This window comes from Ixodes scapularis, unplaced genomic scaffold (assembly GCF_016920785.2).
Source record: "Ixodes scapularis isolate PalLabHiFi unplaced genomic scaffold, ASM1692078v2 PGA_scaffold4__175_contigs__length_147842914, whole genome shotgun sequence".
Taxonomy (NCBI): Eukaryota; Metazoa; Arthropoda; class Arachnida; order Ixodida; family Ixodidae; genus Ixodes; species Ixodes scapularis.
Window position 1 is genome coordinate 101,067,970 of NW_024609879.1, and position 144,179 is coordinate 101,212,148.

At 46.6% G+C, this 144,179-nt stretch overlaps 2 protein-coding genes across 2 annotated transcripts; one reads left to right on the forward strand and one right to left on the reverse strand.

The window, feature by feature from the left end:
- The first annotated feature begins 11,094 nt into the window (after positions 1 to 11,094).
- On the forward strand, positions 11,095 to 80,512 carry LOC8034783 (homeotic protein distal-less). The gene is made up of 2 exons (XM_042293267.1): positions 11,095 to 11,280; positions 76,344 to 80,512. Exons 1-2 carry the CDS (start codon positions 11,149 to 11,151, stop codon positions 76,839 to 76,841), a joined length of 630 nt encoding a protein of 209 aa, XP_042149201.1. The 5' UTR covers positions 11,095 to 11,148; the 3' UTR covers positions 76,842 to 80,512.
- Positions 80,513 to 100,641: 20,129 nt separating this feature from the next.
- On the reverse strand, positions 100,642 to 102,904 carry LOC121837829. The gene is made up of 2 exons (XM_042293656.1): positions 100,819 to 102,904; positions 100,642 to 100,742 (listed from the first exon to the last, which is right to left on the reverse strand). Exons 1-2 carry the CDS (start codon positions 102,902 to 102,904, stop codon positions 100,642 to 100,644), a joined length of 2,187 nt encoding a protein of 728 aa, XP_042149590.1.
- Between the last annotated feature and the right edge of the window lie 41,275 nt (positions 102,905 to 144,179).

A 144,179-nucleotide genomic window follows, 5' to 3' on the forward strand; every position in this document is an offset into this window, starting at 1 on the left:
GAGGCGAAGCATCTGCGCAAGCGCAGTGCCGACAGCAGCGCCACCGCAGTAGCGTGACGTCAGAGAGTGTAGTTTGTATATAGAGTGCCGACTATAGGAAGGTGTATACGCGCTCAGAGCTCTTTTTTTTTCTTTTTTTTTTTTTCGTTCGCGTCACGTTACGCTTGTTTATGTGTCAGTGGCTCGTTAACGCCGCCATCTTGGTGCTTCGAGCCGCACGGGCGCGCCGTTGGCGGGAGTTGAGGTGTTGAAGTGCGACCTTGTGAGCGTTAAATAAGGTGTTTGAAAGATAGTCGTGGTATCGTTGCTCTCTGGCGCGAACTCTTTTAGCGAGCGGGACAAAGGAGGACACTATTTGCATTTTGAGTCAAACACGGGCAAAAAGCTGGTGACAACTGGCAACATTGATTGCATGAACCAATATATGGCTCAAGTGATGTTACTCTAATAAATTGAGTGGCTTTAGCGTTGAACATTCTGCGGATTGTAGGGTGTGATGTCACCTTGTTTAACCAATGGTTAGTGATCCACGCTTATGCATCTCGTTTAAAGACAACAAATCAATAATAATAAAAAAGGTTACCCAAGGAAATTTTGAGACACAAACCTCGTTCACTATACCTAGTCACTGTTGCATCAACTGCGTACTTTGGAAACAAATAAGTCAAACCTATCTGTCTATGCCTTGGTTCACCTTCGGTCCGAGCGTGGCCGATGTTACGCGCCGAAGGGCCAATCTAACGGCGAAAAAGGCGCACCGACATGGCATGCTCTTCGCAGTTGATAGGACCAGCGGTGCTCGCAGTTTTTCTGCGCGTGCTCCACCGCTGGCTCGTCCTATTGAGAGCGGAGAACGCCATGACGTTGCGGTTTTTGCGCTGTTTGATTCGACCCTCGGCTCATAACGACGGCCACGCTCGGATGTAAGCTGAAACCAAGTATAGCGTCTCTCGACCATTCTAAACTTTTCTTCTTGCCAGTACAATATAATTTTATGACGGAGCGCTTGCAGCGTTCATGTTGGTCTGTTAAAGCTAAGAGCATAACCTGGTAGACCTCGAGTTTCGCACGATGGCCTGCGTTTTAGAATCACACATATGTGGAAGTCTCACAGCAGAATGGTCACCCAAAGATACTTATTATTGCAGTTCTCTCGTGCTATTGGCCCCGAGCGAGACCGATTGGAGCGCTGCGATCGCTCGACCGTGACGTAGGATGGGGGATCACGTGATACGGCCAGCTATTCCGCCTTGCTTTGGTCGGGGCCTTCGGAAACCGTACGCTCGGCACTTTCGCTTTTTTTTTTTTCTGTGTTTGAAGCCCGATAAGTAAACGCGTGCATCGGCTTCGGCAGCTGTCGAGCTCAGGGAGCAACGGTAAAGTACTGTTCGGTCCCGCAATGCCACAGTTACGGGACCGACCCAAACATCAGCTTCCACACCTACCACAGGGAGAAGCAGCTGCGCACAGAGTGGCTTGTGAAACTGAGAATGGGCAAATTACACTCTAAGAGTTCAACAGTGTGCAGCTAGCGCTTTCGAGATAAAGACTTCGTGTACGCGGTTGGAGCGAAGATGTTCGGTAAGGGCTCTGAAGTTATTTTAGTGAACTTCCACAAAAGAGGGGGGGGGGGGGGGGGGGGTTGTTGGCGTACGTCAGAGAGCGACGCTGTCTCGCATTTTGCTCATACAGACACGAAAATTTTCCGCAGAGAGTGATATCACGCATGCCTGCATTACATCATTCTTTCATTCAGTGTTATCTCTAACTCGTGCAAGTCCAAAGTAAGTGCCGACGTTTGGAGAAGGAATCCAATGAACGTGTAGCAATCCTTATCCAGCTTCTTGATGCTGCAGGAGAACGCTTGTCCCGCTTCAAGAACTCCTTCGCCCTAGAGCAACAGCCGGGATGTTTCGTGGGCCTTGTCCACGAAGATGCTGCTTACAGGCAGCACACTTGCAACCGAGTGGCGTCGCGAGTGAAGGGGTGCACAGTTGTAACAAGGTGCCCGGTCGAATAGAAATTAAAATAAATACGCTTACCTTCAACGGTAGGTCGCACTTCATCAGCGTCCATTGTGGTGCGAAAGACACACGCCGAAAACGACAACAAGTTGGTTGCAGCGAGCGGTTCTCTGGTTGCCTGCAACCGGCTCACCGGCTCACCGGTGGCATTCGCACGGTAGCCGATTTAGGAACTTGAAGGGCTCGAGAAGGGAAACGATAAATTGCATTAAAAGAAGCCTTAAACACCCATAGTATTAGAAAAGCAAAGATTGAGGCACTCCACCCTTGACACAGAGTGCAGGAAACGGTCACGTGATCCCCTATTCTACGTCACGACGATAGGCGCGTCAGGTGGCGCCACGCCATGTTCGCGGGGCTAATGGGTAACTTTCTACAGATGCTTATTCGCGTACTAGATACACTCTGCTTCATCTTACTACATGGACTCTGGCCGACGCTACGAGCAATCCCGACCACTCCCACGCTGGGAGCTCATCACGTGACTCGCCTCGTGCGTCGCCGCGTCCCTCCTGAAGGTCACGTGGCCACTCACGCAGTGTTGGACTGTTTCCGATGGCTCTCATAGCGTTGGCAGAGGACCATCGCACGGTGAAACAAAGTCATGACTCTTCCGAGTCTCTCGTTCCTCCAGCGTTCCTAAACAATTACAACTCGTGAAAGACCGAGCACTTCTTTTGTTGTTCGTTCGTAACCATTTATGTCAACTTTTGTACGTTTCATCGCATAGCCACTCTATGAAGTTCATGAACGATCAAAGGCGTGTTTCAATTACAAATATAGCTGAAGGAGAAAGAGAGAGCGAGAGAGAGAGAGAGAGAGAGAGGAGGCTACGGATACGGTCGTTCCAGCTGGGGAGCCTTGACACTTAAAGGCCGACGTAAGACCCGGGTTTTCTGCAGGGCAGATAATCGTCTTCGCGCTGCCCCCTCATAAGCTGCCAGGGGAGGAGTCACGTCGCGGAAAATATAAAACCTGGAGAGGCAAGACCTGACCGTTCGGCATCTGGCTGTGACTCCCACGTTAATGTTCCTCTTTTGCAAGTCCTCTCTCTCTCTGTCTCCCTCAGGAAAGCAGGACACGGGCAAAAGTGCAAAGCGCGAAGCGCACGTCGGCCTGTAAGGCGCTAATCTTGTTTTCATTTTTTGCGCTAGTGCACGTAAGATGGAGTGTAAATCCGTCCAAAATCTCTCAGCTCACCTTCGCGCAAGCTTACCAGCTTTACCTCGCGCCTCTACACAAGGAAAACAACAACAACAACAACAAAAATCTAACACCTGAGCTTACCAGGTGCGCTCGGATAAGCCAACGTGGGGGTCACTCCGCGCGCAACCAGCGCGCACCAGCCCGCGACGAGCAGCCACGTCCGTCCTGAACGCTTCTTTATTTCCTTTTTTTTTTTTTTTTTTCCTCGTTCTGGATGCACGTCGACGTCGGCCTTGTCCAGCGGCCAGGCGAGCGGGCGGCCCCCGCTGCACGAGCGTGAGAGCGCCGCAACGTACTTCTCGGACGCGATCCCAGCGCGAAACAGCGTCCCGTAGAACGCCAACCGCCGCCGGTGGCTCGTCGGGCATTTCGCGAAGGCCAGCTCTCTTCTACAACGTGCTGCTGCTACCTACCGCTGACTTCGAAGAGAGAACGCGGACGTTTTTGTTTTCATTACTATTTCTTTTTGGACAGCAGCCTTTGTTTCTTGAGACCGAGGTCCCCTCCTTTTCATATTTTATTTTTTTTATCCTGTTCTCAGAGAAGGTAAGCCCGCGTCTTTCATGCCTCGGGGCTGGTCTCGCTCGCGCGCGGTGGCTTCTCGCCTCAGCGGACCGAGCACGGGAGGCCTTGAGCGTACTTATTTCCTGTTTGGGACTCTCTCTCGGTGTTTCTTTCTTTTTCTTTTTTGGAGAGACGTAAGCTCTCTCGAAGTCTCTCGACGGAGTCGCCGGGCTCCCACTCCCGACGGCGGCGCGGTCTGCTGCATGCGCTGGTGGCTGGCTGACTTTTGCTGGTGACGAAACAGTTTTTTTTTTTTTTCCTTTGGGGCAGCGGCAACGGCAGCTTCCCCGTTGGACAGCGACCAAGCCAGCCTCGGGCTGCTGTGGTGGCAGGTTGTTGCTTGTATGACGGAGTTTCATAAATGCGACACGTACCAATTATTATTATTATTACTTTTTATTGCTCAGCGATGGAGCACGGTCTTCGAAGATCGAGTAATTTTTGGTATTGTCGCTTGTTCACAAGTACATTCCTTGGCGGCCAGATATATGCCCATGCCCACGCAAAGCTTGAGAAGTGCAAGGAGTGGCTTATTGTGTTCATGATTCTCGCTTTGTGATTGATCCGTCAGCGTTCTCATCGGCTCATGCCACCGTGTCATTGGCTACCGAGCGATGAAACTACTCGCCACGTGATCGGAAGCCCGCTCACGTGGCGAAAGCAGACGTTATGACTGGATCAGGAAGTACACGTAGCTTCCACCGCACCGTCAGCTTTTTGTATACCTTGTCAGACAACGTCTGGCGCAGATTCGAAATCTCCTTAATGTTTTCCTTCTTTCTCTCTCTCTCTCTCTCTCTCTAGTCAAATATTAGTTCATCGTTCAAATCAAATTGTTGGCTAGGTGGCACGAGCAGCCGCCCGACTAAAAATTGTTCAGCCACACTCATTCATCCATCTATATACGAGCTTTCGAAGTTTCCCTATGACGCTATGTATCTGGCTTTCGTCGCGCAATGCGCACGCGATGTGGATGATCCCTTTCGTCCTGAAAGTCGTACAGTTGGCACCTCGCCTGACTACGTAACAATGAACTGCGACAGGTAGATGGGAACGAATTAGCATACCGCACTGTCGTAATTCTCAGGTTAAGCACTTTGTCTTCCTCGTCTGTTCTTACTTCGCCGAGTGCTATAAACGCGAAGAGTCGTACACAACCAAAAACAATGAACTTATTTCGAGTAACGATGAGCCGTCTGGGAGTTGTCTGCGAGCTACAGATAAAAAGCAGGCCCAAAATGCCTCCCACGTACATTAGCGATTTGCCCCTGACTGGAGGCCCGCAGCTCACCTAGCTCGCCCCTTTCTCGTCATCCCAAGATAAACAAACCTCCGCTCGTCAGAACACACTGACATCGTGCCGTTGTAACGGTTTTCGATGCTTTTTATGTCCCATTCTACCGATGCTATAGGAGCTGAATATCTTGGTCGTGCGGGACGGTTCTTTCCCCGAAAATGGCGACAGCGGGAAGGAAGGTCAGGGGAGAGTTTGCACGCATGCTCGGAACCTTATTAGAAAACGGTCAATTGAACAAATTTATCGTAAGATCAACAGACGAACGCTCTACGGCGTTGACTATGCCACCCTGCTTCGTTCTATGACAACTTAAACCCAGCATATTCTCTATGTTTTGATGTTTTGAGATAGTTATACTTACTTTCGTCGCGGTATATTTACGTATGCTTTGCTGGATTAAAGCGGAAAAAATTGGGTAACTTGGTTTTGTTACATCTGAGGCATAAAATGCCAAGAAAACAAGGACAAAGCAGAATGTGAACGCTGTGTCCTACTGATTCTTACAAAATATTAAATACCTTTGCATATGCACATATACGGACCACCTGTTTCTGTTCGACATGCGTGGAGGTCACACACTGGCACACGACTGTAGGATGCAACAAAACCTGTGATGCAGACGACATTTGCGATGTATACCAGTTTGCCCGGTAGAACACGTGACCGAATGCCCCACGTGAATGCACCTAGTCAGTGCAACGCGATTCCAATCTGATTCACAGCATGGATTAAGGTTTCGGTTTGTGGTCATGACGAAACGTAAATATTGCACGAAAAAATCACTTACTTCGTCAGGAAACGAAAGATGTCGCGGGCGTTCTCAATGTGATATTACCCATACGTTCCGGAATGTTCGGATCGGGCAGAAGTTACTCTCCCGTCAATCTGCTTCGCGTATCTGCTGGTGCACCTATGAGAGAATTGAATTTCTAGCTGCTCCATCGGGGGCCGCGTGGTTTATGCGCAGTGTTCGCTTGCAATACGAGGTTAGCAAAAAGGTGACAAAAGTGTTGAGCGTCTACAAGCTTTGCGCCCTACCCCCCCCCCCCCCCCCCACACACACACACACACACTCACACACACCAACTATCCTCCTCATTACTCAACAATCTAAGCATTCACACATGCAACCAGCATGTGCAGAGGGTGGCCGTCATTAAATTGCGACCGCCCTCCCTTGTTTGTGTTGCTCTCTCTCTCTCTTTCTCTCAAAATTAGGCTTTCTCTAGTGTTTCCAAACGCGGTTAGAGCGTTAAAATAAACGTATATATAATTTAATGCACGGAGCAGAATTAAACTTTTCTCGAATGGGTCTCAGGTGGTGCATTTAATCATACTCAAATTAGGTGACTGTAGATGTCTAAAAAATAAAACGCAAAAAGCTTCTTCTTTGATTATTATTATTTGCGCCCGGTAGGAAAGCAGGAGCAAACCGTTAGGTCGACGCTGCTGCTCACATATAACTTTGAAGCTTTTTTTAGAGTTGAACACCCTAAAGGAGACCCAACAGATCCGGCCATGTCGGGCACGATATGGGAGGAAAATGCGTCCACCATGACGATCGTTTTTCTTTTACTCCCGTTGCATAACGAATACCAAATTTGTGTTTTCTTGCATATCGTTTCCTCAAAAATTTTCACTCCCGAAATGTTTGTGTGAAAAATTCACCACGTGAGGACATTCATGTGAAATGTCCGACTGCACTCCGTTCATTGGCTTATTTCTATTATTTTTTTATTACTCTCCAATAAGCGCTCGAAGAGCACCCTGCGTAGAATCTTCTACGGGTCGGCATCGTGACGTCACTAGTAGTTGCGGGAGTTGCAAAAAACACGGCTAAATGAGTTTCTTTTCTTTTTTTTCCCTTGAGGCAGCGTTCAGCGAACGACAGACGTCGTCCTCAGCTGTCTGTCGTTTCTTTTTTTTTCTTTTTTTTATCTTTTTTTACTTTCGGACCGTCGAGGTGGACGTGCCATTGTTCGAGACGGTTCCGGCTTTTGCTGTCTTCCTTTCATCGTAGACTTTTTTGCTTTCTTTCCTTGTCTGAGTTCACTCGTCCTTGGAAGGCTTTACCAACTACCGTTCTTCCATGCACACAACCCCTAGCAGCCCTAGGGTGCCTACATGTAGGCACCCTAAGCAGCCCTCTCGTCTCACCAGCTAAACGTTTGTATGGACCAGAGTCACGTAAACTGTCTACACATGCGCCGTGCCGACACCAGCGTCACCTCAGTGACGTGATGTCATTTGTTGGTTCAAATGCGGCTCGCTGCTCCCTGGTAAGCGTAATCCCCTTCCCCCCCTGTGCCCCAAAGAACAAAACAAAAAATCAGAGTATATATATATATATATATATATAGATATATATATATATAAGTAAAAAAAGCCACCGAGGTTCAAACAAACTTGGATAGATTAATCAGACGTTTCGGAGGGGGACCCTCCTTCAAGCGTGACATAAAGGTGAATAGGGTTACATGAGGGCCGAGATTCTCACTCGGAGAGGGAGAGGAGAAAGCAGTACACGAGAGGGGACGACAGAAGGCACAACATAGATATATACATGTATATATATATGTAGTATATATCAGTCTTGGCCGGTCTTGTACTGCAATACGTACGTACAGCTGGACTGCTTTTCGACACATAGATGTGTCCAGTGACCCGGTTTTCTTTATTGTTCTAAAAAGAATTTCGAACCGTGTACGCATAACGGGCGTCAGGGTCAGTTGCCTGGCTGGCGTGAACCACGCATTCATTTTTGTATAGCGGTTGAAGAAACGTTCTGCTGCCTGGTATTTTTGTTGTAGTCAATAATTATACTTGACCCCCTTGGAAAAGACTGTTCCTTTGATATCGTTTCTTGCTAAAAGCACCCTCCTCTCCTTCATTCGTCTCTTTTTTTTTTCTTTTCCTTTTCTTCCTGCGGCTCTTTGAACTTCTGTAGTTTTGTCTGCGGCTCTAACCCCATGTCACTCTGGCCACCCCTGGTCTATACCTATAAGACGGAATTTTTGCTACGTCATGCAGCTTTCCTTTTTGTGGTCTGTGTTTTTGGAGGGTCTGGTTTTATCACCTGTATCTCCGCTCTAGTCGCTATGTCGAGTTCAACCAACTCAACCTTTTCATAACCACGTTTCACTACAACAGCCTAGTCAAGAGAACGTGAATGATTTTTTTTATTAGAGAAAGTAGTTTTTAGATTAGGCTATTCACGCTCGTAAAACATAGAGCAAGCATCAGCTTTCGTTAATAAGCGCTATATAAAAAAAATCAAACAGTTTTGATTACTAAAAACATTGATAATGTTAAATTTTTAGTTTCTGTTTCTCTTCAACTGACTCAACTTCTGCTGTGGACGGGCGGCCTTAGGTACTTAGCGGATTCGTGAAAGTTGTGAAAGCCTCCCTTTTGAAGCCTAAACAAAGGGGATAATAAGCCGAGTCGATCCTCCTCGTTTATTTAAACAGTTTCTCAGCGCCGTCTTTCTCGACGACACTGGCCCCATTATAAGTGACCATTGCTTCTAGCAACTCCGTGTCCGCACCAGATATTTACATATAAGCTCCGCAACGGTATTTTCTATTTAAATGCTAGGCGCGTGACACGCGACCGCAGGTATACACAGGCCCGGCAACCCTACCCGCGCAGCCTTTGACAGTGCTTTTGGACGAAGGGCGTGACAACAGATCGGATTTCCAGGCGACTCGGGCTGTCGATGGTGAAACTGGAGAATGACCGATGCCCCGTCTCTCTGTCAAAGAACCTTGCAACCGCGCCTCTGGGGAGGGAAGGACCCCGAATCGCGATATCATCTGACACCCATGGAGAGATTTGAGCAAGCCCCACCCCTCCTCTCTCCTCTCCTCCATTTTTATTTTTTTTTTTATTTTTGTGACTGCGATTTTTTTTTTATTGCTGCGAAAAGTGTGAATTGCTTCGTTTTGCTGCTTGGAAGTTGGACCTACATTATTGTTGACGCCCGTAGTTTCGACAACAAACTTTGTCTTTTCGACTAAGTGTCTCGATGAAACGTTGGATGGTCTAAGGCAGGGGTCGGCAACCCGCGGCCTGCAAAAGACAACCCCCCCCCCCCCCACACACACACACACAGGCACACACACTTAAGGACCGGTAGTGTGAAAAGTATAATTGGTGGCAAATGTGGAGTAATGTAACGTATCTTTTTTTCCAAATGGCACACCTGGGGCTCTGTTTATTATTCACGTTCATCTATCGGAAGTGTTGTGCGTCAAAGTGATGCATTGGGAATGGACAATTAACGTATGTCGTATCTGGCCTAAATGTCGTCCGGAATCACGACTTGTACCATGCATCGCCCATTTGTCGCACACAGAGGCTTATTATGGGGCTGCCCAGTACTACACACAACAGCGAGTTTTGCTGTTTTTAATAGCTTCGTAAAAACATCACCGCAAAGCCTTCCTGACCCTGACTGGATGTGCGACTTGGCGTTGTTGTTGGCTGATATCACGCACCACAATTAATGATCGGAACGCAAAATTACAAAGCAAAGAGAATCTCGTGGTAGTATGCTCTTAGATGCAAACGTTTTCGAGCTTAAGCTCGGGGTCTGCCAACACCAGGAATATATATCAACAAATAACCTATATAGTCTTCCTTTGTGGAGAATCTTTATAGGAGTAACAAGCACACTGGTCTATAAAGGGAGTATCAGCATGATTGTGCGTATCTGAACTGCAGGGTCGGAGTCGGATTCTCTGAAATTTGCGAAATACTCAAACGACATCCACATTTTAAAAATTTTGGTCAAGACAGACCTACCTCGGCCATGTTCAGAAGGCTTACGACACAAAATTCGCTGATCAGCTGATCCTTAAACAAATAATAGCTTGTAGCCCGTATTTCCGGCAAACGACTTCGTTAAGTTTTGCTCTGGCCTTCCTGAATCAGTTTTCAAATCTACGAAAGCTTGCAGCAGTTATGATTGCTGTGTTTCTTATATTATGTATACCAGCAAAGTTTTTTTGTTTTTTTTGTGTAGAGGTTGTAAGGTTAATGGTGGGTTTGCAAAGAAACCAATGATCACATAAAAAAGAAAAAAAAAAGATTTACGGTTCTCATTTAGTAGTTTCAATATGAATGTTTACGTCTGGACGAGCAATATTAAATAACAAAACTCCTACTGAGGGCTACGGAGGCTCAGCAACCCTAATTAAGGTATCTGCACCTAAAATTAAAAAAAAAGAAACAAGAGAAAATATTTTTTTAAGCTTAAAGGCGTTTTTTTTTTTTTCTTAATAATATGCAGTTTTTGTGTGTGTTTTTTTCCCGGTTTTTGATCCGTCCCGTTTCGTCCCCATTTTTTGGCGACTCGGCCCGCTGGATCACAAGGTTTCCTACCTCTGGTCTAAGGTTACCTGGAGACGTTTGTAAAGCTTCATCTACGAGCCTAAAAAAAAATCCTACTGGTTTGTTTGTTAAAGTGTATGTCGCAAGTAGATGCCCTTGCACGTTATCTGAAGTCGCGGTCACACTGCCCATACGTCACGCAAGAGGCACGGCGTTTCTTGCAGACATTTGCCCCGAACATGTCTGCAGACAGTTTGCGTGTGTGACCAAGGTGGCAGGGGCGTCTTGCAAGGGACAAACACGCCTCAGACGCTGTATGCATTGCAGACTGTCTATTGTACGATGTATTAACAATGTGTCTGACCGCGGCTTCGTGGACATGCCTTTGGAGGCGCGAATGAATCAGGATAGTTTGTTGACACCTCCTCCGCCCCTCTTTCTTCCTTTCTCGAACGAGGGACAAATAAGAAAAACAAATAAAGAGATACAAATCTTGAAAAAATAAAACAGAGAGGACGAGGACGGGAACAGGACATCTTTCAAAAGATGTCCTTTGAAAGATGTCCTGTTCCCGTCCTCGTCCTCTCTGTTTTATTCTTTCAAGATTTGTATTTATTAACCAACACGCTCGTTTTCAAATGTAAATAAAGAGCCTCCTCTTCCTCCCTTGCAGACAAATCTCAGCTGGAAGAAACGCTGCGGGTGAACGGCAAGGGAAAGAAGATGCGCAAGCCTCGCACCATCTACTCTAGCCTCCAGCTTCAGCAACTCAACAGGAGGTTCCAGCGGACGCAGTACCTGGCACTCCCGGAGCGCGCCGAACTCGCAGCATCCCTCGGTCTCACGCAGACGCAGGTCAGTCAGTGCTTTCTGCATCTCGCTGGCCGACGTCTTGTTGTGACCTGCTTACACTCGCAAGATGCTCTGACAACCCCATACCATAGGTGTCTAATCAACCACAGGCACTATATGGTTCTTTAGCTAGGCGTCTCATCGACTGAAGGTCCTAGATGCTTCTGCAGTTTTATGCCACATGCTTCTCATCGACGACGGGCTCTAGATACTTCTTTATTGAAATGTCATAGGCGTCTCATCGGCCACAGGCCCTAGGTGGTTCCTCAGTTATATGCCATAGGCGTCTCATCGACCAAAGACCCTAGGTGCTTCTTGAACCATATGTCATAGGCGCCTCCTCGACCAGAGGGTGTAGATGCCTCATCAATCGGTGACAAGACATCCTTCAGCAACCCGAAACATTTCAGCAATCACAGAAAACAGATGCATGCCACATGGTCTATAAATGAAGCATGCTTCACCAATCACTCACCGTGGAATATACCATACGTGAACCATGACCTGGGGATTATTTGCTTTACAGGTGCGCCAGAGTCCATTCTTTTTTATACAATTACGTAGCTAATACGCCTTGGTAGACTACAGACCGAAAATACTTTGTCCGACATAGTTCATATACTTCATTGTATCAACCGGCTTCATATCCCATGAGCTCTACGCGCATAATACACACATGCTGATCGAACTAGATAATGACATCACACCTCTTTTCAATGGGGTGCCAGGCATACGTGTCTTCGCGAACTGTGACTTTATGCATGCAATGGGGCGTATATCGTCGTTGCTTGACGGCGTGGGGCTTCCTTGAACAAAAGGAAATTTTCAATACACATACTTTTTTACACACATTTGTAAACCCGTATTCTCCATGTATATGATCCCACCTACAGAAGCGCCACTTGCCTCGGCGGCCTTACCCTTCAGTTTGGCTTTCGCTGTGTGCTGACGTTATTTCTTATTGCACTGGAGGGGAAGCTGTTATATCTTTATCGCGATTTGGTTGCAAGAAATGCGAGTAAAAATGGAAGGGTGCCGACGAGGGCAAACGACAAAGACCATCACATCCTTCCAGCAGACTATGCCCCGACCAACAGCACAAAAAGGTGCAGCGAACTTCCGACGAAAGCAAAACGCCACGCAAGTACCCCCAAAGACAAAACACACACCCAGTCCGCAAGAGAGCGGCGTACACGCCAACTTGGCATTTACTAGCAACGCCACTCATGATAGTTCGAGGCGGCCTCAGACAATGGGTCTCCTCTTCGCATTTCTCAAAGCTATATCCTCCCAGAAAGCTCCTGCGTGCCGCCTGTGCCGCCGCCGCCGGCGCCGACGTCCATTTGTAAAAGCAAAGCAAAGCATGATGCCGGCTTCTTCAAAACCAAACAGCAGCAGACAACACAACTCCCCTCCGCTTGGAAGAACTGGGACGGCCGCCGGCAGAGAGAGAGCGCGCGCTCTGGCCGCAGTAGCCGATCAGCAGAAAGAACTCCTGTCCTGGACTGGACTCTTTTTTCCTGGACTTGGAGTCTGGATGGCAGGAGGCGACGCCGGCCGAAACCCCTTTGAACTCGAGCGGTGGCCATATAAATATAGCTCGTAACGTGTAGGTTTTTGGGGGAGGATAGGGGTCCTTTTCTTCTCTGGGGGAGTTTGGAGGGGAGCTACGGTGATGCCCTCACACGCCATGCTTGCCGCCTGCCCCACGCGGCGGCGGCTTCGCACGCCCCCTCCTCTTCTGACGCGCTGAAAGCGCTCTGTTTTTGTTGTCGGCCGAGGTACCCGGCTTCAGGACGCTTCCAAGACTGAATAATGGGTCTGCTTCTGGGTAGAGAGACGCGCGCGCCGGCGGAAGACCTGCCCTGGAAGGTACGCCGACTACGAGCTCGGGAGGTGTTGCTTTCCTGGGCATCGACTGATGACCTCTGTACGAGATATGGTTTAGTTGTTTTCTTAAGGCTAGACCGGAAAGAAGCCACGCTTCCTCTACTATAAGGTTTCCCAACTCTTATTAGATAATAGCCCTTTTTTTTTTTGCTGTTTAGTTTGTTTTTGTTGTCTTCATTATCTGTGGCTGAATGCGCTTTTCGCCTTCCGTTCTTGGAGACCCTTTTCAAGAGTGTGCGCCACCTAGTAGATGCTGCGCCAATTATCCAAATCCGCCATTTCTTTTTCATTATTTTTTCACGCATTTTGAGCATGTATTGGATACGAGGATTGCATCAGCGTTCAGCGAGTAGTAAGATCCAATCGCGCTGTTCGTGCCCCAGAAATAGCGACCGCCAATTTTGCACGATGAACTTTCGAAAAGGGTATATTGTTTGCCAAAATCGGGTTTTATTATTATTAATTTCCGCATACGACAGGTTTTTTTGTTTCGCTTTAATTTTTTTTATGTTAGCTAATTAAAGGCGAAAATAGTGAACACTAACGTACGAACGACACAGTAAAAAGCAACCAAATATAAACCGTCACCGCGGTTGATTTCGTTGTACACGCGCGTTAAAAAGAAAACGTGCAAACTTGTAATGAATCGCTCTGGGCCGCCCGCAGCAACGGGTCGGCCAACGGAGACCCCGGAGTAACTTGTCTGCATTGGGGATGCCAAACAAGTTTTCTTTTTATATTTCTTTCCCCTTTCCTATCCTCCGTTGCCAGAGAAGAAAGCAGCGCTGGCCTTTTGAGCTAGAGGGACGGGCCAGCGAGCGAGCGAGCGAGCGTTCGCTCGGGGCTTAACACATCAGGGCTAGCCGGCTTGGACGCTTTCCAAACACGCCCTGATGTCCGGTACTCTCGAGACAGGCCCGACGCAGCACCGTCCGTCCGTCCGTCTCGCGGCGGCAGCGGCGAGCCAAGCATCGGAGAGATGAGGCGCCGATAGCTCCGAGGAGTTCGCGTCTGGTTTCCAGGGGATCCGACGCCGGTGTCGAGGAAAGCCGATCCAATACCACCAGAAGACAAGGCCGCGAGGCTTTCCCCCGCATACGTCATCAGATGTAGATCCACGTCGCGACGCCTACGTCAGCATCGCCCTCCAGCGCGTCTTGCAGCTTTTCACAACGAATGCGACGCTAGAGCGCAGCGTCGCCAAGAGAGACGCGTCTGTTGGTTGAGTTTTAGCGTGTTTTCTCCTTGGGACGGGACGGGGGTACGCCGTCAATAACGTCACGCGCAGGCCTTGTCTTCTAGGTAGTACTGGGTAGTGGCTGATCCCGGGGGGAGGCGGGATTCAGCTTGTCCAGCTGATGTCAGAACTTTGCTTCGAGGATAGGCAGGCATGCGTGTTGCCCACGCCGCCGCCGCGTTCACGGGAATGTCTTCTTGCATCGCTTACGCCACGACTTCATGCAACGAGCTAGGATATATAGCGATGCTTGCACGCTGCCAGTTCTTCGCTGCGCCCCCCCCCCCCCCCCCCCCTCCCAAAAAAAAAGTTCTGGAGCGTCTCCTCGCCGAGATCGTTTCGTGTTGGCGGCGAAGTGTGTGCACATCGCATCGTGGTCGAAAGCGAATGGCGACAAACGGGAGTGGTCAAGCAGCTCTTAAATAGTGTCCCAAAGAAGAACACACCTGTCCTGAGTTTGAGTTTATTCGAGACAACCTTGTACACAACTGTCTCGGGTGACATGGCACTCGACTCTCGATGGCCGAATGCAAGAAAGGCGAGTCTCATTCTTGACGTCCTGCAACACAAATTTGGCTTGGTGTCCCCACTCGCAACGCTCATCTTCTATTTTTCTATTGGAGAATACTCTTTCTGGGAATCTCTGGAAAGCCAGATCTGGTCAGATAACCGGCGTCCAGGAACTAATGAATGCTCGGCCCTGCTATGTTAACTTTGAACTGATGCGACACTGCCAGTGACCGTCTCGTCCCGTTTTCTTTTAATTTTGTTCCTCAGATGAAGCGTGTCGTCTCACTAACGCCTTGGTCACACGGCTCATACATTACGCAAAAGACAGACTACATACACCGTTGAAGCGTGTTTCTTCCTTGTATAGAGGTCCTGTTACACAAGGTCATGCCAAACCCTGCAGATATTTTTGAAGCATAGTGCAAACATACTTCGAACATCAAAGTTTGTCTGCAGCAAAGACAGTGTCTTTTGTATTATGTATGAGCAGTGTGTGACTGAGGCCTAAAGGTGTACTCCGCCGATTTCTTTATGGTCCCCGATTTGCTTTAAATTTTGCTAAACTCGCCAAACAACATCGCCAAAATAGTATCCCAAATATTAGGTCAAAATAACTTTTTTTCACGAAGTTATTGAATTTACAATTTTGGTCCTCACCGTATTTTTCAAACTGAAAGTCTCTACTGGCAACAATGAAAAAGTGACGTCATTGGAAGTGCAGGGGTTCACTCTTTGGACTGTAGAATTTGTTCCCAACTGATTTGAAGCAGTTTCATGGTGTCAAATGAATACCTTGGAAGCTCGCTCCAGTCCCCGCGCTCCAGCACGGAACAAATAATTGGTATATTCTATTTTTTAGACTACTCGCCCGACTGGCAAGCTGAACTTCCACTGACGTCACGGCCCTGAAAAGGGCGGGTATATTTGAATGTCTGTTTTTGCATCATTTTCATTTGCCGATTTCGCAATAACTATTATGAATTTCACGATATTAAATAGCATTCCAGAAAGGGTAAAGGCCTGGGAGTCAGAAAATATAGTTAGTTGAGGTAGCTCAAAAATCGGCGGAGTACACCTTTAAAGGTTACCGTTAAAGAGAAGAAAAAAAAAAGAGAGAGAACCTAGCTTCCTCCTGGGGCAGACCGTCGTCGCGTAATTCATCAGGAGACGCGCAGCCCGTTGGACCGCTCCGTCCCTCCGAGCGAAAGCGGAAACCTGGTTGCCTGTTGGCAGGTAGGGCAAGCAGGCTTCGCCGAGTGCCGAGCGGCCAGTTGGCTTCGGGGCGAACGTGAGGCTCCGGAGACGAGCCTGGCCTAGTTGGACCCGTTCGATGGAAACACGCGTCCTTCCTCCGAGAGACGCTTTTGTTTCCTGCGTCAAGCGTTGACGTGCCTCCGGGCCTTGTAGACACCCCCCCCCCCCCTTTCCGAACCCTACGGGGACGTTCGCCAGCGGTCTGGATTGGGGCACTTGTTTACTTTGGCGTCGTCTAAGGTATCAAGAACGGGGCGCTGCGCCAAAAACTGGAGCATTTTTAGAGGTTTCAACGAACGCTGGTGGGAAGTCATCATGCGCCACGAGAAGTCTACCCTAGTTTGACATTCTTCGTCGTGAGGCGTCCGATTACTCGAAGCTCTGTCCGTATTGCATAGAGTAACCAACCAGGATAGGCTAACTTTGCAGGATGGAACTGTTACACCAGATGTAGAATTAATTGAACGATTGAATGCACCCCATTTTCCCCACGTACACACGCAATCTCCGAAGATGTTCAGTGTACGTCTTGGCGCTATTTACTTATTAGCGTGACAGCCTTCATGCGCCTGGCAAATACGACCTGAAGCTGTGGACTGGTAGTGCAGTTTAAGTGGGCTTAAAAACATGCAGTGGTGATACTGCTAGTTGCGTCATGTATTTGTGACCACAACGAAGCTATGCAGGCTTATTATAAACGAGGGAAATATGAAATGGGCAAAGGAGGGTGTAACACACCGTAACATCGGAGTGAGTGAAACCTCTAGAGCCAAAGATGCCAGTCTTTAGTATCACAAACGGCAAAAATGAAGGCAGTTTCATTCCAGTGTCCTGAGTCTCGAGTTAGTTTGTCTACAGACTTAGTTTGGGGTATTGCACAATAGTGTACTGTGCAAGATCCCAAAGAGAGAGACAGAATATTAAGACCCTAGGCGTAGTGTTTCTGAACATGTGTCTTGGCATGTTCACGTAAACTATGTTCATCAAGAACTTTGCAGACTCTGGGGCATAAGGCATAAGTCTGGCCATCTAGTTCCAATCATCGTTAAAAAAAGAAAAAGTCCATAATTTACTCCTTTTCTTTGACCCGCTTTTAATTCCATTTTGTGTGGGGGACGGCGCCAAAAAAGTAATCTAAACAAATAACGATAAAATAAAGCTGTTAGGATGATTGAAAATGTTTCTCGGGACCTCCATTGTCTTCTTCCTTTTTAAAACATCAAATCACTCATGTTTTTGAACTGTGTTAAACAGACTAATTTCAACTTATAAACGGACAAACGGTGAATAATAAAAAAACAAAAAAACATTACAACTATTAGGGATCTTGCTAAATGAGAAATGAAAAATAATAATACACATCGTGTCATTGGCACGCCCGGAGGATTCCCCATTCCAGAACTAATTAATAAACCTCAGTGTGTTCGTTTAATTTCATCCATGTGTACATGCATGTGTATGTGCGTATCTTGTTTTTAGAGCACAAACTAGATGTTCTAAAAATTCAGTGTGTTTATTTGCTCTTGCCCATGGGTATGTGCATATGTACGTATACATATACACTGTAAAACATTTTCACCCCATTTTACGGGCAAAAGTTGCGGGTTCAATATTGCCGGTATGGTTTGCCGTAATCTAGAAACGGGACTGTCTGTAAAACCAAGGCATATAATTCAGTAAAATGACGAAACGTCTGTAGTTCACTTTACAGACAGTTATCCGTTTTCCATTTTACGGGCAAAAGTTGCCGGTTCAATATTGCCGGTATGGTTTGCCGTAATCTAGAAACGGGACCGTCCGTAAAAACAAGGCATATAATTTCGTAGAATGACGGAACGTCTGTAGCCCACATTACGGACAGCTACCCTCGTCACGAATGTACAGTTCGTGACAAAAATAAAGTGATTTTATTTTATTTAAAAAGTAGTAACGGTGGCAAGCAATTTTATTACTTTCAAAAGTAACCCGGTTACTCTTTTGATTGCTCCCTAATAATTGTATTCATACAACTAGAAAATTACCGAGTAATCGATTACAAGTAATTTGAATATTTGTGATGAGTATGGCACAAGTCTGGGTTGGTGTGCTTCTCAACTCTGGTGTCTTATGAGGTAGGAAAAACGAGACGCTCAGCGAAAACTGGAGTGCTTGTGGGTATTTTAACAGACATGAAATTGCGTGCGGGAAATTATCACATGGTGTGACATGCATGCTGCTGACTCTTGCACTCGTCGTCCTCGTGAAGCGAACGACACTCCAAAATTACGTGCCCCGCATGGAGTAGCTAACCAGAATGGTTCATGCTGGGCCATGTCCGCGGGACAGAACTCAGGATGAATTCCATGATTAACTTTCACACACACAGACACAATCTCCAAAAGCTGTCAGGTGAAGCGTCTTGCGCTAGTTTTTCCTCTGCATCTGCGTCTTCCAGCTCCTGGCGAATAAGAGACACGAATCTGCGAACGGGGGGTGGCGGTTACGTGGGCCCGAAAACGAGTGTTGGGGAGTTCCAGTTGCCTCATGTATCAGTAGCAATATCGAAGCTATGCAAGCTTAGTAGAAACCGAGCCACTTTGAAAGAAGCGTGAATCGCGCATGTCTTCAATGCGTCCAAAAACTGCATTTTTCACCGCAGCACTAGTTATGACGAGAGTGTTTTATTTCTCCGGAGGAAACTAGAGAAAAGAAAAATTGTAGACCGCTTGGGTCGTAGTGGTACTAACCGTGCTGCGTTTTGCCCACGCGACCGAGATCAACACCGGCTCTAACTCAGCGGCAACGATGGATAATTTCACTCCGCTCATCGCTCCCCAGCAAAAAGCAGCGCCCGGGAACGACGCATGCGTGCACATCCGCGGCGGCTCGCATCTCCGGAGGCGAGCCCTGCTGCTGCCTCCGAGTTAGCAGCAACGAGCGGGGCAGCGCGTCTCGTTAATGAATGAACTTCGGCGGCCCCGACCGGAGACCCCTCGGGATCAGCCGTGGCCGCCGATGTGGCTTTGGCGGCGGCCAGCGGGGTAATCTGATCCCGCGGGGAGGGAGGTGCTAGGCCCATTTTTCACCGGGCCAGAAGGCCCGAGTCGCCGACGGACGGCGGGGCGAGCCGCGCCGGAGTCGGACGCGGTGCGGCCGATGCCCCGAGGGGCTTCGCGTTTCTCCCTCGACCTGCCCCCCCGAGAACGGGAGACTCTGAGGCGAGAAGTCGAAGGAGTCACAACATATCCAACGAGTCAGAAGATCCAATATTGGACCTCTTTGCTCGGTGGACTTGACTCGCAATTTCACTCGTTGTATCCTCGACTCGTTGGGTCCCTTGACTTGTTGAGCCTCTTAACCCACATTGAATTTCCTGACTCGTGTTCCAACTATCAGGGATCCAATCAGTCACACAACCGAATACTGGACCTCTTGATTTGATCCGTTGACCCATATGGATCCCTTGACTCATGTCCCAAAAAATGCGAGTCAAAATATCCAATACTAGACACCTTAACTCGTTGAACTTTGACCAACATGTATCGCTCGGATCATGTTCCAACAAGTCTAGAGATTCAACGAGCCAACATATTCATATTAGGCCTCTTTTCTCACCGTGTACGTCTTGACACACCGTGGATGTCTTGACTCGTTAAATTTTTTGACTCGTTGGACGTCTAGACTCGTTAGGCATGCATCTTGCCCCGTATTAAATCTCCCGACTCCTATCCAAGAGATCCAATGAGACACAAGATCCAATACTGAACCTCTTATGATGAAAATAATCCCTGGAGAGGGGAACAAAAGGGACAAAGGACAAACACAAATCTCCAAACACAGCTAGGTGACTGGTGAGCGACCGAAAAAATCCGCCTGGTCCGGGTATCGAACCCGGGACTTCTCCATTACAGGTGGAGCGCTCTACCAACTTGTTGGCGTTAGACTGGTCGCAGCTGATAAAACCCGTTTGCTCTACTGACGTCTAACCCCTGGTTAGCTCAGTTGGTAGAGCGCTCCACCTGTAATGGGGAGGTCCCGGGTTCGATACCCGGACCAGGCGGATTTTTTCGGTCGCTCACCAGTCACCTAGCTGTGTTTGGAGATTTGTGTTTGTCCTTTGTCCCTCTTGTTCCCCTTTTCCAGGGATTATTTTCATCATTCTTGTCCAGCTTGCTTGCCCCTTTGCATTTAATTGCTTTATAACTGAACCTCGTACTCGTTGGAGCTTTGACCCAACGTGTATTTCTTGACTTGTTGGATCTGTTGCCTCGTCAGACATTCTGACTCGTTGAACTTTTTGACCCATATTGGATCTCTTGAGTCTTGACTGATGTCACAGGAGATGCTACGAGTCAAAAGACTCAATACAAAGCCTTGTGACTCGGTGGACCTCTTGAATTTAAATGGATGATTTGTGTGGCTGCATCTCTTTGAATCCTTGGATCTTTTGGCCTATATTGGATCTCTTGACTCGTTGGTCCCCTTGACTCATAACCCAACAATTCAGAAGAACAAATGACTCATACTATCTAGTATTGAACCTCTTGGCTCGTTGAACTTCTTGACCAACATTGAATCTCTCGACTTGTATGTTCCAACGAGTCAAGATATCTAACGAGTCAAAATAGTAAATTTAAACCTGTTGACATACTGAACCTCTTGAACGGGTTGATCCGCATTAGATAACTCATATCCTAACAAGTAAAGAAACCGAATCAGTCTATTGAAAGATTCAATATGGACACTTCGACTGGTCATGGGTCCCTTGACTTGTATTTCTTGACCCATATTGGATCTCTGGACTGGACTGTCACGTGACTGACGAATTTCTGGGTTCGTTGGATATTCGTTGACCAGAAGCGAAAAGGGACACAGCTGAGCGGTGCCGGTACTTGTTCGAGTGTGCGGGGATATTGGGCGAGGAAGGGTCGAAATTGCATTCTTTGCACTCGTCTCGTAGCCACTTCATTACGCAAAGATATGTATGGCTAAAAACGCATACACCCATAAAAAAAAGTGTTTCATTGCGTTGAATTAAAGAAGGATATCTAGCGAGACCAGGCGAAAAACCGAAGGTCCCCCAATTTAATTAATCTATAAAACCTTTTGTGTGCGAATACAATCTCCAATATAACAGCACCGTCTTCGTATTAAGCTTCCTCTAAATTATGGGCATTTTGGGCGGGAGAAGTTCGTTGGCCGCTCATTCCTTATCCAAATTGTTTTGTACACGTCTTTGCGCGGTGGTGCAGTACTCATTATTCACCAACGAATCCCATTTTGCAATCACTAAATCACAACATGCAGGTTAAACGTCATAATTAATAATAATCCCATTCATTTATGAGCGTAAGAAGTGGCCCTGAAAGACATCTATACCAGGAATAGCGAAGGCCTTGGAATCTGCCTAAAGGGCACTGAGAAAAAAATTTCTTATATTTGCTTCGTGAACACGAGTATCTGCTCATGACGTGTTGCAATACTCCGTAACAAGCGGTGAAAAATTACTCTCGAGACAGGTGAAACGGTCAGCCTTATTGAGAAATGTGGCTCGGGAAGCTCTTTTTAGGGGGAAAAGTGGTAGGAGGAAAGGTAGAAAAACGAGCTAATTAAGCAAACAGTGAGAGAGCGAGCGCCTCGTAGCTGTCAATACTTTCATCAGCACTAAACGGGTGTACTTAGAAAGCCATTGCAGCAGTCTGTTTAACAAGCTGTGTAATCTTCAACGCGTTCAAAATATTTTTTAACATTGTCTTTTGCTTTTTATATATATATATATATAGCTCGTTCTATGAAATCTTGTTCAACAGTGTAAACGGTGCCAGCATCAAACGAGCAGCTTTCTTGCGTTTCCCACAAACAATATCAAAGTCCCGAAATTTCTCAGTTTTTTTGTTCAGCATCAACCCTGCAAAGAAAAAGAAAAAAGAAAAAAACCTTTTGTGTTTTAATCTTGTAACCAGTAATCGATGCCGTAGATAACTAGCTTTCTCAACCAGAGCAAACCGTATCGACGTTGACACCGACGAGACCACGCGCAGATAAGTCTCTCACGATTCCAAGACATGCAGTTTATTCTTCGCCTCGCCTCGGGGCTCGATACGGACCTCTGCTGGGATGCGATAAAAACTTGTCGTCCAGTGCACGAGTCAAGCCGAGCCGAGCCAACACGCAGTGCGGCCATTTTCTTTTCCTCATTCAACCCGAACGGCCAGCGTCTCGGAGGAAGTACTTCCATCATCAAGATAGGCTCTAATTGCATTCCGACAACTAAGACGATGAGATTGTATCGCTTTCAATTCGTGTTTATACTGAATTTTTTTTATACTTGATTTTTTTATGCGTGATTTTTTATGCGTGACATTTTTGTTTTATGCGTGAGTTTTTTTTTCATCCGTTACTTTTTGTCTTTCTACTTGCTTTTCTTTTGCGTCAGAGAGCTCGCCAGAGACTGACCTCGAAATTTACATGAAGCCCTCGCGGCGCGTTGGGGCCTCCAGCCACGCGATACTTTATCGCGTGCCGTAATCAAAGCACGACACTAAAGAAAAAGAAAAGAGAGAGAGAGAAGGAAAGAGAGAGAGAGAGGTTTGTTAGCCGACTTTTAATCTCAGCCGTGTCGACTCAATAAATCGTACGCTACGCACACGCTTGTAATTGTGCACCGGAACGCGTTGTGACAATTTGTTTTCCGTGTTTAAGTATACGCGTGATATCTATGCCGTATACTCTCGCTGGACCGGGAAACTATAATTGAACGGCTTCAAAAAGATACAAAAAGTAATATAATGATTAAAAAAGGGACTATAATTGGGTTGTTTCGGGGTGACGAGTATATCAGTACTCACTAACAAGCCGCATGATTGTGTTTACGGTATGCATTACGTCGCCCATTATAATCCTTCATCGGATAGAGGGTGATACAATCGTTCCTTTCCGAGCGTTGACGTCGATTCGAAGTATAATGCTTTCCCGTTGAATAACCCGGAGGATGCGTGAGAGCACGAGCACGTTCCGAGTTCTTTGAACGGACGTGTATGTGTGTGTCTGTGTGCCTGTGATATTTTGAACGGTGTAGTGGTGCGACCTTTAAAATAAAGTAAATAAAACAAAAATTTCAGTGCCTTCCTTTTTATGTTCCCCGAACTTTGGATTTCGGATGTCACGCGTCGTGTTACTAAAACATGCGGTCGTTGTACTCAGCTAAAATAAAGAAAAGAAAGGAAGAAATTAATGTCCTAATTTTATTGTTTTATAAACACGTGTTGCGGTATACAGGGTGTTTCACAAAACGTTGGCCGAATTGTTCCTCGAAAAACTACGCACATCACAGCTATTTGATGCATAGTGACACCACCCCGTGTCTTTATGGCACTTTTGTTACGTAGAATCAGAAACTTCGGGCATGTGCTCTGCTCATTGCTTTCTTTCTTATTTTATTTCACATCTCATTTTTTATAGGTTAGGTTAGGTTAATGTCACCTAATCTCGAACGCACGCAATCACATACAGTCAATAATAATTAAATGACGCGGTCCCAAGAAAACAAGACATTATATTCTATATGGGATGGCATCCGCGTAGCGTAAACAACGACTGCTGCTTCTACTACTAATACTAATAATAATATTAGAACTAATACCGATAATTTATGGCTAGCTATTAACATGCATTCGCTTAGACCCGAGTGTCGACGCGTTCTTTTAATCCGTTCAGTCGTCTTCTCCCCCGAGCTCTCTTTACACAGTATACACTTCAGTTACAAAACCGCTAAGCGTTCCTATTATGGCGGATCGTTGAAGGTGAACGCGACAAATAAATCGCGCTAAAACTCTTATTAACATGTATTAATTCGACTTCCGTTATAATGGTTCTTCTTAGGCCCCGACTTGTACGCCTTCCCTCATTCTTTTCCCACGGGAACCAGCCACTGTGTGGACCCAGTCCACCGAAGCCTGCAACCCTTTACTTCCGACGCCACGCCGTGGCGTGCACGTCGTCCCCGAGATGTTGTCATCCACGACTTCGAAGCCCTGAGACGCAAGAAGCTTCTCTCCTTCACGAGACGGACCGGTGTGAATCCAGACCCGCACGCACATACAGCCTATAAAAATACAGCTTGGACACTCATTCCTACAGGCTCGATCAGCCCTGCTCGCTGAAGATATCCCGGACACCACCTACAACCTCGGCACCCTTTGGCCCATCCGGTTACACAACGTAGTGACGTAATGTGTTCACGGCATACGATTGGCTCAGATGGCCCGCAGCCTTCGCCGCGTTCCATCCCAAGTTGTAGAAGAGTGTGTACGGAGGAAACGCCGGCGGGCATGCATGGCCACGGGCGGAGGGAGCCCGCATGCCTGGAGACGGTGGTGCAACGGAGCGAAGCCCGCAGCTCGCCAGCCGTCCCTGGAAGCCCGCTGACACAGTTTGCTTTCAGAGTCAGTCATCCGAATTTAGTTTTTCATCGCTTCACGGATGGCGGAGTCGCAGACTTTCTCTCACTGGCAGCATGTCCGCTGCCGCCGGCCCTCCTCGCCACGTTCAAGACGGAATGATCCTCTGGCTTCAATAGGAAAAAACCGCTCGAAGCAAGGGAGACAGGCGTACGTTTCTGGTTGGGGTTAGAGAAGTAAGTGCCTGTCGGGTGCGTGGAGTCGACTCTAGACGATGAAAATAAAACAATGCATGGCGTTGCGATTCACTATATAGCTGAAGGCGACGATGAGGAGAAAATCGAAAGAATCGGTTCACAGGGTGGACTATATGGACGCGGCACGGGTTCAGAAAGTTTTAGAAGTCGTTACTGGGGCGATAAACAACGAACAGTGCTTGCAGTCACGTTAGGTATACACCTCTGTCAGCAACCTTATTTTCGCTCGAGCGTCACCAACTGACTTTTAAAAGGACATGCTTGTAAACATAAAGGAACTGCATAAGGTTCCTCTAGTCACCGAGAAAGTACTCTGGATCTTGGTTTGCCGGGGTACTAAAGTTGGTCCTTGTTGCATTTGCGACGCGAGGCTTTTAATTTCGGAGTCTCTGTTTGGCTCGATTCTTTTTGTCAAAATCCTCAAATGAATCTGTTTTCCATGTATGTTTATTCGTTTTCAAGCACAGAACGATGCCCATTTGCATCATCTTATTTCCACCTGGTGTTACCAGCTGTGTTGTCTGCCACACCTGCCTCCGTCGTTCCGACCTTTAGTGCAGGATTTTGTGGCAGTATATCGCTTTCCAGTGACGAAATTTCCCTTGCTTTGCAAAAAAGTTAAATTTTGTAGAGTATTTGACTCGTCCAACGTCAAAACTTTCAGTAACCACGGCCTCCAAAAATTGCAATCCTATAGCCACTACGTTCCTTGACTTTTTCCGCACATTTCGCAGAGTCCACTTCGAACGGCAGGCTTGGAAAACAAATGCATACATTTACGCACAAATTGGTTGGAGGAATGTATAGAGGTTGGCCACTGCAATATCTCAATGGCGTCGCAAGTGGTACTCTCACTGACGACCATTTTGCTGACTATAAGCAAAGATGGCGAACTTATGACTCCAACTTACCACATAAATTATGTTATTTATTACTGATAAATGTAAACTAAATAAACTTGTACACAGAAAGAAAAAAAGAAAGACAAAAAAGGAAACGTTAACAGAACTTGAAAACCGTTCAAAACCATGCCCGCCCACAAAATGGCTATTTTCTCCTCTAAACGACTCAAATAAAACGCTAAATTGGAAACACTGATAAGCAGGGTACGGCTTGACATGGCTGGACATGGCAATAGAGAGAGTTTATTGAAACGCTTCGCATCTCGTGGAGGACATATCGTAAGTAAAACGAAAGGCAATGGTAGAACACGAGGGATTTTAACTATTTAGGCATGAGGTTCGTGTACACTCTAAACAAAATCTGGTCGTAGAAAAACCCTTAAGGGTTAAACTTGGATTGAGCGCGTTGGTAATATGACTCTTTTGTATATACCTTAAGGGTTCTTCGCTTGTCTATATTTTGCACCACAGAACAGTTATATTAAGCACCTTCTGAAAAGGTTCTTTGTGATAAACCTAAAAGGGGTCTTTTAAGCTCCTTTCTTGATGCGAAATAGTTTTCATCGCTTAGTTGCCTTTCTAGTACGCCAGGGGACGATAGTGCTTGAGGCGAAACCGTTCTTCACGAGCTGAAAGAGTTTTTGAGCGTTAAGAAACCTTTCAAAAACTAAGTTTTTTTTTTTTGTTTTTTTTTTTAGGGGGTAGACGTTTGGTAGGGAGTTACGGTTTTTGAGTAGAAGGTAAGCACGTTGGTTGCAATGAGACGTTACTGAAAGTATAGACACAAGGACGGACAAAATGACACACCTTTTGCCGTTTTGTTTATCCTTCTGTTTTTACTTTAGAAGATGTCCAAGGATTTTGCTTGCGTCACTTTGGATAAACCAGGGCTCAGGCTTCAGGTGACTGCCGTGGTCTAATAAAACTTTCTCTCGTTTTATCCGTCTGTTTTTCTTATAACGTTAATGTTGTCCTTAGATTAGCTTCTAGAGTACTTTTGTTTGCATCGAGCGCGGTGTACGGGATCTCTCCGATTCGTTACAACCGCTTTCAGTTTTGTATGAGCTGCCGACTCGACCAGGCGGGACCAAGCGAGTGTTCCGCGTGTTGTTATTGCCGCGTTCTCGGTGTTGCGTTTTTTTTTTTTTTTGTGTGTGTGTTTTGTTACTCTGTCGCCGAGCCTCGTGGTGCCGTTGCGAACAGGGGCCTAGCACGGCGTTGCGTAACTGTCCTAGACTGTCGCGCCTTGGCGCGGCCGCGCTGCCAGCGGGACCGGAAAATGCGAGGGGACCTCGGCAGGGGACACCGCCGCTTTGTACGCGTAGAGAATTTGCCAACTTTCGAACGTTGAGAAACACACTTTGTATAAAGTGATCTATTTCGTAATTTATAAAATGATTACCAATGTAAACAGAATCTAAATTATATAAAATTTTAACGCTTTCGTTAGTTTATAATGTGAAACAACGATACGACAATAAGTTCCGACTATAAACTCGAGGACTCCCATCAGCATAGTTGGGCGACACAATATATTCACGAAAGCGCCGGCCGTAGCCTTCAAAATGACGGATTGCATGCATTCGGTGTCCATAAGAACGCGGCGTGACACCGCAAACTCTCAAACATCTTTCACTCCGTTCATTAAAAACCTTCGCGAACCTTTTTGGGTCCCACTAAGTGACTGAACAACAAACATTTTTTTCCCAGACGTGCCGGATACTATTGTTAAACGACTTTTATATTTCTTTTTCTTTTACGCTTTATTTTTATCAACATGTCAAGCAAAATGACACGTTTCTGAACACATATGCCGTGGTTATACTCTGCTGATACATCATACATAGAACCGTCTGCAGCCATGCTCCAAGCACAGAAATGTATGAAGCAAACGCGTTTTGAACATACTTCAGGAGTCTACTCGCTTTAACTTCGTTCGTCGTACCACTGAATCGCCTCCTTTCGTCACCTGCGTGGGTAGGGGGCAGCGTGATCACGTGGCAAAATATGGGCGTATGACTGGTCCAACGAACACGCTTTCACCGAACTGTCAGCTTAGGGGTGAACGTATGGTTATGGCGGTGAAGACTGCATGGCTCGCACAAAAACTTGTTTTCGATATGTCGCCTGCCAGACGACGTTCGGTGTATCGTCACCGTACACGGTCAGCTGCGACATAAAGCAAACGCACCGTCATCGCCAGCGCTGTCGTCTACTACAGATACCTCCACGAACTCAAAGTACAAACTTTTGCTGCGCCGCATACCAGTGACAAAGTCCCGGAAGTTTGATTGGTCGAGTGATGGATCGTGTTTACGCGGAGTCTCATCCTTCCCGACGGCGGGGTCTGAACCGCAGTTAGAACCATAAACTCTGTTACAGCGAAATCTGTATCCTCGTATACACTCTGTATCGTTTCTGAAATCCGGCGGAAACTGGGTTCACGTTGACGTGCTCAAGCGAGGTGTTTATGACACACTGCAGAAACCAACAACCAGCACTTATCGCCGACAAGAAGAAAAAAAAAATTGCCTGGCTTAGACATTTCGTCAAATGCAACGAAATTTCGATAGGACTTGATGGTATTTTTAACGAGCAGCGCCGTGGTCGGCATGTAGCGGAGGTAATTTCCCGCCAAAAAGTAAGCGGGGAAATTGTGACGTCACGTCACGTGAGACCATGACGCCACGTGCGGTTGTGCTGAGGCCAACGCAAGCAAAAACGGTCCGTGGAGGGTTTCCCATAAGAGGCTACCACTTTAATATAACTCTTCCCTAACTCTATCTGACCTTCAGTGCCAGCAGTCTCTCCCGCTTGTTCAAAGACCTGCTGTTTTTTTGTCACCCGTTGCTAAAGTTGAAGCCCATAAACGTTGTTGACACAGGTATATCTGCGATGTCGGAGTGTATTTTTTGTCTTTCTTTATTTTCAGTAACATTTTTTTAAAGTGAAATTTATGTTGTAAATACCAAGCAGGACACCTGGGATCTCACCGTGTCCATGGCATTCCGTCTTCGGCACTATAAACAGCTGCCTTGCCATCTCTGAAAACGTTCTGCCGTCACCAGATGCCAACTGCAACGAATTTCCCTCTGTCGCTCTGGAGTTTTTGTTGGTTTCTTTCTTTCTCCTCAGTAGCAAGGTGTTATATAATTCTGGTGGCGGACTGTGATGGTGGTCTTGCGGATGAAACCCGAAAATAGCTCACCGAGGGCGCAAATTTGACTCATTAAGGTTTATGGCGGGATGTGGCTATACTGCGTGGCAAACGATAGGATCTGTCTGCCCCTTAATTACGAGATGGCGAAGCAATTAGTTGATGCTTGAATTTTTACGTCGCAAGGGCAACTATATATGGGCCGAAGAACTTGAAAATAAAACGGGAAGCAATTAGACTCGCAAATATCCTCGGTGGAAGGCAGACTTGTCTTTGGGGGAAGCCATGTACACAGTAGCCTGAGGTTTAACCATGGGAAACTAATTGTACATGCACTGTGTACGTGACTGTGTTTCTAGATGGGGCTGAAGGAGTATTAAAACGGAAACGAAGATTGCAGACTGTGTCGGGTGGTCGGGCTGTATCTGGGTTGTGTTGTCTTGAAAAGGATTGTCTTTGATTCGTCGAAATACAGACCCAGATCTGTTTTGTTGACCTAATATTTGTTGTGTCACCCTAAACTAAAAATGTTTTCCTTAAAAAAAACGAAAAGCTATGTATGTCGATTTATTATTAAGAAAATATTGACCCAACAAGCCTTACGAGAAAGGGGGGGGGGGGCGGTTGCCCCCCCCCCTTTTTTTTTCTTTTTTCTCTAAATGCGCCCATTCTACAACTCTAATAAATGCACCAGGGTTTTCTTTCCAAGTTAAACGTTTCTTAAAGTTGCCAGAATTTTACTGAAACTTATTAGTTAAAGTTCTATAGACACTTCTGAAATCCCTGTGCGTTTGCCTTTGGCTTGTCCCTCTTGCAGCCGTATTAACGTTCCCACGATCGCATGTCTGCTACTCGTTTCTCTCTATTCATCCCGCCTCTTGGTACGTGCGCGGCGACAAACCGAGCACAGATGCAACGACCGATCGGCAGGGGCATCGCGTGTGGCGCGGGCGTGCTCGCCGCTTCCAACACGCGCTGGCGACGCCGGCAGCATCCGTAATCTCGATCGGAGGGGGTCGCCTCCTAGTTGACAAAAAGCCCACAAAGAAACGTAGAGAAGAGCCCCGAGAGACATTCGGCACACGATAGCTCCTCCTCTTGGAAGCCGCCAAGCCAGTGGCAGGACGACTGGCGAAATCGATACAGGCGTTCGTCGTGCCGCTCGCGGGGGAGGGTCTCTCTCGAGAACGTCGCTCTCCAGCAGTCGAACTCGCTCCGTGGGAGGCCTCCCGCTGCGATTCCCGACAGCTCGCCCCGACAGATTCCTCCCCGGGGTGCTAGCGGCAGAACCGCTCCATCAGCCTTTTGGCGCCTCGTCTGCTTCTCCTCGCTCGTTGCCGTTTGGCTTTGGCTCGGCTTCTTTGTTGGCTCGGTTGTGTCGGCTTGGCTGTCGAGCTCGCCGCGGGGGACTGGCACCCCGCCTGGTGGCTCGGTGTCGACGGCTACCGCCAACACCGGTGACGGGGCACGTGGCGGTTTTTGGGAGGTCCTGGTTGGACAGGGAAGCGTGTCTAGGAGAGCCACGCAGGTATGGGACGGGACTTCCTTCGCTTGCCTTGATTCCTGCGATTTCGTAGGGTGACTTCTTGCTGGTGTGGTACGCAAGCATCTAGAAGCCCCGCCTTCAGCGCAAGCTTTCTGCCCTTGTTAACCCAAGTGTGAACGCGCAGGTGGGCGCAACCAAAACACTGTGGAAGGCCAGCGAGCTCGCTCTGGAAGGCGGGGCTTCTAGTCGCAGCTTAAGGGTGAACGGAATATAAGCAGTCATGGGAGCATCATGCACCCATGACTGCACTGTACTCAGTTCACCCTTAAGCTGACCGTGCATCCGTTCTCTCATATTTACGATGAGGTGAGGTTTAAAAAAAAAGGCACTACAGCCGAAGACTCCTAGTGGCCTGTATGGGACTAAATCAATCATAGAAAGCAACTGAGGAACGTGATCGACAAAGGTCACCTCAACACAATTCCCCTCACAAACATTTTTTTTTGTATACACCTACATAAGCTTCAATTAAAAAAAAAGTTTCGTGTACAACGAAAGTGCTTACTGGGTACGTCAGTTACACTGACGTCCCCTCAACTGCATGCCATTAAGGGGGCCTTGCTGCTGAGTGCGAAACTTTTGCAGCGTATTCGTTGCGCATCTCTGAAAAACAATATTTTTTTTCTTGGGAAAAACAAAAATAAGTGCCCACCAGTAAGGTGCACTGACATCACGTGCAACCCAAGTATAGTGCAGGACTTTGCACTTCTTGGTTTCATACACAGCCAAGAAGTTTCATAATATTTTCTTAGGGAAACGCCCCAAGGTGGAAAGAATTCACGCCAGAATAAACTGACTTCCACCCGAGATTAAATGTATCTCGCGCACTCTAAGCGGCTGGCGTGTCACTGAGAAAATTTCCCAAGTACGGGAGGATTTCTTCAGCGGCACAAGAGTCGTCTGTACTTCGTTTAAGCTTAAGTCCAGATGCAGCCGACGCTACGATGTAATGGAACCAATCAAACAGCGTCAAAAGCTCAAGTCACTAGGCCTTCCCCATCATGGCCGACCGAGCGACGATAGAACACGTACAGAGACACAACGAACACCATGATGATGTCCGTCATGTTTCTGTACGTCAAGGACGCATGGCTCCAACTGAACACCGTTCTTGCGGCTACACTTCAGGCATCGGGCAAATGATACCCCTTCAGGCAAGTCCGACTGCCGCGCCACCAACCGGAGCGAGTCGTCGAAGCCCATAGAACATTCCGCGAGCCTCCCTTTCACATTGGACACACACCTTGAGCACAAGGTGTCTCTCGGAGCCTCGTCCCCAGCGCGCGGTAAATGCGTCCGCGTGGCCAGTGCCCGAGGCCCGCCGGTGTGCCCTGGAGGTTTGTTCGCCTTGCCGCGTGCGCCGCGCATTCTCGCGCATATACGTAGAGCGCCGAGAGTTGGCGTGCCAAGAGACCATCGAGGTGTTCACGGGCCGAGCGAGAGGAAAAAGCGCGATCGATAAGAGAGCAGCGCCAATTCCGGCACCACGCGTCTTGGGCGCCCCCCTCGCCTCGCTCTCCGCAAATTAGCATAATGAGCCGCCATCTTTGATGACGTAGTTGGACGGCGGCGCGCCCAAGAGTGAACAAAAAGGTGAAACGCACGAGGAAAAAAACGAAACAAGAGCATCAAAAAGAAGGTATAGAAAGTAGATGAAAGCAAAAGTACCGAGATGGGAGTCTGGCATGCACCTTCCGTGCCGGGTTCGGCTTTATTTTTCCTTTTCATTTCTTTTTTCTTGATCTTACATAGTGTTTTATGCCTTATAATTTTATTTTTGTTCGTTTATTCTGTCCATTTTATCTTTTCTCCTCCTACCTGCGCTTTAAAAAAGGTTAATGAAGAACGTAAGGTATAAAATCTGCGAAACCAATAACATTAAAAAAAAAGCGAAAAAGCAAAAAAAGATTACACTTTTTTTTTTTTTAACGTTCGAAAGGACTCCTAGGGAAATTTGAAGCATTTGCATTGTCTTGCCTAACACCCCCCCCCCTTTTTTTCTTCTTTTTTTTTCTTTCTTTCTTTTTAAATTTTTTCCAAGGTAATTTTTTTTCCTGGAACACCGGTGGCGTGAGATTTGTCGCATCAATTTTTTTTTCTTTCTCGCTCCAGGTTTATCTTGCTTCTTCCTGTTACAGCGCGTGAAGGACTACGTTAAGTTAACGCTTTATCACGTAACTAATATTAACATTTTAATATTGAAATCGTACTTAATAAAACAACAACGAAAAAAAAAAAGACCACATGCGTGTGAGACAGGTAGCCTGCGCTATTCCAATAAACATAATCGGTTTTACACGTACACACGTATGTGACATACGCAACTCCGCCCGTTGAGCCATATTTCTGTCTTCGACGTTTGAGCGTAATGCTTCCACATTCCGTCTTTATCAAGTGATGGATGAAGGTGGATGGCTGAATACGGCTGCACCTTGCAAACCGGGCGGTGGCTTGCGCCACTTAGCGAGGGTTTCTAACGACAATGCCTAATACCTCTCTAAGCGAGCTCGCATATATTAGAGTGGTTAGAGTCGAACGCTGAGGCCAAGCAATCGTAAGTGCCATTCGTCTCTAAGGTGTTGCTCTTTGCGCGATGCTATCGTGTATACCTTCCAGAAGCTTCAAAACGAACAGGGCCGTTTTGAACCATCCTCTCCGCGTTGAGAAGCTTTGTCAGCCTCGAAGCATGCCCTTACGACGGCGGTATTCTGAATGAGGCAAACTGCCTTGGTTAGAACCACGCTATCTGATATATGACGTTTAGGCACACAATAGTACAGAAACGTCCTTCTGACAACCTTACGAATGACGATGATGAACCTTAGAGAAGGGGAACAAGGGGGACAAAGGGCAAACACATATCTCCAAACCCCTGGTTCGATACCAGGACCAGGAGAATTTATTCGGTCGCGCACCAGTCACCTAGCTATGTTTGGAGATTGGTGTTTGTTCTTTGTCCCTCTTGTTCCCCTTCTCCAGGGATTATTATCGTCATTCTTGTCCAGCTCGCTGGCACCTTTGCTTTAATTGCATTATTATAATTTCTCGAAGGTTGCTCGTTGATTGGATCTAGTGAACGATGCAAGACCCGCTGTCTATAGTTATATAAGAACCGGAAACGCCTATTAACTTTTTATATACGTATACTATACAGACGGAAGCATGTTGCAACCCAGGTTTCTCAGATTCTCTCCTCACAGCTTTTGACTATTCAGCTCTACAATGATATCGTTCGATCTGAAGCCCCATGAGCAAAGACACACGGTAATATTTTTTGAGTGCAGAATGAAGTCCCTATACACCCATGCAGGCGCGTAGCCACGATCTTGTTTCGGGGGGGAGGGGGGGGGGGGGGGGGGGCACCCATGATAAAATGCTGTATGAGGGGGAGGGGGGAGAGGAGGTCCCAGCAAAATGGAAGATTTCGGGGACGGGGGAGCAAAGCCGGGCCCCACGGGCCCCCCCCCCCCCCCCCCCCCCTCCCCCCCCTCCCCCCCCCCCCCTCCCTGGCTACGTGCCTGAACCCACGCCTCAGCTTTTCAGAGCTATACGATGTATCGAAGCATGCGTAAAGAATGCTTCGAACATGAATAGAGCACACATGTTTCGAATATGCGTGAGACGTGTTCTCAGATAAATCTATCGCCCTGTGTGCAGCGAACGCCGTGTCTTTTCTGTGATGTATGAGTGACGGTGGCTTCGGAGATTTCTTTAACATTAATATATTGATTTGCCGAACTATATTTATGTATTTTAAGCAGCATTCTGACGGTGTCAACGGCCGCTCGCACGCAGTTTTTACGAGATTAATTTGGAAATTTTTGTTATTTATGATGATGATGATAATGGCGGTGATGATTCGGGGTCTTCTTCGGATTCGGGAACCGATATTTTTCATCGTTGATTTTTCTTTTTTGTCTGTGTTTTGGAGACTCCAGCTAGAAAATGGGGTGCTAGGAGATACTTGCGGAAACATGCTTCCGAATCGGCGGAAGTTGGAGGAAGCAATTGGAACCGGAAGCGGAAACGCGGCTCAAAATCCGGAAGCGAGGAAAGTCTTTCTCGCGCTTTGTGTCTCTTTTCCCTGTCGTTCTGCTTCAGAAGTCGCGACCCAGCAAAGCTCCGCTATTTGTTTTTCTCTATTCTTTTTTTTTATTTGTTTGTTTCTCTACATTGGACGTAGTCCTTGCTCTCCTGTCTCCTGGTCTTTCAATTCTTCTCTATAGGGTTGTGTTTTTAGACTTCTCGCTCACAGATGCTGCCACTTTCCGCAAATTTCTAAAGAAAAAGAAAGAAAGACATTTCTAAAGTTCCATATGAAGACATATAAACAAGAACCGGCATTCAGTCAAAAAATTAAGAGACGAATTTTTCGCACCGAATAATATGGCACTAATGCAGACAAGGGCAAAAAGAGTAGACAGGAAAGCGCCTGTCCCTCTTCACCCTCTTGTCCTTGTTTCTGTTGCAGTCTTTTATATTTTGTACCTAACCATTCCCCAACTTGCCCGGCAATGTGCAAGCAAGGCACAAATTTATCAAAGCAAATACAGACGTCTATTGGTAAAGAGGAATAGATGAAGTAACACGACTGAATTTCTCGAATCGGGCGGTGACCTGCGCCACCTAGCTGGTGTGGAGCGGTATTAAACATTCACCTCTCTTGACACACAGCTCTAGGAGGTGAGGAGGCGTTGATCTGAAGGTGAAGGCATGTAACTGTACAAGGAGGATGAAACACAGCTTCGAGTTCTCAATGTTTATGTGATTACTCGCTATATCACCCCCTTATGTTATATTCGCGCCATCACAGTAGGCTAAATTTGAAGGCTAGATTTTCGTTCTACAAAACCTTCACAAGAAAGAAAAGTCACGGTTTACGTCGTCCGTGACGCCGTATTTTAAGATGACCTCATTATAACAATTAAGGGCGTTGAACCATTGCTTCTAGTCAGGTGACACGTGTACCAATTATTTTTAACCTCTTATGTTTGTCGTAACACATTGTTGTTGACGCAAGTAGACAACTGCGGTACGCACTACACTTTTGACGTCAACTGCATCCCTGCATAATTTGTTTACGTTCTATTATTCTGCGATTGCTGTTGGCATTCGTGCCATGCTAGCACCTCGACAGTGAGCGCGGTAGAGGCGTTTTCTTCGTAAAGGCAACACGGAGGCATGTGCATCATCGCTTTGGGAAATGGGCGACATGTTTCCCCGGATGTCAATGACCCTGTCTGTTGGATGACATATGTGGTCGCGACGTCGCTGGCTGGCTGCTGCCGCGTCGCTCACTGCTGCAGGATTTTCCATTCACGCGTCCGGTTTCGTTACTGCTTCGTTAGATTGATGTTCCAGAAAGTAATGTCCATTAGCTGTAAATAAAAGCAAAAAAAGAAAACAAGAGCGTGAGGTGTCATTCTTTGTTTTGAAACACTGTAGAAATGTCGGTTGAAAAGGTCTAGGGAAATTTGTCATTATACACTAAATTGGTCGGCTACGTGGTTTAATTAGACACCGAATTTATAGGCAAGTTCAAAGAAGACGTCCGTTTATGCTTCCAGCCTAGGTGGCGCAAACTACCACCCATCAGAAAGGGTGTACAGTCAATGCCATTAATCTACCCAGGTATCAATCGACCAAGTAAAAATTCAAAATCTACTTGACTGGATCAGATTGACTGGATAAGAAACAAAGGTTTACTCGAAGTTGGTTCGATGAACTTGAATGGAACCTCCTGGAATTTTCAGTGTAGCAACCGACGTTTTTCTAAGATTTTTTTTTTTCACCTACTCTGTGTTTACAATTTCTCAATCAGCCAATAAGAACTCGGCGTTCTGACGTCCTCGCAACCCCTGCGCTAAAAGCAGACAACTTTCTCTCCGCATAGAGGTCGCCACACTCGGCCATATACGGCGGTCGAGAACAGGTCGTGCCGTGTCATGTGCCAGCTCAACGAACGAGGCTCGAGTTGAAGCAGGCGAGCGTAGTTTCCAAAATGGTCTGCTTCGATTTTTATCTGCTATAGTAAAAACCTGCGGCGGTCCGTTGGAGCGAGCGAGCTTCCAGATGCTTGGCTTCCTTCGGGGAAGCCGTGACAAGACTATGCAAACCGCACTTTTTACCGCGCTGACGACCGTTGATGAACGCACGACGTGGTTCACGTGGTTGTGCGGATTGCGTTCCAAACGCGACCTATAGGCAACTCGCTGCTACGACAGTAACGGTAGAGTCATTGGGACAACTGTTCGCCCTACACAACATGACAAGCAACGCAGGGCGAACCTAATCGCTTAGGCCATTACGCGAATTATGATTTCCCACGGGGCCCTGTTATTGTTGCCGCTTTCGTTGGACACGACCAACGCGACTTCGCTCGCTTAACTCCGATGGTCACCGCTCCAACTGCCGACAACGTGCAATCACGGAAGCCTCGTGAGACGAGCAGAAATCGAGAAAGGACCTGTTCCGGCCAGTTCCGTGTTTTCCCGCTAGGTGCCGTACGTTTTGCTGGAGTAGGAGAATACACTTACCAATCGCCTTGTGAAACCAGTCCTCTCTTTTCGCCAATTGTTTTCTCCCTTTTAATTTCCACTAATTTCTTTTTTTAAGCGCTTGGCCTAGCTGCCGGAGTCAGTGTCGCCATCTGCTATATGCGGCCAGTCTCTGGATGAGGCAACGTGTTGGTGTTGCATTGTTTTATTGTGTCCCGTCAGGCGATAAGCTATCTTGCACATTTCTTACAAAAGAGGTCGTGTATCTAATCGCTTGAACCAGTTTGGGAAACACACACATACACATACGCACGCACACGCACACACGAGTGTACCCACACAAACGCATAGACTTACTTCCACGAGATTATCGAGGTCTGCAGTGCATGGTACAGATCTAAAGCATAGCCTCTGACTTGTGTCCTTCAATGACGTTTAGAGGTATACTGGAGTCCGGCTGCGCACTGAACAGATAAAAAAGGTTTTAAAAGTCAACAACATGCGCAAATGGGTCAACCTTACCGAAGAAACTTCAAACGTTGCGCCCTCTAGGAATCAACACAGAAAACAAGAAACAATGAAAGCTCGGCCAAAGGCGCCGCAACAAGAAAAATCCCTCGAGTTTGATCTGTGGGAAGCCAATATTTGACTAACCACTACACGTCACGCTTTCGACGTATGCGCGTCCCGCTTTATTTGCGAGCCCCCGTTGGGGAAAAGCTACGTCAGCTAAAAAGCAAAGCAAAAAACAAAAAAGATGAAACAGGGGCGGTTTGTTCCGCCACGACAAATCGGTTTCCGTGTTGACTCTGCGAAAACATTTGAGGTGCCGCGTGCGCTCTCGTCAACAGAAGCACGCTTTGGCCGGACGTCGGTCGCTCTGACACGTGATCATAGTGTCCCGGCAACGCCCCTTCTTAAAGGGGTACGGAAACGAAATTTTAGCGCCGATCTTTCTGCATAAATATGGGCTAGGGACAGGCACCACCTCGGAAATATCCATATCGCGCTGTAAAACACGGGAGAACAAATTTTAAAACTAATTAAACGATCTCAAATTCACATCTGGTGGATAGTGGGAAAGTTCTCGTGACATCACTTGTGGCATAGGAGCAGCGCCGTTCTGCGGCAGTACGGCGTGCCGGCAGAATTAGCCTAGGCCTGAACGCATTTGGCAAAGCCTTGGCGGAGAAAGCCACAGCGTAGTTGGCACAAGAGCTCGTTCTCGTTGCGGCACGACACAACCCGAGCATGCTTATGGCACGGCCGCCGGCCGGTATTAGTTGCTGCGAGTCGCGAGCCGACGTTAAAAAAGATATGTTTGAAGTACCAGAGTGTCAGCAAGAGCCACGCAAATACCTGTTCACACTGGGAGCGGACACGCGCGTTTGATCGAAATGCTGGATTCGCTCTGTTAGACCGCGTTTCGGTACGCGTTTCTGGACCGATCTTTTTCGATTGCAACTCGATACTGACAAGACACTCGGCAAAGAAAGGTTGAACCGACATCGCGTAGCTCCCACGAACTACTATAGCTCGACAGTGACGTAGCGTCGTGTCAGCATAAAAATGGCATACTAATAACAAAGTCTACATACCGTGTTGTGAAGGTAATCCGTATGGCGTTTATTTGAGCTCTGTGTCACACAAAACGAGGAGATAGAATCAATGAGAGTCCCTTTTCGACGACAGTGTTCGTCACCGCTGTTTTGGAAAACAAGGAGATGGAGATGACAAGGGGAAAAAGATTGACCCCTGAAATTTAGTTCAGGGATGAAACTACTCATCCGGGAAGGGTCCACAAGGGTCACGCGGGCATATTCCATTCAACAGGCCAGCCGGTCATGGGCAGACGGTCTTGGCCAAGGACCGCCGGAGGAACGGTGCGCCGAGTCGGTGTTGCTGCTAGGCCTACTATATTCTGCCGAGCTCGCTTGGTCGGTAGAATCGTGGCCGCATTAGATCTTCTCGGGCGTTTGTGGATCCTGCGTTCTTGATCGTCGTGGTCTGTTTCACGTACTCCTTCCTTTTTTCTTGCTGGTTGAAGTCGGGACGCACGAGAGGAGCACGTAGAAAAATAATTCCCCGTTGGACGTCGCTACCAAGTAAGTGAGCGACACTGTCGGCCATGTTGATTTGATCGTAAAAAGTGCGTAAGACAGCTTCGGAGCTGTCGTAGGATTCTGTCGTGACCTGCGCAAAAGTTACGACAATTTCGTTTCGAGAATACGGGTTTTCTCTCAAATTTGTTGTAAGCACTTTTTTCATCGTGAGTTCGCTTTGAGAATCCGGCCTCAGAGCTGGTTCTGTCAGTGGTGCCGTGGTTGCCGACTTGCCGTGATGCAGCGTACGTGCAGCCCTTGCACATCTCAAACGGCCACGTTGTCACAGGTCGTTAATCGTCGACGCGCCACCAAGTGGCAACGCTCGTAACCACAACATCCACGCCGTAGCCTTTCCCGTCTGGCACAAGTGACGTCACGAATGCACCCAATATCCCAAGACGCATCGCGCTCTCCGATGGCTGATTTTTGAGCGAGCGCCCAATCGGGCCATCATGGTGAAAAATATAGCCACCCGATTATGATTTACGGATATCATTGATCATATTGAACCTATTTCTGACCATAATAGGTGTATTTCAAGTTTCGCTTCAGTATCCCTTTAAAGAGGCCATATGAAACGGGCTGTACTGTACAGTCATGAGCAGCCAATAAAACTCGATAAAGCCATAAAACTTTTTTCTTTTCTTCTGAATACTGCTGACAATGAATCCCTTTGTTCATAATATACAGAAATGGCATCGTTTTTAAAGCCTTTACGGGACGACACTTTGTAGAGATTTCTACCTCGTCCGTTGTCGCCGCTACGGTAAAACCATTCCCTTTGCTCTTGGTGCGAGGCCAGCGAAGTCGGGTTTTCCCGTCGGGCGACGCGACGAAAGGATAGTCTTCCGTGTCGTCTGCTTGAAAGACTTGTTTTCAAACATCACTCGTGTTACGCGAAATCTTACTTTGGCAGTATCCAGTTGCTACGCGTAATGTTGGGTGCTTTTTAAAACTTTCATTGCGCTTACCCACTTCACGGATCACCGAGTACTGCTGGCGGTCATCAGTGGCATCTACGCCGCCAACCACGAAGGCTGTGAGAATTAACCACACTGCACTTCTGTCTTCGGGTACGTGACGCCACCATGCTACATCGCTTTCGTTTCTTCGCATATTGTGAGCGACAAATACTTTCTCTTTTTTTTTCTACTCGTTACACTAGCAGTTGCAGAAAGACGTTGGAGCTGTACGAGCAGTGCTCATGCCTTCAATTCGCAGTTAATACGCGCTAAACCGTGATGGTATGTCCATTACATGCCGCCACAGTTCATCCTAGCCTCGCGTGTAGGAGTTGGCAATACGTATGGCTGTAAACAGCCCAGGGCGATCCCCGTAACCAAGTCTGCATTTTTATCTCCGTGGCTACGTCGGAAAGCTTTCCAAGAGAAAGACTGAACGAAGTTCGAGTTATTTTTGTAAGACTACAACGCGACAAGAGAAGCCTCCGGCCTACGTCTGATCTGTGGCGTTGAAGCAGGGCAGGAGGCAGGGGCGAATACAGCAAAATAGCACACCCAAACTTTTCTACCGTGCCGGGGAAAAAATATATATATATACATATTTAAAAACTTTTTTTTTCTTTCTTGTTCTTATACGCGCATGCGTGGTATACGTACCCGACTTTCCTTGCGCTCACATCGGTCCCCCCGTTCCTCCGGTTACTGTCACTTGGCTCCGTTAAAGGAACACTTTGGTCGGAAGCAATTTTGGGGCGGTTTCCATTTAAACCAGACATTTCTGCACACTCTACGTGGGAACCCGCGGTGTGAAAAAAAGACTGACAGCGACTGCGCTCGGCTGTCCGTCGCGGCTACTGGGCGCGAAAATGATAGAGCGCGAGTTCCCCGGAACCGTCTATAGTTTTCCGGGCCCTGGACCTGTTTGTTTTCGACCGTTTATGTCTGCGGCGAAACTGGAAAGCGCTGGTTTGGTTGTGGAGCCAGCTCGATATCTTCCTGGAGTCGCCGATCGTCGTCTATCGCTCCTGGATGGGCGGCCGTACCAAAGGGAGCGAGACGAATGCAGTGGCGAAACCTCCGAGAAGTCTAGAGCAGTGCCAGCGTCGGGAACGAATTTGTGTCGTGCGCAGAAAAAAAAAGAAAAAAAAAAAGAGTGCAGTATTGGGAGTTGTCGGGAGACGGACGTATACAGACTCGACGTAAAAGCTAATCGGAAGTGGCGTCTCCTATCACAACAGCTTCAATACGTACTCCACATGTTCTTCGGCTGTGGTACGTCTATAAGGTGAACGACACGCTTTGTACAAACATCACAGGACTCTCAAATTTTTTTTTTTCGGAAGTGAGAAGGACTCAATGAACGGTGAAAAATCTCTTATGTGATATGCCCAATAAATACACGAGAACTTTACATATTATGTAAGTGGTATATATATATATATATTTTTTTTTGCTTCAGTGGGGAAGGTTAACTTGAAAACTCTTACGACAGATTCTCGTTGCCACCAGAAGGGATAAAACGTAGGTTTTGCGCGGAGGAAGCTCAGCAAAGCTCCCGCTTGAAGAGATGTCCTACAGTTACGAGTGCTCACATTTTTTTAAGATATGTGTTCGTGTCCAATTGCTAACATTTGCACCGGATGACTCCAGTCAAGAGTGTGTGGGGTTAATCCTTCCTTCCTTTCTCAATAAACACATTCAGAACTGAACTGCTAACAATGTGTGTATTTGTCAGGTGCCGTTTTTCATCGCGCTTGTAGGACGAGGTGGCGTATTAACACCTGTTGCGCGAAATAGTGAGGTTTGTTTACTTCGTCACTAGCCTGCGTGAGTCAAAGGCAAGGGGGCGGCTGTGGTGCGTCATACTGGTTTTATCACTCTCTGTTTGGCAGTTCGCGCCATTTTTTCGGACATTGGGACAACAATCGCTACACGTCCACTCATACGTTCCGCTTTCCGGGCCGGCAAACATTCACACCCGTTTAGTGGTATGACTCAGATCACAGTGCTGAAGACTTTGCCGCACGACTGTTTTTTATATCCTTCTAAATTTTAACGGGGATAATAGTCCAACGTGCAAGCGACAGAGTCGCCTTCCTCGCAATCGCTTAAAACTTGCGTGCCAGACGCACAAGCACACGCGGTGCTAGAGCAAACAACAACAACAGCAACTGCAACAATTGGCAGAGAGATCTAAAGAGAAGCATACGAACGTGCAAAGGAAACAACTCAGTGGATTTGCGCTAAATTTGTACATGCATATACTCCGCACGAAACGAACACGGAATGCGCGATGAGTTATGACGCTTATTGTCATGTCACTTGTTCTCACCATCCGGTTATGCGGTGAAGTGCTCGCTAGTTCTCCAGTGCTTTACGGGCGAATAATTGCTCCGCTTATAGAAATACTCCGGTTAAAGTAGCACCGGTATCCGAGTTCAACAAAGAACACCTAGAAGACAGTGCTTTGTCTTCTAGGCGCCATTGGCTCAACCCGGTCACTATATCCGGAGCACACCGCGCGTGTTTATTGTATAGGAGCGACTGGAGGAGCATCGTCGGAGACGAGAGCTCACGATACGGGGGGGCACGCTCATCATACAGAAAAGCTCGACGATGCGTTTATTACGTGATTGTTTGTTTTCCCGGCGTTCCTTGGTTGTTTCCGATGAGTCCCTCGATTCTCAGGCCGCCTTCTTTCCAAACTGGCGTGCGGCGAGGGCGGGCGATGGTTCGCTGGACAAACTTCATTAGCACGGCTCACGCGCGCGCGGCGGACCGTCCGTCTGTCGGCCGTGGCTGGCACGCCGCAGTTTCGGCGCGGCGCGCCGAGGCACGCCGGCGGAAGTCGATCTGATGCGCGTGTCGCTTCGGGGAAAGCCGCATTCCGAAACGCGTAGAGTCCCCATTATAAAAGCTATGCGTTCAGAGTAGCGACACTCTTCTTCCCCGGTTGTCCGACGTCGCCGCGGAGCCATTCATCCGTTCGCATCGCGTGACGTTTTGGTGATTCCGGTTCACCGTAAATCGGAGTTCCGTTCGCCCTTACGATGATAGCACTGTGGAAGCTACGCGGTCGCCTGACCAATCAGCCGCTTCTCTTTGATCACCTGACCCCACCTGTCTCTGCAGGTGGGTTTGGGCGGGGGCGTGATCAAGGGGCGTATGACGGGATCAACGAGCACGTAGCTTCCACTGCGCTGTCACCTTAAGGTTGAACGGAGCAAGACACACGAGCAGAAACGCACGAGTGCTTCGTAAGTTTAGCTGGTGATAATACGGTAGCACTATCCATACTACACTCCGAGAAATATCCCTTTCTGAAAAGTGCTTCGGCGCCGGAAGAACTCTTTCAGCTCGGGAAGAACGGTTTGATCTCCCCTTGGCGCACTAGAAAGGCAACTTAGCAGTGAAAAACTAAAAACATTTCTTTCGCAAAAAAAAAAAAAAAAAGACTTTAAGGAATTTATTAAATTCCCCCCTCCCCCCCCCCCCCCCAAAAAAAAAAAATCTAAAATGTTTTTTTTTTTTTTTTTTTTTTTGTGGCCGTTGCGGTTTGTTTTAATTAAAATAAATATTACTATCACTCTCCGGGTTCATCGTTGAACTCAGTTCTGGGGACTGACTAAACGAGAGAGAGAGAGAGAGAGAGACGAAAAAAAAAGAGACGGCATCGGAGGTGTTTTAATGATCTTTTAATTAGACAGCTCGGATTTTATGTTCCTACGTTATCACCGTTTTATTGCCTCCGCGTCAGTTCGTAAACGCGGCACCTAACTAATAACGGTGCTTAATTAATACAGGATGTAGGGTTAGGGCTGCAATAAAAAGGCCTCTCAATCGCAGTAAAAACAAATAGTTGAATAAACGCGGTTTCAGGAAAGACAGGTAGCGAGAGCGCGTTACAGACGCCGCGTTCGCAGGTGAGAACCGACCAATTTGCTCCGACAATCAAACAAAAAGAGGAAAAGACAAAATGTAGTAGGATCATTTGAGAAAAAACTCAATTAAGCTGTTGTATACACCTGTTTAGAGCAAGAGGAGAGGCTTCATCAGGCCGCCTCTAGCGCGTTGCCGCTGCTCTACTCATTCATACGTTCTATCGTACGCCGTTTGCCTAAGACGACTTAATGAACCCCTTTCGTTGATTGAGAAATATGTGCGCTTCGTCATTTATTCGTTACGGTTGATATCCTTACCGTTTGCGTTTTCGTATCAGCGACTTCGTGCCTGCCCGAGTGGCCCCCTTAAACCCCCCCCCCCCCCCCCCCCCCCCCCCGTGCTCCCCGAGTGCTTCAAGTCGTTCTAAGATAGGGTTGATTTGAGGACTTTCGATGACGCTTAGCAAGTTGCCAATCGAAGCCTTATGTTTATCTTCACTATAGTTAAAAAAGTTATGTGGCAAATTTTTATCAATTATTCAACTTATCGTTACTATTAGCCCCGTATATTTCGTACCCTTCGCCGTATAACTCACGCGCACAAACGGCTCTAGCGTATAAATTTCGCGGCTTCATAAAATTAATACGTTCGAATGGAAATCAAACGCCGTATGTGTCCGAGTATCGCGGCTGTTTTCTCACTGGAGCACCTGGTCGCTCATCAGCATCCCGGTAACGAGAGCCCGGGAGAGGTCTTTTCCAGGATGGGGTGTATACGCGAAGCCGGCACCCTTTCCCACGAACTGGTGAAGAAGGAAGGCGCCGTCGAGATTTATTGCCGCGCTCCCGGGGGGTCCGCGCGGGCCCTTCGGGGGGCGCGCTCGCTTATCGGCGTCCCGGCGAGAGCCATCGACGACGGCTGCCGACTGTCTTCGAGCCTTCATATCTGCACTGCTTCACTGTCCGCGATCGGGCAGATGGACACTGCCCGTACACTTTGTAGAGGCAATGTAACCTGGCGGTTGTCTCACTACCTGACGATCTAAAAACTGCCGGACGCTCAAAAGCCTCATGTCACACTGTGTTGGCTGCGGACAAGATGCAGCAGAATGAAGAATGTTCGCTTCACGGGTGTGTACGCTCGTAATATGTCTGCCGACGGTGTTTGTATGGTTAATGTGGCCGTCATAACAAGGAAGCAACACGCCCCAGACAGGAAAGTGCGGCTTAATTAAGGACTCTCCCGTGTCTTTTTCTAACGGCGCGGTCGTTGTTCTTTCGATGCTCCGTTTTAATATATGAATGAACGAATCAATAAATCTTTCGTTTGCACACAAGAAAAGGGGAAAACGCAGGAGGCGTGCACGGCTAGCAGATTGGTCTATAATCCGTACACAAGGGGGCGCTGTACCAGCCAACCTCCCGAGTTCGAGCGCTACATCCTGTGAACCAATGGGGCCAATCAAGCTTTTCGGAAAGCGCGAGTTCGCGGCATCTTTTGTGTTTCTACGCCCGTGTTAACCGTCAAATGATCAAATCAAGCGCGGAGAATGCCTCGTGACATGGCGGTTTTAAGCGTTGTGTGTTGGTGTCTGTGTTGCGACTATAGCTTTTTGACTTCGCTGGGACTCAGAATGGAGAATGAATAGACGGTAGCATTCGGATATGCTGGTACTGCCGTTTGGCGTTTACAACTTTACGACAACTAATTCGAGATATAGGTATTTACGAAAGCATAAGCTGAAGGCATAAGCATCCCCCGACTAAAATGCCTCGGTGTATGAAACTGTAGATAGAGCTTAATAACCATGGCAACCCAAGAAAATAGTAATTGCTAATTCCGTTAACTAATGTAAAAATATTCTCAAACAATGTAGTTCCAAATAATAGTTAAGTTTTTGAGCCCTGTGTTTCCCCTCGTCCATTAAATTTTTTGGGGGGAGGGTTTTTTATTTTAATTGTGGTGTTTTATTAAAATTTGGCTATGTCCTTTAAAACGTCTGGGTTTTTCAGAAACATCCCATAGCTATTGGCGGAGGAGTACCTACTTAACTACCGTTTTAATGACCTATGGTCTTTGCTGGTAATGTATAAAGACATTCTGAACATTAGACAATTTTGTCCGGGATTTTTTTCTTCTTCCGCTGATTCTGTTTTTGGCTTGTCGAAGGCATGAGTACATATACTGTATCCGTCAGACAGACGACATAGCCGGGGAGGAACACATCTGCCGCGACAGAACCTGTCCCCACAGCTTTCATGACGTTGCACGCAGTCTATGAAAACACGCGACAGGCCGCCTCGCGACCTCAGTTTATTCTCGCGCATTTTGAAACTCCTCGCTGTCACTGAAACGTATACAAAGCGCTGGTAAATCCAAAAACAATCGAAAAACACAAAAGACGAGTTTTAACTTTTTAGTTTATTGGATGATTTCTTGCGTCAGGTGTACGAGTACTGGAAAATCTTGTCATCGTACGACTAAGCCCAGTTTCGCGCAAAGTCCGAGCGCAGCCGACCCTATAGGATCTTATAGGAGCCAATCAAACAGCCCAAAAAGTGCTTCGTCACGGCGGTCGTCGTCCCTTTGCGCGTTCTATATATATCACGGGTAAAACCATATAGCCTCCTCTATACTCACAAAGCGTGGCAGTTCGAGGAAGGAGCCCTAGAGGGCCCTGTCGCAGATTTGGAGCGCGAGAATCTGGCAGCACAGAACATCAAAGAGTCATTTCTCGGGGAACCTGGACGTTAGCGCACAGCTTTTGCAGCGAAGAGAACCCGGAACACACTTGTTCGCTTGAGAGAAGTGTGCTTCGGTGTCTCGCCGCAGTGGGGCGCCAGTCACCTGGCTCCCCTCTCATCCGTTGTCTGCCGCTCCACCTTTTCCATTTCGGCGGCCGCTTCTCGTAGCGATCTGCCAGGCTTTGTCAGCATAGAGGAGGCTCAAAACCAAACACGCACAGTGAGCGCGCCGTGATCCCGCGCACAAAGACCACAATCAAACACTGTGGCGATGCAATTTTGGCGCTAAATGCTTGGTTTCATTGGGCCATATATATAGCCTCGGCTACGCTTGGAAACGGGTGTACATATATAGAAACGGGCACAAGCAGGAATGTGTATCGTGTAAGAACACTTTAAAAACAAACAGCATATAGAGGACGACATCCGAAAACGCCATCTGCAATGAGAGGAGCCCGAACGGACGTGGAGCGTCATTTTCGCGCGCGCTTGCGTCGTGGAAGCGTCGATTGCAACGCGTCCTGTGTGTCCATGTGCGCAGCTGCGTTTCCAGGTGGTTCGCGTGCGACGCGCTGGATCGTGTACGCATTTCACGCATCGTCGTCGTCTTTGCGAATGGACCAAGTCTTTGACGGGGGGAACTGTGGGGCGGCAGTTACGGATGCGTCTCGGCTCCCTTCAGAAGCACGAAACGAAACCAAATGACCGATTTATCGCTTTAGTGCAAACATAAAATGTGCACTTAAAAAAAAGAAAAAGAGGGAAAACTATATTGACATTATCGCTAAAGTCTGTACTAAAAACGGCGCCGTGTTTCTGCGGCCTTTTGCTGCAGAATACCTCGAGATGAGATAGCGTTGTTTGACTTCTATGAAGGCTATAGTCGATACCAGCTATAGAAGACAAGGCCTTGGCCGTTCGTCCGCAAACGTCATCACTAGTGGGTCCACGAAGCGTCGCGCGTAGTTCGCGTCAGCATCGTTACCAGCCTGTCGTCCAATCTTACAACGAGTGATGACGTCATGCTCAGGCCTTGTCTTCTAAAGGGGACTGCTTTGCATTCCGACGTCTCTTTCGAACGTTGGGCGCGATCATACTTAACACGATCTCCGCTTCCATTCTGCTATCACATCTTCAGTTCTCTCCTTCCTCTCGCGATGCTTTGTGAAGACTGCGGCACATTGAGTGAGCCAGATCCGAAAAAAAAAAAAAGATATATCGTCGTAATATTTTGTATATTGAAGACAAAAAAGTAAATGTCGCTAATGAGACATTGCCCTCTGGAATGCCTCATCTGGTACAGCTGATCGACGCCGAAGTGCTTTATTCACATAAAGACCCGTACTTCCCATTCACGCTTGCTTCGTGGCAGGAAACATTCACTCACTAATTTCATCGCCTATTGACTCAGTGACCCTTTTCTAAGTTAACACGTAATTATACTAATATATAGTATATATCATAACACGCAGCAATAAAAACAGAAGTCCCGCGCACACGTGACGAGGCAAACGTATGGCTGTTAAGCAATGGAGAAATATATATATACATGCACTGCGCGTAAAGCTTGGTTGCGTGTCAAACACAGATATATATTTTTTTCTCCACGGGTAACTTATAGTTGATATTCTAAATGCGGGCCAAAGGAGACAAAATATTACCAGTATTTTGTGCGTTTGCTTTTTTTCTTTGGCCGTTCAAACTTCGGACTGTCATAGTCTTTATCTACAAATCTTGCAGCCAAGGACCATATTGAACAACGACCACGCAACGCATTTCGCATTTCATTTCAGTTGCCGCTTGCGCGTACATTCTTTTTTTTTTTTTTATCGAAGTGGAAAAAGTTAAAACTAGGGCGCGACAAATCTTACCTGTCTGCGGTATTTTCTCTTCGGTCAAGGAGAAAAAGTTCAGGGTAAGCGTTACCAAGTTTTCGTCATAAAACGGTTTATATAAAAATCGTTTAAATGCGTTTTTTTATTTTGCAGTCCGCGAACGAGCTTGCTGGTTTACGTTCTCGGTAACATGGAAGCTTCACCACGCAATACGTAGTGAGAAACGATGGAAATCAAGGACAACCTTTTGCGGAGATCTGCGAGAAAGATCCAGCGAAGAGCCATCCCGTACGGATAAATACCCGCCCATTTGAGCCGAGCCTAACCTCACTCGCTCCTCAAGTTTTACTCGCTATGCCCTGTGGCGGGCACTGCGTGCGAACACGCCAAAATGGAAATCTCGCCGATGCCCGCGGCAACCATCGTTGTTTGTGTTGTTCGACTTATTTTCTCTTAATTTTATATTTCTGACTGGACTCCATGGCCGCTGCTGTTGCAACGGGTTCAGTCAAGGTTGTCTTCTTCTCTCAAGCTGACCCAGAAAAAAGCAAAACCGGCCGCCACCATGCGTCTCTGCGTGGTCGGTTGGCAACCTCTGCTGGTCACACCATATTACCTTATGCACACCCCGCGTATGCTAATCTTGTCAGAGTGCCCATGGTTGCTTGGCGGTGGCTTTTGTGTGTCTTGATTCTATAATAAGTAGGGCTTTTAATATTGTCTATATTCAGCGACAGCTACGCTCGTTGTCACATCAAGAAGAAAAAAAAGGAAGTTTTGCGCATTGTTCATACGCCGCGGGAAGTAGTTCCAACGATATTTGGTTGTCGGAGGAAGAAACGATGCTTTTAGCGTTCCAAACGTGTACGCCTTAATAAAAACACGGTAGGATAGTATACAATTCACCGACGTACACCTTAATTCACCACATACAGGAGTAAATCAGTAGTGCTGCGCGAAAAGCCGGACTATTTTTTACTGCGGCTCTTTGAGTCGACACTTCGCCCACAGCACGTGTTCGGTGCCTTCCGCCGCGCTTGGGCAGAGCAGGCGACGAAGTGTTATCAAAGGCAGAAATCTCTCGATCATCAACCTAGTTTTTAACCTGTCACCGACTTGAGAACAAAATCAATGCGAATTAGAGATTACATAAACCTGTATTATACCGCACAAGTTATCCTGAGCTTGATTGCTCTTGACATCTATTGTTCTATACTTCCGTGCACAACTGGCGCAGGCTGGTTCATTTGAGAAAACTTGTATAAGGTCGTGCCCCTGAACTGTTTTTAGTAGTTGTTTGGTTGTGGCGTTTAGAAATATAATTAATCTTTGATAGAGTCAAAGAGTCAGTGGCAATCGATTGATAGCCGGAAGGCATATGTATTGGGCCTTTATCACTAAGCGTATTGGAATCGTGAGATTTTTCCAAGACCAGCCGATAACATAAACTCTGCACTATATCACCACGTCCTTGTGGAGAAAAGGCAAAAATAACTTCATTACATATATTCGAGGTTACAATCGAGTACACCGTAAAGAACACACTTCTGATTAGTTGCTATTTGTATATGTTTAAAATAATCTGTACCCAAGCAGCACAGGCAGTGAGCAGTCCGCAAGGACGTCCACCGTAAGCTAGGTGGCGCATGTTACCGCCCGATACTAAGGGCATATAGGATGTCGTTCATCCATGCATCCATTCATAGGCCCAGATTGATACCGTCTCGAGTGATACCGAGGTAAACTCTCCTTTCAAAAGTCACGCGCTGATTGTTAAAAGGCATAATGGGGAATCAACTGACATCCCGAAATGTGCAAGTCATTGCGTCAGGATCGAGCGCTACAGATCTCGATCATACACAAGCCACGCTCGTTTACCAGCATGTGTCAGCACCTGTCGACGCGCAACAACTTAGCGTCTGAAAGCTCTAAAAGAGTTGAAATAAACGATAGAGAAATGACAGCTCCCATTTTCAATGTCCCATCCAAAAATACGAATGATTTTCTCGTTTTTTCATTGTGTTCTCGATACTTTTTTTTTATTATGTACATTTATATTCACCAACGTAATATTGCTACATCAGCGTCCGCGAGCGATGTGAAAAGACGTAATGCTGCACGACCGAAACGCGACCCGAAAATCTCGGATATTACTCGTCAGAGGCGCTGGCCAAACTTGAGAGCTTCACGCCTCTATGGGACCGTTCGGCTGGGCCAGGGGGCGCGCTGGAGCGATGCTAGTGGCGCCGCGCCGTGGCCCAAATTCGCACTACTTAGCCGTACGCCCGTCCCATCGCGCTGCCAGTTGCAATGGCGGGCACCGCGTTGAAGCTTTCTGTCCGTTAAAAAACTGCGATCATTTTTAGGGAGGCGAACCTCCGCGGAGAAAGGTTGTCTGTGTGTCAGGTCTCCGGGGTAGAGCAAATAATCCAGGCATAGGAATATTTGTCGTTTGCGAAGTGTGTCTCGCAAGTGCAAGACAGCGTCGACATTAACATCCGCCTCGAGATAAATGCTTTTTATCTTTATGGTTTCTCTAGCTCTTCAAAGTCAGGAGTATTCGGACAAAGGTGAGGATGCAATATTGTTTAAATTGTCTTTTAGCGCACAGCTGCGCTGTCGCATACACACCTTGAACTCAGGTCACTTCTCAGAGTTACCGGCTGCTGGAAGCATGCCGCGCCTGTTCTAGTTCATCCGGGTGATGTTAATGACGAGGCACGTACAGCCTGATCGCAACACTGCGTCAAGTTCTAATAAAAAACCGAAACGGTACGTCAATAAGGCCTCCGCTTTTATTTTGAGTGGGTCCAACAACAAAAAATATATATATATTACTATACGCCGCAACACCTTGCTGTGTTTGCGCGCATCTGTCGCTGCCCTCAAAGCGGTAGAATCGCAATTCATGCACGTGCGTCAGTAACCCACTTTTAATTTTATTAGTGAAGAAAGGGATCTCCAATCGACTTGCATTTGCGTTGTAAAGAGTCCCATTTTTTTAAACTTATTTTTATGTGACCGCAGAATGATAATTTTGAACTGTTCCGGTGCACAACAAATAAAAAAATTTGCGTCACTATTTGCTTTGTTAGCTGTTTAGGTACAATTAAACTTAATACATCTTGAGTCTGTGTACCAGGAGAGCATCGTCAATATTACATCTCTCTCTCTCTCTCTCTCTCTGCAAAAAAATATTACTTGATTTTAAATTTCAGCCCTGAATGTTTAGTTATTGGCCTTTGTGGCGTGCACTGTCCTCGTCCTTTTTATGCTGCTTTCAATTTAAACATCTAACATTGCCAACACACTCTTATTGGCTGACCGAGGAATGTCCGGGTTTGATGTTTTAGAGTTACTTGGGAAAGTTATTATGCCTGTTGTAGGTTAACTACATCATTTTAATAATATAAAAAAAAATCTAGAGTACGGCCGTCAGTGTAAATCTCTTTTAGACTATGCGCTCAAGTCAGTGCTCAATACGGGCTATGATTATCTGCCTCCCCTCATACCTTTCGCTGCTTACTCGCCTTCTCTTGTAAGCATCGGGGAACAAAATTGATAGAAATACTGTGAGAGCGCAGGCGAGCCGGTGTGTATATTAACCATTTAGATGAATCGCCCAAGACTGGGGCGAAAAATCTAAAAATATTAACCGTGTATGAGAGATGCCTCTTTCTGTCCACGGTTGATGTTTCTAGTTTTCTCGACCCAGTCTCTACTAATGTATCAAAATGAAAAAAATGGCTAGTAAGCAAAGTGAGCTGGGTTCTCAAATTTAAACTTGTTTAATAAATAGTAACTGCATAATCGGGTTTATTTTGTCGACACCCACGGGGAACCATCCTAGCTATTACATTAGGAACATCTAAAATCGCCAACACGCTCAAATTGGTCGACCCAGGGAGGTTCTAGTGTCTAATTTTGTGACGCCATTAGGAAGTAATTATGCCTGTTGTGGGCTAACTACATCATTTTAATATTATATAGAAAAACTAAAATACAGCCGTTAATTTGTTTTCAATTACGCGTCCAAGTCAGTACGCAATAGGGGCTACGATTATCTGCCTAATATTTCCTCAAGTCTGTTGCCGTTTACCCGCTTTCTCTTGTTAACATCGGGGAACAAAATTGGCGGGTAAGCAAAGTGAGCTTGGTCCCCAAATTTAAAGTATTATAAAAAAAATGGTAACTGCATATTCGGGTTTCGTTGGTAGACAGCCATGGGGAACCATTGTAGCTATTACATTAGGAACTTATCGTAGAACGTCAGTGTCGGATTGCGGGCCCCACGGGCGCCAGCTCATACCGCCCCCAACCAACGCAAAACCCCTGCATGCTCTCGCGTGTGACCTACGAAAACTCCCTATAATGTGACAAGCAAGCGTAGCTGCATTACTGAATCACGCGACAAGAGAGAGAAACGTCCTCCGCATAGCTGGCGATTCGTGCTTCTGGCGATCTTTCTTGAATCACCTCCCAGGAACCAAACAAAACTTTTCGGGAGGCGGATACCTTTCTGTATAATACGATGCTGTGACATTTGGGTGCCTTTTGCATTCGGTACATTACTTTACGAAGCGCGAGGCCAGCACGACAAGCGCACCAGCCTCCTGCGTCGTCTGCTCCTCGTACTTCTAACAAGTATCGGCGCGCCTCGCCAGGGGGAGGAGTGGCGCTGCGTACGCGCGGCGAAACTTCAGCCGCACAGCCCTATACACACAGCGGCGGGAAAAGTAATAGGAGCAAAAACTGCTGCTGCTAACACCGGCGCCGTTGTATTTTACTTTTCGTCGTTTTGTCGCCCATGCACCCCACAACAGGATATACGTCATGTGCCACGCCGCCCGTTTCGGTGCCCCGGAGCGAAGGGATCAATTTCCGTCTCATTATGCCGCGGGAACTGTGTAATTAGCGACTTTATCCTCGCTGCGGATCGGGCCTCCTTTCGCGATGTCACTGTCTCAGCACGGCCGTTTTTGTGTTTGTTCCTCGTACACTTTCTTTTTCTTTTTTTGTCCTTCTCGGCAGAAGGGATAAACGGGAACCGGGCAGGTTCGTGCATCGGCCGTTTCCTCCCAACAAGAACTATGCGCAACGTAAACCCTCGGTCACATCACTAATACGTCATACAAAAGACAGTGTGCAGACAGTGTATGAGTTGTGGGACTTCCGACTTAACATAAACTTACGTAACATGCAAAACCGTCGACGACATTCGTGTTGCAACGAACAGACAAAAAAAAAAAAAAAGTAACGACGAGCGAGTTAACCTTGAGGTGCAATTTGATGATAATTGTGAAGTGTTTGAGCATACGTGTATATTGAATTCAGAAAGTCCAGGCCCCCTGAAAACAAGCGCTTAGTGAGGCCGAAGTAAACTATACAAATATAAGCTCTTTGGATCGATTTATTTCTCGAAAAATTAGAGTGTGCTGGTACAATATTACGAGAATTATAATGTTATGAGAATGAACGGAACACCTTCGCCCGTTTTGTTGCTTTCTGTTCCTTGTCGTAACGTGGTTTTGTCGCAAGCACTTTAGTCAGCGAAGTATTGAAAACACGTGCGAGACTACGGGCTGTTGAAGTGCTTGACATTTAAAAAAAAATTGAAGGAATAATCAAACAAAGAACGCAGAAAAAGCGAATGGAAACAATTGTAATTATCTTGAATTCGGTAAGTCTGATTCCTCGGTGTGTCAAGAGGGTCCATCGAAGTGCGAAAACGAGCAGTTTCACAGTTCGAGGCGCGGTGCAGTGCATTCCAGTGTACGCGACCGTCACAAAATGGGGATTCCATGGGGCCTGTGGCCTCTGGCATCTACTTCAAGCTCGCTAAACTTCGACAAACACGGAAAGCGCGAAAAGAATAACAAAATTGGAAACGAGGATAAGCTGTTTGGGTTCGCCCCCTGGACGTTCCCCCCCACCGGAGAAAGACTTCTCGAGACGTTAAGCCTCTCAAATCGATGGGGACAGGGGTAAAGCAAAGAGGATCCTGCGGGGGTTCCACTGTCTCTTCTTCCTCCAAGGGCCCTTCTTGACTTGATGAGCTGACACGTCCTCGTGGGGATGAAGTATCTCCCCCCACAACCGGGCTCTAGTGACAGCCCGTGTCTGAAGGCCAACGACGCTTCAATAACCACAAGAAGCTCAGCAGAGATCGCTAGCCCTGATGTGTGTGTGTGTGTGTCTTGTCCTCGTCGTCCATTTGTAACGTCTTCTTCACCGGTGTTTACCTGCGGGGAGGGGAAGGAGAGCTGCATCTTTTTCTACTTGTAAACGCGTTGCTTTGTGCCCATGTGTCTGTGAAAGAAGCGGGTGTGGGAGGGCAACAATAGAGGTTGTCTTCAAGGGCGGGTGGCAGGCTATATCTCCGTCACCGGGGAAGAATTCTTTTATCCCTAGTGTTCGTTCCTAAAATTTGAGCCAAGGTTTTTCTTTTGAGAGTTCTCAGGCTCTCGAAGGGATTTAGAGCACGGTACGGAAGAAGTACGTGCCACAAGGGCAGCGAGATGTGGCTCCTGCACCTGTTCCTCAGTCTGGCGCCCGAAGCTACCAGCAAGTCGCTCTGACGTCATGCGGTAGCGCTGCTGTCGGCTCGGCGCATGCGCAGTGGGGTTTTTGCGCACTTGTTTGTAAACAGCGCTTCGGCGTAAACGAGAGTTGCAAGCTTCTCACGTCTTACTGCCACCTAAGAAGCCTTTGTTTACAAACTGAGCAAAATACAGACTGCTTAAAACGATCCCCCGATTCGCGTGCCGTTACGTCGCCGCATCTCGCGTGCCCCGCGTCGTGGTGCATTCCACTTCGTGAGACGGGAATTGCCTCCGCACGGAGTCGTTTCAATGTGTCCATTCTTTTCCGTCGTCTTTTCTCGGATCCCTTATGTAACCAGGCGCGGCACGGAGAGATGTCAAGGTCGGCGGCTTCGTCAGTCTGGACTTTCTGTCTATTTTTGTCGTCCCGTGTCGCTACGCCTTTTTTAGCCGTCTGCTGGCAACATGTCCTGCGCTCCTCGCGGCGGATCATTTAGCCGTCTGCTGGTAACAATTTCTGCTCTCGCGGCGGAAGACGAAAGCGACAGTGGATGTGGAAGTGGCAGAGAAATCCAGTGGCGTAGACAGGGAGGAGGCATATGGAGCTTCAGCCCGTCCCTAAATCCAGCCCACCCTATAATATACGCATGGATTTCGACCCCTCCGCCCTCACCTTCCTCTCTCCGCACCCCGAGTCATAACACCCCCCCCCCCCCCCTCCCCCCCCCCCACCCCCATTTCACTCGAAAAAAAATTCTGGCTTCGCCACTATGAAAGCTAACTGGCTCGATCCCGAATCCTGAGCTCTGTGATCACCCGTTACAAAGGGAACGCCGAGAGAATCCAAACCAATCCAATCGGTCCACACGTTGGCGCGCGTTCATCACGTGCTGCGAAACGCCACTTGCCTTTCGAGCAAAGAGTGATCGTGCGTCAGCGTTTTTTCGGTATGAAGAGATTACGTACCTCATTAGAGACCCGCTTCAATCCGCGTTTTAAAAACATAGCTGTTTTTCTTTTTCCCGCGGAAGTGTAGCTCAGGATGGTTCATTGAAGAAATTTAAGATTGTTATCGCTTAATATTATTCGAGTGCGAGAGCAGAAGTCCTTCAGCCAGGTGTCTTCCACTGGGGATCACAGGTGTTGTCTCATGACTTTGTTTTTCAAAGAGTTTTTTTTAATTAAATATTTATTTTCTATTACACTTTGCATCGAAAAGTTTCGTTTAACAGCAACAATACACGCATAATACATGGGTGCCTTTATTTTGAAGGCATGAATTTACCTTTCGCGCTCCTATTGGACCCAACTGCATCATGATGGAACGACGTAGTGATGGATCTTTGCGAGCCCTGAAATTATTCTGACGCTTCTGGTTTTTCCGCCTTCTTCGTTAGGAAGTAGAACGACTTCTAAGAGTGCGTGGATTGCTTTATGCGATCCTTTTGAATACCTTAAAATAATCTGCTTATGTCCTAATAGTGTCTGCTCCGAATTCGTTCGTAGGAGGAGAAGTGCACGTTAAACTTTGAGAGTAGAATACAATCATTTACATCCCATGAACACTGCAGTGTCACTCGACTACGCCTTCCCGACCCGACCTTTGCATTTAAAAGTGTGTTATATCCAGATCCGAATAAAAATTGAGGCGAACGACCAAATACAAATTGCTTAAACAATGTCACTGTTACATTAACTACGCTGGTTCACAGCCAGGGTGGATAACAAAAATAAATATGATCATAATTATGATTTAAATCATGATTTAAATCATGATTTAAATCAGACGAGTTTTACCATGATGATTTAAATCGAATGTTTCCCGTAAACATTTAATTCCGGAAATAGGTTTTGTTTACCGTTCGTCTGTCATTTGATGCTCTGGTGTGCCTGTTTTGTATTTAAATAACAATATTAAAGAAAAAAAAAGCAAGAACGATTTATATCATCAGGTTGTACACGAACCAAAACCATTGCTCTTCTGAACAAATCAGATCATTGAGGATTCTTGGTACTTACCCCTTCGCTCGTCAGTAACCCCATAACGTCCTATAAAAAGCAAATCATCACATAAAAAAATAGAAAGGTAACTTTTATTGGGAACAAATCAGTACGCGAAAAAAAGAAGAAAAGCACCAAATAAGCCCTTTACGCCAACCAAAAAAAAAAAAAATCAAGTGGTTTCTGTTTGGGTATGGCTGGGGTTATACAATAAAAAAAAGCTGTGAATTAAACTGCACTTTGAAATTAAAGTAATTCTTTCTTCCGCATTGTTATCAGTGACCGGACGGATCGATCAATCAATTTGTCATGTTTAAAAACACACGTGGTGATCAAGTCACTCATTTTTAGCTACATGCAGTTAAATAAAATAATCAAATAAACCTGATTTACCAGATTGTTTTTTCGCCGCAGTTTTTCCAACATCGCTCACAGCCTCCTTGTTTGGGACACCTCCAGTACCCTATGAACCACCGTGCCACGAACCATTTAAACCAGTACGGGACGTCGCGGATGCGGTCACGTGACTTATGGATTCCCCCTGTGGCTACGCCCCTTCCCAGCAAACGAAAAGTGCCGAGTCACTGAACCGTGGACGCATTCGTGGCGTCTGCTACTTCACAGAAGAGAGCTATGTACTGTTCAGGCCCAGAGCGCGTTCCATATCCGAGCAGACAACAGCGCGCATGGAAGATTCTCATTAAAATTGTCTAGGCATCGAGGCAAAAAACCCTAGCATCGCGTCGAGCTGTGGACACGTCTTGGGTTTCGAGCCCTCCCCGACGACTGCGGCCGCCCCTCCGCTCAGTCGGGGCGTGCTGAGGCCTCGGCCAGACGGTGATGGATGCCCGCAGAGCCACCCGTCTGTCCCTTCGCCGACGAGGCCCACTCCTCCGGTGATCCATATCCTCCTCTTGGGGGCCCCCGATGGTCTTGCCGTTTTGTGCTTTCCTTCCTGCCTGCTTCCCGAGACGGGCTTCACCGCCGCGGCCCGCTTTCGGAGCAGCGACGCTTTGCCCTGATGCATATGCGATATGCTGCGGCGGTCCTCATCTGCATACTCGAGGGGAGAAAGTTGGGAACGCTCGAGCGGGTTGCGGCCACCGCACATCTTCTCAGGTGCACGCGCCTGGATCGTGTTCGTCCAATACCATCTGGAAGACGAGGCCCGCGCAATTTATCCCTCTCAAACGTCATCAGTAGTGGCTCCACATAGCGACGCCAAGATGTTCGGCTTGTTTGCCGCTCGGGGCGGGTCGGGGGTCCACTACCAATGACGTCATGTTCAGGCCTTGTCTTGTAGGTGGTATTGGTTCATCGGACTGGGTTTGTGGTCTCCGTCGGAGCCGATATCTGCCCCGTTGGAGGAACAGTCGGCTAACCGTGGTCGCGGACATCGCTAAACCGTGCTTACGTTGCGCCAACGCCTCATACAAAAGACAGTCTGACTACACTGTGTCAGGCGTGTTTATTCCTTGAACGACGGCCCTCATTGATCATACTAAAACTGTCTGCAGACACGTGCGAACGATGCATGTCTATACAAGGTGCTCTCAAGGGCTACTTCAGCGTAAAATAATTAATTTAAATAAACTAATAAGCTGGCTGCAAAACGAAACTTTCCACATTTATCATACTTATTATTTATAAATGCTGTTTAAATTTTTTTTTCTTTTTTTAGGCGCAGGGAGAAAATTGGCGGAAACCGTTTTCGTTGGCGCTGCTACTCACAAATACGGCACGAAAAAAAGAGTGAAAACGCGATATTTTCTGTGAGTTCAATACCCGAAAGCAGATCCAACAGGTCCGCGAGCGTGTGCGATATACCGTGTGTGAGTAACAATGTCAACCTGGTGCTTTCGGCCGTTTACCCTCCCTGTGCATACGAAAAACATACAAACATACAAAATATACCTTTTTAGGCTTAATTGTTTTTCCCTTTTAAACCTACACTCATAAAATTTCAGCACGACACATGCACATACCTAGAAACATCCGCTTGAAAAGGTTCAATTGGAGTGTGTTTATTGGCTCCTTTACCCGATTCTTGGTTCGCCCGAAGATGAAGATTGCTTGAGAACACCCCCTGTATAAAGGCATACTGCCTCGAACATATACTCGAGCTGCGTTCGCAGATAATCCTGCCACCATGTCCGCAGCGAATTATGCGCAGCACGGAACGACTTCGAAGCAGCCGGGAAACGCAAGCCGCCAACCGCAGCGGCGGCGCTGCCATCGGTACCGCGCATGCGCAAATACTTCACGCCACTAAAATCCTGGTTCTGCGCATGCGCAGTGCCCATGCCTGGGGTGGGCAAGCGCCATCTTGTCTACCTTCCGACGAACTGCAGTGGACGCAACGAGCCGACCTTAGCCAATCCAAAGCTCCAAACGCGTCACGAGACTTCGCTCCCTTCTCGCGCGTCTCCGCTTCCCTCCCCAAGGGCACGTGGCACTCACGCCGCGTTGGATTGGCCTAATGGCTCGTAGAGTTCATGCGCGGTCCACCCTAAGGTATACACCCGAGCGTGGGGGTCCTCAGCCCAGTCTCCGAGCGTATCTAACGACCCCTTGCGGCCTGCGGCGGCCCTCGAGGGCCAGTCCCACAGCGCGCTGCCAGGCTTGGGCCGATACACTTAATCAGCGCATACACGCGGCTCAAACGTCGCACGGCTTCAAATTCCGTCCACGGAGAGTGCCGCTGACACCGCGCCCTGAATGGCCAACGACGCCGAATTACCATAAGTGATGAACGGCCGAACGGAGTACGACTCTCGAGTCGTCGTCGTCGTCGTCCGGAGTGGCGAGGGCAGTGCGGCTAATAACTGTCCGTACGCGACCGAGCAGCGGTCGTTTCTTTTGCCAGACGGACTGTCCATAATAACGAGCTCTCTGTCTAGTTGAATCTCGTAATTAGTGGATTAACTGGAGCCTCCCCGATGCGCGCCGCCGCAGGGACTGGGCGCCGTTGCAGATTACACGCGTTGGACCGCCGAGGACGCTACGAGCCATCATCGAAGCCCGTCCAACACGGTGTGAGAGTCGCGTGTAGCTTCGGAACGAGTGCAGGCGATAGACGAGGGCCTCGCCGTGCAGTCACGTGATGACTTCACAGCGCCCGATTGGCCGGGACGGCGTGTAGCGTCCTATATGCGCTCCATCGTATAACACGAAACGGGGAGTAGCCATCGGGGAGACTGATCAGGGACCTGTCACGTGGTGGTGGCTAAGATGGCCGTGCAGGTCGAGCTTTCGGCTCTGTATCGGCGAGCGGGAGACATTTTGGGTGACCCGGTAGCTGATATTTTGAATACTTAATCGGATTTTCGGAGACGGCAAAGTGTATGTGCTTGTGTGTGCAGAATATTGAAGCCGCCGGCCAGGCACCACACAGAAGGCAGTTTGCAAACACTGAATTGGGCGCGTGTCTTCCTTGGATATGTCTGTGTCGTCACATAATTGTCTTCAGACGTGTTGGAAGCGTACACATGTATAAAGGCAAACATGCTTCAAATATGCTTCAGACATGCTTTAGGCATGGCTGCCGATAATCCTGTCATCGTGTCATGCAGCCAACACCGTGTCTTATTGTACGATGTATGACCAGCGGCTTTTAAAAATTGGGGGGCTTCACCCGACAGCGACCGGACGTCGTTGGGGAGACGCATGCTGTGGCTCGCTCAATTTCCGACCAAGGATGATTGTTCCGAGTAGAGTCACTGACAACGCAGGGATTGGCCAATCCCGAGCATCTTATTAGCTCTCAGCAGCCAATCAGATTGTGGCATTCCTCGATAAGAACACCGAAGAACCAATGACGAAGCAAAGAGCGTTCGTAAAGTCACTTTCTGCGTTTCATAAGCTGTCGATTACTATAAGAGAGCATTCACTGGCGGCCCTAGCTGTGTGCGCAACATGCATTCAGCATCATCAAGACTGCCGCTTCTCGTTCGTTCTGAGCATGCGCCCTAAACAACAGAGAAGACGGGGAGAGGGGGGGGGGGGGGAAGGGGGGGAGGCACACTTTGTACATTAAGTCAGTTTTCCTTTGTAGTGTTAGCGACATAATAGAAGTTTGTATTTTGAGCCGTGGTCCTTCACTCCGTTCACCACTCAGCTGATCGTGCGGTGGAAGTCATGTTCCCGTTAGACAGGACCACCGTCAGTCTGGCATCACGTGATCACGCTTTCCTGCGCATACTCACGCGCTGTGAACGGGGTCAGGCGTTGAAAGGCAGACGATTGATTGGCCTGGCGAGCACGTAGCTTCCTTCTCGCGGTCGGCCTGGAGGTGAACTGGTCAAACATCGGGCTCGACTCGGTGAAAGCATGTCCTTGTTGCGCGCAGGATTTCAGAATTTGTTGCGGTTCGAAGTTGCGTATATTAGTTTCTAGAATGTACATTGTTTGTGTACTAAATATGGCCACAACCACTTAACGTGCTCTTTGTGTATTAAAAAAAGATTAAGAACACAGACAAACAACGGGTTTGGGGAACTTAGGATTATCCTACGCACAAGCTAAATTTTTGCTTACATTTTTCAAGCTGGATCAATTTATCCAGCTAAATCAATTTTCTGAACGTTTTCTTTATTATACACACTTCGAAGCTTCACGCGTGACTCGCGCGAAAATAATTCGCTTTATTCACCCGCGAAATATTTTATTCACAAATATTACCGTCAAAGTCATTCGGCGGGGATACATAAAGACTTTAACTATCATATACGCGTTTCCGATGAACCCTAACAGGACTGCTGAAAAGCTCGAAGGGTGAACAACAACCGATGCAACAGTAACCGGTATTCCCTTAGAAGCTCGCTCGTAAAGTTAACTAAATCGAGCCATTCATCTTCATGATTAACCGAAATATACTTCCAAGAGGGGGAAGACACGTGCTTCATCTTAGCTGCTTCACCCTGATCCACCTCTTATCGAACTTCGCTAATCACCACGTCGCCCATGTCTGGCCCTGTCTATACTGCAAAAAAAATCGTCGAACCTTCCCTCGTTCCTCCACGAAAACGACGAATAAATTTCCCGAACTGACGAATATACGCCAGCCAAAAGCGAGCTAAAAGCGAGAACTCCCCGAGGAAGCCCCGAACACTGCCGTGCAAAAAGTTGCGATGAAACGAAACAATAATAGAAAGAAAAAAGAAAAACAACAAAACTTCAACTTTGGCTGCTTCTTCTTGGCAACGCTTCCCCATCTGAGTGCCTTGACGGAACTCGCACCACGCCCACTTCTGGAGCGGCGGCAGCGCCCTCTGGCAGCGCCTTCCACGCCCCGGGCCTTTCAGAAAGCTTTCTTTTGTTACCGCTTGCTTTTGGCAGTGCTTTGTAGTTTTTTGTTTTTTATTCTTGGCGGCTGGCAACCCTGAGCAGAGCATGGTTGATTGCGCTGTCGTCTATACACGCTCTCGTTTTTATGCATCCGTGAGTCCTCCAGACAGTCTGTAAACCCAGTTCCAGGGGAGGTCGTCATCGTGCTGCGCTGCCCGCTGGCTCGCTCTACGGAATTTGTTTCACTTTTTTTTTTTTTTTTTTTTGTGGTTGTTTATGCAGGGTTATTTGCATAAGGAGTACGTACGCTTGCTCGGGTTGATTCGAATCAGGAAGGTATGTATATAGTACGTTCGTTTAGGAACGTATTCCCTTCCTGGTTTTTTAGGAGCGACCCATTCTACGCGGAGCGTAAGATCGTCTGCTACTTTTGCGGGGGTCGCGGTGACGTCAGAAAGATGCCAAGCTCTGATTGGCTTTGATTGAAGGATAGTGGGTAAACCACAAGGCGGCTTGCTTTGAGGTCTGCCTACTATCCTTCCAATCGAGGCCAATCAGAGCTCGGCGTTCTGACGTCACCGCACCCCCGGCAAAAGAAGCAGACGAACTTGCGCTCCGCATACAACAACTCGCGGCTATGACGTCACGCTGCTGCGGTGGCGCTGTTGTCGGCACTGCACATGCGCAGATCACTCGACGCGATGCCCTTCCCGAAGGTCACGTGACTGCGATGGCTCGTATCGTTCGTCGCGTTCTCTCGTAAGGTGAAGTAGAGTCTTCTAATGGGAAAATGACACCTTCATTACTATGCAAACGGTCTCAGATGTTACGAGAGTAAATTGTTGCCAATTATGCGTTCATCCGAATATAAAACGGTGCCGAAGTATTCAGGAGAAGTAGCTCGTCTAGATTTTAATTGATTCCTTTTTTTAAATGAAAGTTGCGATCGATAGGATGAAATATTCTGTTCATGTTGAATTAGTACAATCGCTCCTAATCAGAAAGTTAATTTCACCATTTGTTTCAATCTGTACTTTATGTTCCTGAGGAAGCGCGAAACAAAGGATGAAGCCGCTCTTCTTTCATTCAATTTTGATAAAAATGGCGTTCTATGACCACTGTGTTCTTTTTTTTTTATGTATAAATTTTTGCAACGTTTGCTGGTGTGTAACAACACTGTATATATTTTTAGGCCCGTGTTTTTAGGCATTGCGATCTCCGAATTAGATAAAATTTACGCACACCCGTGAGCGATATGAAAGTGAACAGCCCTCTTCTTATTTTTGACGCTCCTGCAAGTTTTGGAACAAGCTCTGTTCCAGAAGAGGGCTAGAACGCAATGTTTAGCCCCCAAGCCACGTACCATTTGGTACGTGGCTTGGGGGCTAAACAAGCACAAAAGTACAAGCAAGTACAAAACTAAAACAGAAAGAAATTTTTGAGGCGTTCAAAGTCAGGGTAAAAAGGTAGGACGACTGCATCAGCGCGTCGTCACTCGTTTTATCCAATAGGGAGCTCAGATTTATATATATATATATATATATATATATATATATATATATATATATATATATATATATATATATATTCATACATGTTCGTGTTTTCCCAAATGGAATTCAGTTGTCAGCAGCGCTCCGTGCGTCCGCTCCTACTCCGGTCCCTTGTTTTTCGGTGTTTTTACGTAGTAACCACTATAGAGATATACGCTTTGGAGTTTCGCCACAGATTCCTCGATCGTCACGTAGGCGCCGTCATTTTAGTGCTCAGTGCAGAGAGCTCGCCATTGGGGACCTTTAGGATTTGAATGTGACATTATATTGGTCTATCACTAACTGTTTCAACATTTCCGGAGAACGGAAGCTCGGTTTCGGGGATTTCAGATGAAACCTCAGATAACTGGCAACAATGAGTTTTGAGCACCTAGATGGCCGAAGTGACATTAAGGCCGGTTCACACAGTTTGCGTTGGGCTGTGCCGGATGCGTTGTGACTTAGCAGTGGTACCCTGGCGGCATCTATCGGGTAGATAATGCAATTGATCCAAAGGTGCAAGCTAACTGGACAAGAATGGCGAAAATAATCTCTGGAGAAGGGGAACAAGGGGGACAAAGGACAAACGCAAATCTTCAAACACAGTCAGGTGACTGGTGCGCGATCAAAAAAATCCGCCAGGTCCTGGTATCGAACCAGGGACCTCCATTCTTTCCCAGCTCGCTTGTACCTTTGCATCAATTGTATTATCACCATAGCCTTAAAAATGCAAGCCGTTCACCCCTGTTGGTGTTCAACTGGTGGCAACTGTTCAGGCCCGTTTGCTCCGCTAACGTCTAACCCCTGGTTAGCTCAGTCGGCAGAGCGCTCTACAGGAAAGGGAGAGGTGCCTTGTTCGATACCAGGACCAGGCGGATTTTTTTCGGTCGCGCACCAGTCACCTAGTTGTGTTTGGTGATTTGTGTTTGTCCTTTGTCCCCCTTGTTCCCCTCTCCAGGGATTATTACCGTCATCAAATCTACGCACTATCAATGGAAAATAGTCGGTTATGGCAATGCCAGAATTGTTTCGATCCCACAGTACAAAGGAATTACGCGTAAGCTATGAAAATATATATACCAGGATTATCAGCGGAAACGCGTCAAGCATACGTCTGAAGCATATTCGGTTCACACTATGCTTTGAACATGCGTATGCTTCGAACAGGCCTCAGAGTGTGTCTGCAAGCTGTTCTTTCTGTAATGTATTAGCAGTGTGACCGAGGCATTCCTCTGAACCGTAGCGCATGCATCTACCCCCCCACCGGAAGCCAGCAGCCGAGACACAGGCGACGACGACGAGTCTCATGGACCGTCGCCGAGTCGGCCTCTTCGGAGCCCTTTCCTCGAGGATCTGCGAGAAGACAATTAATGGCGTCTTTCACCCCCTCGCCGCCGGTGTCCACCGCCGATACTTTCTTTCCACGTTCCACTTCGGAAACGTCAAGGACCCTTTTGTGATGCTTGTCTCCTGGTTACGTCGTCGCTCTGGCCGCCATCTTGCTCTCGCCCTCTCCCGCTCCCGTAGCTGCCGGTTCGCGGGTCATTTTTTTTTTTTTCTCTCCCCCTGTGGCTAGGGCGCTCGCTCTGTTGGCTTCGAGTCTCCGGCGGACCCGCTCCGATTGTCCTACATTCTGTCCGGACAAATTGCCTGTGGGAGACAACCCTCCTCCTTCTGGTGTCTCACCCTTCCTTATTCTGCGTATCGTTGGCGGTGTTTGTGTTTGTCTTGCTGTTCTCGGTGGTGGTGGTGTCTTGTCTCATGGCTACGCTGAGTCTCCATTTTGCTGTCGGTATCGTTGTTGTTGTCTTTTTGTTATAGCTGTTTGCTGCTGTTGTTGTTGTCGTCTCGGTGCGTTTTGCTGCTTCGTTAATTGCGCCACCTTCCTGGCTCATTCTTTGTTCGTAACTTTTATTTCGTTAAATTTTTTTGTGTGTTTGTTTCTTGCACACGACGTGTTGATCGTCGTCCCGCGCGCCGGTGTTGGAAGTCGCCGCTGCTGTTCTCGGGCGGTGAGAAAGTTCCCGCTCCGTTTGTTGCTCGAGAGGCACCGCAGCGCGCGAGAGAAATGATGCCGCTTCCGTGAGGATCGCGACATCCGCTCTCATGAAAAATGAAGCTTGTGTTGGTGCGTCTGTTTGTGTCAGTCTTCGAGATAATGAGTGTGAATCTGTTTGTTTCAAATTTGCTCGTACAAAATATTGCCACCATTAAAACTAAAAAAAGAAGTTATCACGAGCACGATACGTTTTCTTTCTCTGGAATGAACTTCAGTTTACGTTATTCCGTAATTGGTCTACAGATAATGACGCCAGTCGGTGTAGTGCGGTGCCGGCCTCTACGCTGTCTGTGTTGTAACCAGAAAGACAAACTTGAGTTTTTCCTTCTCTGCCGTTGCAGTAGGACTCCGGGGTTGAGAACGCCTTAAACGCGCTAGTAGCCTGACAAGGAACTACACCTCGGGCTATCATGAGGATATGGTAGGTATTAATTATTAAGTACTGCATAGAATGTATGGTGGAGCGATATGTTGTTAGTTCTTCTTTGGATGCTTTTCTGTTTGACCCGCCATATGCCATCAACCTACAAAAACGTCAATTGCATTGTGTTTTTTTGTCGTTTTGTTTGGTCTCTGAGTGCCGCCATTTTGCCTTTGGTGTACGTTGATCGTCTAGTAGTCAAACCTTGCTAAGACGTACCCAGAGCCTGAGACTAGCACCAAAATAAAGTATTTTCTGCGCACGGTGGTCAGACTAACCATTCAAGCGTGGCTGCCCGCAACGATGCATGTTTGTGGTCGAGGTTCACGACCTCACAACCATTATCGGATTTCATTGGCTTAAACCTTGGTAAAAAAATCCGGATTCGTCACGTCCTTGTCCCCTGTCCTCCTCCCTAAGATCATTCTGTAAGCACTCCGCACCAAAGCCTCACAAATAAGCAGCAAAATAAAGCAACACCACAGAAAGACCGGGGGGGGGGGGGGGGGGGGGGCGAGGGAGGGGGGGGGGGGGCGAGGGAGGGAGGGAGGGAGGGAGGGACTATTCGCAGGCATCGCTCGAAACTCGTCAAAGCGAACGGCAACAATGTGGACCAGAACTCTTCGTTGTGCGGGAGCAAGACGAGCCTTCCCCCTCCGCTCATTGAAACGCGACCAGCTACTAATCTCCAAGACCGAGCTGCCAGACCTCGTAGTCGAGGTCTGACGCTCTTTGACAGGGGGGCACGAGCCAAACCTACATTAAACACGCGCCCGGCGTACACCAACAAACAGCCTCGTGCGTATACGAGGAAATGCCCTCCTCAGAGAAGGACCACGATAACCGACCCCCCGAAAATGAAGAACAAACATCCGATGGCTTTTCCCTCTCCATAGCCACTCCTCCCCGTTCGCCGTCTGGCGCCTGCAGTCTCGCTTTTGTCCAGGAAGCGGCCATGATGGAAGGTCCTCAGCGTATATGCCTCTCTCTCTCTGGAAGCGCGATCCGCCGACAAGTTCTCTTTGAACTGGGCGGTGGATGGTTGTTCCTTCGCTTCTTTCGCACTTCTGCACGGAGTGGGCCAAATTTACTTCAAGCCATAATGGCATCATCAACATTCTAGGGGCTTCGTCATTGTAATGTAATTAAATTATCAAATCGAATACGCGTGTATCTGGCCCGCCTGAATTTCCTGAAAGGTCTTGATGGCCCCTTCAGCATTTTCTGAGATGTCCGTGCCTTAGTCTTTTGAAAGGTCTGTATACGGGCTGCGACCATATATCTGTAGGGGCTCCGACCATATTTTGATTGGGACATAGACGCACGCTCCATGGCAAATCCGATTTACGAGGTGTAAATTGGACGCTGTTGGTAAGCAACAAGATATTGGTATGCCTTTGAGATTATGCCACACTGCAGTGGTTCAGCGCTTTAGGGCGTAAAGTTGGTTAGTGCAGTGCGGCCGTACCTGCACTCTAAGAAAAAAGGGAGGAGAAAGGTAGCAAAAGCGACTGTTCCTCCTTGTTGCGGACAAGTTGCCCAGAGAAGGGAGGAACGGCAGTTCAGATGAAAGATGGAGGGCGAGCTCCTCCATGTTCAGTTGGCGCAGGGGTAGAACATCGCGCTACTGACCAAGTGGTCAACGGTTCGATCCCCAGGAAAGTGTTTTTTTTTTTTTTTTTTTGTAAAGATTTTTTTTATTTTTGTTTACCAAAACACACATAAACAAACCCAGACCGATGAAAGGAAAATTAAAGTCCTTATTATTCTCCGAGACGTTTTCCTCCTCCAGGCAGACCGGAGAAAGCTTTCGCCCTCCCGACCCATCTTCTTTCGGTTTCGTTTTTCGAGCACATCGCGCACGTTGTTTAATAAATTAATGTTGAGTTGATTGAGCTTCAGCGGCAGCGAAGGCCGCCTGTAATTCCGTCTTCTAGTCCAAACGTGCAGAACATTTCGGTTGCATTGACGATTTTAGCACTAATTTTATCAAATGAGCTAACGAAGCCGCTAGAAACAGCGAAGTTCCGGAGCAGTGCCAGCAGTGCTACATACACTGGGTAAGACGGCCGTCTCCAATTTGCGGGACACACGCGGAACTACAGCAGCGAAACCACGAGGAACTGTGTCGACGTTTTCGACGTTATGGAAATCGCGGGAACTGCGTCCAAGGAAGGCAGGTTTTCCTCATCTTGTAAACCCTGAGATGGGGAACGATAAAAAAACGGACGAACACAACAAAATCTCAAGATGAGATTTTGTTGTGTGTATATCTGTTGTGTGTATATTTATCGTTCCCCATCTCAGGGTTCACAAGATGACGATTGATTACCAGCTCGCCTGCACTCTCTCACTGCTTACAAAAAAGGTTTTCCTGCCGGCTGCCTGGGTGCCTTCCGTGCCGAGTGCCAACCGGCGTTCAACGTGATTCTTCTGCGTGTCAGCAACATCGTCAACGTGGTTCTGTATTTCTTCGTGTCAGCGACATCGTGACGGCAGTGTTGTGGGTTGTGAACAGAAGACTGGAATTATCGCCGATGTGACCGTGTGTTCGCGTATCAGTGGTGTAAGAACAAGATGAGATGACGTAAACTGTCGGGCATTGATGCCGCTGGTCGGGCCGTTATCGGACGGGCCGGGGTGTTGCAGGATGACATTCCGCTTTACATTAAAGAGTTTAAAACCACTTGAGGGATTAGGTGCAGTCGATGGACGTGTGGATAGTCATGTTGGAACGCTGGTCTGAACGGTAAGCTCCTATCGTACAGTGGCCAATGTGACTGTCGGTCCCCGAGAGCGATTGCGCTCTGGGGAAAAGACAACACTACGAAAGTATGACGGAAAGTACGTATATTTATAATGGAAGTTTAGCATAAAAAAAAAAGAAAGGCAAAATCGAAAAAAAAAAAAACGCTATCCTTTATTTTACTGTTTAAATATATTACGGTTCCTGTAGAAACTGCCCTCTAAGTGGCGCGCTGGGATGAGCGCTAGAAGTTTTCGAGCTCGCAACGGCGCAGCTCCGTACACTTAACAGTTGTCGGAAGTCGCGGCTTTGACTGCATTCAAGTTGATCGAAAAGCGATTTCTGTGCCCGTGAAGCATCACTTCCAGCTGAGTGGATATCCGCTCTACAGAGATTAATTCAAGACGGCAATTGCAGCTTTGCGCGAACAGCACAAATAGAAAAACGAACACTACAATATAAATACTAGCTACGAAGGGCCATGCGGGAAAACAAACTCATGGCTTGGAACCACATTGGAGCGGCTCGATTTATTGGCTTTCAAATAATTATGGCATGATTGAGCGTCTTCTTTTTAATAAGAGATTCATCCCCTGAGCCATTAAGAATAGCCTCAGATGTATGACATTGCTGGAAAAAAATGAACATGTTCGGAATATTTTTTTTTGCTTAGGGAGTCACCGAAAAATTCCGCACGTTCAAAACGACCACTATAAAAGACGGAAACGCAGGGCTCGCTAGTAGTGATCGGGGTAGTGTGCTGTTGTATTGATGTTTGTATGTGCGATGCCTGTGTATGCGTTCAATATATGTTGACCTGATGTTTGTAGTGTACGCAACGTGTCTACATGTGTTAGAGATTCCGAAGAAAAGGAAACGCTATTGTGGCGTAAGAAAATAAAAATATTTTTTTGTAAAACATGAATTGGGCGGTACCTAGCGCTACCTAGCCTAGCTACGTGCGATTACTCTGCTTGACCCTGCCATCTGGTGGCAAGCGATTTAACATCCTTTTACGCTACGCGGCTACGCCATAATTCGTGTTACCGTGCTGAGATAAGCCAAGAGGTTGCTTCGGATTTGCTTTTTTTTGAGAGCGGCTTTTGGTTTTGCGGGCGAATGATTTTCACTCCTCCGTGATGTGCGGTTGACGCTACGGTTGACCAAGGAATTGTGGCTCGAGGAATAGCAAAGGTAGGACATAAAGTGCGCGAACTGAGTGCCGGTTGTCTCCGTTGAACATCGCAGAGCTGACGATGAGAAGACTGAGTGACTGCATGCTTTCGAAACGTAAGTTTCTTTACCTGCAGGGGTAAAGAAACTTCGGAAATAAATACAGTTCGCGGAAAGCTCGTGTCACGTTTTTATTTCCTGCTCCTCTCGCTTCGTGCAATAGACTTAGTGTTCTCGTTAAGCCTTACCGAGCTCGATTTGCTCGATTCGTGGCCGCCATAATGAGATGCAGTCGACGGAGGAACTTTTCCTCCCCTGCTTAAGGGACGAAAGTTTCTCCCTTTCTGAAGGAACATATGTGTCAAGAGCGTTCCTCCCTTTAGGGAGGACTATACTGACCCTTTTTTCTAAGAGTGTGGTGTATCCAGCGCGCATCACGTAGTAGTGTTCACATGATCACGCGCCGGCACAATGCGCATTCAAATTTAAATAGACACGGACATGGATTGGACCCAGAATTCCTGGGTTCGGTGCTCGATTAGATTCAATTAAAATTAAAAAGAAAAGAGGTCTTGCGTGCGAGAAAGCTTTACGTGTGAGGTCTCAATCTTCAAAAAACAAAGTAATGTAATCCTTCCGATTGCTCTATCACACAGGGTTCGCGACCTTTACAGTCTTGACACTTAGGTCTTAAAAAACAAAAGTGGTCTACCGTTTGCTCTGCAACCGCGTCAGCTGTACCGTGGACTGCGGCGCCTCGTTTATCTTCCGTTGCGCCGCTAGATGCGTGTCTATACAACTCCGCACGGCACTTCACTTAATTAATTGGTTACATTATATTTAGTTCCCCAGCGTAAAATAATCATGCGCTGTGTAGAATACGAAAGAGGGGTATGTAATGCTTTCATTAATGTCCAAAAAGGAGAAAAGACCCATACAAGTAAAGAGCAATATTGAGAAAGAGGTAAGAAAAAAACAATCTAGGTTTACTTATTGTTATATCAAGAAGAGGGGTAGTTTTCCGCATTACTCATGCCCTGCACGAAGTAGTTCTTACAATATTTCGTTGTTGAAGGAAAAAAAAAGAAAATATGCTTTTAGCATATGAGACCTGTACGTCTCGATAAAATAACATCGAGCTAATCTAAGACGCGCCTACATATGTCTTAAATAAACACATGAAAGGAAAAAAAAATTCCGCGAGGAGCAGTACTTTTTTATTATTATTCCGTTTCATGGGGCAAAAATGAGTACAGTTAAAATATGATTCGCTAATACGAAATGACGCCGATCAAATCAGCTGAAGACGTAAAATGTGCGTCCCTTTTATTACCAAATACTGAACTAAAATCAGTTGAATGATAACAATTTCATTGCCATAGAACTCATAGAACTGTCTGTGGCCTTCATGACGTCTCCGTAGTGTGGATCGTCTCTCCTGAACGCGTCCTCAAGACTGAAGTTCCGTCTGAAGAAGAGCTTCATCGCGCTCCAGGGCACGCTCCCTGCAGTGCCCGCGGCCCACTTAAAGACTCCTCTGTTTAGAAGAGGCGCCGGTCGCTGGATCGACTTAATTGGGCTTTCCTTTCTGCGCCCCTTGGTGCTGCGACTCGGGACAGTCCGCTCTAGAGAGTCTAGATACAAGAGAGGCAGCGACGAAAACCCCGGAAAACCTTGGCAATTTCATGGCGGACGCCTATTGGCCAGATTGGTCTGGAGTGCGCATGCGTTGCGCCGTTGAGTGGCGAGGAGGAAATCAAACGCTCGCTGCAGACGATCACCGCGTCCGTAACCTCCCCGCTGCTCGTGTTGCAAACGCGGCCCACGAACCACGGGACCCCCGGTCGAGCAGTTGCAAACACTCTGAAATCTAGGCACACTGGTCCGCCCCATCATGGTCGAACGAAAGGTCGCGATCACGTCGTCTGTGTGCGACGCAAGTTGAATTACTACCACTGACACAGCCCGAAAGGGCAAGGAGGAGGCTGGGTTTATTTGGATGTGTGTAACCAACTAGCCAACCAGTTGATATCGATCGTGTCACACGTACGTAGAACTTGAGTACGCACGACTGTGAGAGCCATCATGCGGATTGCTTTGAAGTTTCGCTCTCGGTGCAGTTAGCGTGTCGAAAAACTCTAAAGGGTGCCTTTACACGATGATAACAAATAAAAAAAAAAAAAATAGAAAAAGAAAAGAAAGAAGACAGAGGGTGTAGAAGTGTCGAACTCGGCACACTTCTTTGCTTCTTTTATCCTCTTTGGTTTTGTTTCTTCAGTGCCTGTTGGTGGTTGTCATTTTCCAGGGCATATATCGACTCGCCTACCTTATTTCTTTCTCCTGCGCCTGTGATTACGGGAGTTTGGAGAAGAGATTATTTGTGTTACTACAGAATACACTACAAAGTTTATTTCCCATTCCGGTTTCACGTGTTCGTTTCTAATCTGTTCTCTTTCCAACTTTCATTATGATTTCCGTGCACACAGTTTGCTCAGTGCGGTGGGTATGTAAAACGCCCCTTCACATTGAAACAGGCTGGAATGTCATTTGATCCGCAATTCCTCGTCTGCATTGGGACCTGGGCCTTACGTCCCCTCAGCCTTTTGAAAGGCTCAAACAGTCAAACTAGACCGAAGTTTGAAAATGAAACTAGCCCCACTCGGCGCAAAAGGACCAGCGCGCACAAAATTCAGCAGCACCAGAACTTTAGAAATTATAGTTTCGACCGTTGCCGATGTGCGACGCGCAACTGGAACATGGTCCTGCGATTCAAGTAGTGTGCTTTGGAGACAGTGGCATATAAATATGATTGGCATCATCATCATCATCATCATACCACTGATAACCGAGACTGAAAGCCAAAACGCAATTCTCCTTTTTATTTTTTTTAAATTTGTTCTGTCCCAACAACGACGAAGGAAAAGCGACCTCGTGAAACCGGAGACTGCCTGTCTCCGTTCTTTTTGGGAGATGCTTCGTGCCGGCGAGCGACCGGCGCGCCTCGCCACCCCAGCTCGGGCACCTCGGGCATCGCAATTGGAGATGTCGACGTCGAGCCCTTCGGCACGGCTGGCCGCTGTCGCTTCTTCCGAAAAGGGTGCCATTTCTTTCTTCTTACATAGCGTCTCACATTCCTGACGGCTTTTTGCGCCTGTCATTAACTTCACCCGGAGATATCCCGCGACAACCGCATCCCCGTCTTTGTATAGTATGTGTGCCCCGTGGGAGCACTGGCTGGAGACTCTGTTGCATGCCTGTACCCTATAGTCCAGGTGCCTGCTGTTGGCTTTTTTTTATATCACCATACATGTTTGCAAAAAAGGCTCCTGTGAGCAGCCATTTTGAGTGATACTGGCGCCGCGTAACGTTTCCGCCATGTCGGGGTGCGCTAGGGGCACGTCATTGGGGTGCGCGAAGACAAGATGGCAGCGTCCGCTGCATCGCACACGGCTAGCGTTAGCGACGCACTTACTGTTTCGGAACGCAGCAGGAGGTATCCGCACAGGAGCGTAGAACCAAATACTGTAGGAGGGGGACGTTTAAGGGTCGGAGCTGACTTTGTAACGATCGCAGCAGCACGTCGTGGAAGCCAGAGCTGCATGTCGCGAGCGCAACCATCGTTGATGCAATGGCCATCTGACTACTAAGTTCTAGCGCATTCTGATAAGCGCTTTGAGACTTTAGATAGTTTTGCAATTGTTTTATTTGTTGCTGGTTAAGTATTTTATTTAGTTGCTTTGGTCTTTCGCGGTCGAAAAGAGCACTTGTATGTTTTAGAAATAATTTGTCAGTGTTTCTGTGCGCTCAATGTTGTATGCTTCAGCTAGAGACGCTTGGCAACATTGTACGACCAGCAGCGAACGTCCTGGCTGGAGAATAGGGCCGCCTCACCTCGACGCGCGCTTCGAGGTGAAGCCAGGATCCCACTTGCAAAGTTGTACACATTTTTGGCATATTCATACCTTCTTCATTTATACCGTTTATTCTGTCGTTAAAAAGGTCATTTTTTTATTTTTGTGGTGAGCCATCTTTATTGGGGCAGTATACAGTTGCTTTCTTTGCCGTCTGCCTAACCGGCTAGGAAGGTCTCTCCATCAGCAGATAGTGTCATTGAGGCCCTTCAGCGATGCTCCCAGCTAGTGCAGTAAGTAGCTAGTCGCTGCGGAATGTGGTCCCCAGCCAAGAGATAATCCCATTTCAGTGGTTTTGGAAAAGGGAATCCCTTAATCACATTGACCACGTCACCTGTGCATTTACCATATCAGTTCGTCGAAGAAGTGATTGCAAAGGGAAGAAAAACGCAAGATTTATTAATGCTGATTTCGTTATTGTGTGTCTGCGAAAACTGGTGCTTCTGGACGAAAACAATCATGTGAAACCTGCCCCATGCTTTAAAGACGCTAGAAGCTTTCCTATGAGATTTAGTTTCCCAAACTAAAAAGAAAAAAAAATGAATTGATTGTTCCTCACTTACGTTTTTTTACCCTCTGTCATTCATCGTTTTCTACCGAGGTTAGTTTTATTGTTCTGGTTCTGGCGGTCCCTGCGTTCAACGCACTCGGCTTGCTGCTGCTGAGCCCCCGCACCCTCCTCGTTCGGAGTTTTCCTTCATCGGCTCCGCAGACTGCTGGAGCTGTCTGTTTCTCGAAAGAAGACGAACGGACGCCGCCAGGTCTCGAAGAAGGAAGACGACCTAGAAACAAGCAAAAAAAAGGAAACCACGAGCAGATGACGGGCATTTCCCGAAACCTGGCGCGCCGTCGAAGCCCTCACGAAGAAGGTCCCCGCCCACCCTGCCGTCGACAAGCGAGCCCTTGGCGGCGGCACCAACGGCGGCATCGACGGCGTTGGCGGCGCGGCAAACCCTAGAGAGACTCATCTTTTGTGCCGTCTTCCTTGGCGTCTTTCGGACGCTGCCGAAACGTCCTCTTCACCTCTAACAATAGTGTTCGGCCCACGACGACGCCGCCACAGGAGGAGGTGGTACGTTATGGTGCCGTCAGGGGGCCCTCGCCGCAGTGTGGTTGGCGGAGTGCGAGAAACAATAACGCCTCCGAGATTGACGTGTGCGTTCCGCAGAGTGCGTACGCAAGACGCGCGAACCCCGTGCTTCTTGGAAGCGGGGACTCGCGTCTCTCAGATAAGTCTGGAGATGCGGGACCGGAGCTGTCTCCCGGAGCTGAGGTGACCTCCCTTCTCGTAAGGAACAGACGGGGATCGTGATGACCTTTGTTGATCGTGGTCCGTGGAACGGCACGGGGTGTTTGCGGCCGCCTTTCAAAGGCCTGTTGGAGCATTACGTGTTGCGACGGATGAAGGAGAGCATCTGTTGGTAACAGTACCCAAGTTTGATAACAGTTCAATCCCGGAAAGATGCAGCCTGTTCCTTGGAGTTGAAGTATATAAGATCAACACGAGCAAAGTGACGCCTGACGCCAGCCCAAGACATAGGCGGAACATAACTTAGATATCATCATCCACACGGTGCGCGAGAAGAGGTCGACATTAGAGCACGATCTCGGATCAATCTCTCTTTTGCACTAGAAGGGAACCGCTTCTTGAGCGGTTCTCTAGACTGACATTTATATTCTGGCTCAAATATATATATTAAAGTAAAGAGCTCAACTGCCCATTTAACAACTAAATCTAGTTTCAAAAGGGATTGTGTCTTGTTCGTCATATTGTGACACCCTTATGCACGGATCATAAAGCAAACGAGGAGCGAGACAAATAGTGGATGAAACAACTTTCCCTATTTTATAATGGTTTTCGTTTCAATGTTCAATGCAATGCATTATTACATTAGTTTGCATATTTACAATAAGAGGAGGGTGTTTGGTATAGTACAGTTAGCGATTAAGTCATCGACATTTTCTTGTAAATTAAGGGGCTCAATGCGCGTTTCGATCGCATGAAAGTTTTCTTTGTTTAACAATTCCAGTTGTTTAATAGATTAACTGAACTGTGATCTTGCCAGTCAAAACGTCGAAAGTAGCTGTGGTTATTGAAGCATTTCTTCTGAACCATATAGCCACTTTTGTAACCTCTGCAAATTTCACGATAACTTTGAAAGTATTGGGTGTCTCGTTAAACATTTCTGCATTTGTCGCCACTTCATCGCGCGCCATTTGTTTTCTCTCTCCCATGCAGGTAAAAATATGGTTCCAGAATCGACGTTCCAAGTACAAGAAAATGCTCAAGGCCCAGCAGCAAGGAGGAGGCGGCGGTGGCGGAAGCGGCACCCCAACTACTCCGGGCAGCGTCGGAGCCCCCCAAACCCCGAGTCAGGGTCCCCACACCCCAAACCCGGGTCCCGGCACCCCGGGTCCCCCATCTCTGGGACCGCCCAACTCGGCGGGCACGCCACAGTCTCCCAGCGAGCCTTCGCCGGGACCGCAGAGTCCGCCGAGCCACCATCAGCAGCAGCCGCCACCTCACCAGCAGCAGCAACAGCACCACCACCCTCACCACCATCCTCACCACCATCTGCCTCCTGGTGCGAGCCTGACGCCCCCCGCCATGTCTCCCCCCCTGAACTCTTGGGACATGACGCCCGCGGCCAAGGCGGTCGCCATGTCGGGCTATATGCCGCAGTACACGTGGTACCACCAGACGGACCCTTCCATGAACCAACAGATCCTCACCTAGCGGATGTGTGTGTGCGTGTGTGCGTGTGTCTTCTTGTGCGGCAAACTAAACAGTGAGGAAGGCTCGCGGACGTGGACCCAGATGAATGTTATTGTTGTTTTTGGTTGTGTTTTATTTTGAAAGTCGGTTTAGTTTAGGAGGCTTCTGTAGTGGTTCTTCGGGGCGTCTGTAATGTCCGGAATGCCCTGGGTACCCTCTGTGTCCGGGTGTATTAAATGTCTGGATTGTGCAGGTGTCTCGGATAGCCGGTATGTTACGGATGTTTTGAATGTCCCCGACATCAGTGACTACTTGAATACCTCGGACATTCGGAGTGTCCGAAATATCCCGGATCCCCTGGGTGTCCAGTAAGTTATCAGATATCTAGAACCTAATGAATGCTTCAAGTGTCACTGACGTCTTGAGCGTTCTGAACCTTTGTGGCATTCTGACTATCCTGAACTCCGGGGTGCTTTGAACATTCCAAACGTCTTGGGCGTCATTCCTCGGTGCGGCATGCGCTCCAAACTTCCGTGCCCCTTTTCATGAATATAGAAACAAAAACAGTTCAAACGGCCAAAGAACGCGTGTTTCACGTTATACATGGATGTTAGGAAGAGGAGGAGGACCATGTAAAGACGTCGGCACCACCCCAAAAATGTCCAGCTGTCCTTTTTGTTCAGAGCAAAAGAAAGTTTGTCAAGCGAAATTGAGGACGACACAATCTCCATACTTTCAATGAAGAACTTGTCGAATAATCAATAGGAACGTACTCAGCTGTACTGTCCGTTTAAGTTGAAGTTTTCTCTAGAGTGACATGGCCAGCATTGTCATGCTCCTTACAGACAAGTTTCGTGTTGACTCATACATACCTATACTTGATATTGACATGTGCATGCGTTTTTTTTTTCTTCTTTTTATTACTAAGAAAAGACAGTTTACCTTTACTTTAGTATAGTCCTCGTGTCAGGACGGTTAGCTCTGAATGCGTAAAAAAACAACCAAAACAGACATTACTGGGCACTTCAAGATCTCATGATCTCCCAACTGCCGTTTAATAAGTTTGTCAACAGGTGGAGTTGTATCAGTATCATAATCTTTCAAATTGAATTAAATTTCCGAGAAGAAAAAAAGAAGCAAGTACCACTTCTTTTTATGACCTGCTCCTGTCTCCGTGTCGCTTTGAAAGCCATCAAATCCTCGCTGCCACTTCAAGTTCTAATGAAACCTGCAACCTCCAGCTCACTGCATCATTTCTTTTCTTTTTTTGCCACTGCATGCTCGTGCTAAAATAATGCTCGTTTTTTTTCTTTTTTTTTTTTTTGCAGGAACATTTTATTATTTGCTTATACATTTTTGCAGATCTGTGTAACTTAGTGTAACATGTGTCTTTTTTAAGTAGTCCCATACCATGATAACCAACAGGCACACGTCCAACTATTTCGAAATTTCGTCCTGAGAGTTGCATGAATGAATGCCTAATCTTCATAATTTTATTAATTTTATTAGGCTTCTCAAAATAACTTTATGGGTTTTCTAGTGACGAGTGGAGCATTCTTTTTCATTCATGTCAGCGATACATAAGTTTTTTTTTACTTAGTTATTCACGAGCCATAACGTTCTAGGACAATTTCCCTAACCGTATCCAAGACGCACAGTATAAAATTTGCTCTGGTGCCGAGGGACCTTAAATGTAAAGTTAATCTCTCTCAAGCACCTGCCTCTCTGCATCTTAACGATTCTCGCTTCCTGTCTCCTTTTCTCTCTCACTCTTTCTTCTTTACATACATTTTTCTGCCCCTGTAACATGAACGATGCTTAATTCTATAGAGTGTTCGCCGTCAAGTTTCTGGAACGGCGTATCACGCACACACAAAAAAAGTTTTTGTATAATTTTCCAATCCTAATAACTAGGCAACGATTTGAACTGCCACGTAATGGCATTTCTTCCACTCTCCTTCACGAACATGCGAGCCTGTCAGCCTCACAGCTTGCATGCAGCTCCAGGCTAAATCTTTGAAAGATCTATTGCTGTGACAAAGTACTCAGGATTCCATTGGTAGTCCTTCTTTGCTTCGACTCAGTATTATCTGCCCTACAATGAGGAACAGAACACATAACGCGACCTACATAAGTTGCATGCAAAAAATACATATGCGGGAGCATACGCAGTTCTAAAAAAAGACTTCGGTTGCGCGAGCACTAACGTTGGGAAGACAATGACAAAAGTCACACGCTCGAACCTGCTCCTCCCAGTCACTGCACATAACTCTCGATGCATAGTAGAGAGGAAGATTTGTCTCTAGCAATGCGCATGGTTATTATTCTCTTCGTCACGTGCCAGACACCTTGGCAACGATGTTTAAAAAGTGTTCAGGCCGGCGCGCCATGGCGTTGTCTGCTAGCTTTGCCTTCCTCAAATTCGAGAGGCTATGGCGTCGTCTGATGACTTAATCTTCCTTTCGTTTGAAAAAAAACTCGCAGGTTGTCAGAAGAGTGCAGACAAAACCCTCGGTTAAGTTCTATAAAGCTCTGAACGTTTCTGACATTAGTGCAGAGAGTACACACCTCCCCTGTCATGGGCGTTACCTTTCAGCGTCTGATGTCGCGACGTCATACCCGCAGAAGCCTCCCATTGGTGGAACCGCAGAGAGTGCCGCTTTCCGACTGTTTGATTGTTACGTTGAAATTATTATTTAATAGACACGGGACTCGTAGAAGGAAACAGAAGAGGGAAGAAAACGGAGGAGTCTGTATTGCGTGTTTTTTGTTTGTTTGTTTGTTTGCTTGCTTTGTTTTTGTAAAAGATGTAAATAGGTATACAAACAATTGTCTAAGGAAGGATATTCATCACCCAGCGGTCATATGTACATGGCGATCAACACATGGAGAGCAGATAATAATGCGCGCCTTTGTAACGGCTAGAGCCACTAAGTGTTCCCAGGGTGGCCGGCTCTGTCTGAAAAAAATAAATAAAATAAAATCTCCTCAATAATTGGTTTGGAGTGTTCAACTTCAAAGTAATTAAATGCATCTCAGTGAACACGTAAGACGAGGTGAGACGCTGTATTTAGCGGTTCTGCAAGTTTACTCTAAGTGGGACCTTTCTTTAGGCCACTGATTCATCGCAATTAATGCCAATATTATGAATCGATTAGTGCAGCGTCATCTTCCATAGCCTCCACGGTGCAAATAAGCGAAACTTTTGTTTAGATTTGACTGTGAGGGCTACGGATGTCTCAGCACTATTAAATGAGAACTTGCGTTGATGTATTTTCACTGCGGCGTATTGCTGCCACCCACAAGATGGCCACGCGTTTATAATGATGACGTCATTTTGAACCTGCACTTGCGGCGCCATCTATCGTTCTTGCGGGAAAATAGAGCGAGGTTAGGCAAACTTTGGGAACATTCGGTGGTTCTAGTTGTTCGTGAGTGTGGTGAACGCAGTTGGGAGCCGTGGGCTCCACGTGGCGCGATAAAACATTCCAGAGCCTTTTTTTTTCATGCTCGCGCACGCGCTGTCGCGTGCAGGGATGGTGTACATGTGCAGAAAGCGGGTGTGTTTGTGTGCGGAACATGTGGACGTTCCACACGATGCGCAAGTGGCGTGCCTGTTGGCTGGCCGTGTGTATAATATTTTGGGAAAATGTTCTCGAAAAATAAATGTCGATCGGTTGTACATAAGAAAAAAAAAACGACAAAGTGTTTCGTTGTGTTCATTGGCCCTTGGTGTTGCGTGTCTAGACTTCACCAGTGCCGTTTGCTTTTCTCATTTTGAAGCTAGCTGCGTGGCAGCACAAAACATCGTTCTCGTTTCCTCTGCCTCACAAAGGCGTTTACTTCATGCGATGGTAATAACTCAGATTCTTTAATTCGGGATCATTAACTCAAGTTCAATAATTATCCTAAAATAGTCTCGTTCAAACTGTTCAGGCTTTTCCCCTCGGACAGCCAAGATCCCCTCCCCCCAAAAAAGTAGGAGTTGCGCCAATATTGTTTATTGATTTACTGATTTATTGAGATTTATTGGCGCAGAGGCAACTTATACTATAGAGCGCCACCTGTATTATACTTGGCCTTAATTTCCATACCTCCACCAGACATTCCTTGCATGCCCATTAGAAGAAGAGGTGAGGTGTCAGGTGTGTTTCTAGTCTGTCTGGTTGTGGGTGTATCTCAAAACGTCTGATTTGCATTTCGCCATTTTTCATTTCGACCCATTTTATTTGCAGGTACTCGTTTCAACTTTCTCAAAACATCCAAACATACTTTTTTTTTTCTTGCATTTAGGCTTATTTGCATTTTGTCTTGTCTGCACTACAACCGAATTGCACACATTCTCAGTGCATTTGAAGAAAAAAATGGAATATGGAGGCGGGGGGAAACCACACGGAGTGCATCCTACTGCGGCCCGGGAAAAGGGGAACATGGAGGCCGCGCTTCGAGACAAATGCGAAGTTCGGTGTTTTATTGCCCAGCGTTTGCGACTACTTCCGGACAACCCAACGAGCGGGTCTTGACCTTCGTGGTATGTTTCAAGAGCAGAACGGACGCTCTCCATGAACCATTAGCCAAACCGCTGGACCACCACGTGTGCGTGCGTATGTGAGTGCATGCGTGTACGGTAGGGGAAAATACGGTGACGAAGCTCTGACTCCGACACCACGAGTGCCCCATTTGGTTTTGCTTCTTGGAGGACGCAACACGAAGGATGTAACAAGAACGGGCCAAATGCTGCGGGTTCAACCGGGAAGGTCGTTTTGAGAATAGTCTTTTAAGAAGGTCGAAAGAACGAGAATGAGCTCAAATGATAATCACCCGTCTAATAATCGCTTTATTGATATATATATATTTTCACGTCTTGGACGACTTAAGACGATGATGAAATACGATGTAAAGAGAGAGGATCCCGTACAAGAAAAAAGAGGTAAGGTAAGAATTGAAAACAAATTAGAGATAGAAAACAGAGCAGGAACATCATTCAAATACTTTCATCCACTTTGATAAATTGGGAGAGCAGGCCGTTCACATCCGATCGCGCTTTAGCGCTTCTGGGTTAACGCTACTGCAGGGCAGAAATAAACTTGATAATTGCAAGCGCATGAAAACACGATTTTTGTCCAGGTGCCGCGAGCTACAATACACAGCGGAGTGAACTTGCTTGCACAAAAACACTTCGCGTTAATACCATGCAGTGGCAGCAGGGTTGAACACCGCAAGCGCGATTTCGAAGAGAAGCTGGTAGATTAATTCTACGGAAATTAATTGCCTTTCCAATAACAGTCTTGCTTGATAAGTTGAGTTCCATGAGCCTCGATCCATATACATATAAGACTATAAAACATTGCATGGTATTGCAATCCAGATATATTATTGGCCAATATATCGCGGGCCATAAGTTTTGCCACGAATAACCATACATGTATATAGATACAGCGGGTTTTATCGTCCATGAGCCACGCCTAAAGATGGCGTGTAGTCAGCTTTGTTTGACACGATTACCGGATAATAGAAGGCAGGATTGTCCTGGATTAAATATCGACAATGAACTATACATAGTCGAAATAGCTAAGGTAGACAGACGTCTGTGAGAACTTATGAGTGTACTTTCTCGATCGCACAGTTGAGTACTATTCGCAACTTTTACGACCTATAAGGGGCGCGCATGTTCCTGTCAAAAGAGCTGTCATCTGGATGATCGTCGTAGAACAGTACGAGGTTGGGTCTGTGACACGCAGATTAATTCAAGTTTTGAGAAATACGCGCGATATGAGAGCCTTACCTCATACGTCAGGAAAGTGTAGCAAGCGCCTTCAAGGGATGATGAAGCAAACATTTCAGTGTCTATAATAAGTGGCGCATTATCCTTCCGTGAGTCAACAGCCGCCGGTATGCGCGAGCACACGCAACGAAATTGACGTCATCATATCCCCCATTCATAAGCTTGAAAGGGGATGTGATGACGTCATTTTTATTGCCTGTGCTCGCGCACACTGACGGCTGCTGACTCATGGTGTCTGTTGTGTGTCTTCTGCTATCGTCATTTTTGTGCGCTGCTTGACTTACTACATCATATCGTAGCGTCGCCTGGGGTCGAATGTGAGACGGAGCATACAGCTCTCCAGCGCTTATCAGCCAGGCCACAAATGACGAGTCGCTGGGCTGTTGCACGCATGCGCGGTGTTTAATATTCCGTATAAAAAAGTTTGTGCGCATGCTCAGAACGCATTACACAGAGCAGTATAGACAAAGATGGCAGCGCGCAAAGGCGGCGATCGTTGGAAATGGAATGGTCTTTGCGGAGCGCAAGTTCGTCTGCTTCGTTTGCAGGGGTTGTGGTGACGTCAGAATGCCGAGCTCTGGTGGGCTCTGATTGAAGGATAGTGGGTAAAACACAAAACAGCTTGCTTTGAGCTCTACCCACTATCCTTCGATCAGAGCCAATCAGAACTCGGCGTCGTTCTGACGTCACCGCAACCCCTGCGCAAGAAGCAGAGACTTGCTCTCCGCATACCACCAGAACGCGACGCTAAAGAATCCTTCAGTATGACCGATGGCGGTCACCGGAAGCCTGATGGCAAACGAGCGCCATCTGTGCATCGTGATCTGAAACTATAGCGCAGTGGAAGGTCCGGACCATTGCGAGCGAGATCGGCGGCGGATTGGCTGAGTGCCACGACGGGGGACAACGTGGCAGCAGGACAGGTGCTCTTGCCTCCAGCGCGTCCGTTTGCCGGAAACTGCTTCTGGGACTCTGCCGTCTTCACCTTCTCGATTTTTACCTCGCTGTCGGTGAAGGCTCTCTCCCTTTAATTCCATTACATTTTTTTTTTTTCTTTTTTAGTTTTCTTCCCGGTCAGGCAGCCGCTTCCTCCCTTTGTTTGTTCACGTCAACGGAGGGCCGACGAAGACTCGAGGAACGTCGCAGCCCGCTTCTTGGCCCGTCGGCCACAACGCGGGGATGATTTATTAGTAGGGGCCCTCGCCGGTGGTTCGCCACGGACGCTGGGGCGCACGCGATTTTGGAATTAGGGGACCTACAGCGCTCGCTGTTCCTCTCAAGCCGCAGCTGCCGTTTCAAAGCGGAGAGGCAAGACGGGTCTCGTTGAGGACCCCGCAGACACGGTGAATCTCTCAGCTGATCCTTAGCACTGGATCCGAGTTCTACGCAATGGACATTCAATAAATTCTGCTAGTGTATGCATGAAAGCAATAGACCATTCTAGAATTATGTTTCGTCCCCACCGCTTGCTCGGCGCATTATGAAGATCCAATGTACGGAACGAGAAATGTTAACCAGGAATAAAGGACAAACTTCAGGTTTGTTCAGCATTTTCTGATTTCAGAACGCAGAAAGTAGGCAAAACAGAATACGTGATGATGCTGGTTGTGGTCGCTTAAGTTTTCGTCTTTTCAATTAACAACAAGAAAGAATGGTATACTTACAGGATTTATACGAGCTTCCCAATCAGTTCGAGTGTATACATCGGAATAACCCCACAATTCCCCGTGTCGCGTGATGCAGTGTGGGGTAGCCGAGATGTTCCCTGGGATTTTCTGGAAAAGGTTTGTGAATTCCCAGAGGGAGACACTTGCGACAGATTCCGTGTCGCGGACTAATTACGCACAAACACGTTTGAACCTAACTTAAACCTGGCCGCGTTTTTGTTTTGTCGTGCGACGCAATATATCGCTGAAATGTTGCTTCACGCGTCATAATTTCTCGTATGCGCCGATATTTGCATTGTCCTGGGTGCCTGGTGTATAATGCGTGAGTGTGTACGAATAGTATTTTTCTCTTCCGCTTTTTTTTTTTTTGTTATCTATTTTATTTGCCTCCGTTTTCTTTCTTTTTTTTTTACGAGTCATCAGACTAGCATGTAAACGCTGGTCGACATTCTTGTTTTATTGTAAATAAACGCACGGATAGAGCTGTTTTTTTTTTCTTCTTAGAGGCTGAGGCTTCATTCATTTCGTTTTACTGCAGACTCAATTGTGCTTCGCGTTACTGTTAGAAATTAGTACGAAAACTTCCTTCCTCGTGTGTGCGTGGACATAATGGTTGGGAACTGCATGCCACGAAAGGAAGAGAAAAAGAGGCAGTCCAAGTAAAAACGTTTCACCGAAGCAGGTCGTATTGTTAATTTCCCTTTCCGAGCGCACTCTGTGCGCAACAGTTACAGTCCATAAATATGAAAAAATACTGCACTGTAATGAAACGAAAGAGAGAATATTGGAGAAAAGAAGGTTAGTTTTGGCAAATTGTAATTTCTATTCGATGAATTGGAGCGAGCTATAGTAATGGCTACACAGTAATAAAAAAAAACAGAAAAAATACTGAGCATGAGACGCAACATTTTTTTTTGTGCCCTGTATTTGTCCTTTTTTTCCTATTTCCTTGTAGTGTACTTTCCACATCCTGTCCTATCCGTGTCCTGTCCACATTTCACATCCTGTCCTTTGCGTGTCCGGTCCACATTCCACATCCTGTCTTTTCCGTGCCCTGTCCACATTCCACATCCTGTCCTTTCCGTGTCCTATCTACATTCCACATCCTGTCCTTTCCGCGCCCTGTCCACATTCCACATCCTGTCCTTTCTGTGCACTGTCCACATTCCACATCCTGTCCTTTCCGTGCCCTGCCCACATTCCACATCCTGTCCTTTCCGCGCCCTGTCCACATTCCACATCCTGTCCTTTCTGTGCACTGTCCACATTCCACATCCTGTCCTTTCCGTGCCCTGCCCACATTCCACATCCTGTCCTTTCCGCGCCCTGTCCACATTCCACATCCTGTCCTTTCTGTGCACTGTCCACATTCCACATCCTGTCCTTTCCGTGCCCTGCCCACATTCCACATCCTGTCCTTTCCGCGCCCTGTCCACATTCCACATCCTGTCCTTTCTGTGCACTGTCCACATTCCACATTCTGTCCTTTCCGTGCCCTGTCCACATTCCACATTCTGTCCTTTCCGTGCCCTGCCCACATTCCACATCCTGTCCTTTCCGTGTCCTGTCCACATTCCACATCCTGTCCTTTCCGTGCCCTGTCCACATTCCACATTCTGTCCTTTCCGTGCCCTGTCCACATTCCACATTCTGTCCTTTCCGTGCCCTGCCCACATTCCACATCCTGTCCTTTCCGCGCCCTGTCCACATTCCACATCCTGTCCTTTCTGTGCACTGTCCACATTCCACATCCTGTCCTTTCCGTGCCCTGCCCACATTCCACATCCTGTCCTTTCCGCGCCCTGTCCACATTCCACATCCTGTCCTTTCTGTGCACTGTCCACATTCCACATTCTGTCCTTTCCGTGCCCTGTCCACATTCCACATTCTGTCCTTTCCGTGCCCTGCCCACATTCCACATCCTGTCCTTTCCGTGTCCTGTCCACATTCCACATCCTGTCCTTTCCGTGCCCTGTCCACATTCCACATTCTGTCCTTTCCGTGCCCTGTCCACATTCCACATTCTGTCCTTTCCGTGCCCTGCCCACATTCCACATTCTGTCCTTTCCGCGCCCTGTCCACATTCCACATCCTGTCCTTTCTGTGCACTGTCCACATTCCACATCCTGTCCTTTCCGTGCCCTGCCCACATTCCACATCCTGTCCTTTCCGCGCCCTGTCCACATTCCACATCCTGTCCTTTCTGTGCACTGTCCACATTCCACATCCTGTCCTTTCCGTGCCCTGCCCACATTCCACATCCTGTCCTTTCCGCGCCCTGTCCACATTCCACATCCTGTCCTTTCTGTGCACTGTCCACATTCCACATCCTGTCCTTTCCGTGCCCTGCCCACATTCCACATCCTGTCCTTTCCGCGCCCTGTCCACATTCCACATCCTGTCCTTTCTGTGCACTGTCCACATTCCACATCCTGTCCTTTCCGTGCCCTGCCCACATTCCACATCCTGTCCTTTCCGCGCCCTGTCCACATTCCACATCCTGTCCTTTCTGTGCACTGTCCACATTCCACATTCTGTCCTTTCCGTGCCCTGTCCACATTCCACATTCTGTCCTTTCCGTGCCCTGCCCACATTCCACATCCTGTCCTTTCCGCGCCCTGTCCACATTCCACATCCTGTCCTTTCTGTGCACTGTCCACATTCCACATTCTGTCCTTTCCGTGCCCTGTCCACATTCCACATTCTGTCCTTTCCGTGCCCTGCCCACATTCCACATCCTGTCCTTTCCGCGCCCTGTCCACATTCCACATCCTGTCCTTTCTGTGCACTGTCCACATTCCACATTCTGTCCTTTCCGTGCCCTGCCCACATTCCACATCCTGTCCTTTCCGCGCCCTGTCCACATTCCACATCCTGTCCTTTCTGTGCACTGTCCACATTCCACATCCTGTCCTTTCCGTGCCCTGCCCACATTCCACATCCTGTCCTTTCCGCGCCCTGTCCACATTCCACATCCTGTCCTTTCTGTGCACTGTCCACATTCCACATTCTGTCCTTTCCGTGCCCTGTCCACATTCCACATTCTGTCCTTTCCGTGCCCTGCCCACATTCCACATCCTGTCCTTTCCGTGTCCTGTCCACATTCCACATCCTGTCCTTTCCGTGCCCTGTCCACATTCCACATTCTGTCCTTTCCGTGCCCTGTCATCAGTCCACATCCTGTCCTTTCCGTGCCCTGTCCACATTCCACATCCTGTCCTTTCCGTGCCCTGTCCACATTCCACATCCTGTCCTTTCCGTGCCCTGTCCACATTCCACATCCTGTCCTTTCCGTGCCCTGTCCACATTCCACGTCCTGTCCTTTCCGTGCCCTGTCCACATTTCACATCCTGTCCTTTGCGTGTCCGGTCCACATTCCACATCCTGTCTTTTCCGTGCCCTGTCCACATTCCACATCCTGTCCTTTCCGTGTCCTATCTACATTCCACATCCTGTCCTTTCCGCGCCCTGTCCACATTCCACATCCTGTCCTTTCTGTGCACTGTCCACATTCCACATTCTGTCCTTTCCGTGCCCTGTCCACATTCCACATCCTGTCCTTTCCGTGCCCTGCCCACATTCCACATCCTGTCCTTTCCGCGCCCTGTCCACATTCCACATCCTGTCCTTTCTGTGCACTGTCCACATTCCACATTCTGTCCTTTCCGTGCCCTGTCCACATTCCACATCCTGTCCTTTCCGTGCCCTGCCCACATTCCACATCCTGTCCTTTCCGTGTCCTGTCCACATTCCACATCCTGTCCTTTCCGTGCCCTGTCCACATTCCACATTCTGTCCTTTCCGTGCCCTGTCATCAGTCCACATCCTGTCCTTTCCGTGCCCTGTCCACATTCCACATCCTGTCCTTTCCGCGCCCTGTCCACATTCCACATCCTGTCCTTTCCGTGCCCTGTCCACATTCCACATTCTGTCCTTTCCGTGCCCTGTCCACATTCCACGTCCTGTCCTTTCCGTGCCCTGTCCACATTCCACATTCTGTCCTTTCCGTGCCCTGTCATCAGTCTACATCCTGTCCTTTCCGTGCCCCGTCCACATTCCACATCCTGTCCTTTCCGTGTCCTGTCCACATTCCACATCATGTCCTTTCCGTGCCCTGTCCTTTCCGTGTCCTGTCCACATTCCACATCCTGTCCTTTCCGTGCCCTGTCCACATTCCACATTCTGTCCTTTCCGTGCCCTGTCCACATTCCACGTCCTGTCCTTTCCGTGCCCTGTCCACACTCCACATTCTGTCCTTTCCGTGCCCTGTCATCAGTCTACATCCTGTCCTTTCCGTGCCCCGTCCACATTCCACATCCTGTCCTTTCCGTGTCCTGTCCACATTCCACATCATGTCCTTTCCGTGCCCTGTCCTTTCCATGTCCTGTCCACATTCCACATCCTGTCTTTTCCGTGCCCTGTCCACATTCCACATCCTGTCCTTTCCGTGTCCTATCTACATTCCACATCCTGTCCTTTCCGCGCCCTGTCCACATTCCACATCCTGTCCTTTCTGTGCACTGTCCACATTCCACATTCTGTCCTTTCCGTGCCCTGTCCACATTCCACATCCTGTCCTTTCCGTGCCCTGCCCACATTCCACATCCTGTCCTTTCCGCGCCCTGTCCACATTCCACATCCTGTCCTTTCTGTGCACTGTCCACATTCCACATTCTGTCCTTTCCGTGCCCTGTCCACATTCCACATCCTGTCCTTTCCGTGCCCTGCCCACATTCCACATCCTGTCCTTTCCGTGTCCTGTCCACATTCCACATCCTGTCCTTTCCGCGCCCTGTCCACATTCCACATCCTGTCCTTTCCGTGCCCTGTCCACATTCCACATTCTGTCCTTTCCGTGCCCTGTCCACATTCCACGTCCTGTCCTTTCCGTGCCCTGTCCACATTCCACATTCTGTCCTTTCCGTGCCCTGTCATCAGTCTACATCCTGTCCTTTCCGTGCCCCGTCCACATTCCACATCCTGTCCTTTCCGTGTCCTGTCCACATTCCACATCATGTCCTTTCCGTGCCCTGTCCTTTCCGTGTCCTGTCCACATTCCACATCATGTCCTTTCCGTGCCCTGTCCACATTCCACATCCTGTCCTTTCCCTGTCCTGTCCAGTTTCCACATCTTGTCCTTTCCGTGCCTTCTGGTTGCTTTTTTATCCTTGTATTTTCTTCCTGAAAAAAAAAAAAAAAGACATCATATTCACGTGATGGAGCATTCCTTCAATCAAAAGACAAAAACACTATACTGGCAACTTGAGAAGCGCAGTGCATTGGTCGTCCCGAGCATCTCATTTTCGCTCCGCAGCCAATCACATTGCGGCATTAGTAGACATTGAGAAACGCCAAAGGCCCAATCAGGAAGCGAGAAATGTGATAGGCCACGCCCCGCGTTTCTCGTGCTGTCAATGACTACGCGGAACGCAAATTCGCTTGCTTCTTGCACAGGAGGATTGCGATGATGTTAGAACGCCAAGCTCTTATTGGCTGATTGACAAAAAAAGATAGTGGGTAGACCCCAAGGCATCTAGCATTGAGGTCTACCCACTATCCTTTCGATCCAACCAATCAGAGCTCGGCGCCATTTTGACGTCACCGCAACTCCTTCGCAATCGGAGCAGACGAACTTGCTGTCCACGTGGTCCGTTGATTGTCTCAAACAAATTGTTCCTTTGCTCGGCTACGCGTGTTGCGCACATTCGGACGTGCACCCGTTACTTAAATAAGGTAACTAAGTGTCGTTAGGTATTACTCACTTAAAAAGTAACCAAGCAAGTTACTCGTTACTGTGATTAAAAAGAAACGCGATTCAAAAGGAACGATTCAAAAGTCTCTGGTCACCCCGAATGTGTCGTTTATATGAAGCAGTATAGCTGCGCCCCTTATCGGTCGCCGTTAATAACTTGAATTGCCTTCTAACGCGTTCATTCGAGAATAACTGTGGCTATACCGACGTACCTATAGTGCCTATACTTTTGTGATCTCGCGTTTTCTCGTTGTGCAAATTACAGGCGAGAGCTGCGGTGAGAAGCACTGTTGGTTGGGTATATGCATGTGTTGTTCCCCTCGAGAAGTAACGAAATACCGTTACGCACTGGTTAACCAAAATACCTTACTCGTTCCTTCTCTTAGAAAGTAAATAGGTGTTTAATTCGTCACCGAAAAATCTAACTAGGTACAGGTAGCGCGTTATTTGTAACGCGTTACACACAAGTCAGCGCATATTGTTCTATTGCCACCTCGCCATATACCTCGACCCCGATTAAGTGTCAACGGCGTTCGCTATAAAATTAAATCTGCTACAGGTGGAACCAGTGGCGGTACGCGGGGATGTGAGTATAACCGATGTGATAATACGCGTAATACGGACCACTCGTAAAACTGGGGCACTCGATGGCGCGCGGCACAGCGACGGGCAACGAGGAAAGCTGCTATCGCGGGCCCATGCCGGAAGTCTTGTCAAGCAGGAGGCCTACTTCCTGAATTTCCTGGCCTCGGTTGCTTCCCAGTGCAAAGCCGCACTCGAGAGTCGATCACGTGACTGCACCTGCAGCTCCACTCCATTGGTAAACACGGATGACGTCACCAGGGCAAATAGAAAAAAAGAGAAGGGGTGGGAGGGAGAGGAAATAAGCAAAAATGAAATCAACGAAGCCAGGATGATTAACCATGTATCGCTGAGGAGGTTTGAACGTTGACGCAATCTTTAGGGCGACCATTACAGCTGTCTACAGAGTCTATGCTGCCGGAGCATGAGATTCCAACGAAGCAGACATTGTCAACATGTATATATACTCACGTGTACCTGTCAAGACGAGCTTAATTGGTTACAAAATTATTCGGCTACGCCGTGCATTCTGTTGTTTCTTAAAGGTAACGCAGTGGCCTGATTAAACATATTTCGTATCTCTTAAAAAGAGAATGCTTTTATCCCAGCACGAACCCAAACAAAATTTGCTAGGGTGGGCTGTAAGAAATCATTCTTGAACTTGCAGTAACAAGAAGATAAAACAGTCATGTCTACGCCCCCCCCCCCCCCCCCCCCCAAAGAAAGAAAGAAAGAAAAATAAATAAGAAAATTCAGAATTTTAGGAAGCCAGCATTCACGCGCAGCACAATCGGACATTGCTCGAGTAATTCTCAAAGTGTGTCTGTGTGTGTGTGTGTGTGTGCGTGCGCGCGTGTGTGTGCGTGTGCGTGTGTGTGTGCGTGTACAAACACGCACACACACGCCCGAGAACCCTGTCAGTGGCCGACGTATGCGGTTCCAACGGCATCCCTCCAGTCGTCCTCCTTCAAGTGGAGGCGCAAGACGATATGCGCAGTGACACGACGGCTGATTCCTGACCCCCTTCTCTCTCCCCTTTATAATAAGGCAACCCTAAACCGGGTATTTGCTCCCACTGTAGCCGGAGACGTCGGTCAGGCACCACCATTCCCCCTATACGCACCATCTGATTCTCGCCGCCACCCTGATGCAGTCGACTCTCTTCTCTCCCTTTCTACTTTATTTCAAGTTTTTTTCTCTGTGCGTTTCACGAGCTGCGCTGCGTTAGCCGACACCTTCTGTAAGATCCATGCAGTTGGTCAACATGAAAAAGTCGGATCATGTTTGTGAGCAGGTTTTGCTCGCAGGCAACCGAACTATGAAGTTCTTCGCTCAAATTATCTAAGCGTGTGCATGCGATCAAAATGTCGACTTACGATTCAATTTCCATTCATACCTACACCGTAGAGCAAATCCGGCGCGCTTAACTTTTTTTGTTGGGGTCCCCCTGGAACATTCCCACAATCTCGTGAATTCGCCCCATACGCCCTCTCACGAAAATTAAAAAAAAAAAATACTTCTGCCGAAAAATTGCGTAAAATTATATTCCCCGAGTTATTACATACGACAATAACACAATAGCAGTTATACTAATTAGGAATTCAGAAAGCACATTTATTTTTATTTTTATGCCCGATAAACATAGTTTTCCACATTAACTGCCATTGACAACTTTTGAAAAATATTTAATTTCTGCTTATAATTTTGAAAACACGTAGTATTCCTGATGATTGTAATAGCGTAAGACTGCAGCAGGTACCAAGAATTAAAATTACACCATTTCCCTTTGTATCTTAGATTCTACGGGAATGTTTTAATTGACTAAGTTGAATGACGCTGTGAAGGTATACCATTCCCGTGTACACCGACGTACTGAGGTCAAAACACTTTTACAAATGCTTACGCGCATTGCGTTGATGGCATGAAGATTTAGCAGACTTGTACGAACGCAGTACTTGTATACCAAGTTACTTTCTTCGGTAACGAAGTAACGACCTAGTTGCTTTTTTAATGGAAGGAACAAGTAACACATTTTCTTACTTTTTTCATGAAGTAACACTTCACGGTATTTAATTACTCCTGGAGGGTAACGCGTACGTACAAAACGAATTCCCAACCTATATTCTCACCCAGTGGCGTACCAACTTGTTCTTGAGTGGGGGGGCAAACCCGACCCTCTTCCCCCCCCCCCCTTAATCGAAAATTCGGCGCAACTTTTGTCGAACTTTTCTAAAGACGTGGCAATGATTCGGCAAAATTACAACGTTACCAGACTTAACATTGATATTTTGTTTTTTCTCACGAAAAATATTTTGCTTCTTCTTCTTAAAATAAATGCAACTTGTAGTGCCTATTGAAACAGTTATGATTAAATAAGGTGATATTCTACAAGATAATTGTATCGATGTCGCTTTTGTGTGTTTACTGGCAATTTTAGTGTTTGCTTGCAGAAAGTGGCGTGACAACGAGGTTGGGTAGTAGCCGGAGCAGTCACGAATCACACTACGAGAGTTTTGATTTTGAGGCTTCATCAGCGCACGCCTGCAAGTGTGTTTACATTGTTAAAATAAAGACAATCACTGCGTTCTTACTTTCTCTGGGAGTCACCGTTTCGTGCGCGAAAACGGATGCAACGGTTGTTTAGCCTTCACCAGAAGAGATAACAATACTGTAAATATGCATGTTTTTCGATTTGAGTCACTTGACGTCAGCTTTGCATGAAAGTGCGCGTTCCATATTCGCAACGTGCCGTTTTTAACCTTTAAAATTCCGGTTTCTGGTGTTAGGACACACACGGACGTTTAGGAAGATGGGAAGAGTTAGGAATGTCGGATGTGCAACGTCGAGCATGATAGTTCTGTGTTTAACGAATACTTTTCATCAGTGTTTACTAACGAGTGCTTGGACTTCGTCCCCACTCTCCCTGAAGAGCTTTACGAGCGCATGCATCCTATTAACGTTAACTCCGCCGGTATTAAAACATTGATTGATAAACCAAAACTTACTTCGTCCGCTGGAACCGATAACATCAACCCTAAAAATTAAAAGAAACACCCGTGTTATTTCTAGTGAGTATTTGAAACTCATCTTCATTCAGTCCTCATCTCAAAGCTGCCTTCCATCTGACCAAACGGTGGGAAGGGTAATTCCCAGTCTTTAAACAGGGCAGCCGCTCTTCCGCATCTAATTATCGCCCTATTTCATTGACTTCAATTTCTTGCAAACTACTTGAGCATATCCTCTACTCCAATATCATGAGGCACCTATCATCCCATTTCTTTTCTTTAAACAGCAGCACGGTTTTCAAAAGGTACTTTCCTGCGAAACGCAACTCTGCGACTTCATCCATGACTTGCACACTAACCTTGAATGTCACGTCCAAACTGACGCAGTTTTTTTTTTCCAAAGCGTTCGGCCGTGTCCTACATCAACGCCTTCTTTCTAAGCTATCATCTTTTTGCCTCGACCAATAACCGTTTGCATGGATTCGTGACTTTCTTTTTTCCCGTGTACAGGTCACGTTTATGATGATCATGAATCTTCCTTAATAAATGTATCTCCTGGTGTTCCCCTGGGGTTCGTACTTGGGCCCTTACTCTTTTTAATATTTATTAATGACATTCCCATTGGGATTTCTTCAAAAAAACGCTTTTTCGCCGACGATTGCGTCATCCATAACAAAGTAAATTGTGTGCAAAATAATAACCAGCTTCAGGAAGATTTAGATAAAATTAACAATTGGTGCAAAGAGTGGATTATGTCACCAAACAAGTATAAACGCAAACTAATCCACTTCACCAAGAAAAAAACCACTCTGTCATTTAATTACTTCTTGGACTCCGATCTGATTGAGACCGCTAGTGTGTATAAATACCTTGGTGTAAGACTAACATCTGACCTTCCCTGGAATAACCACATTGAAGTCATTACCGCCAATTCATCTGGAACTCTTGGACTAAGCAGACGTAACTTAAACAATCGCTCCACCCTTTGTCCCTAAGCTAACCTTTAACACGTACGTCAGACCAAAAATAGAATATGCTTCAACCATCTGGAATACCGATCGACTGTACCTCATCAATACGCTGTAGAGGCAGTTCAGAACAGAGCTGCTCGCTTCATTTCATCCACTTATGACTTTTCTTTCAGTGTCTCGGCGCTAAAAACTGAACTAACCATGTCCTCTTTGCAATTTCGCAGGAAAGTCTCTCACCTGTGCCTTATTCACAAAATCTACTACCACATTCCCGACCTCAAAACCACTTTGTTATTACCCCTCGACCGAACATCTCGCCTCAACAACGTCTGCACCATCAAACACACTTCTGGCTCTACGAACGCTTTCAATTGGTCAATCCTTTCTCAAGCCACCAGCCACTGGAACAGTCCCCCATCCTCCATTGTCACCATCTGGGACCCTGCTGATTTCTCCTCTGCAGTAAAACTACACCTTTCTTGGCCCATGTGATGGTGTGCGGGGCTAGGCAGATCAGTGAAAACACTTACGCAGAGCGCTTGCCAGGCCAGACTTGTACGTAGTTCAACTACTTTGCTCAAGTTACTGTAGTTTAACTACTTTTCTGGGTAGTTTAGTAACTTTTAATTACATTTCTATTCTAGTAATCAGTAGTTTACTTTAACTACTTTTCCGAGTGACTTCCACTCAAATTACAAATTACTTTCTAATTTTAGTCGTAGTTTTGCCTATCAACAGAGAACAGAGGTCGGAAGGTCAGCTGATATTTGCAGAGGGGGAAGCATGCGGAGTAGAAAAGGGGGGGATGGGAAGGAAGAAAGTGATTTAGATAGTCCAAAAAACCCCAAAATTTTAACGAGCCCCCCCACTGCAACAACACTGCTACGAGTCGCGGGGAGCGAACAGACACGACGCAAGAGAGGTCGAGTAACTGTGGGATTAGCTCCGAATAGTGGCGTTTCTTTGTATTCCGAAGCTCAAAGAGACTTGACGCATTTAAAGAAAGGGCTTGACCCCGCTTCTCTCCAATGTAGGAATTCTTGCCCACTACAGGAGGTGCACACACTGCTCCTTTTACGGTGCAGGCGATAGAACCCCTAACAACGACGCTCACGCCGGATGGGCTGCTCGTGTATCACTCAAAGCGCGTTAACCCACCCCCGCGCCTGCGTTCACGCCGCTTCGCGGTGACGGTGTGCGGCGGCTGCTAATTACAAATCTATTAACCCACCTAGCCCCCCCACCCCCCGTACACGCCGCTTTGCGGCGTCCGGTCGGCAACCCAAGCCCCGCTGCCCCCCATGCACTTCCGTAAATAGAGTCGATACGATTTAGTTTAGCGATGTTTCGTCAACAACATTCGTTTTTTTAGTGTTAATGGTAAAAAAGAAATGTAAATATCGCCAAATGCCTCGACAAAACAAAATGTTCGAGCAAAAAAATAAAAAAGAAGTAAGCCGGCCCACACCATAAATAGAACCCGGGTCTGACACGTATGAGGCAGACATCTCACCACTAAGTTACGCTACCTCTTCGGAAACTCGCATTGCATCCGCTGCCTATGTTGACGGCGGCAGCGCCTATCTCCAAGCAAGCAAGCAAAACTTTATTTTGTGTAAGGGCCTACGTCCTGGTCTGGACGGCCCGTCCGGCCCATGTCTCGCGGATGGATTCCGTTAGGTTACCGTGTAGCCTTGTTCGTGGGGCAAGGCTCCACAAACCAGCCAATCCGGCGTGCGTGAGCACCGTTGCTAGGGTTTGTATCGCCAGCGCGTTAAAAATATGCCCGCGCGGGTCGGGGGGCTGTGCCCTTGGTATTCCTTGGGCGCCGCCGGCCTGTGTCTGCTCTGCCCAGTGGCGGCCGTTTCAGGGGGGGCAAAACGCATGCCTTGCCCCCCCACTCTGAGAACTGGGGGGGCAAGTGCCCCCCTTGCCCCCCCGGTTGGTACGCCCATGTTCTCACCCCAGCTCGCGTCTGTAATTTGTGTTAATTCAGGGATAACAGCGGCTATACCGACACACCTTGTGTAGATCTTTTGTATGGTCTATACCTTGTGAACATATTTTTATTGTCTATGTTGCACATATAAGCTCTCTATTTCGTCGACTGATGACTTTGTCGGTGACCTTGTGAGGTCGATTCGTGAAAGACAGGACAACCGACTTCGTTGGGAACCTTCGTTTTACTGACCTAGTGGCTCCCCTCGCGCCAGCTCCTCCCCTCACCTTCTTCTTCTTTGTAAGCGGACAAGAGTCTTATGTCAGGCCCTGTTCAGTTACAATTATTTTACATATATCCTCCCCGCCCCCACAACGCGAGAAAAATACATTGAAGTTCAAATGGCTTCCAATGGGTACAACAGTTGTACTGGTCTTCGTGTCACTGAACCGGATGGTAGTTTTATGGTACATGCCCTCACATTTCCGTCTCTTCCAGATAGTACATCAATGACACGAACCAAGGTCCACAGATGTCTCGGGGCAATGTCGTCGTGCAGGAGTGCCACGTCTCCGATTTTCGGTGGTCGGCTGTTAAAGGGGCACTGACACCCCAAAAGTCGTATTTATTTTTATTGTCTAAAACGATGCAAGTTGCAGTCATAGACACGCAAAAAAAACCGCATCGCGAAAAAAATTTTTCCCGCGCGCGCGCGCGCCTTTTTATTTTTGGCGTTTGATTTTCCCGCCTCTCGCCTCCTCGCTTCTTTTGATCGGTGACGTCAAGAATCATGAAATTTAGAAGCTTTGTAGGCGACATTTCTATAACATTTAATTACGGCAATCCTAAAACATGTTTTTTAACGCAATTGCGAACGCACTACGGCCCTTCTTTTTGAAATACCAAAAATCGGGAGTTCGTTGTGGTGCCGTCTCCTGGATTTGTATCCTCCAACGGAAAACAGGCGACACCGCTCAAAACGGGTCCGCCAGAACGCCGCCGCTCGCTCCTTTCCCCCTCGCTTTGGGTCGCCATGGCAACAGCAGGGAGTGGTGAAATAAAGGGGACTCTCAGGTCTCCGCAATTTTTGACGTCAAGGCACCGGCGCCGATCGCGCGGGAACTTCGAATTCGGCATTTGGAAATTGTTTGTTTACTTCACGAATACTGAATTCCCAAATTTCAAATTTTGAGGGTAATGTCCCGGCATCGTTTTCAATCGTTTCGGATAATAAAAAAAAAATATGATTTTGATGTGTCAGTGCCCCTTTAAGAGGCGTTGCTAGGTGTGCTGATCGAAGCTCTAGGAGGTATTCTTTTTTCCAGCGTACCCAGAAATTGTTCATGAGCTTCTGTCGATATTGCCACCGTCGTGAAAGCGCATCTCTTGAGGACGCGACTAGGTGTGGCGTCTCCGTCTCTGGCAGGGTTGTCAATCGTCGTCCGATGAGTAAGTGAGCCGGAGTTAAGGCTGTTGGTTCGCTGCTATCTGCGTGTAAGTAGGTCAAGGGTCTAGAGTTGATTGCTGCTTCGATGTCGGTCAGTACGGTAGTTAGCTCTTCAAAAGAGACTTTGTCGTCCTAGAACTTTCCTCATGCACGTTTTCACCGATCGCACCATTCTTTCCCACCAGCCGCCCCACCAGGCGGCCCGCTCTACGATGAACTTCCAGGTTATTCGGTGGGTACTGCAGAAGTCTTGTGATCCGGTACTGCGAATAGCCTCCCATAGAGCTTTCAGATCCTTCGCTGCTCTTTTAAATGTTAATGCGTTGTCGCTATAAATTGTGGTCGGAATTCCTCTTCTAGCCACGAATCTCCTCAAAGCCAAGAGTAACGATGCAGTGGTCCTAGAGGATACTAACTCGAGGTGTATTGCACGAGTAGTCGCACAAGTGAAGAGAGCAATGTACGTTTTAGCACATTGTCCCTTTGAGCTGGCGAATAACGGCCCCGCGAAGTCGACTCCTACAACCTGGAATGGGTGTCCCTCTTCCACCCTGTCCCGTGGTAGTGGAGCTACTGGAGCCGTCGCTGGCTTTGCGCTGAACCGCCGACAGGTCCGGCATTGAGCGAGGACCTTCTTCACGATTCTTCGTGCTCCTGGCAGCCAAAACCTTTCACGTAGTTCTGTCAATGTGGCCTGCAGGCCCCCGTGTACTGTTCTAAGCTGTGTTGCAGTGACCAGCAGCTTAGTGTACGGGTGGTCTCCCGATAAAAGGATAGGGTGTCTTACGTCTTTTGTCAAGGTAACTTGATGAAGTCTGCCTTGTATGCGCATGATTCCGGTTTCATCAAGAAACGGCTGTAGATCACTTATTTTAGATCTTGTAGCAATTCTCCCAGTTTGTATTATCTCGTGTATCTCCTTATCGAAGCATTCCTTTTGAGTGTGTTTAATCCAGAAAAGTTCCGCATCCGTAATCTCTTGTGTAGTCAATGGTAGTTCAGCCGACCCATTATTCTGGCGGCAATTGTGCACAAATCTTTTAACCCAAGCAGTTACCCGCAACATCTTGGTGTAGCTGCTGAAATTTTCAATCGCCAAAAGCGCAGCTTGTTCATGTACAACAATCAGTAGCGTTTCGGTTCGCTGCTGTTTCTCCCCATCAATGTCTTCAGGGTTCTCTACGGGTGCACTAACTGGCCAGTTTCGCTGTTCGAGGGCAAGCCATTCCGGCCCTGACCACCATACCTGTTGAGTCTCTAGCTGTGCTAGTCTTTCCTCTAGTGAGAGCGTCGGCTGGGTTCTCGTAACCTGGGCAGTGGTGCCAACTGGACGGATCACTGAGTTCTTGTATTTCTGCCACCCTATTGCACACAAAGGGTTGCCACTCGGTTGCCAATCCCTTAATCTAGCCAAGTGTTATAGTAGAATCTGTCCAGTACCATATTGTAACGGTGTGGCCCAACAATGAGCTACGAAGATATGTAGCAATGCGTGCTCCCAATAGCGCTCCCATCAGTTCTAATCGTGGAAGGGTTAGTGTCTTCAGTGGAGCAACTCTAGCCTTGGAAAATATCAGATTCACGCTGACTTCTCCTTTCCTGTTCACTGCACGGAGATATGCGCAGGTACCATACGCCAGAGGGCTAGCGTCGGTGAAGATGTGAATCTCCAGCTCGCTTTCACCTTCGACACCCAGCAGATATCTCGGCGTCGTGATTTGTGGTAATTCCGTTAAATCGGCGCACCAGGATTTCCACTCTTGCAAAAGAGCCTCTGTCAGAACCTCATCCCATCCAAGTCCGCATGCCATATACGTTGAAATAAAATTTTCACTCTTATGACATACGGCGACAGGAAACCGAGGGGATCGAAGATCCTAGCCGAGGCTTTGAGTACGGAGCGCTTTTTGTTCAGATTTGTAGAAAGTATCTCCAAGAGATGATCAGCAGAGAACTTGAAATGATCCGCGTTTTTATCCGACACCAATCCCAATATCTTGGTGACCTCGGGGGACTTAAATGGCTTATTTTCGGATGAATGATCGACGTTATCCGCTCTTTGATCAAAGAGTTTCTGGAGTTGAGAAGAATTGGTGTTCCACTTTTGCAGTTCCATGCCTGCTTCCCTGAGTAAAGTCAGTGCTCCGTCAGCGAGTCGCTGTGCCTCCTTAATGTTCGCTGCTCCAGTTAGCAGGTCGTCCACGTAAAAGGATCGGAGTAAAATAGTTGCGATGTCGTTGTTGGGTCCACCCACGTTTTGCAAGTGATGCTGTATCGTAGCCCCGAGTAGGAAGGGACTGGAAGTTGTTCCAAAAGGAACCCTCGTCATGCGCCACTCTTTCGTGTTTGGCAGTGGCTCGTTGGGTTTGGGTGTATTTTCAAACCGAAGAAACCGGAGAGCGTCCCTGTCACGCTCCGAGATGACTATTTGTAAAAATGCCTTTTGTATATCTGCTGTGATGGCCACCTTCTGCATTCGAAATCTGAGTAGGACGGGCAAAAGCTCCGTGTTGATCGTTGGACCCTTTTCAAGGTGATCATTGAGAGATCCGGTGTTTGCTGCATGGGAAGATGCGTCGAATACTACTCTAAGTCTAGTTGACTCCGAGTTAACTCGAATTACTGCTCGGTGAGGCATGTAATAAACGTGCCTGTAGGTTGATGCATTTAATTCTATCTCTTCGGCGTGTCCATCTTTAAAGTAACTACGTATTGCTTTGTCATACTGGGCGATAGAGCCATCTTGTGAGAGACGGCGTACAAGACTTCGGAGTCTGGTTTTGGCAATCATGTAATTATCTCCAAGGGTCGTTTTTGTCTCCTTCCACGGCAACGCGACCTCGTACCGACCGTTCTTTTGTCGGATGTTTTCCTTGAATTGCTCAAACACCTTTTCTTCCTGTTGTTTCTTATCCATAGGTTCATCCACGATTCCAATGGTCTCCAGTTCCCAGAAATGTTTTAACGCTGCATCATCTTCTTCGTCAGCCCCTCCCACGTTCAACACGCACACCATCAAATTTGTGGTATTATCTGATAAGACACTCACTGTGCTCGTTGGACCCTGAAAGGTCCATCCCAAAGTCGTTGCGATGGCTACTAGCCCGGTGTTGCAAGGTGAGCGGCGTGTCTCGCCGGTCAACAATTTCCACATCTGGTCCGCTCCAATTAAAAGGCTTATGCCCGCTTCCACTCGAGTCGATGGAAACATCAACTTGTCGGCGATGTCTCCTGGAATAGTCTTGAGAAATGTGTGCTCTACTGGAGTTTCTATGATGTTTTGGCAGATGAAAGGCACGACGACTGCTTCTAAGACATGATCCGCTGTCTTATATTGGCCCCTAATATGGATTCTAACTACGGTGAACTTCTGCCTACACCTGTTTGAGTCACTGCAAGCAAAGGTGTTGAGTTGCATGATACGTTCCCCGACAACCTTCAAATTAAGCTTTCTAGCCAAGTCTTCCCTGATGAAAGTCTTTTGGCTCCCTCCGTCGATAATACCGCGGATGTAAGCTTGGTTCAGGCCGGTTCCAACCCAGCTTCGGAACGTTTGTAATAGGACGCTCGGAGTATGTACTGTCGGGGTACTACCGGCGGTAAGAACGTTGGCAGTCTCCTGAACGGTTGATAAAGCTTCCCACGCCGGGTTACACATTGAGGTGACATGTCTTCCCCTGCACCCGGTACATCTCTGTTGACTACGGCAATCCCTTGATCGGTGACCTCGCTTCGTGCAACGAAAGCATCTAATGTCTTGCGCTAGCATTTTCTTTTTCTCATCTAGTGTGATATCCGATGGACAATCACCGGTACGGTGAGTTCGGTAGTTGCAAAAGAAGCAGGTGTTGTCTGTTCCCCTAGTGTGCAACACCAACGTTGATGGTGGATTGGCGCCTTGCCTCTGATTTTGAGCCACTGTTGGCACGGTTGTCGGCCTTCGCTCGAGTGGCGATGACTGTTCTCTGCTCTCTATCTCCACGCGCATAAAACGCAAGAGTTTATCCAACTCCTCATTTGAATCTGTTGGCGAAGGCGAGACGTCATCTAACGGTTGTCCATCGTCAGTCGTTCCGGCTCTTTCTCTCCCGTTGATTGGAACTCCAAGCCCTATCCCGTATCTTTTGAGTCGATGGTACTCCACCAGTATATCGGTTGGGAGGTTGGACAGGAGTACGTCCATCATCATAGTAGAATACGTTGCACTCGAAACGCCTAGAGCACGCAAGCCACGAATGTTGGTCTGGACGTGGTCGTAAATATTCCTTAGTCCTCGTACATCTCGATCTGACTTCACCATTGGTAGGCTTCGCAGTCTTTCGAGGTACTCACGCTGAATGCGCTGCTTGTTCCCGAAGCGTTCGGATAGTATTTCTATGGCGTCCTTGTAGCACTCTGCCGTTGTTTGTAGCCCGGAGATAGCACTGGCAGCTGGCCCACTCAGCAGGGAGCGTAGATATTGGAATTTGTCTCCCTCCGTGAGTCTGGTGTTACGGTGAACGGCAGTTTGGAATTGCTCCCAGAAGGGCTGCCAGAGGGTAAGCTCACCTTGATACTGCAGTAGTTGTAGTTTAGGAAGTTTCACGCCCGTGGCCTGGGGTATGACTCCGTCACCGTCGTCTCCCACCTGGTAAATGGCTGGTGCTGCCGGTTGACGCTCGATTTTGTTGCGTACCTCACTGAGGGCTCTTGCTACTTCATCTTCGTAGTCTGCCACCACAGCAACATAGTCCGCTTCGAGGTCGGCATCGGTGATCAGCGGCTCAATCTCTTCGTTGACCTTGCGGAGTTCCTCGTTGCTGGCGATCAGCCTGTCTCGTAGGTTCTTCAGGGAGTTGATGTCAAGGGTTGTTGAATGGAGCGCAGTCGTGATATCGGTAATTATCTTCGTGTTCTGGCTCCGTCGAACCCTCCGCTTCGTCTTCAGCCGATCCATCCTGATGTTGATTCCTCACTTCCAAAGGTCCCGGGTTTCTTGCACCATTAATGTTGCACATATAAGCTCTCTATTTCGTCGACTGATGACTTTGTCGGTGACCTTGTGAGGTCGACTCGTCAAAGACAGGACAACCGACTTCGTTGGGAACCTTCGTTTTACTGACCTAATGGCTCCCCTCGCGCCAGCTCCTCCCCTCACCTTCTTCTTCTTTGTAAGCGGACAAGAGTCTTATGCAGTCCCTGTTCAGTTACAATTATTTTACAGTCTATCTATAGATAGACCACAAAAAGATGTGCGCAAGGTACGTCAGTATAGCCACTGTTATCCCTTAACGAACGCGCTAGTTAAAAATCAAATAATTATTAACGACTATACATATATTAAGTGGCTACCGCTTTATAAAAGGAGCCATTCAGAGTAAGGAGAGAATAATATGCGTTACTTTAAAGTTGAGGTAACCCGTTCCCTCCGAATCGCAGTAACCAGTAATGTGTCATAGTTACTTTTTCAGTGAGTCAAGAGGAACGGAACACTCTCAACAAAGAGGGGTTGTAGTGACCGTGCCATATAAAACACACCCCTGAACTACAATTCGACGGCTTGATAGTCGAGCGTGATTAAACTAGCTAATGCACGGCGTACAAGACTACAGGAAAACACTCGCGGTTTTGTTGGCCCTGTTGCAAAACCTCAGTGTTCTTTTTCTTTTCTTCTCTCTATTCGTTGATACGTTCATCAGCGATTTAGTAGGTTATATCGCCCAGCTATCAAGCCGCTCGTAAAACTTGGTTTCGTCAGTGCGACGTCAGTGGACGGAACGTCGAGAAGTAGTTTCGGGGTGTTATATATAAGACAAGGGGTGTAAGTACTACTTTTTTAATAGTCAAGCTAAAACGGAATGTTTGCAGTACTTACAATGGGGTCATGGTCCGAACGTTAAATGGAAAGTTGCGACTGGTTTTGATATTAAGTTGTGAGAACCTCGCGAAGTGCACGGAATCCGAAAAGGGAATCAGCGGAAAGACAATACATGACAATCTATGTTTTTAAAGGAATCGGAGGTAATACAGTACAGTCTTTATTTCTTTCGCCTATGAATGTAATGCATTAGATAGCCTGCACAGGCTAACCAGTCAAATAAATATTACGTATTTTGCATGCGCCTTTTTCGTAATTCACGTCACCAGCGTCCTTCAGATTTAAGTTTCTGAAGTCGGAATATGCAAGCATGTATCATATAAAACAAAAGGCTAATTCACTACAATGAATTGTTCCGGTTTCACTTGCTCTTATATGTTAAGAAAACTGCGCTATCTCTTTTTTTTAAAACTGTTGCTGAAACGTTTAAAGAGAAATGCAAGCTCAAGTTTGCAACTATGAGATCGTTCATTATTCCAGCCTCCGCACGAAACTATCCCGAAACTGTGATATAAAAACGACAGCAATACGCTGCACTACTAAAAACAAAAATATATATAATCGACTGACCTGGCTATCATTCATTATCCTCTATTTTGTGCACATTTATATACAACCAAAACACACACACACACACAAAAAAAAAAAAAAGAACGCGATCGATACCTTATTTATAGTATCCACGCAATTCGTAGTTCTTTTAGACCTTATGGAGGCCCATATTGAAAAAGCAGTAAAATGAACACAACCCTAAACGCAATCACGCTAAAGATTCTATTGTTTCGTTCGAGGAGGTTCCGGCGAAGAAAACCTATACTTTACAATTCATCATCCCCGACGAAGAAACAAACAGAGAAGAAAGGACGTGGACGAATCTATTCTATTCCTTTGCGACCATATCCTCTTCACGCGACATTGGTACCGGGCCTGTTATCCCAGTACAGCACACAAAAAGCAGCCAGGGTTCGGTTTAAACCTTTACGGCGTTCTTTTCAAGATAATCGTATTGCCTTTATTTTTTTTATTTTTCTCTAGTTGTGTTTCGTATATGCGTATAGCGTAAGACGAAGAGAGAAACCGTTGAAGCAGCACAGAACCCCATCATTCTAAAATAGCGGGAAACGTGCCGTGCGATGACGGTTGTATCGGATGGATGTATATCATCGCGTTATACGAAAATAACACAATGCAACCCGCCTCGACTTCTTCTTCTTTTGTCGACGCTGTACGTACACGATATCGGCGCTGCAGAGTCCATAGCGCGACGGAAGCTATAGATACAGACGCCACGCTTCAGACGCCCTATCTCCGAACATAAAATGCGGTAACAACGTCTTTGTCTCGTTTTCTTGGGGGGTCCGTATATATGAACAGTTCTTATAGTCACTTTAGGTTTATAGTGTTTCAGATTATACGATTATCTTACGGCGGCGACGGTACTCTTTCAAAAAAAGGGGCCCCGCCCTCACTACCTTATTTTTCCCTTCGTGTGGATTCTACGTGTTCTTTTGTTTTTACGAGGCTAGCGATGATTTAGCGAGGATGCGAGGACGCGAAAAATAAAATAAATAACTGAAAAAAAAGAAAAGAATGGAGCTCGGGCAGCGAAACGTTTGCGTTCTTATAATGACAGTCTTTTTTGGGGGAGGGGGGAGGGGAGCGAGTTTGGGGTATGTTTTTTTGCTGGGGAGGTATAATACGCGTTTTGCGAAAGAATGGGAGAAAACGACGTGTTCGCGCTCCCCGCTTTCATGCTCGTATAAAAAGGCAAAGTGAATCGACGTTATTTGATGATCGCGACGCGCCACCCGCCCCGCGCCGCCATTATTACTCGCGCAATTCTCGTCTGCTACTGGTTTCCCGCGCGAGTACACATCGTCTGCTATGGGATGCAGAATGCGACTCAGCTCATGGGTTTGGTATAGCAAGAAGTTTGTGAATGAGCTGCGGTTTCAGCCCTGGAGTCGCACGAAGTCCGAGCGCCGCCAAGGCTATACAATCCTATAGAGCCGTTCTGTTTGAGCGTTAGATAGCAAAGGAAGACGGAATGGTGAGTGCGCTGTGAGCCTGCACTTTTTAATGCGTTAGTATTCTTTAGCTACGCCCCCCCCCCCCCCCCCTCTCACCCTCTCCCGATTTCGTAGACCTTTGTGTCTACGAAATCGGGAGTAGGTTTCCACGCTAAATTTAGCGTAAAAATTGACGTCACGGGACCTATATGCACCAATTCAGTTTCCCCGCTAAATTTGGAGGAAAAAGCAGTGTCACGTGACCTATGCACCAATTCAGTTTCCCCGCTAAATTTAGAGGAAAAATTAACGTCGCGTGATCTGTGCACCAATTCAGTTTCCCCGCTAAAATTTGGCGGGAAAATGGATGTCACTTCACCTGACGTCACGGGACCTAAAGACAAATTCAGGTTCCCCGCTAAATTTAGCAGGAAAATTTACGGCACGTAACCTATTCACCTATTCAGTTTCCCCGCTAAATTTGACAGGAAAAGGTCTTTTAGAGGTCTTAGACGCTGTCCTCGACGTCGTCCATTGCCTCCGTAACGAAAGGAGGGGGTATACATGACGAATGCTGCCGCAATTCATAGACAACCAACAATAGTGGTTTCTACAGCCATTCTTTTTTACTGCGCGTGATTGGTCAGCCGGTGATAGCATATACTCACATAGCCGACGAACTCCATGACGATGCATTTTTAACCCCGCTTGATCGGCTCCTTCGGATACTAGCATTTGTCGCGGTTGTACTTAATTAATGTATATATACTTCCGGCGACGATAGAGTATAGACACGAACACGCGGCCCTGACGTCACGTCGCTGCGGTGGCGCTACTATCGGTATTGCGCATGCGCAGTGCCCACCACACCTCGTGGGGGAACTGCGCGTTTGCCCACACCATTGTGAGGCCTAAGCGGAGAGCAAGTCGTCTGCTTCTGATTGACGGATAGTGGGTACACCTCAAAGGAAGCTGCCTCGAAGTCTACCCATCGTTTATTCAGAACCAATCAGAGCTCGGCGTTCTGACGTCACCACAACCCCCTGCTAAAGAAGCAGACGAACTTGCGCTCCGCATACTCTATCGCAGGTTTCTGGTAACTTTACCTCCACGCGAACTCTCGCGAGGAGGTGCTGATACACCATCGCCGCTTTCGATGCAGGTCTATATCCAGAGCAATCAGAGTTTCTTCGCGTCATCGGATCTCTTACACTCAATTGCAAGCCTGACATATATTCTGGGTGGTGCATCGTGTCTGCAAGCGCGTACAACATTACAACATGCGTTAATCGGCAGCTTTGGGCCAGCCTTCCAACTATATAGTGTATATACACGTGCTTGTTCACCCGGGAAGAGACATGGCGGCGGTCATCTTCTTTAAATTGTAATCGGGTATCAGGCATATCTCCAGAATTGCACAAAGCGCCCCGAAAGCCTTTCCATCTATTTTGTTTATAATATAGTGATAATTTTACATCGCTCGGCGAGCGTGCCCCGTGCACAGCCGTTGGAAGAAAATGGCGGCCCACCACCGGGCTCCCGTAGAAGAACCATGGTAACTTATACTGCAATTCAGAGACCTTACGCCGTGGTCACGCTACTAATATGACAAACAAACGAAAGTCTGCAGACAGTGTCCGAGATATGTTTCTTTCTCGTATGATGGTCCCATTGGTTGTACAAAAACATCTTCGGACATGGAGAAAGAAAGAGTCAGAAGAGGAAGAACAGAGAGGTTTACCTATAGTTAAAGTCCTGGTTGGCGATACTCTGTTTTTTGGGGAGGGGGTTCTGGGGAATTAAGACATGTTAAAGCATACCCATGTATGAGGCTAAAGTTGAGGCTTGGGCGAGTTGGTACATACTTCGGAATTAAAGTCAGCGCTTTTTAATTCCGAACTATGTATGAAGAGAACATGCTTATAAGATGCTTGAGGTGAGACCGCAGATAGTTCTATCATCATATCTGCCGCGAACACCGTGTTTTTTGTATGATGAATGAGCAAAGTGACTGCGACTTTAGAGCGCCGAAACCATGGCAACCTGCTTTAATTCGGAGACTTTCTTTGTAGCTAGCCCGATTACAATAAAGCTTGTCTTCTCGTAGCTTTTTTATTTATCAGAATTTTATTGGGGGGAGGAGGGAAGAGGGCAACTTTGAATCCAACTGAAATTGGGCAAAAGGTGATTGGCTGATCCAGCCCGATGACCGGCGTTGCTCTGCGGGAGTAGCGATCACGACGAGGGCAGACACTCCAGTGCCGTGGCATTATCCGCCTCTCCCCCCCGGGAGGAGCCACTTTGATTACACGTCCCGAAGCCTGGCGTGTGGATGCCCCGATCTGCAAGTCCGTCACGCAGTCATCCCCCATTACGCCACCGGGGGCCCCGCACGCTGTCAGAGACTCGCGAGCACGCACCGACGGTCCGGCTGCACAAGATGCCCCCCCTCTTCTCGCCCAAAATAAAAAAAAAGAAGAGAAGAAGGATCTATGCTGCTGCAAGAACCGTCATTACCCGTACTCTTATATGTTAATTGAGCACTGCCTGGATCTGTCTGTCGTCCGTCGCGCCGTCTGTCCAATAGCTGGGCCATCACGAGCCAGCAGCAAGCACACTGATTGTGTGATTGCTGGGGGGATAATTTGTGCCCAAATTGTTCCTCGTCGTCGACGCCGTCTTCTTCTTCTTCCAGCTCGGTCTGCCTTCTGAGGATCCGCCTGGCGTTTGTTTCTCAGTCGGTCTCGGACCCGGAATGTGCGCAGACGAGCGCTCCGCCAGTCAGTCTTCTAGCGTGTCGCTCTGGTTGGATGTTGTCCAACCCGCAGAGAGCAATGGTCCCTTCAAACTCACCGCAATGCTGCCGCTTCGGCCGTCTTTCAATGGGCCTCGTTAGGGCGCCCGCGGTCACGTGTTTGTGCTCTTCCCTGACGACCCTTATTGTTGGGGTCCGACACCGTACCGCGAATCCAGTGTGCTCAAGACCCACCAGCTGTGTTTTCGTCCTCGCGTTGACCCTACTGGAAGGATCTGCGGGCAGCGCCGCTGGATGTGTGTCTGGATACGTGTGTGAATGCAAGTTGTCTCTCTGGATTACGTGTTCACGGAGAGTTTTCTGCTGAAACAGAAACGGCATCCTTTACCGGTGCTCTGTGAGAGGTTGTGCGCAAGTGGTTTAGGTCGTGCCCGCTGCTGCGGATGGACGTTCCAGCTACGGCATGTTTTCTGTGACGGGTGTGCCGCCATGACTAGAGGTTCTTTTTTTTTTGAGAGAGCTTGTAACGTGTAAACGTATTGCCATTTGATTCAGTTCGTCATTACTTGTACGAGTGATAGCTCTTTAATTGCTCAAAATGACTGTGGTGACTTCGAATAGCGATTAAGGATACCCGAACGCCAATAAACAAATGTCTTTCAGATTCAAGAGATATAAAAATGATTTTAATCACAGCTAATTAGAAGCGACGATAATGTACAAAAAATATTTGCTGTGGTGTATATTTAGAAATGTAACAAAAGCAACTCATACGTGACTCATATATGCTTATATTGTCATAAGCTAATTTCTGACCCTTATGGTATTTAGAAACTAAAAAAATAGGAAATGATTGTTGAAAATTCGAGGAAGCGTTGTGATATCGGACAGTTCCTATATGACAACCCAGCCTTAAGTGAGTATGCGCATTAGCCTCGATTTGAGTACATGACTGGATCAGGCGAATTGCATCATTCGTTTCGTGCGTATGGCACCTTTCAACTGGGGAAGCGTCTTGAAGCCAATCCTCTTAATGGCGTGCCGCAAAAAGATGAAGTTTCTACTCCTGTCCCATGCATATTTGGACTAATTTATGTGATAAAATGCAAGGGAAGAGGCACAATATGATAGTGTCTTAGAAACCTAGATTCTTATAATAATAATAATAATAATATTCTTTATTCAGACAAGTGTCTAGGAGGATGGGGCAAAAGGCGATTTAAATCGCCTGGCAGGGCTCCATCCCCCTGTACAGTCAGCAGCACAACGTACAGAAACATAGGAACAAAAACAATCAAATACTAATAGTGGGATTACACTAAGATACATTGATATAACAAAAGAAATGAGGCCGGAAACTTTAATAAATCATGTTATACCTGAAAGGTACGTTTTCAGTGTTCGTTTAAATGTGTATATTGTATTGGAATTATTTATCATGGACAGTATTTCAGGGTGGTTGTTTAATAGCTGTGCGATCTGATTAAGTATTCTTTGTTTACCGTAGTTTGTGCGTACTCTGGACTGAGTGTAGTGGGTATGGCGAAATGAGTATATTGATGCATTGTTGATGTAATTTTCATGTACAAACTGAGGGTGTGCTTTTATTTTGTAAAACATGTAAATTGCCAGTTTTTGAATGAGTGATTGTTCTACCGTAGGAAGAGAATACTTGATAAAATATGGGCTAGAGTGTTCCTTATATGAGATATTGGCAATTGACCGAACTGCTCTTTTCTGTAGAATGAGCAGCTTGGATATACAGGTCTGTGAGCACGTACCCCATACCAAACTGCAGTAATTTAAACGAGAATGAACAAGAGTAAAGTATAACTGTCGTTTTAACCAAACCGGAATGATATATTTGAGCCTATTTATAATGCCTATTGACCGGGAGATGTTTGGCCTGATCTGATCAATATGATAAGACCAATTAAGGTTTTCCTGAAAGTATACACCTAAAAACTTGTGAGCTTTTACATATTGAATTTCACTATTTCTAAATCGTAGGTTAAGTTCTTGATTAATACTTTTATTTTTTGCTCGAAATATCATATACTTTGTTTTCTCGGTGTTTAGCTCTAATTCATTACATGTCAACCATGCACTTAACTCTAACATCCAATCATTCGCAAGTGATTCAAGTTCATCTATGTTGGGACCAGAAAAAAATACGTTTGTATCATCGGCGTATAGCACAATGTCAGGTGTGTGGGGAATGTTGACAATATCATTAATATACGCCAAAAATAAGAGTGGTCCAAGGATGGACCCCTGGGGAACACCATATTGTATTTTACCGATTTCTGATTTCTCGCAACTTAAAGTCGTATATTGCACACGATCTGATAAGTAATTTTGAATAAGTTCTAGGGCTACTCCTCTAATACCATAGTTATACAACTTCTTCAGAATTATTTCATGCTTAATAGAATCAAACGCTTTCCTGAAATCTAAAAATATTCCTAATGTGTAAAGCTTGGTCTCAAAATTGGTTAAAATTTTGTCCTTGATTTTCAGTAAAGCTTCCTCGGTTGATTTCCCTTTTTGAAATCCATATTGTTGCTCAACAATTAGGTTATTTTTAATAAAATGGTCAGACATCCTGGAGTTTATTATCTTCTCTATTACTTTTGAAAATACTGGCAATACAGATATAGGTCTGTAGTTGTTTAAATTATTAAGTGGCCCACCTTTGTGTATTACTGATACTCGGGCGATTTTTAATTGAGCAGGAAATATCCCGGTGCTTAATATTTTGTCACAGATTGCTGATAGTGGTTGACATATTACCCCAGCAATTGCTTTTATAGGTTTAACTTTCAACTCATCATCGCCGCATGCGCCGCTGTTTCTTAATGAATTTATTACGTTAAGCACTTCAGTCTCTGTAGTTGGTGACAAAAATATAGACTGTTGTAAACATACGCGGGTATGAAATTCAAAGTTTCTTTCCTGTTGTAAGGAGAAGGTCGGAGCGCCCGAAAGCAAAAAATGAGCATTAAATAGATTTGCAAGTTCTCTACCAGAATAATCCACGTCATCTATTCTAAGGACATTGGGGATGGTACTGCTTGACTTGGACATCAGTTCTTTTGCCGTCTTCCATACTTTCACTGGATTATGTTGAATTGTAATGAATTTATTTTTATAATAGTTTACTTTCGCCTTTTTTATGTCGGAGTTTAACTTGTTCCGTCTCTTTTTGTATTCAGCCAGTATATTGAGGTCTTTTGTTTTTATGAATGTGTCGTAAAGTTTATTTCGCTCATTAATTCGTTTGAGAAGTGTTACGGTAATCCAGGGTTTCCGTGATTTCTTGTGTCTTTTAGCTTTCCTTAATGGGAACGCATCTTCATAGGCTTCTTTTATCTTTTCTATAAACTTATCGTAGGACTTACTAGGGTTTGGCTCATTGTATATATCATTCCAGTGTATGGTCGATACAAGCGTAACGAAGCGTTCGATACTATAATCGTTTATGTCTCGATAATAAGGGTTAGTTATATTCGTTTTATTGTAGCGTTTTATTATAGAAGTAACAAAGAAACAAAATGGTCAGTTGGGCTAGTTGGTTCATTACGTACAAAGCGCAAAACGGGGACATTTTGTCCTTGTATTTTGGTGCTTAAATGTAGGAAACAAAGAAACATACGAATACCCACTGAAGCATAAGATCAACCACTGAAGCAGATGAATGTCGTGCCAAGGATTCACTGCGAGACCTTTTAGTTTCTCAGTGAACTGGCACGACATTCATAGCTTTTATTTATTCTCATGGGCCCCGTCGGAGCGGATTCTCAACTGAATTTACGCAAGGTAACAGTTATATTTCTTCTATGATTCACGCAGAGGAAACATTATACCATTCTGGATGTAGCTCTTTTTCTCCCACCTCTTCCCCAGCCTATCAGATGCAGTTTTTGCTCTTTTCGCTCAATCAAAACCTGCTTGTTCCACCATAGTAATTATTGGAAAAGGATATGAAGACAAGGTCACACACCGTCTAAATTAGTATCTTTTGTTTTGACTGTTCGTACTCCAAGAACGACTTCGAAACTCCTGCCTGCCCATGCTCTTGGCACACACCTTCACTGGCACCATTGGATGGATGGTATAACATATCCCGAGGTATAGCTATCTTTCGGCATTTTCGCCCATGACGAAGCGTTGTCGTTGTTTGAAGAATCCGAGATCAAAATCTGGTTTTATTCTTATTTTTTGTTTTACATAGTTTTGAACAATGCCTTACGTTTAGAATCCAGCTGGGTTAATTATCACGGTGAGTTGTTCAGACTTCGTTGCATTGTTTTTAAAATGTCTGTCTTCTTTTTCTATAGTGTTTGGATGGTAGTCTAGGTGGTAACACAATAGTTAGAAACAGTCAGAACAACCAAGAACGGAATCGCATCGAATATTCGCTCCGCTTATTAACCTTAGCAGGGTGATAAAAGTGGACGCCTTAAAGGCCGACGTAAACCTCGGTTTTCTGCAGGGAAGGTAATCCTTTTAGCACTCCGCTCTCCTAAGCCGTGAAGGGGTTCACGTTGAGGCAAGGTAAAAAGTAGAGAGGATATAGGAAAGGAAGAGGCGGGTAAAAGTAGAAGGCGCGAAAGTGTACTTTGGCCTTTAACTCAAAACAGGTCAAATCATTGTCCACCCCTACATGGCTCATTATCTGTGTTTACCAAAATGTTGAGCAACACTATAAGGCAATACAAGTATTCCAGTGAACAAAAAAAAAAAAATAAAGCTTAAGAATATTTTGTTTTCACAAACGCTTAAGACAAGAGTGCAATTCTAGAGCTGTAATATCTGACCTATAATAGTTTCGGTTTTCTGTTGATCATTTCAAACACAAAGATACTTCCCATCCTGTGTCTATTTATGCACGGGGATTCATGTGAACCTAATTGTCTGTTATTTTGTATACTTCGGAAATTAAAATATCTCCGCACAGCAACTTAATCCCCACACAGGAAGCGGAAAGCGAAGCACTGCGATTTGTGCAAAAAGCTCAGCAAAGTAGAAGACAAAAGAAATTCCACTTTCACCTATAGTAATTATGTATTTTAAACTGTGCATGACGTCTCAACGATGCAGACTTTTATATATTCAATCAAAACGAGTGGCGGGGAATGCCGTGACACCTTCATGTGCCTTCATTAGTCGAACACTTTCTGCACATCACAGTAATTAGCATACTGCTCGATTTATATACATAATGCTCAAGCATTTTGTGGGGTGCACACAAAGTGTCGCACGTAGAAGCTAAAAAAGCTGCAGTATACCGACTCTTGTAAGCACAACCACTGTGAAAATGTCGTGCGTGGGAACTATAGCATTTTCTGGTTGGCCAAATAGGTCAACAGGGCACTTAGCTCGTGCTCAAATGCCACGTTGGTGTTAGATATTGTGAGATTCATCATATTTAATAGCTCCGTTTTTAAGGAGATGCTGGCAGTGGGGGGGTCTATACAGTGCGGCTACTGCATAAAGTAATATTTAAACTAAGATTTTTCTTTTATTTCCCCCCTTTTTTTAATTGTTTCTGGTTGCGATTTAAAGGTGGAACTTTAGCTAATAATTCTCGCAATCTCGCCACCCTACCGGCATGGGCATCCAAGTGTGTTTCAAAAGGACAGCGTCAGCTTTCGATAAAATTTCGTTCCGGTAAAGCACTAACTATCTGCTAAAACTTTGAAATCCTGCGAGAAATGTAGCAAATTTGGGTAGTGTTTACCCAAAAACTCTCCTTTCCAATCCCATTTCAAAATGAAGTACCGCAACCGTAGCCAGAATATATATATATATATATATATATATATATATATATATATATATATATATATATATATATATATATATATATATATATATATATATATATATATATATATATATATATATATATATATATATATATATATATATATATAAAATGTTATATGCAGTTTGATCTTCTTTTCCTTTGTTTGCTATTCACGCAAAATAACTTTGACTTTTTGGTTTAAGTCCGTGAGTTATTTCCATACCTCACAATGGATGACTTTCTAGTTCAATTTAAGTGAAAAACAGCCTTTACTGGATTGCGATCTCTGCAATGTGAACGCGATTACCTAACACCTCCTACAAGAAAAGGTCGTAGTTCTCAATTCTCGATGCCACCAAAAGAACGCCAACCTGGGACAGAGATTGAACACCAGAGGTGTGTCAGCATTCCGCTGGCGCTCAATCAGTGACACCACGAGTTCCAACCAGGATGGAGAACAAAAATCAAGATGATTTAAATCGGGGTTTAATTCATAACTTAGATCATGAGTTAAATCATACTGGTGTTACCATGATGATTTATATAAAACGTCCCCCGCACAAATAATAATAACAAAATGTTTACCTAACGTTTGTTTATCATTTGATGCCTTCCACGCGCATTTGTTCTGTATTTAAATCAAATATTCAGCAAACAAGAAAGGTATCATGCTGAACACGATCAAAAGGTGGCGGTCTTATGTGAGCGAATCAGACCAGCTGTACTTCCCTCTACCCTCCACTTGATCGCCAGTTAAAAAAAAAAAAAAAAAAAAAAAACATACGTAATAAGTGCACTTTACAACAAAAATAAATTTGCGGAGCATTTTTCTTCCACTGCTTTTCAGTGATCGAGCGAAGTAACAAATCAATCTGCGAAGTTTGAAAACACTGCTGGCATAAAAAAAGTAAATTCTTGTGTGGTTATGATCAAACTAATCTGATTTGAATTAAATGAATATTATTCGTATGACTTTTATTAAAATCGTTACGTTCTTTCTTCGCCCTCGTTCCAACGGAACGCTGGCGCGGCGTTGGCGTTCAGTCCGTGCCCCATATCGGCCTCCTTAGGGTTACGCTAAAATGCAGCCCTATCCGTGAGGTGCCGGATTATTAGCCCACGCCGTCAACACCGCCCGAAGAAGGCGGGGCAACGCCGCTTTCGCCGAGGAAATGTACACCCTGCGCCATCTATCGTCAAACGTGGGAACCAGCCACAGACCGGTGGGGGTTTGGCACGTTGCCGGCTACCGCTTCAGCGCTTGGTCGGTTTCGACCACATTACCTTCAGCGCGCGTTATATTCCTGGTAGAAATTGAGTACAGATTTCGAGTTTGCTTTCGTAGGCGAACGTGCAGAAAAAGACAGATAGTAGTACACTTTCCTTATTGAGGAGCCAGTACGAGTAGAGTACGGGCTACTACAGCCAATGGGCAGAGTTAAAAGTTTCAATTTGGGAATGACGTTTGCCGAGCAGTATGTAAATAAATCATCAATGACTCAGCACCTCGAGAACTATCGAGGAGAAGAGGGTCGTAAACGAGGCTAGTGGTTGCCTTCCTTCGACAGTGCAACTGAAATATAAGCGCATAAATGGAACGAAGCGTACTCATGAGCTGTCGCATTTGGATCCTGGCGTGGCTGCACTTTGTTTGTTCGTTTAGTTGCCTCAGTAATTACAGAAAATAGTAATTCAGTTACTTACGAGTCAGTAGAGGGTAACGTCATTCATTTACTCTTTTTATAGTCCACTTGAAGACCGTCATTGAAATGCACCTCCGAGTTTCCAGGAGGAGTCATTGAGCTCACATTTCCTTGGCACAACATGAAAAGAGGCGACACCTACTTTCCGAAAATTGGCAGCGAATGACGTCTTTTCAACTAAATATGTATACACAAAAAAATGTTGATCACATACCTTTTGGAGCGAATTGACCAACGTTGATTATGTTCCACGGGTTCAAAATAAACCAGCTACTTATGAAAGAAAAAAAAAAAAAAGGCAAATGTGCAAGCGAGTTTGTGTAAGACTGTTATAAGCTGTCTCTCCCCTTTTCCACCTCCTTCAAGAGAGATCAGCCGAAAGTAAGCAAAGTGTTTCTACACAAAAAAAAAAAAAATATTTATATTACAATGTATATTTAAAACAAAATACTTCTACGGGCGTTGAATGATTTATTTACAGAATACAGGGTTTGAGGGCAGGTGGATCATTACATTGAGACACCAAACGCGTGCGGTGTTGTGCAAACGAATGCTTCAAACTGCAGAACGATCGAAGCCCAAATTTTATCCACATGCTCTCGAACCTCAAAAACTTACGCGCGAACCGCCACTTGAGTAAAACGCAGAAGGATAACTATAAATGTATTTATTCAAAGAATACGTCACTCTTACTCACAGCTGTCGAATTAAAAAAATAAGGGTTAATTAAATACAATACACTTTGTTGAGATATGCATTTAAAATTATATACAAAAGGGAAAGAAAACCAAATATAAGATGAAACGTAAACTGAAAATTTATTTCAGAATAGGAAATGTTTAGTGAGAATGCATTGCGTATTCATTAATAAACAATGTCCAAAATGTAGTGAAGTACGTCACCTTTATTTTGACACAATTTGAGAGGTTGCATTGAGGAAATAACGGTGGTGCAGTTAATTATGTGTCTGCGACAGGACAATAAATTAATGAACGGCTCCAGTGAAAAGATAAAATTTTCCTATACGAGGCGGGTACCCAAAAAGGAACCGGTATTTTAATTTTGCGTGTGTACGGTTAGTAGTTACGAACCACGCCGCTAGGTATCGCTAGCGTACAGTTTTTTCGCGCCATATTGCCAAGCGCTGTAGCTAAACTGGATCATTTGTTGGACTGCTTTTTGTCTATCAGTACAATCAAGATTTCGCGATTTTGTGATGATCGACTAGCCACAAGGCGCAAAAGTGTGTGAAATCTTGTTTTCTATTGAAGAAAATAACGGACGAAACATTCGATATTTATTTATTTATTTATTCATATTACCCCTAAAGGCCCTCGTGAGAGGGTATTACATAGGGGGGGGGGGGGGGGGGGGGTGATATGCTTCAGGAAGCTCTTCAAGATGAAGTTTTAGACAAAGCACGTGCCTACAAATGGTTTATTTGTGTACAGGAAATGTGACATGTCTGCTGAAGATCAACCACGATCTGATATAACTTCGGGGACCAGGAATGATCGAAACATCAAAAGAAAACTTCAGGTATTCAATGATCGAAAATCATCGAAACAGAAATGAACACATTACTGCCTACACGAGCTTGTCACGGAGTGAATGCATCAGAATTTCAGCAGAGTCACAAATTAACCGTTTGTTCACTAAATACGTGCCTCATGTGCTTGAGAGCGTGCAGCGAAAACGGTTGAAATCGAAAAAAGTGAATATTCGTTGCATGCCCAGCACTTTCTATAGTAGAAAGGAACATGGCGCTGCTTCCCTATCCTTTCTACTCGCCTTATCTCGCTCCTTGTGACTTTTTTTATAGTCACAAAGATGCGTAAAATTATGAAAGTGCCACGATTCGCTGATGTAGACGAAATGCGACAAAAATATCGCTGGATGTCATGAAGAGTATTCGCCTTGGATAGTTATTTTGAGAAGCGGAAAAACCGTTTGTGTAAGTCTATCTCAAATCACGTAAACAATAGCTTGGGGGCGACTAAGATACCAAATTTAAACCTTGAATACTATCGTATCAAATGACATATTTAGGTTACATCTTGCCATGATTTGTCCAGTAAAGGACAAAAAGTTCTAGAAATTTTGACGGGGTATTTCAGACCTCTTATACGTTATTTTCTGTTTATTAGAAACACACACACACACACACACACACACACACACACACGCACAAACAAACAAACAAACACACACACACACACACACACACACATATATATATATAGAGAGAGAGAAAAGAATAACGTGATCAAGATAACAGAGGCATGCATGCCATTTTAAACCACGAAGGATGGAGTCAATCATTCTTTCAAACATCGCGGGTGCATTACACAGGCGGAAGGGCGTAACGTTGAACTCAAACAGACGGTCGGGTGTCACAAAAGCGGTTTTAGGTTTATCAGATTCGGGCATAGGGACCTGCCACTAGCCTGATCTTAAGTATAATATTTTTCTCCCTGAAGGGTGTCCACAGAGTCATCAATTCGAGGCATTGGATAGTTGTCTTTTTGTGTGACGTCATAGAGTTTGCGGTAATCTACACAAAAACAAACATAACGATTTTTTTTTTGTCAAATACAACTAGTGAAGACCAGGAACTGCTCAACGAACGTAGGACTTTTTTTTAGCATTTTTGTTTTTTTTTTGTTTTTTTCTTGCGTCCTTCAACAGAAGAAATACGGTAAGGTCGATGCCGCACTGAAGGAGCGTTACCAGTATCTATTGTTGAGAGATGGAGTGTGCCCTTCCAAGAACGTCTGTGTGTGAGCGAAATATGTGTTGAAAGGACTTGAAAGGAGAGAGGAGACTTGTCTTTTGTAGTTCAGAAACAGAATAATCTACAGTATACCGTGCAATGAAACCTCACCTCTAGTCGGTAGATTTTCCTAAGGATTGTCAAAAGCAGACACGCCTAAAAGGCAGATGGCGGTCGAATGAGTGGCTGTAGCAACTCCCATATCCTTCATTTTTAGGAAAAAGATGGTCTCAGAGGACTAACGGCAGCATTTGGTCCCCTGACATCTCATTTGCTCCCTGTACAGACCATCTGGTTCGAGATAGGTACGTGATGAGGACTAACTGCACTCGGCCGGGACTAACCGAGAGGCGTGCGTGAGCAAAAATAGCCATTAGATTTCCTAAGACAGGGCGCATCTGCATGTTTTAGTCCCCGAATGCAAACGGAATGCTAGCCAGGAAGACAGGGTTATCCAAATTGTGAAACCACTCAAGAGGTATACAACGAAAAGCATCTGGGATGTCTCACAGCATGGACAGCTTGGCATTAATTAAAACCCCCGTAAAAATCTTTTTTTTTTTCGCAAGCAATTAAAATGAGTCACGCAATTGGAACCAAACCAGAAATATTTTCTTTCTACATAGTCTCGATGAAACGAATAAAAAAAAATCGGACCTTCACCGCGGCTCTTCTAAGCTGAAATAAATATCGATATCAATCAACATCATGTATCAATGAAAGATGAGGTTGTGTCGTCTTCGTCTTACATGCCTTATTTTTCTTCAATCTTGATCGATATAAAAATTTAGAAAACATGTTATTGAGAAAAGAATCAAGCACAAAACGTCTAACAGGCTAAGCGAGCGCGCGATTACACCTAAACGACCAATCCACGCGTCACAAAATAGAATAATGTTTTCCTACTTTCGAACCTGTCGCGATCGCTCAACGACCATGATCAAAATCGACAACATACACACACAAAAAGAAACCACATCCTCTAATAATTTCAAAGCCGCGTAAAAAAAAATCAGCTTGACAAATTATGCCGGGGGCTCGTTGCGCAAAATCACGTAAGTAGATTATCCTCTCATTACACCACGTAAACACAGAGGTGTATGTTTGTGTGTGTGTGTGTGTGGAAAGGGGGGGGGGGGCGCAGTTACCGCACTGCACTATTCTAGAGACTATATGATTACAAGGCTGCGTCGCAGGTACATGCAAGGCGCGAACGTGCGCATTGGAAAGCGGGATCGAGGGGGTCTTTAGGGCTGCCCAAGTCCGACAATTAGCGCTCGAAGCGCCCCCTTTCCTCTCGCTCAACCGGATTTCACCGCACGAAGATCTCCACCAGTCCCTGCACGCGCCGACTAAGATAATCGGTCGTAACCGGATCCATAGCCGCCGGATTCCAACAAACAAGGATCCGTATATCGTGTACGGACGGCGTCAAAACCCCAACGCGGTATATGGGGTTCGAGGTTCTTCAGGGTTCCGCGTAAGGCGCGGAAGGTGAGGGGGGGGGGGGGGGGGGTAGCTTACAGCAAACCGTGGGAAAGACCCACTCAATTTTTTACACGATACTTTGTTCTCGAAGCAGCAAAGGAAAGCTGAGGGGAGGAGAAGAGGAGAAGGGGGGGGGGGGGGGGAGTCAAGCCAGCGCGCAGGACAAAATATCGAAGCAGAGCATGTTTTCTTTCTGTAGTTTATTTTATTTTATCTTTGGAAATAATCGGTCAAAAGTCAAGTGGAAGCCGATGTTCCGCAGTTTCGAAACTGGAGCTCCGTATCTGAGCTGCTTCGTAGACATGTACGCAAAACTAAAGCTAAAAAAAATATTGAGTAAATGGTGTAAAAAGGGAGTTCGGACCAGCTGGTAATAAGCGGACCCCCAGAAACGCCAACGATCAAAACAAAGAAGGGCTTCTTCGAAACCAAAGGGAGCAAGGGCAAAATCATCATCATCACCACCACAAGTTTCCAAGACGCTGCAGCGGCGGCAGCAGCAGCAGCAGCAGTTGTCGCGGAAACAGCCCCCCAACGTTATAATCAGCAGCATTTTTTTTAGGGAGCTCCTCTTTGCCATCCCTCCGCACGCACTACGCACACACAGCACACACAAGCTCGAAGACACACACACAGGCAGACCAGAGCAGACAAACAACATCCCAGGCCACAGGCCGTTGGTGTTACGTTCTTGCTGGTCCCCGGCCCTTTCGGCCGTCCTGTCCTCGGGGCTAGGTGCTTACAAGACAAATGAGCAACAAAAAGAAGAAGAAAAAAAAAAGATCAGGAAAGGAGAGGATTCAGAGATGTATACTTATACCCGAGCGGTCGGGGCAGATCGCCCGAGGCCCCGACTGTCGGAAACAGCGGCAATTCTTTTCCTTTTTCTTCTTTCTTGTCTCTACGGTATTTTTCCTGCTTCCAGTGGATGTCTTCTACGGTCCTCACGGCTGCGGAGTCGGCAGGGGCACCTTGGCAAGCCGGCAGCAGCTAAGGGACCCCGCAGTGGAAGCACCAGGAGAGGCGAAGAACTCTTCTGCTGCTGGTTTTCCAGTTTGGCCGGCTGCCTCGCGCTGCTTTCGGCGAAGCGCGGAAGGAGTCCTCTCAAATAACACGTTGAAGGAAGCCGCCTGGCCTCTCCTTGGTCCGCTGGGGCAGCCTACACAAACGTAATAATTACCAGCCATTGGCAACGGGGGCCCCCTCCTCCTTCTTCGTCGACTGCCGCCCGAAGGCCCTCCGGGCCCTGGGGACTTCGGGTGCCTCCAGAAGCGAGGGTCAGCAGCGGCAGCGGCGTCCAGCAGCACTTGGTTGCAAATTATGAACGTTCCAGAAGTCAAGAGCCTAATGGTTTCATAGAGAGATGCCACTTGGAATCTTCTTTCGGCAACGCGCGAGCTGGAGAGAGAGAGAGAGAAAGGGTTTGGTTGGCCTCTTCTTGAGAGCAAAATTCGCTGTGGTTAAACAAAAACGAGACTAGCGAATCGGAACCGACTGAATTGGATTGGATTGGATTGCCCAAAAACGATGGTAAGCAGCGTCAGCGGTGGCGACCAGCAGCACTTGGCTGCAAATTATACGTTCCAGAAGTCAAAAACCTAATGCTTTCATACGGAAATGCGACTTGGAATCTCCCACCAGCCACAGCTAGGCATGCAGGAGTGAAAAAAAGAAAGGGTTTGTTCGGCTTCCTGTTGAGAGCAACAGTCGCTGTTGTTAGGTGAAAACAAGAACAGTGTATCAGATTGGATTGGTTAAAGTCAGGCTCGATTCGAAAGGTGTCACGGCCACAAACATTGGCTTCGTCTAGGAAGTATTGTGTCTGTGTCTAAAATGTGTAGGATTTAGCGTTCTGGTTAATTGTATAGGCGTTCAGGGGGAAGGAGGGTCTGTTTTAAAATAATGGGGATCTCAAATCTGAATCACGCAGAAGAGTTTACACAAATTATCGCTGGAGCAACGCCGGTGTGTTATAAAATCGGCCACAATGAAATTTGAAGTTTGTACGAGATTATGAGTTTGTTTATACCGCTTGTTCGTTTCTTCGTTTGTGGGTTTGTTGTAGAGAAGTAATCAGAAAGCGAAGGGTCTTTCATCAACGAGTCACGTTTCGTGTTGAAAAGTAATAAAGGATGAGAGAGGTGGAAGGGCGATAAGCGATGTAAGGAAATGGAGAAAAAAGAGCATCCAATCAGTTAATAGGGCGGAGCTGAACTAATATTTCAATACAAATATTATGCCGCTATAAAGAAAGTCTTGAAACTATAATACTGGAATAATATCAGCATAACCCTTTGCGGAACATTCACACACTGAACTTCGCTCGTCCTGCAGCACTACAAAGCCGCTGAGCTCAATCGGTATTGCTTAGAAGAACTACAAACACTTTACACACAGTTTTTGTTTTTGACCTGGTGCTCATTCAAGATACATACACGCCGACCTTGCTGACGCCCCTTCTTGTACATGCGGCGGTGACCAACCGGAGGCACTCGCTCCTCGAGGTTCTGAATGCGTTCGGGGTTTTCAAACGTTTGACGATCAGCATCAAGTTCCACGACTTCAGGTATAGGACATATGGCAGTGGCTGAACTGGTTTAGGTTAGGTTGGAAACGACTCACGAGCGATATTGAAACCTCAATTGTCTTTAACAGAATGTAAACTCTCCAGCATCACAAAGTCCACGGGCACCTGGAGCTCCTTTGAAATTACTTTTTAAAATAAACTTTCGCTGCCCCGTAATATCATATTCCTTCAATGGAAGCAATTAATCAGTCAAATATCCGAGAAAAAACATATAAAGACGTCCACGACTTTACATACATATTGAGAGCTTTCAAAACTCGATGATTTTCGCAGCGTTCGTGGCCAACATTTCTGAGACATCACGTGGAATTAAATCCTTTCAAGGAAATGTCAAAATTGTAATTGATTTGCGTTCTTTGATACCTAAAGAATTACAGACCTCACGAACATTACAATATTTCGTAAAAAAAAAGTAGAAATTAACAATTTTGTAAATGTAACCCATAGGATTCAATGCAAAAAGAAAATCGTAGAGCCGTACAATAAAAACAATAGACGTCCAAAAGTTTATTGCGGCTTGTTGATATTTTATGACTGCCATCTCAAATACTATCGTGGAACATTACGATGTTCGCTGCTGTTCATTTGAAATTCTCATTGTAGTGCGTTCGCTGAGGCGTTGCAGTGATGCCCAAGAAAGTCTTGGAGAAACGCCATTTAGCTAAACGACGCAATTTGCATGAGAAGAAAGCCTCGGCTTCCGCAGGAGCTGTGGACAGCCAATTGGTGTACTCCACTCTACCCATCTCTCGAGCAGTCGTTCGCGGGTCCATATCACAAGAGCGAATGACATTTTAGCGAACGGCGACATTTGAGCGAATGGTCGTTTTAGCGAATAACGGGGGCGCGCGTTAACCCATCCGTCGCGCTGCGCTTTACGCCGCTTCGCGGCGACAGTCTACGGCAACTCATTACAAAAATATGAACTCACTTGGCCCACCCGAAAACGCCGCTTCGCGGCGTCCGACTATTCGCTAAAGTGTCGTTCGATGAAACGTGGGCGTTCGCTAAAACGTCATTCGATCAAGTGAGTGCCTCCCGTCGTTCGCAGACATGCTGGGACAGGATATTCTGCACCCCAAAGGTATTGAGGAGTTTCAGCGAATATAGGTGGCGCTCCGATCGATCCAACATGGCGGACAGGAGGGGGATCAGGGGGATAGATTTCCAACGCCCGTAGACCGGTAGCGTATAAATAAAACAAAGCGTTTCGTTCTCTGTTTGCTGCCGTGTGCGAGCCGATTATCGTTTCAACCAAGACGTACCGTGATGCTACAGATGAAGTGTTCAAGCCAGTCGAAGGCAAGAAATCTTGTCATAGTCAAGATATGTATGCAAGTGTTCGACTTGAGCTCTCGCGCTGGTGCAGCTGTCATCAAGTTGAACCGAATGTACGCGGGTTCAAAGAAAGGTACATATCAACAATGTTCGCGCTTTGAAACTATGGCGCGTACTTTATCTAAAACTAAACTTATCGGTCTGCGGCTACAAACATTTTCGTTGACGTTGCTTAGGTGATGTAACCATTCAGGCCTCGCATTAAAAGGTGTTGCGAACTCTTCGGTTGTTCTAGTTAATTGTGCTAAAAAGCGGTTGCATGGAAAGTATGACAACTACAGCATATAAGGGACGATTGAGGTCTTTATCCTGCGTTCTATGTTTCGAAACATCGGTATCCTTGGTGTTATATTGCGATCAGCTGGTCGCCGATCGTCCCGTTTTTACGCATAATGTTAACATGCCGCGGAAGCGCCAATCTCATTTCGATGTGCTTGTGCTCCCCTACAAGCCTCGTTTTGGCTCTTGTGGAAAGCTTTATTCTCATAGCAATAGTCTCATCGGTCATTCGAGTTGTATGTGCCACGGTGATATCTGCTGACAAACAAGTCTGTATTAAATGCGAGAAGGAGAACGAAGGTAAAGCTTTTTTAACTTTTCTTTTTTCAGAACAGGGCAACGCTTCTAAAACAGGAGCAAACTAAGGTGATATTCGAGTGCGCTCAAGAATGAATGGCAAAAGGTCGCGGTCACCCGACACTGCTCGTTTGTCATTCACGGCTTTCCGCCCAGGTGCTTCGTTTGTACTTGGCACAGTGTTATTTTCTGTGCTTGTGTGTGCTCAGTGGCTGGATATGGGCCTCAAGAGCAGTTCTTCAGGCTCAATAGCGTTCGCCGAAGAACTTCTGAAAAAAATGCCACCCAGGAAAAAAAGCACGAAGACACAACGCACCAGCTTGGTGGACTATGCACTGGGCGCGGAAATCGGGCCCTGCGGATTATACACCAAATGCAAACTATCTAAACAAAACAAAAACATTTTTAGGCTCAAATTGGCTTCTGCGGACTATACGCCTGGACACTGGTGCCTGTTATTATGCATTGTATATTCACTGCTGTTTCTTATGGCTTGAGGCTGCCTTCCTGTAATGATGCAGAGGGGTCCACTGAACCTTGAAATAAAAATATTTAAGCACATCTAGATGCAATGTCCCTTGAAGACAGATGGTCAGGGAAAAGGTGTGCCCTTACCTAATTTGCCAACAGCACACCAATGGTCACAATAAAAACTCACCAAGTCAATGGGCAGTTTTTCACCACAATATTTATTGCCGTGTAATCAATTTGGTCCATTAAAAATCTTGAGGCTGTAGCCTATAGCACATCCATTCTGGATCTGCAAAGCTTATGCTGTAGACATGAATCGTCACATGAGCATGTTTCTTATCAATTTTAAACGTAAAACGCTAGTTATGCAACGAAATTCCCATATCATCACATTTTTAGCAAATTGAATGGTCCCACCTGTCACACTGTTAGCTTTGGAAGTAAACCAATTCACAATACCACCAGTGGCATACATCGTGCCAAGCATTAGTGCCGCATGTGGCACAAAAATATCCTAACTAGGGAAGCAAACTTAATCGACCATGTTGATTAAAGCACTTAAGCACGGGAAAATTATCAGTCAGAAGGTCACTCAAAAGGGAAGTTTTCTCGCTGAACGAATATGACTTTTATTGGGCGTTCCGCAATGTAAGGCCGAAGACATTCACTCCGTGATCGGTACAGAAGCATTTGCTTAGCAGTCGGTCGTGCGTGCTAAAAACAACAAAAACAAAGGCGGATTAGAAACGCGATAGATTCGCCTTTGCACGGAGTACTTACACTCAAAATCGTGTTAACATAAAGCGACTATGGCCCACCTTGCTTGCAGCAATCTTAAAATTTATCCGTGTAGTCGTCGCACCCGTGCACCTAACGAAAGCGTTGCTGCAAACCCCTTTGCCGTCAACTTTGAGTCGCTGTTGAGTCTGAAGAACTGCTTTATGAGGTCCATATCCAGCCACTGAGCACATACACAAGCACAGGAAGTAATACTCGGTTCCAAGTACAAGCGAAGAACCTGGGGCGGAAAGCCCTGAATGCCAAACGATCTGCGTCGGGCGACGGCGACCGACTGCGTAGTACACAGGTTGCGCTCCTTCGACGCCTGCATCGCTGCGGCGGGTGGTCGTAGCAAGTCGTAGCAGATCGTGCCACCTCTGTTGCTCGTACCGGAACACCAGAGCCGCGTAATATTCTCGCTGCCGAAGTTTATAAGCCTAAGTTCAAGGCCAATGCATTTACACAAAGCCAAAGCCCAGCGAACCTATCCCCCTCGTTCTCTTTCGCCGACGGGCCGCCAGGGCGGTGACACCGTCGCTGAGACTCCTCAATTCAGAAACTTCGCACGCGGGCGAAAATCCCAGTAAACATTTTGGGGACATATACACTTATGTACAGGGTACCCCAAAAATTTTACTGGGTTTTGTTTTGACTAACGCAGAGTTTCGGCTAGTTCGTATTTCATGATTAAAAATTAAAACAGCGCAAGGACACGGACAAGAACAAGAAGGTAGACGGACAAGGCGCTGTCCGTCTACCTTCTTGTTCTTGTCCCTGTCCAATTGCGCTGTTTTAATGTTTTCTTTTATACCGGAAAAATCGGCTCCGCAACGGCAAACACTCATTATCCGCCAAAATGTAGCGCTAGCGGTGAGAAACATATCTGTCAAAGTTTTAAAACTATAATTCAAAAGTTTTAGGTTATTTTTTTTTTCAACTTTCAATTGGAAAAAAGCGGCCGACGGAGCCCTCGAATGCGTGGACAGAATGACACCAGTTACCAAAAACGGGTTCCGTTTTGCCATTGAAATTTTCAGAAAATCTCATAACTCTTGAATAGCATAAAGGTTAGTTCTGCAACTGGCACCTGCTTCGGATCGCTAGCGGTAGATTTGGGAGAAACTGGGCGTTCGGCAATGCATCAATTATACTTAAAAAACACAACAAAAAAGCTGTATTTTTTTTTTAGGAGGTTTTTGGGGGGGGGGGGGGGGGGGGGGGAGCGACTACAAAGACGCGGGACCATTTTCAGCAACGACCTTGCCTCTCAGGCGAAGCAAAGCGTGAAAACTCACGAACAAAAGGTGAACAATGGTCGGGAGGCAGCCAGGGGGAACACACGGAGACAGAGGCACAGATTCGTTTATCACGTCGTTTGGGGGCTCCGCCATCGATTGTGCACGAATCGCGTGCGAGGACTCCGCCGAGCCGAATTACCATAATGACGACACGCCACCCGCGTTCCTGGAATGCGTCTTATTTGTGCGTATTTGTTTCGTTAAACTCTCTCTCTTTCATTTTTTGTTCGTTTTGTTTCGTTCTGCTATACTCGTGGAACATTCTCGCTAAGGGAACGTATAGGAAAGCAAATTCAAACGCATCACCGCGCAAACCGATGGACAGACATGCGAAAGCAAGAAGAAACAAGCACGTACTTAGCAGAAGTCACGCTATTCATGCTGGCAACCTGAACATCCGGCGAATCGACAAAAAAGAAACAGCAAAGCACACCCTAAGCTCTAAGAATGCCCTTGCACCCACTTTCCCACACAGCCAGTCACTGCAAAGTCTGCGATAAGACAATGAAGTCTGCGATGGGACACCGAGACCGAGCATGATACTTCACATTGCTCAGTAAAAAGTTTTTTTTTTTTTTTTTTATAGACACATTTTCGGCCCCGTCACTCTTCTGAATCCTTTCGTAGATTTTGGGAACTAAGACAGCAGAGCCAATCAAAGGGCGCCAAAAATGCAGCGTCACGGTATTTGTTTTCTAGTTGTGTGTTCGTCTGCAATGATTAACTCAACTGATAAAGTGCAGTGATTGTACCGTGACATGGCACTTATTATTAGTATGAGCGTCTCCATAAGTCTTCGCTCTTGGAACGAAGCGTAGCTCTCTGAGTGTGTTCCATGAAAGACGCACTGGTATTAGTTAATATAATAAGAAACCGCAAATGAACAAATAAACAACGACATGAGCGGGAGCGTCGCCAGTAAATGATATCAGCTGATCTAGGCTTGTCAGTAACTATCTGAAGAACACGTCGAATGCACCATATCTTGAATGAATCGGTTTAATTTGTCCATGATCCGAACGTGATACAAAAGACAAAATAGTTTTTTTTTTTTGTTAGAAAGATAAGCAGGCTAAAAGCGGTACCGGCTATTGCATAAGCATAAAACTACGAGGAAATGAAAATGTTATTTGACTTTATAGGAAACTCGATGCCGGAAGAGCTAAAAGTTGACGGCGTTACCTTCGGACTTCGCTGTAATATAATTAAAATTTAATATTCGGCGCCAGAAGAAACAAACAAACAAACAAATAAAGAACGCCAAGGCTTTGTCTTTGCTTTTTCCGTCGTGCGTGCGGCTAAGAAGCGTTGTTTCATTGCGATTATTGTTTCAGCGATTTCCGCCCCGGAGCGAAAACAACCTTGGGTGCGTGCAAAGGCGACCGCCAAGTGGACACAATGGACCATTGTTGGAACCCTGGCAAAGCCTCGGCTTTCCGAACAAGGAGAATCCCCATCTGTGTTTATGCGCCCGTGGATCCCGCGTCGCTCACTTTCTTGTCATTGTTCGCCAAGATTCTCGAGACAAACCAAGAACAATAAAACGTATATGAACTTATGGCTGCGACGTCTGCTACGGCGGTGGACTCCGTGCCCAACGACAGCAGTCATGTAAGAATATACCTTTTGCAATACGTGCCGCGTCCTTTGCCGTTTCCTCTGGCGCCGCGAGGAATTTTGGGAACTGGCTGTATGGGTCCGGCTGTAGCAGACGAGAGAGGCGAGGGTAGACGCCCAACTGAGTGAACACCTCCTATAGATAAGAAAAGGCTGAATTTTCCTGCGTGAGTGAATCACCTCACCTCACTCGTTCTTGAACTTCAAACTTCTTTTCGTTACAATTAGTCACAAAACTTTAGAACAAACAGGCTACATAACAGCTCGAAAAATGTGACGTAGTCGTATACTTATATCTGTTAGACATTAATTTACTTTTACTTTGAATCGCGGTGGAATCATAGACAGACACCCTATAACCTCCAGACTAAACAAATTATTCTCCGAGTCTTAGAAAAGCTACACATAGTGTTTCATGATTAGTCGTACGATAGGGGAGCAAAAAGATAGACCGAGTTTAACTTCAATGAATTTTATTTAAGCGTGCCTGGATTATTAATATATAATAATATATTTTTAGTTCATTTTTTATACATTTCATTGGGCTCGTCGAAGCCGCAACGGCTAGCGAGACGAAGCCCGGCAACCAGCATCGTGCTCTTTAGTGTCCTTATATGTTCGTTAGTTATTTTTGATACCTCAATGGACGGAACAAAAACCATAAAACAACGAAAGACAACAGAATGAAAAAAAAAAGAAAAATTATATGTTTAGAGCCACTGAGCAATCCTGGCTCACTACCGTAGTAACCATTTCTCTAACGTTGCTCCAACTAATGAAGTTAAAAGCTTCTTTCGATAACTCAATCTTTTAATTCGCGATCCTCGAAACAATCGGCCCCTGTATATGAGCGGCGGCTTAGTCCTTCCCCGCTGACAATAAAAGTAACGCGTCCCTGGAATACCGTTAACTTGTAACACCATTCCTTGCAACACTGCACACCCGCCACACATCATCCGCAATTTTTTTGCATCAGTGATGGAAAACCCTTCCAAGAGCGGCAATCCCAAGTCTGCGATTAAAAAGCAGTAGAAGAGATGTCCTTACGCGCTCTGCATTCACTCCTCTGTGAAAAAAAAAAAAAAATATATATATATGTATATAAAGGGCCCGGACAAAGAGGGTTCTTTGTCTCCGCTTGTAGCCACACCCCCGCGCGACGACCGTTTGGTGGGGTCCTTTTCACGAGCGCCCCAGCCCGCTCTCACGCAATTCAGAGGGGCTAACCTTGCTGGCAGTGCTCGGTGGTGGGGCGACTTCTAGGTTATCTGGACAGTGTGCTTGTAAGGGGCGAAGTGTTCCAATAGGCGATGTATGTCGTTTGGGGGTTGACGCTGTGTCCACGTGACGTTCGAAGTTTAAAGGGACCATGAAGGCAGTTTCGAAGTTCTATTCGACGATTGAAATGGATGTCAGGTACGTCTCAGATACTGTTGACCAAGTTCTAGCCCGAACAGAAGTTTGGGTGCCGCACCAATCGAGCAAACAGGCGCGGTAATAATAGCGCCGGGAACGATGTCTGAGACCCCACCGAGGCGGCGGCAGAAAGGTGAACTAAAGTGCGTCGAAGCGTGACGACAACGGGCTCCTCGTCTGGCGATTGGTTCAAACGATAGACGCGCTCTTGGTTTCAATTTCGGTGGTGAGATGTGATAAAAAATTTTTATTTGAACGTTGGATAATGTTTTGAAGTTGTAGTTGGGAATTAATAGGTTTCATACCGTGTATAAAAGCATAATCTGAAGCGATCCCTCCGGTTGTCACTGGTTGAACGCATCCCGCACTGCTACCTCGGCCGCGTAACAAGCATCGAGCAGCCATAGACAAAAAAAAAAAAAAAAAGGTACGAGCGCCGGGGGCGGCGGACTTTTGGTTTTGGTTTCGTGCGTCGTCTCGTGTTCGCTTGGCGAACTGGTGTCTCACCAATCATGCCGCGTTTATGTGCATTAGTAGGTTACGCGAAAGGTCGGCTAAAGACGTGCGGTCGATCGGGTGACGTTAGTTTGCATAAAGTGCCGACCGATGCAGCAATGCGCAGCATTTGGTTGCGCGCCGTCGTCTTGCGTAGAGCTGTGGACAGCGGTGTCAGGATTTGTTCGTTGCATTTCCGACCAGAAGATTTTGAGCAGCACCTCCACGTCAACCGGAGTCTGGGTAAACGTGGGGCGGGGAGTCGCTCTGAGGCGGCGACCGAGGAGTTGGTGGTAGGTCTGGGGCGCCCTCGTAAAGCGCCAATCCAGAGTTCTGCGTCCTTAGCAGCATCTCCCGTTCAGTCGGCGTGAGGTCGCTGAACGGGAGCTCAAACGCGTTTGCGAGCGCGGCGTTGTCGTCCATATCTTCCAGGTTTTCTTCACAGACCGCCGAGCACTAGAGCGAACCACGGGAACCACACTGAGTGTGCACTAAATCCTACCGATGCCGACAGTGCTCCCTGACGTCACTTCTCTTTCGAGAGGCGAAAAAGGGAAGAAACCTGAATGTTTGTTTCGGTTTCGCAAATTTATTTGCAGGTACAGAAAGAAGAGTCACAGCGTTCTAGAAAAAATTGTGTGGCATGCCAGGACCCCAATGCTTCCGAAAACACCTTCTTAAAAAAAAAAAAAAAACTGAATTGCCCTCATGGTCTCTTTAAAGGGGCCCTGCAAGCACTTTTTTACTGGTTTTTAATTTGCACCAAACCTGAGCGCACTGACCGTAGTAACTTAATGTAACTTTTCTTTTCTCGAATTTCGCTTTGTTTTTGAAGTTATAGGGAAATTAAAATTACAAAAACAAACAAAAAATAACCTCCCTCATGACGTCCTTGGTTGCTTGAATGGCCGTGAACTAGAGGAGGGATAGTGAGCTCAGCGAGTGCTCACGGCTGCCGCACTCCGTGTCGACGGCGCGAGAGGGCGCCACTAAGGCGTGTTCTGGATAGGCTGCATACAGCGGGCAGCCAGAGCGGCTCTCATTGCATTTGCTGCGCGATTAAACACTAATTCGGCATGGCACTTCATTGGCCACAAACGACAGCAAACACGGGGTAAAGATTAGTTCAGAATGGGAGCTACTTCGCGCTGCCATACCGCGAAATGGCCAAAACGCAAGACAAACCTACTCGCTGAAGGTCTTCGGAACGCTCGGAGCCGGTCAGACCCTCCAGTCCGTAAAAGACCGCAGCGCCGCCGCGTACATCCGGGGCCTTACCGTGTCGGCTCCTGATCCCACTACCCTTTTCTAGTATGCGCCGCCTTTTCCACCGCTTGGTGGCGGGTACGTCGATGCGTCATTTCCTGTTTCCGTACTTCATAAACTGCATTTCTTTCTTTTCTGATCTAAAATATTGAACAAAAAATACTTTTAGAAATAATTGAAACGGTTCGCGCCACTTATAATTTGTATTTCGACTAAAAAAAAACTTTGAGCGGCTCTGACCAGTAGTAAGCCAAGGACCAAAGACGTCACATTTTGCGTGCTTTCGGTTGGGTCGCCCCCGTCGGTGGAGGAAGTTTCCGCGTCGCCCGGTTAAAATATGACGCACTGATATTTAGTTACTCTCTCCTTACCCGCTGGCTTGCCCGAACCCCGAGGGACGTGGAAATCGCAAAAAAGGTAGACGCTTAAATATGATTGCAGGGCGCCTTTAAGGAGTTTGGCAGGGGCACCTCGAACACTTCGTTTCATTCGTTTTTTCTGAGTATGGAAACTGAGGTTGTAAAGTACTTATATTTGTTATGCAAGAAAAGAGAAAAAAGTCTAGTTCTGAGGCATCGTTTGTGCGCTGCTCGAAGTAGCTATTAAACAAAACTATAAGTTGTAAGAGAAAAACAAAACAAACAAAAATATTTCGCCGTTTCAATTGGGAACATTTTTATACAAATTACAAAGACCTGATTCTAAATGTGCATTCAAGTATTGTAATTCTTCGCTTAACGAGCGACATTAGTAAGGCTTCACAATGAGTCAAGCTTAATTCACTATGGTTATTGGGGTGGAAAAGAAATATATGTACACAAGTTAACTGCAAATTGTTAAGTAATTGCGTTTTCTGTAGCAAAGACCTCAATTTTCTTGTAACTGAAGTATCATAGCTACAATTTCGAGTATTTTTTTTAACTCGGAGAAATTACTTTTTTTCGGTACTTTTCTGGAATATCCAGCAAAAACAGGAAGGATTAGAACCTGGGAAAGGGGCCTCTTATTGATGGAATCATACCAGCACTTTGACGGTGTGATATTTATTTTAGTTATAAATGTTTTATCTAAAAAAAAAAATGCATGATGATCACAATTCTGTTGGTATGACATATCTAAAACAATGAATTCTTGAAAAAAATAAAAGTAATATGTGATCGAAACCGGGAGAAGGTCTTGGGAAGGGGAGGGTACATTGAATTTAGAGAAATCATTGTTTGATTTGTATTTTATCAGTAGCCCTGCATGCCCAGAACCGTCAATTTTTTTTTTATTTAAAGACTCAAGGATTTGGAATGGAATTGAAAGTGAAGCATGCTCCCTCCTGTTTACTTCAAATGGGTAATTTAAGGGTATAACTATTCTTTGTGATTATCGCCACTTGAAATGTTTAGATAAAGTTTTCCAAAAATCAAAGTCAAGTCAGGGGGTTTTAAGTGCCAAACCTATGACGGGTATTTGGCACGCTACAGCGGAGGACTGAGGATTTATTTAGGCAACTTGGGGATTTTTGGACGTACAACCGAAAGCCCGGTCACTCGGTGCCTTCTCCGCAACAGACCTCTGTCATATTGCGGGCACCTCGGCCGGGAGTCGAACCCGCCAGTCACCTGGGGCCGGCGCTTTACCACGGAGCCATCGAGGCGGCGATAAAGTTTTCCTTATTCTTTATCAATGAAAGAAGTTTTGTGGAGTGAGAACGGTATCACTGAAGCTAATGTTCTCTCTATTTAGGTACATATTAAAATACTTACCTGGATACGTGGTACATTTCAGCGCGAGAAATTGTGACCGTATCTCAGATAACTTTACTCTAGCCTCGTTTACAACACGGGTGGATGCATTCCTTGACCCTCTGAATATGGCTGCCGTCGCGGCGGGAAAAGGAATCAAACAGTCTTGAGCCGCCATCCCACAGCTAATACATCATACAAAGGACAGTTTGCTGACGCCGCGTCTGAGACGTGTTCCTTCCTTGTCTGTCGGTCTGTCACGTTGGGGGTGCACAAAATGTCTGCACACATGTTCGCAGAACAGATATGGATGACGCAAGCATGCTTCCAACATACCAGGTTGTGCCCGCAGATGGTTCTACCATAATGTCTGCAGCAAACACCATGTTCCTAAAGCGGCAGCCAAACCAACATAAGAAGTCACGTAAGCACGAGATCTGTAGGTCGGTCAGTCCGTAACCGGAGAACGGTATTGAAAAAGAAACGGCACCCGGCGCCAGGAATCGAACCACAGTCACTGGCGTGAAAGCTGAGTGAGTTGCTGACTGGGCTACGGACCCAGTAAGCAGGAACGGGAGGAGCAGAAGCAGGTGGCGTGAGAAAGCGAAGCTGAGAGGAGTGGAAAGTGCAAGAAAGAGAGGAGCGGAAGGAGGTGGCGTAGAAAGAGCGCGCGGAACGGGGAGGAGTGGAAAGGGGAGGAAAGCGCGCTTCTCCTTTCTTGGTGACCCGAATATTCACCGCAAAGGCTTTGTATATACGCGTAGTGTTGAAGGATAAGCGTGGGCAGCGTCACGAAGAGACAGTGATCTGGCGTAATCTGTTTCGTTACAAACCACTGCCCTCGGCACCACCTGAAGGAAGAGCACCACCCACCCCCGGCGCTGAAAGAATAAAGCGCGAAACACATGTACGACGAAACCGTCCGATCCGACGTGCGGACTGCCGCAATGACCTTGGGGGGAGAGGGTTTTCGTAGCATCGGAGAGCGTTGAAAACCCTCTCCCCCCAAGGTCATTCCGGCAGTCCGCACGTCGGATCGGACGGTTTCGTCGTACATGTGTTTCGCGCTTAAGGGTAAACTTATCCTAGGCATCACCCAAGCTACCGCAATTTTGTATGATGTACGAGCAGTGTGACCTGTGGCGTTAAAGAAGAATGAGACAAAGTGGCGCCAAAGCCTTAGTCAGTGAATGACAAGTGGCGTCAAAAATTCGGGTGTGTCGGTGTTTAACGGGCTTAGGGGAAACAAAAGATCAAGAAATGGCAAACTCTTTCACGAGCGCAACTATATATAGTTAAAAGATGTGACACCATGCGATTTGATGTAAGCTTTACGCAGCTCATGCTTTTCATAGATACTGGGAGTGCCCCAGAGGTATCTCATGTATCACCCCACATACTAACCCGCTCCCACATCCCACCTCCCCATCCCTACTTCTGGGAGAGCAAGAGTTCCCCACCCCCGGAGTTATGACAAACCTTGTGACCAGTCCTCCTGGCCTTCATCAAATACGCCAGAGGAACCATGGACCTCAGCGCATCCGACGACTCGAACGTAGGAGTTGTTTTGAATAAAAGTTGTTCTCTCTCTCTCTCGCTCTCTCTCTCTCATGCCTTTTAACACAGCTTATACCATTCAGATGCAATTTTAAGGCATGCCCGAATTCGGACACCAACACATAAGTGAAATATGTTTGACCTTATCAATGAGAAAATGCAATGTGTCATGAATAGTTTGGAGGATTACCACTCCATAACATCCGCATACAAAGGAGTAAAAGACAAAAATAGGGACACACTACACGAGTCAAGAATAGCGGAAAAGTGAAACACAAGAAAAGAAGGGAGACCCCTTATTGGGCGACGAGATATTTCGGCGGCGCCCTCTTACGGTTCGTATCCATGACGTCACGACTGAGATTATTAGTATAGCAAGCGACAAGTTCGATGGTGCTTGAAAAGCAACGGTGGAAGTCTAGAAATCACGCTCCTCAATCAACACCGTCAGGGTTCACCGTCTGACACTAATCTTATCGATAAGCGTAGAAATTTGCCTACTCAAGACGTCATTATGAGCGTTTAGCCAATCGTGGATGGCCGATCGCAGCGACGCTTTTGGTTGCGCACGTCGCCAATAGACCCTCTTCAGAAATGCAGTGCCATCTGGCGGCTCAAAAAGCAGTTTCATTCTTGACGGACTAATGGAGGTCATGAAACTATATATCATCGGGTGTCGTCACTTTCGCACGACAATTGCAGATGAGAATTGGTTCTTTGGTCACCATATAATTCTTTCTTGGTTCGTTTCAGTTTCCAAAGTGCGAACATAAGGACTTACTAGTACGAAGTTGTGACTAATAAGCGCCTTGATTAGATGTCCACCATCAAAAGGTTTTAGAGCCAGACTTGTGCCGGTCGATTTATTGGACCGCACTCCCAAATAAACGCTTACACAGCCATTGTATCTAATTCGCGCGTCGTTCTGTACTGTTGTCTAGAGCATACAGACCTCCTATATCCTCCGCTTTGTATCTTCAACTTCCTCCGTTTTCGGCCTCAAGAAGGCCGCCATCAGTTTGGCACAGATGTCTTAAATTGAGATGATGATGATAGTGATCAAAGCACCAGACTGAATTTCGAAAAGGGTTTTACGTCATCTCGATTTCGTTTATTTTCACTATGTAAGAAAGGTATACGCGCGACGAAGCTTTCCTCGCTCAAACTTGTACACGTCCGTGTTTACCGTTTTCACACTAACCGGAGTGCCTTTAGGGCTGGGCTTTCCCCCGCTTTGTCCACACAAAATGCGAGACAAACGGGCCAGGGATTCAGGTGCCCCCGGCAGCTCTTAATTAATTTCGGGGGCGTGTTGAGTGCTCGCGGCAGCTCGAGCGAGTCCCTCGCACACAAAGGGAGCACAAAAGCAGAGTCTTCCTCATCTTGCACGCCTCCGTCCGCAATGACTTTTTGATTGACGGGCTGAGCGCCTTTGTGGGCAGCGGAGGGCTACCGCGCGGGATGCCCTTCGTCTCGGAGTCTAGGAGACGCATGTTGTGCCACGGTGCAGACTTTGCCGGATTAACCGAAAGGTCAGCGACGAAACATTGTGCGCCGAGAACAACGAAACCCATTTGGCCTGGAAGGACCTTCAAACCGTTTGACGTAGAATACGTTTTTTTTTTAGCTCGAGGAAAAAAAGGGGAGGGGAAGGGGGGAGATTATTCTAAGGAGCAACGTGACATCATATATCGTCACAAAGAGATGAAATATCACGGACGGATGTAATGTCAATAAGGACAGATGAAACGACACAAATAAATGTAATATACGTCACAGACCGATCAACGTTACTAGATTGCCCCTACATTACCGAGGTTGGTAAATCGTCCTGCAGCTGACACAGATTTTTTTTTTTATTTTTTGGGAGGTTATGCCGAATTCTTTGCCACAAAAACTCGGTTACGTCAGCCAATGTCCTATTCATTTTCGAAAAGGAACGCCGTTGCCTCTCCAAATTGCCCTCACGTGCACCACAGGTGACCCATAGGCAGTCTTTGAAGAATCGGGCCTGGCGCCAATACTCAGATCTAAAGATTCCACAAATCCTTCTTGTGTGACAAACGGATGATGTAAGGAAGCCACTCAGTCCTAGAAGTTAAACAGGACAGGTACCTTTTTTGATGTGCCAGGATGCGGTCCGGGCGCTGCACACACATTGGGCGGCCGGGTTGACGAGAATAATAGGGTTTGTGTAGGGTAGATTATAGGAGACAGAGGAAGAGCCCGATGCACAAGAAATAAACTGTAGTAAAGTGGTTAGTTGGGCGAGTTGGTAATGATTGAACATGGTTAAAATTGCGCACGAATTTCAAAGTTTTACCTGTGAAACTCCTAAGGAAGGTGTGTTGCAATTTCTAGACATTTCCCTATCTTTGCAAACAAACCACCTGTGCTGGTCATTTTCACCCCGTTCTAAAAAAGGTTTACTGCACTATACGTCCTCGCACTCTAAAGCCGTAAAAAGAGGCATAGCTCTTTCCTGCCTTACTTCAGCCCTAAAGAAGTCATGCCTCCACATCATCAAAAGCAGTTTTAATGCTCAAATTGAGAGGCTTACAGCGTCTGGGTTTCCAACGCAGGTGCTAACTGAAGTGGTAGGAACTCTGATAAAAAAAGTAAAAGGATGCGAAAAAGCTGCACGTGATATCGACAAAAAAAAGAAAAAAAAGAGGGGTGGTGGTTTCGTATATACACAGAATATCTCACAATCTCAAACAGGTGGCCAATAGGTACGGAGTCCCCTTTGTGATGTCAGCCCCCCAAAACTGGTTCAAATTTGTTCTAAAGTTTGAGCAAAAATAGAAAATATTACAAAACCCAGGTGCCGCACAAAACACGTCCGCCCTTACTTGCCCTGTTCAACCAAAGTGGTTTATAGCATTCCCCTTTCCTGTGGTAGATACTACGAGGACAGACAGGACGGCGTATCAATGACCGGTTAAGGGAGCACAATCTTTCTCTAAATTCAACGGTGGGGGGTCACCTACCTCAGCATTGTCAATCGTGTAAGTGTACACCTTCTTTACAAAAAAACCTCGATAATTGGCAGATTCACCGAAAAACACACTCGGGAAATTTTTGAACCTTTTAGTATACTCCGCTTAGGCGAGCGTTGTGTCAGCCATCCTTCTGTGGCTTTAACCGACAAGGAAATAGCTTTTCTACAGTCGTTTGAGTGTGGTTGATGGTGTGCTTATCCGCGTGCTCGGGTGCCCCCGTACGAGTGTGGCCTCGGCTCGAGCGGATACCAAGGGCTGTTCCTTTGTCTTCCTTCAATACATCGAGTTGTGAGTTTGCGCTTGTCCCTTCTCTCTTCCCTCTTCTCTGTTCCTTTCTATTTGTGCGCAATTTTAACCATGTTGAATGTGAAGGATCTATGATGCATGAAAAGCAATGATGACATCTGTACAGGTGATCTCGACGCTTCTATTTCTATTGGCTACCGACAGGTGGCCATCTAACACAAGAAACTGTGAAACCATACTCTTCTCCACTCAAGACAAGACTACGTTCTGCTTATAATGTATATACGCTCAGTAAGGTAGTTCTTTCAAGATTCGCTAACGGGGAAAAGACGATGCTCTACGTGTTTCAAATACGTACATTCTGAAATAACAACAACAAATAATTTCTCTGGGATGCACATACAACTCTCCTAATTCACCACTTAAATGGGAAGAATAGTAACACTCCGCGGAGAACCAAAATTTTGTTAGTACGGCTCTTAAGATACAAACAAGTATAGGTCGCAGCTTGCGTTGCTTTATGGCAATCCCTTTTAACGTATGAGCAGAAAAATAAACGCTGGTCACAATTATGCCAACATACGAACGCAGAGCGAAGAAGCCCATTTGTCGATGACAGTAACCATTTTGTTTTACGAGCATGCACCAATTTGCATGTCTCAACAGTATAGGTAATTATAAAGTCTTAGCGTCCCATTTATAAATAAACCGGCATGAAATACTGAGACATTACTTCGTGATTTTACGCTACACGCTTACTGCTCTCGTCAAGTAAAGAAACACCAATATAGTTATGCAAAACGCTTGCCGAGAGTACATTTTAGGAAGTAGTTAAATCGTGACACCTAAACCTATCAACCAATAAAAAAAAATTATATATATTTTGCATTGCAGATTGCTTGCTCCTCGAAAGCTACAAAGCCAGCTAGCCGGCGAGCCATACTCCCAAAGCACTCTTCAAACCAGTGTGTAATTCAGAGGCGAAAAAGAAAAAAGATGCTGAATGTTTTTTGTCGTTTAGGAACATTTGCTGGTTCATTAACAGACGACATCAAAATGAGACATTTGCTCGCTTGGGCGTGAATAGCACGTCGGAAAGTGAAGGGTTTAGGCCTAATACGGAAACTGCCCCATGCCGTTTGTGAAGATTGGAGACATCATCTCACGTTAGCACTTACGGCCGACATGTTTCTTCTGTTTTTTGTGTTTTCCTTTTTGTTCTTTCGAAAATGGGATATGTTACAAGAGCCAGAGAGAGCGAAGCGAAGTAGATAAATACAAGGATGGGCGAAGAAAGAGCCGGTGGTGGTGGCTGTTGGTGTCAGCACTCGTCGTTAAGCCTAATGGCGTCCCTTATAATGACAGGGGGCCCCAACGACGCGTGATCGTAGATTCCACACAAAAAACACACGCATTAAAACGTAAAAAAAGTAAGGCTGTCGGGTAGACAGGGTATAAGTTTAGCCCACCTTATCGGCAAAACGGGCGGTTAAAAAAGCTTAACAAGTTATTGAAGAGTCAAAGCAAATAATGACCCGCGTAATATTCCTTTTTGTGTCCTTTCAGAAAACGCTTGCGGATGTGAAATGAGATCAGGTGATTTTATTTTTTTAATTTTTAATTTGAGACAAAAAGCCACGCGGGAAGAAATGTTAGGTGGAATTGGCGCATTATAAAATTAAAACATTTGCATGGTTTCACGCTGATAAAAACAAGCAAAAACATTACACAAGCCGTCTCCCCAAGCTGTACTTAAAACAAGAAAAATAATCTGCCTTCAATTTTTTTTGTTTTGTTCTAGAGCAGCCAAGCTTTGACTTCGAATGGATACGAGCGTTCTGCATTGAATTGTATTGTAGAAAAAAAAAAGAAACAAAAAAAAGAATCGAATGCTTTTATAAAAAAAGAAGAGTTCCAGCGAATCATTATTCATGGACCGATAACGTGATTATAATCGTGCTTTGGGGTACCTATATTGTCTGTTCAGGTATACTGCCTATACACGGTGCTAAATAGTGAAAATATGTGTGGTTTTTTCGATACCGTTTTTAGTACTTAAGTGTGCCTGCACTCCTTACGGCTGTCAGTATGTTAAGATAAATAAAACAAATAAATGTTTCCAAAATGACAGTTCGAGCAGTGAATACGGTCTCGGTCTAAATAAACACCATCTGCTAAAACTTCCCAGTTTCTGGGCCTTCCGGTGCTATTACTAAAAACTTTAGAAGAACAGAACAGATTGCCGAATTAACTAAATAAAACGGGGCGCGTTTCTGGGGTGTTTCGCTGTAGACTCGAAATCCGATTGCAGCTTGTTACGAAGACAGTATTCGAATGTCTCTTTGGAATGCCGAACACGGTCATGCTGATATTCAGCACGTCGCTGCTCCTGTTCAGCTATCTTTTCTTCAGATCCTTTTCCTTTTGCGAGGCATTGTGAAGAGAGCTGCTCACTCAGCGAAAGCCTGGTCCCTCGACTCGAGATTGCGCGCGATAAGGACAACGAGACATGACGCTCACATTCCCACCAACCGCGCAGACGCGCGGTGAGAAGAAAAAGGTGGTCCATGGTACCCCACTCCCCCGCGCATGCACGTGCGTTTCGCTGTCTCAACCGAAATGTTTCAAGGGGAAGGGGGGGGGGGGGGGGGGGGCAACGTAAAAGGCAACTCCGCTCAATTCCGAAGATTTCAGAATAATAACTGATTTCAGATTAAAAAGCACCAATAAATCAGAACCGAAACTTCGGTTTTGTCCGGCAACACCGGCCGCCGGCCGCCGGCCGCCAAGAACATGGCTATCACGTGGTACGAAATGTCACGTGATCCTCTACGCAACGACGGGCGGATTGGGGTGGGCGTGTGCCAGGCGCAAGTGTCGTCTGCACCGCACTCTTCCCCACGTTTTGGTGTTTACGACATTCGACGACGTCTGCGTATGTCTGCGCACGTGGTTTCCGTAGTTTGAACGAAACTTCGGGATACAAAAATTCGCAGGGTCTCTTATGTTTTCCCTAAGACGACTTGAAGGCGGAAGCCTAAGCGCCGATACATTAAAGACAGACACACGATTTACTTTGTTTCACATTCTTTTTTTTTGACATTATTTGCTTTATAGTCCTCCTTAATTCCCATTGATTACTCTCACTTCTGTTTAATTACTCTTAATTCACTTTACTTCCTCTTAATTCACTTTGATTCCTCATAATTCGCTTTGTCATCCTTTTTAATTTCATTGCCTCTAATTCGCCCGAGTGTTCTTGTAAATGTTTTCATACTTTTCGTGTCGCCGACGTGTTTTCGCTCAAGGACTTTGAAGGTCGACTGAACGAGGAGACATGTATGGGTTTGGTGAGACTACGACGGCGGTTGTGACGCGGGAGATGGTGGTAACGGCCGGACGGCCGGACGACTCCCAAAAAGCGCGCTGCGCAGGCACGTTACGTCAATCACGTGGACACCGCCGAGAGGAAACATTTCTGACGCCACCCCTTACGCTTGCCCGGAGAATTAAAACCGAGCGAAAATGGTTGTGGTATCCCTTTAACTTTTAACGTCGTGATGCTTTCGTTAAATAAAATTTACAATAACGTTCATTTGCAGGAGATAGTACCACAAATAATCAAGTACATTTTAAAATACGTGAATAAACCGTTTAAATTCAGTTCATCGGAATGAACTAATGGCACCTGGCTGACGGGGCGACCGCGTTCGCTCGAGTGAACACCGTCATTCGATGAAACATCGTGGACGAGGTATCGCTCGCTAAAGCGTCGTTCACTCCCAAGCGAGTGCCTCCTCCACAAAATATCCAGACATTCCACACGATCGTGTATTCTCTCTGAATGAAATATTTCGGTAATAGGAAGGGCAGATACTATGGAAGAACTGAACAACCAAGAGCCACTAAGCTTTCACTCGCCTTTTCGCGTATACCCACAGAAACAAACGCTGGCGCCCACCGACGTCCAGCTAACCGTTTTGTTAACTCTCCGTTGTTGACATCAGAACGCCGTCAACGGCATCTAATGGTTCCCTAAAGTTACGTGTGGGGAGCAGTTTTTCTTTTTTGCGTTGAATTCATCGCGGTTACAGAGACATCTGGCCACAGAAGAGCTGTCACCGTGAGCCTTAGCTCGGCAAACGTCAACATCTATGGTTCTAACTATTATGAAAGCCAAGAAGTTTTGAAACTAAACACTCGAGAGATCTTTCTGTTTGGGGAAGCACAATAATTAAAATATGGCAACCAACCAAGTACTAAACATGTAGGAGCCCTACGTGTTTAGAAGAGCATAGAAACGAAATAGGTGACGGCGCTCCACACGAGTTCCTGATTCCGTGGTGCGTTGTCACGTGCCTCGCTCCGGCTATCTTATTGGACCACGAGCCCTGTAGGATCCAGCGTTTGACAGGTTAAGCTGAAATGAAGCGTAGCAAAGGAAGCATGCCGCCGGCGTCGACAGAGGCGCCGTCCCAACAGTCCCACCATCCATGGAATATGGACCCGCCGCCAGATCCGCGCGCCGAGGCTTTCGTCTTCGCTCCCGGCTGCTTTCGCAAAGGAAGTAAGCAAAGTGAAGACGGTGGGCTGTTTGCGAATAATCATCGTTAATGTTCTGCGGCATTACTGTTAAAAAAAGAAATGCTGAACTGATATAATATATCGTTTACCGAAAAGGCATTACCGTGACGGTTAGCGTCGAATTAAAATATTGGTCTCGTTGCGGTTACGGTTAAAAAAAAAATCGATCCTAAACGGTTTTCGGTTCAGGTTATGGTTACGGTTACACTCCCTGTGAGAAATGCCCGGTCTTTCTGTTCGTAATTCTTCGTGTACACGAAGTATAGGTCAACCGCTGTAACTGAAACATCGAAAGTCCAAAACCGCACTCACGCTGCCCATACGTCATACAAAATGACACGGTGTTCGCTGAGTTCAACCCCTCCCCCCCCCCCCCCCCCCCCCCCCTGCCCGTTTCGATCTAGATGAGCATCGTACCGGCGTGCGGTACACGTTAAAGGGATACTGAACCGAAATTCGAATTTCCCAAAATAATGCCGCAGAAGCGTTGAACGGGACGCTACGAAATGCAAAACATCACTCATTCATCGACATTTCAAACGGGTGGCGGAACCCTTGGAAAAGAAGGGCGCGATGGAGCGAGGGATATGACGTCTTTGTCCTCCTGCAACATTGGAGGATGAAGGAAAGCTGCCTCGCTTCCCTCCTCCTCGCTTCGGTGCACCAGCTCGACCAACACCTCCTAGAAATAAGGCCGTAGCGCTCTTCTCGTGACGTCGCAAAGGAAGGCCATCGGGGGCGCGCGTCGAAGCGAAGGCAACGCGCGTGGATCGACCGTCCTAACGCTCTTTTCGTCACATACGCGTGTCCTATTAGCTAAAATGAAACCTGCACGTAGCAACGGGTCT

Bases quoted from the DNA above. Each gene is read 5' to 3' on its own strand.
- LOC8034783 (XM_042293267.1), top strand. From the start codon at position 11,149: ATGCGCAAGCCTCGCACCATCTACTCTAGCCTCCAGCTTCAGCAACTC. The intron at 11,281-76,343 runs GTCAGTCAGTGC...TCTCCCATGCAG, and splicing joins TCGGTCTCACGCAGACGCAG to GTAAAAATATGGTTCCAGAA.
- LOC121837829 (XM_042293656.1), bottom strand. From the start codon at position 102,904: ATGGATCGGCTGAAGACGAAGCGGAGGGTTCGACGGAGCCAGAACACG. The intron at 100,743-100,818 runs GTCGGTACGAGG...TGCCAAAACCAG, and splicing joins AAACATCCGACAAAAGAACG to ACTCCGAAGTCTTGTACGCC.